At 44.4% G+C, this 144179-nt stretch overlaps 1 protein-coding gene across 1 annotated transcript; it reads right to left on the bottom strand.

The window, feature by feature from the left end:
- Positions 1–29610: 29610 nt before the first annotated feature.
- On the bottom strand, positions 29611–134672 carry LOC121582855 (melanopsin-A-like). The gene is made up of 11 exons (XM_045224620.1): positions 134470–134672; positions 106880–107025; positions 105973–106106; positions 64782–64985; positions 62440–62611; positions 62122–62286; positions 58489–58596; positions 51529–51724; positions 51269–51439; positions 34376–34435; positions 29611–30624 (listed from the first exon to the last, which is right to left on the bottom strand). The coding sequence occupies exons 1-11, from the start codon at positions 134659–134661 to the stop codon at positions 30376–30378; spliced, it is 1797 nt and encodes a 598-aa protein (XP_045080555.1). The 5' UTR covers positions 134662–134672; the 3' UTR covers positions 29611–30375.
- Positions 134673–144179: the final 9507 nt, after the last annotated feature.

Here is a 144179-nt window from a genome sequence, read left to right as displayed (position 1 = left end):
AATCGCTATTGCACTCCACACTGCCCTCACCCGCTTGGACAAAAGGAATACTTATGTAAGAACGCTGTTCATTGACTACAGCTCAGCATTCAACACCATAGACCCCTCCAAATTCATCACCAAGCTCAGGACCCTGGGACTGAACACCTCCCTCTGCAACTGGGTCCTGGACTTCCTGACGGGCCGCCCCAAGGCGGTGAGGGTAGGCAACAACCCATCCGCCACGCTGACCATCAACATGGGGGCCCCTCAAGGGTGTGTGCTTAGTCCCCTCCTGTACTCCTTGTCCACCCATGACTGCGTGGCTGTGCACAACTCCAACAACATCATCACATTTGCTGACGACACGACGGTGATAGGACTGATCACCGACCGATGATGAGGCAGCCTATAGGGAGGATGTCAGAGACCTGTCAGTGTGGCGCCAGGACAACAACCTCTCCCTCAATGTCAGCAAGATAAAGGAGCTGTTCGTGGACTACAGCAAACGGAGGGGCGAGCACGTTTTGAACTAACTACACTGCTCAAAGAAATAAAGGGAACACTTAAACAACACAATGTAACTCCAAGTCAATCACACTTCTGTGAAATCAAACTGTCCACTTAGGAAGCAACACTGATTGACAATAAATATCACATGCTGTTGTGCAAATGGAATAGACAACAGGTGGAAATTATAGGCAATTAGCAAGACACCCCCAATAAAGAAGTGGTTCTGCAGGTGGTAACCACAGACCACTTCTCAGTTCCTATGCTTCCTGGCTGATGTTTTGGTCACTTTTGAATGCTGGCGGTGCTTTCACTCTAGTGGTAGATTGAGACGGAGTCTACAACCCACACAAGTGGCTCAGGTAGTGCAGCTCATCCAGGATGGCACATCAATGCGAGCTGTGGCAAGAAGGTTTGCTGTGTCTGTCAGCGTAGTGTTCAGAGCATGGAGGCACTACCAGGAGACAGGCCAGTACATCAGGAGACGTGGAGGAGGCCGTAGGAGGGCAACAACCCAGCAGCTTGACTGCTACCTCCGCCTTTGTGCAAGGAGGAGCAGGAGGAGCACTGCCAGAGCCCTGCAAAATGACCTCCAGCAGGCCACAAATGTGCATGTGTCTGCTCAAACGGTCAGAAACAGACTCCATGAGGGTGGTATGGGAGCCCGACGTCCACAGGTGGGGGTTGTGCTTACAGCCCAACACTGTGCAGGACGTTTGGCATTTGCCTGAGAACACCAAGATTGGCAAATTCGCCACTGGCGCCCTGTGCTCTTCACAGATGAAAGCAGGTTCACACTGAGCACATGTGACAGACGTGACAGAGTCTGGAGACGCAACGGAGAACGTTCTGCTGCCTGCAACATCCTCCAGCATGACCGGTTTGGCGGTGGGTCAGTCATGGTGTGGGGTGGCATTTCTTTGGGGGGCCGCACAGCCCTCCATGTGCTCGCCAGAGGTAGCCTGACTGCCATTAGGTACCGAGATGAGATCCTCAGACCCCTTGTGAGACAATATGCTGGTGCGGTTGGCCCTGGGTTCCTCCTAATGCAAGACAATGCTAGACCTCATGTGGCTGGAGTGTGTCAGCAGTTCCTGCAAGAGGAAGGCATTGATGCTATGGACTGGCCCGCCCGTTCCCCAGACCTGAATCCAATTGAGCACATCTGGGACATCATGTCTCGCTCCATCCACCAATGCCACGTTGCACCACAGACTGTCCAGGAGTTGGCGGATGCTTTAGTCCAGGTCTGGGAGGAGATCCCTCAGGAGACCATCCGCCACCTCATCAGGAGCATGCCCAGGTGTTGTAGGGAGGTCATACAGGCACGTGGAGGCCACACACTACTGAGCCTCATTTTGACTTGTTTTAAGGACATTACATCAAAGTTGGATCAGCCTGTAGTGTGGTTTTCCAATTTTGAGGGTGACTCCAAATCCAGACCTCCATGGGTTGATAAATTTGATTTCCATTGATAATTTGTGTGATTTTGTTGTCAGCACATTCAACTATGTAAATAAAAAAGTATTTAATAAGATTATTTAATTCATTCAGATCTAGGATGTGTTGTTTAAGTGTTCCCTTTATTTTTTTGAGCAGTGTATTTTGCACTGACTATATGCACACACTGGAGTCTACCCACATACTCACACATACTTACACTGACACCCCAACACACACACACACACAACATGTGCACACATGCATATTGACATACACTCCACATATGCTGCTGCTACAGCTCAGTCTATTATATATCCTGTTGCCTAGTCACGTTACCCCTACTTACAGTGAGGGAAAAAAGTATTTGATCCCCTGCTGATTTTGTACGTTTGCCCACTGACAAAGAAATGATCAGTCTATAATTTTAATGGTAGGTTTATTTCAACAGTGAGAGACAGAATAACAACAAAACAATCCAGAAAAACGCATGTCAAAAATGATATAATTTGAGTTGAATTTTAGTGAGGGAAATAAGTATTTGACCCCCTCTCAATCAGAAAGATTTCTGGCTCCCAGGTGTCTTTTATACAGGTAACGAGCTGAGATTAGGAGCACACTCTTAAAGGGAGTGCTCCTAATTTCAGTTTGTTACCTGTATAAAAGACACCTGTCCACAGAAGCAATCAATCAATCAGATTCCAAACTCTCCACCATGGCGAAGATCAAAGAGCTCTCCAAGGATGTTAGGGACAAGATTGTAGACCTACACAAGGCTGGAATGGGCTACAAGACCATCGCCAAGCAGCTTGGTGAGAAGGTGACAACAGTTGGTGCGATTATTCGCAAATGGAAGAAACACAAAAGAGTCAATCTCCCTCGGCCTGGGGCTCCATGCAAGATGTCACCTCGTGGAGTTGCAATGATCATGAGAACAGTGAGGAATCAGCCCAGAAATACACGGGAGGATCTTGTCAATGATCTCAAGGCAGCTGGGACCATAGTCACCAAGAAAACAATTGGTAAGTGTTGTGGTCAGATGAGACCAAAATCGAGCTCTTTGGCATCAACTCAACTCGCCGTGTTTGGAGGAGGAGGAATGCTGCCTATGACCCCAAGAACACCATCCCCACCGTCAAACATGGAGGTGGAAACATTATGCTTCGGGGGTGTTTTTCTGCTAAGGGGACAGGACAACTTCACCGCATCAAAGGGACGATGGACAGGGCCATGTACCGTCAAATCTTGGGTGAGAACCTCCTTCCCTCAGCCAGGGCATTGAAAATGCGTTGTGGATGGGTATTCCAGAATGACAATGACCCAAAACACACGGCCAAGGCAACAAAGGAGTGGCTCAAGAAGAAGCACATTAAGGTCCTGGAGTGGCCTAGCCAGTCTCGAGACCTTAATCCCATAGAAAATCTGTGGAGGGAGCTGAAGGTTCGAGTTGCCAAACGTCAGCCTCAAAACCTTAATGACTTGGAGAAGATCTGCAAAGAGGAGTGGGACAAAATCCCTCCTGAGATGTGTGCAAACCTGGTGGCCAACTACAAGAAACGTCTGACCTCTGTGATTGCCAACAAGCGTTTTGCCACCAAGTACTAAGTCATGTTTTGCAGAGGGGTCAAATACTTATTTCCCTCATTAAAATGCAAATCAATTTATAACATTTTCAACATGCGTTTTTCTGGATTTTTTTGTTGTTATTCTGTCTCTCACTGTTCAAATAAACCTACCATTAAAATTATAGACTGATCATGTCTTTGTCAGAGGGCAAACGTACAAAATCAGCAGGGGATCAAATACTTGTTTCCCTCACTGTATATGTACATAGCTACCTCAATTACCTCATACCCCTGCACATCGACTCAGTACTGGTACTCCCTGTATATAGCCATGTTATTTTTACTCCTTATTGTTATTCACTGTGTATTTATTCCTCATGTTACTATTTACATTTTGTATCTCTAACATTGCATTGTTGGAAAAGGACACATAAGTAAGCATTTCACTGTTCGTCTACACCTGTTGTTTATGAAGCATGTGGCAAATAACATTGGATTTGCAGTGCACACATGTAAATCGGTTCAACCTGCCCAAGAAATGCCCACCCCACCCTAAACACACCTATACAATTATTCCACAATGAAGGAGCGGTAATGCACCTAACATGCTGACCACACGGCACGTAAGACGGTGCATGAGCATTGCAAAATACATTTACTCATACATGTTATTCAATCAGTTCATAAAAACTGCTCGCTAGCCAGGTGTTAAAATAGACCTTGGTTCTATTTTTGGTGCGCTGCAAGTCCCACCTAACCCATCTCCTCATTGGTTTTTAGGAGTATTTCAGGTATTATAACAACCCAATGTTTATATCCCAGGACAAATTAGCTAGAAACAGCAAGCTAGCTAGCTAAATGACCATGAATATTTCATGTGTTTCGACCTGTCTCAAAATTAATATAGTTGGTTCAGAGTTAGTTTTGATATTTCAACCTGAGTGTCTTGATCGCATCTGCTGTGGATTGCCAAATCCACATACGCGCGTGCCTGGTCTAGTCAGCATGTAATACTGTTATGTAGACCGCCATAAAACCCCAACGAAGAAGAACATTCCACACTCAAAGTTACAGGTGAGACTAGCACCATCCCACAGTTGATGACGCCAATGAATTCCTAGATGAGATGCAGCATAATTGAATGGGATTTTCAGTTCAAGCTCTTGCATGTATAACCAGAGAAAGTGCTGGTTTATGGCTGTTGTGACAGACAAACACGAGGTCCCGTCCAGTGAGCCTGTTGCATCCGCGACAAATTATTGTAAAGAGCTACAACTGCTTCAAATTCCATTCAGTTCATGGCTCACCGTAAAAGTTCTAAACACGCTGACGGCTTTTACTACCTGCCGTTGTTATTTGCGGTTCTCCTCTCCGTCCCCTCGTGTGTCGCAGCTATGTCACTCGGGACAGCTTTATCCGATCCCCGGGACCACGGGCTACGTCAACTCCCGGTAAAAGGGAGGGAGATTAACGGGGGATTTTCTTTAAAGTGGAATTATTAAAGCGACAGTCGTCTATCTACGGGCCATGTCAGAGACACATGTTGAAGCACCAAAACATAAATTAAAAAAGACGCACACTATTTCCATAAATAGAAGTCAGACAATTTCACACATGTCAATTGACCAATCAGATTTAGGACTAAACTGCCAATCTCAATAAACACCCTGCAGATTCACTGTATGCATAGTTTCAGTTACCCAGAAGTAAAATTCTCTCGCGAAAATTAGTCATTTCCTGTTTTCATCTGTCAACGAGAGTCTGTTCACGAGAGATTTCTGTATGCAGGTTTGGTGTCAATGTTGTCAAATGCACAGTAGGCACTAGGCAGGTAAATTCAGTATGGGTATAGATTAAAGTATTTATTAATCTCATTGCAGGGGAGATGACTGTCAGCTTGATGAAAATTATGTGTCAAGAAGATGATGAATATGGCATTTTCTATTCCAGGTGAGATAATGACAGAAAATAATGCCAGAATGTTTTCATGCATTGACTCTGTATAGCTCACCTCCTCAGAAATGCCAGCATAACCCAGATGTGTCAGTCACAGCAGACCTGGGATCAGTGAGGAATGAATGTACACAGGGGTCTGATCTCCTCCATGTCAGCCCTGGATGCCTCACCTGCCTCCCAGGCCCTGAGCTCTGAGCACACATACCCTCTCTGTGGGGGGAATCCAAATGGAGAAGGAAAGCCATGATTCTTCATGGTTGTCAATTCCATCGGTAAGGAAAATCATTATAAGTGTATTTTTCCTGCTTCAGAGAGAGTGAGGGTGTAAATACTAGAGCTGGGCGATATGGACCAAGATCCATATCACAATAAATTGACTGAATTATCACAATAACAATAAATTGAACGATACGTTTTTAACAATGTGCACCACAGTTATGTTTTATATTACTCTTAAAACTACTACTACGACTTTGAATGTTGTAGCTATCAATTGTCCCATTAACAATCACCCATATTGCCAAAGTTATTTAATTTCAAACTTCACATTTCTCTAGTAGGGCCCTATAGGTTATTTATCGTAATGAATGATGTCAGCAAAATGTCCACGATAAGTGGTCGGTTTGTTCGGTGTCGAGAATGTTCGGTTTATCGTCCCAGCTCTAGTACAGTAAATGCAGTGGTATGCTATACATATAACCATAGAAAGCTACACCAATGCAAACATGTTACAAGTGCTACAAGAATATCCCCATCAAATGAGGCATGTTACCTGATGTCTCAGCCTCTGTCCATCCAACCTTTTATACTGACCTTGTTCTGGGTTTGCGTGAAGAGCTCTGGCACACTGTAAAATTCCCAAATAGACCCTGAATCTACAAAAAAAAAATCTGTGTGATAATGTGTCACAGTATGATAAATGCCCTTGGATGAGAGTGGGGCTAGATAGCCAACAACAACATAGGCAATTTGCACTGCAGACAGATCCATATCACACACCATATTTATCCATTTTCCTGAGTCCATTGCTATCATTAAACTGTAAATAATAACTGCATTAAATAATAGACCAGATACATATATACATTTTGTCTGTCTGGAGGATACTGTCTGACTTTTCAAAACACCTAAGTATGCTCAAAAAGTGTATGAAATAACAAGAGGCCTCACAGATAGGAAAACAACAATTTGTTTCTCAGAAAATCTGTCTGTTCGGTGAATAACAGCCTTTATTTACATTTACCAGATGCTCTTATCCAGAGTGACATACAGTAGTGAGTGGATACATTTTCATACTTTTTTTTCATACTGGTACCCCGTGGGAATCAAACTCACAACCCTGGCGTTGCAAGTGCCATGCTCTACCACCTGAGCTACATGGGACTCAATCTATGAAGAGCTTATTTCCTGTAATCAAAGATACAGTGGGGAGAACAAGTATTTGATACACTGCCGATTTTGCAGGTTTTCCTACTTACAAAGCATGTAGAGGTCTGTAATTTGTATCATAGGTACACTTCAACTGTGAGAGACGGAATCTAAAACAAAAATCCAGAAAATCACATTGTATGATTTTTAAGTAATTAATTTGTATATTATTGCATGACATAAGTATTTGATCACCTACCAACCAGTAAGAATTCCGGCTCCCACAAACCTGTTAGTTTTTCTTTAAGAAGCCCTCCTGTTCTCCACTCATTACCTGTATTAACTGCACCTGTTTGAACTCGTTACCTGTATAAAAGACACCTGTCCACACACTCAATCAAACAGACTCCAACCTCTCCACAATGGCCAAGACCAGAGAGCTGTGTAAGGACATCAGGGATAAAATTGTAGACCTGCACAAGGCTGGGATGGGCTACAGGACAATTGGCAAGCAGCTTGGTGAGAAGGCAACAACTGTTGGCGCAATTATTAGAAAATGGAAGAAGTTCAAGATGACGGTCAATCACCCTCAGTCTGGGGCTCCATGCAAGATCTCACCTCGTGGGGCATCAATGATCATGAGGAAGGTGAGGGATCAGCCCAGAACTACACGGCAGGACCTGGTCAATGACCTGAAGAGAGCTGGGACCACAGTCTCAAAGAAGACCATTAGTAACACACTACGCCGTCATGGATTAAAATCCTGCAGCGCACGCAAGGTCCCCCTGCTCAAGCCAGCGCATGTCCAGGCCCATCTGAAGTTTGCCAATGACCATCTGGATGATCCAGAGGAGGAATGGGAGAAGGTCATGTGGTCTGATGAGACAAAAATAGAGCTTTTTGGTCTAAACTCCACTCGCCGTGTTTGGAGGAAGAAGAAGGATGAATACAACCCCAAGAACACCATCCCAACCGTGAAGCATGGAGGTGGAAACATCATTCTTTGGGGATGCTTTTCTGCAAAGGGGACAGGACGACTGCACCGTATTGAGGGGAGAATGGATGGGGCCATGCATCGCGAGATCTTGGCCAACAACCTCCTTCCCTCAGTAAGAGCATTGAAGATGTGTCGTGGCTGGGACTTCCAGCATGACAACGACCTGAAACACACAGCCAGGGCAACTAAGGAGTGGCTCCGTAAGAAGCATCTCAAGGTCCTGGAGTGGCCTAGCCAGTCTCCAGACCTGAACCCAATAGAAAATCTTTGGAGGGAGCTGAAAGTCCGTATTGCCCAGCGACATCCCCGAAACCTGAAGGATCTGGAGAAGGTCTGTATGGAGGAGTGGGCCAAAATCCCTCCTGCAGTGTGTGCAAACCTGGCCAAGACCTACAGGAAACGTATGATCTCTGTAATTGCAAACAAAGGTTTCTGTACCAAATATTAAGTTCTGCTTTTCTGATGTATCAAATACTTATGTCATGCAATAAAATGCAAATGAATTACTTAAAAATCATACAATGTGATTTCCTGGATTTTTAGATTCCGTCTCTCACAGTTGAAGTGTACCTATGATAAAAATTACAGACCTCTACATGCTTTGTAAGTAGGAAAACCTGCAAAATCGGCAGTGTATCAAATACTTGTTCTCCCCACTGTATGGCAATGATCTATTTGCATATAGACCTACTCCAGCTCTGATTGGTTATGCCACACCGGTTTGTATATAGTATGGGCTGAGTCTTGTGCAATACAATCCTACTCTGATGTGTTCTGCCTACAACAAAATCTCTTGCATAGTTCGTTTTGTTTCGGTATGTTGCATTGAAAGTGGCTAATATTGCGTTGATTCGATCACATTTGCCACAGTAAAAGGAAACGTTGATAGTATTAACCAACAGGGAAAACTCTGTTACTGCGCACCCCCCACACGCGCGCAGCTTAGAGGGAACATTGGTTGAGACCCCAACTGAGTTCCAAAATATGAGGACCCTCAGTGTCCTCATATGTGTCACGACTTCCTCCGAAGCTGCCTCCTCTCCTTGTTAGGGCAGGCTTCGGCGTTCGTCGCCACCTGCCTTCTAGCCACTGCCGCTCCATATCTCATCATTCCATTTGTTTTGTCTTGTCAATTACACACACCTGGTTCATATTCCACTCATTAGTAAGTGTATAAGTGTTCCCTCTGCCCCCTTGTCCTTGTGGGTGATTGTTTATTGTGAGGAGATAGTAGCTCGGTTGAGTTCAGTGTATTTTGTATTGCTGGGGTATTTTCCCTGTGTGCCTGTTAATGCTATATTATGGAATAAACTCTGTATACTGTGATTTACCCTCCTGCACCTGACTCCTTCAAATCACGCATCACAATATGTACTATGGCCCTGCTTGTGTCCATTCTTACATATAAATGGACAGTTGATTGACAGGTTCAGCCCTTAGGCAATCTCTTTCATTTTCCCATCATGTTCTGTAATGTGTGACTGATAGTATGAATCCATTATCAGGGACATGACTAGGGATGCAGCAAGCAAGCAATGCCAAAGCCCCAATGTACAGTGGGGAAAAAAAGTTTTTAGTCAAATCAAATCAAATCAAATCAAATTTTATTGGTCACATGCGCCGAATACAACAGGTGCAGACATTACAGTGAAATGCTTACTTACAGCCCTTAACCAACAGTGCATTTATTTTAAACAAAAAAAGTAAGAATAAAACAACAACAAAAAAGTGTTGAGAAAAAAAGAGCAGAAGTAAAAATAAAGTGACAGTAGGGAGGCTATATATACAATAGAATAAAGTGACAGTAGGGGAGGCTATATATACAGGGGGGGTACCGTTGCATAGTCAATGTGCGGGGGCACCGGCTAGTTGAGGTAGTTGAGGTAATATGTACATGTGGGTAGAGTTAAAGTGACTATGCATAAATACTTAACAGAGTAGCAGCAGCGTAAAAAGTATGGGGTGGGGGGGCAGTGCAAATAGTCCGGGTAGCCATGATTAGCTGTTCAGGAGTCTTATGGCTTGGGGGTAGAAGCTGTTGAGAAGTCTTTTGGACCTAGACTTGGCACTCCGGTACCGCTTTGCCGTGCGGTAGCAGAGAGAACAGTCTATGACTAGGGTGACTGGAGTCTTTGACAATTTTGAGGGCCTTCCTCTGACACCGCCTGGTATAGAGGTCCTGGATGGCAGGGAGCTTTGCCCCTGTGATGTACTGGGCCGTACGCACTACCCTCTGTAGTGCCTTGCGGTCAGAGGCCAAGCAGTTGCCATACCAGGCGGTGATGCAACCAGTCAGGATGCTCTCGATGGTGCAGCTGTAGAATTTTTTGAGGATCTGAGGACCCATGCCAAATCTTTTTAGTCTCCTGAGGGGGAATAGGCTTTGTCGTGCCCTCTTCACGACTGTCTTGGTGTGTTTGGACCATGATAGTTCGTTGGTGATGTGGACACCAAGGAACTTGAAGCTCTCAACCTGTTCCACTACAGCCCCGTCGATGAGAATGGGGGCGTGCTCAGTCCTCTTTTTTTTCCTGTAGTCCACAATCATCTCCTTTGTCTTGGTCACGTTGAGGGAGAGGTTGTTGTCCTGGCACCACACGGCCAGATCTCTGACCTCCTCCCTATAGGCTGTCTCATCGTTGTCGGTGATCAGGCCTACCACTGTTGTGTCGTCGGCAAACTTAATGATGGTGTTGGAGTCGTGCCTGGCCATGCAGTCATGGGTGAACAGAGAGTACAGGAGGGGACTGAGCACGCACCCCTGAGGGGCCCCCGTGTTGAGGATCAGTGTGGCAGATGTGTTGTTACCTACCCTTACCACCTGGGGGCGGCCCGTCAGGAAGTCCAGGATCCAGTTGCAGAGGGAGGTGTTTAGTCCCAGGATCCTTAGCTTAGTGATGAGTCAGCCACCAATTGTGCAAGTTCTCCCACTTAAAAAGATGAGAGAGGCCTGTAATTTTCATCATAGGTACACGTCAACTATGACAGACAAATTGAGAAAAAAAATCCAGAAAATCACATTGTAGGATTTTTAATGAATTTATTTGCAAATTATGGTGGAAAATAAGTATTTGGTCACCTACAAACAAGCAAGATTTCTGGCTCTCACAGACCTGTAACTTCTTCTTTAAGAGGCTCCTCTGTCCTCCACTCGTTACCTGTATTAATGGCACCTGTTTGAACTTGTTATCAGTATAAAAGACACCTGTCCACAACCTCAAACAGTCACACGCCAAACTCCACTATGGCCAAAACCAAAGAGCTGTCAAAGGACACCAGAAACAAAATTGTAGACCTGCACCAGGCTGGGAAGACTGAATCTGCAATAGGTAAGCAGCTTGGTTTGAAGAAATCAACTGTGGGAGCAATTATTAGGAAATGGAAGACATACAAGACCACTGATAATCTCCCTCGATCTGGGGCTCCACACAAGAACGGTGAGCAAAAATCCCAGAACCACACGGGGGGATCTAGTGAATGACCTGCAGAGAGCTGGGACCAAAGTAACAAAGCCTACCATCAGTAACACACTACGCCGCCAGGGACTCAAATCCTGCAGTGCCAGACGTGTCCCCCTGCTTAAGCCAGTACATGTCCAGGCCCGTCTGAAGTTTGCTAGAGTGCATTTGGATGATCCAGAAGAGGATTGGGAGAATGTCATATGGTCAGATGAAACCAAAATAGAATTTTTTGGTAAAAACTCAACTCGTCGTGTTTGGAGGACAAAGAATGCTGAGTTGCATCCAAAGAACACCATACCTACTGTGAAGCATGGGGGTGGAAACATCATGCTTTGGGGCTGTTTTTCTGCAAAGGGACCAGGACGACTGATCCGTGTAAAGGAAAGAATGAATGGGGCCATGTATCGTGAGATTTTGAGTGAAAACCTCCTTCCATCAGCAAGGGCATTGAAGATGAAACGTGGCTGGGTCTTTCAGCATGACAATGATCCCAAACACACCGCCCGGGCAACGAAGGAGTGGCTTCGTAAGAAGCATTTCAAGGTCCTGGAGTGGCCTAGCCAGTCTCCAGATCTCAACCCCATAGAAAATCTTTGGAGGGAGTTGAAAGTCCGTGTTGCCCAGCGACAGCCCCAAAACATCACTGCTCTAGAGGAGATCTGCATGGAGGAATGGGCCAAAATACCAGCAACAGTGTGTGAAAACCTTGTGAAGACTTACAGAAAACGTTTGACCTGTGTCATTGCCAACAAAGGGTATATAACAAAGTATTGAGAAACTTTTGTTATTGACCAAATACTTATTTTCCACCATAATTTGCAAATAAATTCATTAAAAATCCTACAATGTGATTTTCTGGATTTTCTTTTCTCATTTTGTCTGTCATAGTTGACGTGTACCTATGATGAAAATTACAGGCATCTCTCATCTTTTTAAGTGGGAGAACTTGCACAATTGGTGGCTGACTAAATACTTTTTTCCCCCACTGTACATGTGCAGACGTGTTGAAATACATTTTATTGCATATTCAGTAGAGTTAGATTGTTACGGACTCACCAAGACAGATCATATGAAATTAGTGGTTTTTAAAAATCGATCTATCCAGATAGTCTTAGGGAAATATGGATGAGAACTCATGACTGCATGTCTCAAGACTGCATGTCTCTTCATAGTTGGATCAAGCTATGCTTATATTTTATGCATGTCGGTGAAAACTGCTGTTGGTGAAATACCTTCCATTATTTGTCAGGAGACCGTATCTGACAATACATTCTATCTTTGGTCAATGTTCAATTAGCAACATGAAAAGGTTTAGGATGCCGATGTCAAGTGCAATGGAAACTCATTTTATCATTCACATGTATGGAGCCCATAGGGTCATACATTCTTCTCATACACATTGAAAAACGCACACATTTATCAGTTCACCCACTTAAGGGCGTACAGGCCCACTGCTTTTGTCATCTGAGATTTCCTGTAACTTATCTATGGAGGGAATGCTGTAAATAGAACCTGCATAACTGTCTCCCTCTCACCCTCTATCCTTCTTTCGCTCCCTCTCACCCTGTCCTATTCCCCCATGCACTTGCAGTCGCACACATATACACACAAACGCACATGCACACACACTAACAAAGAAAGCCACAACACGCCATTTCAAGTGCCAAATCTGTAACTATGAGATATATTTTGTGGAGAATATTTTCATAAACTGTATGGCTCTGAGTATTGATCCTATAGGTGTTTTGCAGTTCAACCTCTTACCAGAGGAGATCCGGTCAGTTCTGCTAGTGGCCAATGGCCACATACTTTGGGCTCAGAGGGTATCTAATGAGAACAAAGGGGATAACAATAATAATTCTTCATCCCTAAATTCACTACTGGGGGCCATAAATCTGCTGTTTCACAAGGCCGAGCCACCTGCAACTGTCCCTCACCTGACTCAGGAAGACCTCTGTGTGTGAGTGTGAGTGTGCATGCCAGTGCATGAGTGCATGTGTGTGTGTGCATGTGCGTGTCTTCACACAGCAGCCTTCTGATAACAGCATTCCACACTGGACCTCCAGGGAGAGAAGTCAATGAGGTAATGACTGCTGACAGGGAGCAGGGAATGGGCAGAAAGAGACTGGAGAAACCTCTAATGGTGAGGAAATTGCAACAACCACATACTGTGCAGAGTGGTGTAGTTGCAATTTTACATTTGCAATCATAGTAATTATGATGTCTGTGGACCTAAGCTGTCAAAACGTCTCACATTTTGAATCTTTTATTATCTTATTTGCCTCTTGTATTTTTTTTTTTTTAGTATTTGTATTTTTTTGATTTTTTAAATTTATTTTAGGGGGTAGATCAGCTTTAATATTGCAGATAGATTGTAACTTCCATCAATGTAATTGTCTGCATCACTTCCAATCCCCCATATATATTTTTTTACATACATACATTCTGTGATGCCACGAGAGGCTACCGCTTCCAGCGGGATTGCCCAAGTAGTGCAAGGAGTCCAGGTTCAACCAAAACAAGGATTTTATTAAAGGTCTTCGGCAACTAACGAAATTATAACACAATTCTCTTCTTCCCAGAGCCCACCCTCCAGACCGTGTCCCTTCCCTTCAAAAACAACTCCAGCCCATCCGCCCCTGATTGGTTTCAGCTGCGTGGGAAGATTGGCCACAGAGGGTTGGAGTTCCCGACCATACCAGCAGATGGAGCCATAGCTGTCTGGGTTTGCAGCCACCTCAGGGGGATGTAACGTCCCTCCAGGACACAGCCTCTCGTGACATCACACATCCCCCTCCTCGGGACCGACGTCCTCGTCGGGTAAAGGCAGTGAAGAAGGCATCACGCCGGGAGAGGGCGTCCGCATTTCCGTGGTGCTTGCCAGCCCTGTGGACAACCGAAAAGTTAAACGGTTGCAAGCTCAAAAACCATCTGGTTACTCTACTGTTTGATTCCTTGTTCTTGGCCATCCACTGCAGAGGGGCGTGATCAGATACCACCATGAAACGTCGGCCCAGGAGATAGAACCGAAGGGACTCCAGGGCCCAGACTACAGCCAGACATTCCTTCTCCACCGTTGAATAGTTCTTCTCTCTTGGAAGTAACTTCCTGCTTAGGTAGAGAATGGGATGTTCTTCCCCGTCATGTGCCTGGGTGAGGACAGCACCCAGACCCACCTCCGAAGCATCCGCTTGGACAATGAATTCCTTCTTGAAGTCTGGTGCCACCAGGATCGGACCGGAGCAGAGTGCTCGCTTCAGGTTGCGGAAAGCCGCCTCCGCCGCAGGGTTCCACTTCACCATTCGTGAGTGGCGTTTGGTCGTCAGCTCCGTCAATGGTGCCGCTATGGTAGCAAAATCTGCAATAAAGCGTCTATAGTAGCCAGCGAGGCCCAAAAATGACCTTACTTGCTTCTTGTTGATGGGCTGCGGCCAGTCCTGTATGGCCCGCAGTTTGGCTTCCTGTGGTTTGACCAACCCCCGCCCAATGGTGTACCCCAGGTAGTTTGTCTCACTGAAGGCCACCTTGCACTTCTTCGGGTTTGCCGTGAGCCCTGCTTCCCTGAGCGAATCCAGCACCGCTTGTACCCGGGGTAGGTGGCTGGCCCAATCCTGACTTTGTATAACCACATCATCCAAATAAGCCGCTGCGTACCTCTTGTGGGGCGCAAGGACTCGATCCATCAGGCGTTGGAACGTGGCAGGTGCCCCGTGGAGACCAAACGGAAGTCGGGTATACTGGTAGAGCCCCTCCGGGGTGGCAAAGGCTGTCTTCTCCTTAGATGCCGGGGTCAAGGGCACCTGCCAGTAGCCTTTTGTGAGATCAAGAGTGGTTATGAAACGAGCATGCCCCAAGGAGTCTATTAAATCATCGACACGCGGCATTGGGTATGCATCAAATTCAGACACTTCATTCAACTTTCGATAGTCATTACAAAATCGTACTGAACCGTCTGGCTTGGGAACTAGTACTATGGGACTTGCCCAGGCACTGTGGGACTCTTCGATTACTCCCAACTCCCGCATCTTCCTTACCTCCTTCTGTATAACCACTTTACGAGCCTCTGGCACGCGGTACGGGCGCTGGTTTACCGTTCGGCCAGGCATGGTGCGGATCTCATGTTGGACCACCTCTGTGTGACCGGGAAGGGAGGAGAAGACATCCTGGTTCTGCTCCACGAGTTCCAGGGCCATCTGTCGTTGATGTGGGGACAGATTTGGACCCAGCTGAACCTCTTCTCGCGGTTCCTGGGTCTCTGTGGGGGGTAGAGAGCTAAACAGCGCCTCTCTGGCGTGCCACTTCTTTAAAAGGTTAACATGATAAATCTGCTCAGTTTTCCTTTTATCTGGTTGCCTCACCTTGTAGTTTACTTCTCCCATGCGTTCAATGACCTCATATGGTCCTTGCCAGGTTGCCAGGAATTTGCACTCAACGGTTGGCACCAGGACCAGCACTCTGTCCCCCGGCTTAAACTCCCTGGGCTGAGCAGATCTGTTGTAGGAGGCTTGCTGTTGCCGCTGACTGGCCTCCATGTGTTCCCGCATCATGGGATAGATGGCCTTCATTCTCTCCCTCATAGCCCCCTACATGGTCGATCAGTGTCCGCTGTTGGCATGGCTGCTCCTCCCAGGCCTCCTTGGCGATGTCGAGCAGTCCTCTGGGTCTGTAGGAAAGCAAGAGCTCAAAGGGTGAAAAACCAGTAGAAGACTGAGGTACCTCTCTCACCGCAAATAATATGTATGGTAACAGCTGATCCCAGTTGCGCCCATCTTCCCCTACCGCTTTCCGCAGCATGGATTTTAGTGTTTTGTTAAAACGTTCGACTAGGCCATCTGTCTGGGGGTGGTAGACCGAGGTTCTCAGCTGTTTGATTTTCAGTAAAGCACAGAGTTCTTTCATCACCCTGGACATGAATGGAGTCCCTTGGTCCGTCAATATCTCTTTTGGGATTCCCAGACTAGTTGAGAGACGGAACAGCTCCTTGGCGATTTGTCTGGATGTAGCCTTCCTCAGCGGAATGGCCTCCGGGTACCGGGACGCATAGTCCAGAATGACCAGAATGTATTGATGTCCCCTGGCACTTTTCGGTAAGGGCCCGACTATGTCTAATCCAATCCTCTCAAAAGGAGTTTCGATAATGGGCAAGGGAATGAGCGGGTTTCTATATGTGGGCTTGGGCGCAACCTGCTGACACTCAGGGCAACTACGGCAGTAGTTCTCTATCTCTTTGTGTACTCCTGGCCAAAAGAAACGTTGCATGATTCTTTCCTTAGTCTTCTCTACCCCCAAGTGGGCCCCTAGCGGGTGTGTGTGGGCTAGGTTGAGTACTGTGGCCCGATAGGGCTGTGTCACGAGGAGCTGTTCATGCACTTCCTCATTTTTCTTGACTATCTGATATACTAACCCCCGGTTTACTGCGAAATGGGGGTAAGTAGGGGTTGTCTTATCACCTAACACTACACCTTCTAATACCTGCACATTTCTTAAGGCATTTGCAAGAGTAGGATCTTGTAATTGAGCCGTACCATACTGGCCTGTGAGAGGGGGAAGCTCTTGGGTGCCTGGGACGTCTTCTTCACTGGAGAACGGAGCACTTTCCTGGGCTGCGTTCTCTTCTCCGTATCCGGACCAGTCTCGGTGTCGGTCTGGGCACCTGCCATCCCTATCAGAGCCCGGGCGGGAGTGAGTAACTCGGAGGATTGCACCGGAGCCGTCCCAGGATGAGTCTTGCCTCTCCGTTTCCGAGGTACTCGGGTTATCCTCTCCTGAGACTCTCTCCAGAGTGGGTAAAAGGCTGGGCAGTCTCGTCCAATTAGGACAGGGACGGGGAGGGAATCAACCACCCCCGCCGTCGTGTGTATGGTTCCCCGTGTGCTGGTCATTGTAAGTTCAGTAATGGGGTATTCTCTGGTGTCCCCATGGACACAGGAAACTGGGAGGACTTTCCCGGGGTCAGACACGTTGGGCCCACCAAATCCCTACGCACCAGGGTGGCCCGGCTACCAGAATCCAGTAAGGCCTCCACATCATGGTGATTCACAGTTACCGGGCAGGTGGGGGGTCGATCTGGGCCGCCATCTACGACTCCCAAGAGCGAGGCAACACGGTGTGTGGGTGCTGAGCTGGAGGACTCCGCAGTGGGCATAGGTTCATCGGCTGGTTTCCCACACTGCCAGGAGATATGTCCCATCTCCCCACACCGGTAACACTGTCGAGTTTCCCCCCTCCTGGTGTACTCTTCTTGGACCCGCCTGGTTTCTGGCTCCCCCTGGAGCCGGGATAAGTCCTGACGTGGCTGGGTTCGAGACCTTGGGGTCCTTTGGACGGGTCCTTCCCATTTGTGGTGGGGCCGCACTCCTGGGGTCTTTTCGGGAAGCATTCAGCATCTCCGCTGTGGCCTGGTACTTTTCCACAGCTTCCACGGTCAGATCAGCCGTGGTCAAGGCCTGTTGACTGATGAACCGTTTTGCCTCATAAGGCAGGGGGCGCGTGAGGTAACGATCCACCACAACGGCCTCCACCACCGCCGCTGCTGTATTCCTCTGCGGATCCAGCCATTTCCTTGCGATTCGGACAAGTTCATGCATCTGCGCCCGAGGAGGTTGGTCTGGTTGGAAGGTCCAACTGTGAAAGCGCTGGGCCATACCAAATTTTGTGAGTCCATATCTGCTGAGGATCTCAGACTTCAGGGCATCATAGTCAGTAACCTGGTCAGGGCCCAGGTCCCGGACAGCATTCAGCGCTTCCCCGGTTAGAAAGGGGGCTAACAGACCAACCCACTGTTGCTTGGGCCAGGCTTCCCTAGTGGCCGTGGCCTCAAATGCATGCAGGTATGCCTCAATGTCATCGGTAGCTCCCATCTTAGATATAAAGTCACTTGCCTTTATTGGGCGGGTATTTTGGACCACCCTCTGTCTCTGCAACTGCAATTCCTCTGCCTTCAGAAGGTTGGCTTTCTTTTGCTCCTCCAAGAGAGCCACGTTTGCTTGCATCTGGGCTTGCTGGCCAGCAACAAGGGCTTTCAATATGTCCTCCATTTCAGTCGGCGGGGAGCCTACGGCCAACTTGGAAAACTGGGTGATCAAACCTTCGGTATCCTCCTCTGCCATGCACTATTAACGCTTGAGCGTGCCCGTATTCTCCACCATCTGTGATGCCACGAGAGGCTACCGCTTCCAGCGGGATTGCCCAAGTAGTGCAAGGAGTCCAGGTTCAACCAAAACAAGGATTTTATTAAAGGTCTTCGGCAACTAACGAAATTATAACACAATTCTCTTCTTCCCAGAGCCCACCCTCCAGACCGTGTCCCTTCCCTTCAAAAACAACTCCAGCCCATCCGCCCCTGATTGGTTTCAGCTGCGTGGGAAGATTGGCCACAGAGGGTTGGAGTTCCCGACCATACCAGCAGATGGAGCCATAGCTGTCTGGGTTTGCAGCCACCTCAGGGGGATGTAACGTCCCTCCAGGACACAGCCTCTCGTGACATCACAATACATACATACATACATACACATATACATACATACATACATACATACATACATACATACATACATACATACATACATATATACACACACATATCCTTTTTAAAATATATTTTCCTTTATTACTTTCTAACCCTACCACTCCTCCACTAAATGGAGTAAACTAGTGAACAACAACGCTTAGGCCTCTACTTCCAGCTTATACATACTATATACATTTTATGGACACAGTCAATTTTACAATAGTTCATTTTGTTTGTTTTTACTCTTGAACTCCCTCTACCCTCAACCTCTCCGATCATTTCCCTGATGTCCATCCGGTTTGCTTCTATATGCCATATCATTCAAACTGTGCTCTTTCACAAAAGTGCTTAACCTATAACCTATATATCTATTATGGACACAGTATGTTTTACATTAGTTATCTTGTTGTTATTAGTTGTTATTAGTCCCAACCTTCAGCTCCATTCAACCCCTCCCGTCTATCTCCCTACACCATCCATATTGGATTTCTATTTGCCATATATTTTTCAACTGTACTGTGATGTTTCACAAAAGTTCTGAACTTTTCTATTCTCATTGTTTCTACAGATTGTAAATTGAAAATAAACATTTTTGCTAAAAGTATTATTATATTATTGATCGATTGACTATTACTTTTCAGATCACCCAGTAGTGCCATCTGCAGGGTTAGCTCCAGGTAAATATTGCAATTCTTCAGCCATTCCTGCACCTATGACCAAAAACAAGCTACAAATGGACAGTACCAAAACAAATGATCCAATGATTCTCTCTCTTTGCAGCAAAATCTGCAGAGCTGGGAAGATTGTATCCCCCATATAAATAACATTCTATTGGTTGCAAGAATTTTGTATAATAATTTAATTCTAAATCTTGAATCCGACGTCGTTCTGCGTATCAGGCTATGAACCATGTGCCATGGAATCGGTATGTGAAAAATCTCTTCCCAACTATTTTGCAATCTATATGGGATGGCTGTCAATCATTTGGTCCTTACATGAAACTGGTATACTTTCTTTTCTATTTATCACAATTTTCCTTAACCAACTATGGTCTTTAATGCAGGGACGACAGACAAGTTCCTTACTTTTTCCCCCTTCCACTTTCCTCTTCCTTTTTTGCGGTAATGCTGCAATTATTTGGTTGTAATTTTGGGTAGAGCAGACATTTCCATATGTTTTCGTTAGCTGCATGTGCAACATACAGTGCTATGAAAAAGTATTTGCCCCCTTTCTAATTTTCTCTACTTTTGCATATTTGTGATACTGAATGTTATCAGATCTTCAACCAAAACCTAATATTAGATAAAGGGAACATAAGTGAACAAATAACACAACAATTACATATTTATTTCATAAACAAAGTTATGCAACACCCAATTCCCCTGTGTGAAAAAGTAATTGCCCTCTTACACTCAATAACTGGTTGTGCCACCTTTAGCTGCAATGAATCCAACCAAATGCTTCCTGTAGTTGTTGATCAGTCTCTCATGTCGCTGTGGAGTAATTTTGTGCCACTCTTCCATGCAGAACTGCTTTAACTCAGTGACGTGTGGGTTTTCAAGCATGAACTGCTCGTTTCAAGTCCTGCCACAGCATCTCAATTGGGATTAGGTCTGGACTTTGACTAGGCCATTCAAAAACGTCAAATTTGTTGCTTTTTAGCAATTTTCATGTAGACTTGATTGTGTGTTTTGGATCATTGTCTTGCTGTATGACCCAGCTGCGCTTCAGCTTCAGCTCACAGACAGATGGTCTGACATTCTCCTGTAGAATTCTCTGATACGGAGCAGAATTAATGGTTCCTTCTATTAAGGCAAGTCGTCCAGGTCCTGAGGCAGCAAAGCATCCCCAAACCATCAACCCACCACCACCATGCTTGACCTTTGGTATGATGTTCTTACTGTGGAATGCAGAGTTTGGTTTTCGCCAGGCATTACTGGAACCATTACTCCACCAGTACTACCTATGATATCATTTCCGAAGATGTTTTTTTATCAATTAGTATATTTGAGTTTAACCACAATATTTGTGGCATTATTTGTTCTGTCGTTTCTGGAGGCTTAAATTGAAATTGCAACCAACTTTTTATGGCTTGTTTTAGAAATAGTGGTATTTGGGAGATGATTTCCTTTTCAAATAACTGAATGTGAGAGGTTGCTATCTGAATAAAGGGAAAAAGGCCATTCTTGAACATAGGGTGAGACAATCTTACTAATTTGCTAGAAAACTAGTTCGGATTTAAGTATTACTTTTGTATGACTGAAGCTTTTAGTGATTGGTCTAATCCTTTAATATTTAATAATATCTGTCCTCTGAATTCATATTCATTACATAAATAGGCCCATTTAATTTTGTCTGGCTTGCCGTTCCAAATCAAATGGAATATTTTTTTCTCATATAATTTAAAAAACTGTTCGCTAGGAGTAGGTAAGACCGTAAGCAAATAGGTAAACTGGGATAATACTAAAGAGTTCATCAGGGTGATTTTTCCACAAATAGACAGGTATTTACCTTTCCATAGTAGCAAGATCTTATCTATTTTTGCTAACTTTCTATTAAAATGTATTGGAGTGAGATCATGTATTTATTTTGGGATATGTATACCGAGTATATCCACATCACCATCAGACCATTTTATTGGTAAACTACACGGTAATGTAAAAGTTTTATTTTTCAGTGATCCAATACGTAATATAGTACACTTATCATAATTTGGTTGTAATCCAGAGAGGTTAGGAAATGTATCTAGATCCTCTGAGGCTGTGGAAGGATTCAAGTTGTGGATTTAAAAGAAAACATGAATCATCAGTGTACAATGACACCTTTGTTTTTAAACCCTGGATTTCTAATCGCTTGATATTATTGTTGGATTTGATTTTAATAGCCAACATTTCGATGGCCATAATAAATAGATATGCCAATAGTGGACAACCTTGTTTTACTCCTCTTGACAGTTTAAAACTTTCTGAGAAATAGCCATTATTTACTATTTTACACCTAGGGTTACTATACATGATTTTAACCCATTTTATAAGAGATTCTCCAAAATTGAAATGCTCCAGGCATTTACAGTGGGGAAAAAAAGTATTTAGTCAGCCACCAATTGTGCAAGTTCTCCCACTTAAAAAGATGAGAGAGGCCTGTAATTTTCATCATAGGTAAACGTCAACTATGACAGACAAAATGAGAAAAAAAATTCCAGAAAATCACATTGTAGGATTTTTAATGAATTTATTTGCAAATTATGGTGGAAAATAAGTATTTGGTCAATAACAAAAGTTTCTCAATACTTTGTTATATACCCTTTGTTGGCAATGACACAGGTCAAACGTTTTCTGTAAGTCTTCACAAGGTTTTCACACACTGTTGCTGGTATTTTAGCCCATTCCTCCATGCAGATCTCCTCTAGAGCAGTGATGTTTTGGGGCTGTCGCTAGGCAACACGGACTTTCAACTCCCTCCAAAGATTTTCTATGGGGTTGAGATCTGGAGACTGGCTAGGCCACTGCAGGACCTTGAAATGCTTCTTACGAAGCCACTCCTTCGTTGCCCGGGCGGTGTGTTTGGGATCATTGTCATGCTGAAAGACCCAGCCACGTTTCATCTTCAATGCCCTTGCTGATGGAAGGAGGTTTTCACTCAAAATCTCACGATACATGGCCCCATTCATTCTTTCTTTTACACGGATCAGTCGTCCTGGTCCCTTTGCAGAAAAACAGCCCCAAAGCATGATGTTTCCACCCCCCATGCTTCACAGTAGGTATGGTGTTCTTTGGATGCAACTGAGCATTCTTTGTCCTCCAAACACGACGAGTTGAGTTTTTACCAAAAGTTCTATTTTGGTTTCATCTGACCATATGACATTCTCCCAATCCTCTTCTGGATCATCCAAATGCACTCTAGCAAACTTCAGATGGGCCTGGACATGTACTGGCTTAAGCAGGGGGACACGTCTGGCACTGCAGGATTTGAGTCCCTGGCGGCGTAGTGTGTTACTGATGGTAGGCTTTGTTACTTTGGTCCCAGCTCTCTGCAGGTCATTCACTAGGTCCCCCCGTGTGGTTCTGGGATTTTTGCTCACCGTTCTTGTGATCATTTTGACCCCACGGGGTGAGATCTTGCGTGGAGCCTTTGGTCTTGGCCATAGTGGAGTTTGGAGTGTGACTGTTTGAGGTTGTGGACAGGTGTCTTTTATACTGATAACAAGTTCAAACAGGTGCGATTAATACAGGTAACGAGTGGAGGACAGAGGAGCCTCTTAAAGAAGAAGTTACAGGTCTGTGAGAGCCAGAAATCTTGCTTGTTTGTAGGTGACCAAATACTTATTTTCCACCATAATTTGCAAACAAATTCATAAAAAATCCTACAATGTGATTTTCTAGATTTTTTTTCCTCAATTTGTCTGTCATAGTTGACGTGTACCTATGATGAAAATTACAGGCCTCTCTCATCTTTTTAGGTGGGAGAACTTGCACAATTGGTGACTGGCTAAATACTTTTTTCCCCCACTGTATATATAAACTCCAGTCGTACTTTATCAAAAGCCTTTTCAAAGTCAGCTATGAATAGCAGGCCTGGTTTCCCAGATTTTTCATAGTGTTCTATTGTTTCCAGTACTTGCCTTATATTATCTCCAATGTACTGTCCATGAAAAACACCTGTCTGATTGGAATGAATAATGTCCGACAATACCTTTTTAATTCTATGCGCTATACATTTTGCTAGAATTTTTGCATCACAACACTGAAGTGTAAGGGGCCTCCTTTCAATGGACTGGATCTTTATATTTCCCACTTGTGTCTTGTTTCAGTAATAATGAAATCAGACCTTCTTCTTGAGTGTCTGATAATCTACCATTTACATAGGAGTGGTTAAAACATGCTAATAACGGTGCTCTGAGTATATCAAAAAAGGTTTGGTATACCTCAACTGGTATGCCATCCAACCCTGGAGTTTTCCCAGACTTAAAAGTCTTTAATTGCATCCAGAAGTTCCTCCTCTGTAATTTTGCCTTCACATGAGTCTTTCTGTATGGCTGTTAATTTTACATTATCAATAGAAAAAAATCCATACAATTAGCTTCGGAGGAGATGGAGGCGACTGAAACGAAAACATATGCTTAAAGTACTTTGCTTCCTCCTTCAAAATATAATTTGGTGAATCATGGGTGACTCCGTCATTTGTAACCAGTTTCAGTAAATTATTTTTGGTAGCATTTCTATGTTGAAGATTAAAACATAATTTGGTGCATTTTCCCCCATATTCCATCCAGTTTGCTTTATTTTTGTAATATATTTAACTTGATCTTTCTTGAATAAGTTCTTCCATTTATTTTTGTTTTTCCTCTAACTTATTCTGATCCTCTATGGTACAATAGTTTAAAAATACTGACACATCATAAGGTGGAGGATACATAGAGTAAAATATATTTATTTAGAAAAAAAAATGTGAACAACACTGATTAGACATACTATAGCCAAAGTAACAAATCTACAATAAATCCTTTTTCATATTTCCAAACATATCGTCCTTTTCCTGTAAGATAGATGCTTGTCAATAATACAAATACACAAACAAATGTAGAATTAAACATCTGCATTTAAGCTCAACACCATTATACTACAGAACAACAAAATGGATTACAACTTAGCATTTGATAAGACTGAATAACATTTATTTGTAAAACATACTGCAATTGAATCTATTTTAGAAACACTTTCACCTCAGATACTGAGAGCAGAGCGGGAAAATAAGCCTTCATCGTTAGGAATACTTTTGAATCAACCTTTCAATTCCTCCATCTGGAGTGAAGCTGAACTCTCAAGTCTCTACTTTTCTGGCCATGAGACATTAGCTGTGTTCGAATACCCATACTAACGTACTGTATACTACATACTTAATGAGTATATACTACATACTATATACTATTAGTTAATTTTAGTATAATGTAAACGAACGGTATCGTTTCAGTTGAGCGTACTAGAGCTTCGCCAGTCTACCGGAAGTTGATGCTGTTGCTATGCAACCTCTTGCTAGCTTGTTAGCATAACAAATGACTAGCTAAACATTTTACAACTTCGGGTGTCTTCGTAAATTCACTCTAGAGTAGCAGAGTGCGCTCTGGGCATTTGTAAATTCAGAGTATTGTCAGATTGTCTGTTCGTAAATGTAAAGCGTTTCACTCTCGGAGAGTTCAGAGTGCACACTGGACGCTCTGACCGAGGAGTAGTGTTGATCCGAGCGTTCAACGGCAGTCAAGCGCCCAAGCTAACTGGCTAACGTTGGCTAGTTACTTCCAGACACAAATGAGAGAACACATCACTCTGACCATTTTACTCGCCCTAGCAGAGCTGGTTAGGCTGTTTTCATGTTATCCAGAGCGTTGGTGACTGTAACTGTGCTGCTGGCTACAAGTTAATTACGCTTTTTTTGCAAACGTTAACTGACACCGGCCATCTTCAACGGGTGTTGAGCGTTCGTAAATTCATCAGTTATTCTGCGCAAGAGTGCTTTGAAATTGGAGTAGATAGCCAGAATGAACAATGTCCATTGAAACGCACAACGACTAACGTTATACCACTTAGCTAAGAATGATGTGAATAATCAAGTCAATAAACGTTGGGTAGTTAGTTAGATAGCAGATAGTTAATATACTGCCTTGCAAGTTCGATGTATTAGTAGCCAACTAACAAACTTAGGTAAGCTAACTAGCTAACATACCGGTACATACTGTTGTAATGCTATGCGGTTCATAAGGATAGCGTAGCTAACAAATTATCAGCCAACATAACGTGTATCGTACCTTATTTGAAAAGTCATTACTTTATTACATTGCTCAACATTTTCAACATAATTAGTTAAAGCAATGATTTCGTATCCGCTCTCGGACTTCAGCTGCATTTTCTTCAAATCTGAAAACGTTGTGAAGCCACGCCCATTTCCTGAAGAATTGCATTATGCCCTAAAAGTACGGAAAAGTTTCCACTGCATGTATACTTCGTATTTTGCCGAATTTAGGGAACTTTTAGCATACTAACTATATCCATACTATGACCAATAAGCATACTATATACTCAAACCACGTCACAAATAGTATGGTTATTGCGGTTAGTGTGAGTATTCGAACACAGCTATTGTGAATCACTAACCACGTTTCCATCCAGTTTTTATGCAAGTAAAGTCAAATCATATTTTTAAAAAATCACTACAGCTGTGAGCCTGTGATGTAATTAGGAAGTTTCGGTAAAATTGTATAAAACCTGACAGATAATTTATTCGTTCGACATGGTGGGATCTTTTTGTGTCGGTGAAATTAATTATGCTAGAAATGGCGGTGGAAACACCTTTACGCGCAAATATTGAAATTATAACCATCATATCGGAGTAAACTTGGAGTCATGCGATGATATGGTGTATGGTCCTCCCACTACGACTCGGGAAACCATGCAGTTTAATAGGCTACAGATGAAATAAGTTCTGATGAACTTCACACGCCTTTCCATGATGATCGATGCTTGACTGCTGTTTGACAAATAAAAAGTATCCATATTAATCTCATCATGTAAACTAGCCTACCCACACTGTATATATCTGCGAGCTGTTGTTGGTTAGAGCGCACATGCCAAAACCAAAGTTGGCACATTTGCCATTTAACGCAACAGTTTTTGTGACAAACTATTGGCAGAGCTGAAAATGTGATGGAAACACATTAAACTTTAGATTTTGATTCAGTAAATGAAAACGTACGCGAAAACTTACTTTTTGTGTGCACTACCTCATCACACGCTGATTTTTATCAGCAACAAGTCCATTTACTGGAAACACACCACTGGTGCAAAATAATGTGCATCTTTTCTTTATGCAGGTTTTTGAATATTCGCATGAAAATCTGTCGCCAATTAGATGGAAACCTAACTACTGGGAACACTATTTACACCTCACAGTGGGGCTTAAATCACATGAGCTAGAATGTAGTGAGTGAAATAATACATTTCACACCTGTGGGGATCTATTTTCTCATAACTGGATGGGATGACTAACTTAGAAGGAATGCATTAATGATTAACATTTACATTTACGTCATTGAGCAGACGCTCTTATCCAGAGCGACTTACAAATAGTGGGATAACCACTTTACAATGTTGTTGTTGTTTTTTTTGTTTTTGTTTTTTATTAAAGCATAAAAGGTTTGTACTGTACTGATATGAATTGTTTCACATAACAAGCTGTGATTCATGTGAGGAACGTTAGGGGGTAGGATGAGATAAGACTTGTATTTCTTACAGATAAGACTTGTATTTCTTACAGATACGAACACTGCCTCCTTGTTGTCTGTGAACCGTCCTTGAACGTAGGTACTTAGAGTACAGTGGAACGGTGTCTATGGGCGCTGACTCTACAGGTTGTTATAACAACTTATGCCTGGCAACAGTGTGCAACAGTGGAGCGCCAAGGGGCTGGGACCAGCCGGTGCGCCAACGGATTGGCTGAGTAAGTCTAAACCACGCTCAGTCTCTACTCTGATAGGCCCAGCAGGGAGCGGGAACTATCTCCGTCAGAGTATTTTAAGAAGAACTCATAACAATGGCTTAGTTCTCTGTCTGCCCTGCGTGGTATTTCAGTGAGCCCGTATACGAACCATCATACTTATCATACATACATTTTGCATATAATAAATTTAGCTTGGATTGAATATCTCTTGATTATGCTTTCTCTTATTCCAATACCAGATTTGAAATACGCAATTTCTAACACACCTCAGAATGGTGTGTCACCATGTGTCACCATGAAGGACAGTTTCCCTTTCCCAAAACAGTATATGGATGCCACTGCCCACTGAGTTGCCAGTAAAATATAATAACCAAGCATGCAAGATCTGACAAACAGGCTTTCATGATAGAGCGCAAATGCAATTGCCAAGGGGTAATTTTATGGGCAAACAAGGGTATATTTACTCTGATGTATCAATCAACAGGAAGTGTGTTTCCCACTTCCTGGGGACAAGGCTCAGTGGGAAACATAATGTATCTCACTGAGATAGCTTTGTAAAAGAGTAGAAGGCCTGCTCATACAGGCAGATAAATTGCAAACACTGGGGAGGTGAGGTTATTTTCTGTTCGCATTCGACCATTCCAAATTGGAAAACAAAACAAGCACTTGCACTTCGCTCAATATTTTATGTTTAATATTTCTGAGCTATTGTAGAGTATGATGAAATCTTTCATACTCTATAATATCATTATAGTCACATATATTATAGTCGTGCTCTGTATTGAAACTCACTAGAGACCCAATTTAGTGTAAGCTATTTAACAGCTGAAGTATAATCAACAATAATGTCCCTTTTGCCCACCCATACAAGCACAGGGAAGGGAACATTGGATTCATATTCTACAACACTGCTCAAAAATGGTACAATTCACTTTACAGTGACTTCAAAAGCTTTCAAATGAATCACAAAATTAATATCTAGACCTTAAAGTGCTTCTGCAGATCATTTTGAAGTTTGCTTGCACAAGGAGTTGAGTTATCATTATCCATTATTACAACTGTGCCATTAGAGCACTTTGCTCCATAATGAATTGTCTGATACCGATTCTCCCATTAATTACAATCAGAAAGACCCCCGTGGTACAGAAATATACAGTTGATGTCAGAAGTTTACATACACCTTATCCAAATACATTTAAACTCAGTTTTTCACAATTCCTGACATTTAATCCTAGTAAAAATTCCCTGTCTTAGGTCAGTTAGGATCACCACTTTATTTTAAGAACGTGAAATGTCAGAATAATTGTAGAGAGAATGATTTATTTCAGCTTTTATTTCTTTCGTCACACAAATTACTTGTGTCATGCACAAAGTAGATGTCCTAACCGACTAGCCAAAACTATAGTTTGTTAACAAGAAATTTGTGGAGTGGTTGAAAAACTAGTTTTAATGACTCCAACTGAAGTGTATGTAAACTTCCGACTTCAACTGTATATACGTATGGTTATCTTAGTGTGTAAATCTTTTCAAAATATTAGGTATGTTGAAATTCAATACTCACTGGTAATAAATGCAGCTTCTTACAAAGCAAATTTTACACTGCTTAATTACAAGCATGATCTAAAAAGCAGGAGACCATAATAAATAGGCGACCACACACTCAGATGCGCATGGACTGTGTACCTGTACATATGAATACCTCTTCTTGTGTCCTCATTACAAGTGCTATCAGTCACTCTCTCTGACTCTCAACCATTGTGTCCTTCAGTCTGTCAGTCTATTTGGTTCCATCAAAACACAGTAGTACCAGTTAACACTAGTCTGGTGATTGAAGTCAGAGTAACTGATGAGAAACTGAGGCTGGAATTCAAATCCACCATAGATAATGTTAACGCAGTGTCTTTGTTTACCAACTAAGCTACTGCCCATGGACCAACCACTTCTTATTCTGTAAACTGGATGCATCTACAACAGTTAAAACCATTCTGTGATTTTATTTGTCCATGGGGAAAAGAGCTATACTGTGTAAATACAGCAACAGAATACTGTATTGCCCTTGAGAAGGAATTTGTCTTGCACAATTAAAATGCAGATTCTATCGAATTCAGCCCTGAGTTGTGGATCTATTGTGCAGCATCCTAAACATTGTAATGCTCAAGACATTTAAGGCTCTCTTTCTCGAGGCCCATGGCCTATGTGATAGAATCTGGGATGACTACAGCCTGGACCCACATTAAGGACTTCAAACAATACCCTGGACCAGTGGTTTTCAAACCTCTCCTCAGGGACCCCCAGATGCTTCACAATTTTGTTGTAGCCCTGAACTACTGTAACACACCTGATTCACATAGTCAATGGCGTGATGATTAGTTGACAATTTGAATCAGGTGTGCTAGCTGTGGATTAGTTAACATACATGGAACGGCAGCGTCTCCCAGCTAAGATAGATCCCTCAGATAGCCATTTCCAGCTCAGCTCTGCCTTTTTTAGTAATGTCTGCATTACTTCACACAACAGTTCTATTTAATCTGTTTCAGCCTCTAGCAGATCTTTGAGGAGGGGACCTGGGCTAGGGGAAATGTTTGAAATAAGTTTGAAACGGGTTTGAAACAGTTGGGCTGCTGTCTGACTTTATGGACTTCCTTACGATTGTAGCTCACTCAAGAGGACCTGGTGAAAGCTTAGCAGACAACACAACCAATCCCATGTGATAAGAGACTCCCCTGCAGACAAAACATTTGAGTGGCCTCCCTGTTGATGACGGAGATACATTGTTTTAGTTTTAAAGTACTTTTCCTACACATTTTGCTATGTGGTGTAGAGAACAGTATGTTGAGACCTGAAATGAGTTCCTGGTTCGGTGGCCCAATGGCGGCTGGGGCCCCTAAGCAACCGCTTACGTCGCTTATGCCTGGAGCCGGCCCTGGTTGTACCACATTAATAAATCAACAAAACAAAACCTTTTCAGTAAAGAACATACAGCAAGAGTATTCACATGGGGGTTAACTTGACTTGTAGAAAAGTTGCATGTTGAGTACAGACCCTGGCATTTACTATAATTTATAATGTATTGTACATAAAAATTGGGGGAGGTTGTGATCAGATGAGTGGTGTAGAGGCGTCACTGTTAAAGGAGTTAGAGGGAAGTGTTGACCTCTGCTGGACACTCTCCTGTGGCTCCTTATTAACAGACCCCACATCTATACTGCCATTGGATGGCCTTGTACGGGAACCATGGGAACTGGCCCTAAGGACAGGTGGGGAGAGGCTGGTCTCAGAGGTGATGACGATGCTGGGAATCTGGCCAATCATTCCTCTCGTTACGATGACTTCTGACGAATCACCTGCCTGTCGAAGTCAAACAAAAGGTGAGATGAGAAACAGTGAACATATGATATGCCAAATGATCGATTTTTGCACCCAATTATCTATGCAACATGGCAATTTAAGACAAAGATTGGATTTCTGGTTTAATATTATTTTCCCTAAAAGCCGGTCTTGTATCCGAAGCAAATCTTGAAGATCTGTTTTCCTTTGTCTCCAGCCTGGTCATGTATTTTGGGTATGGGAGAAAATATTTTAGATTTTCCTCCTAATTACTCAGAGATCGATAGGGCCACCATATTTTATGACAAACAACTTATATACAGTATGTCCTCTACCATTAGCAACTGTAATTTCATTTATAGGGTAAATTAGTTTAATTTAAAATCACAGAGAACAGAACTACCGCAACGTTACTTTTGTGCCTGAAGGCGGTGCGGGAGTTAAAGGCGCTGCATGGCCGTGCAGCATTTACGGTGATACAGCCTCTGCAGAAGTCTGGGCATTCATACTTATTGCGGTTCGCGGAGCAGCGCAGAGCTGTCAAGTAGAGCTGTTGTCAAGGAAGTGAGTTCGTGTTTATATAGTACCTCCCACCCCCACCTACCGTCAACCAATCATGTCAATGCGGAGCAATACGGAGCCCTCCACATTGTTACAACATTTGTGAGGCGCACAGCGATGCGGTACCGAGTTCAATTTGGCCTCTGCATGCCTACGGAGGCTCCGCAATTGCGTCACACCCTCCATAAGGAGCCTCCGATCACATTTTCGGATCAAGCATAAATTGGCTTTAACACAGTTTTGGGACGGAAGTAACAGTTGGCAAGAAGCGCACAATATCTGTCTTATCGCCATGTTTCTGGTATGTAATGCTCATTACTTTCAAGAAATGTACTAATAGCCATAATTTCATGTTTGTGTTGATTTGAATAATTAATGCTATAGGTTAGAAATTTATGAAAATGAACCATGCGTCAACATCGCCTTACAATATTAATTGGACTAAAATGGATCACATCATCTCACTTCAATGGGAATGTAGTAAGATATGTTTTTCACCATTTTCAATGACTATTCATGCATAGCACTACCAATCAGGTGCCCTCCAGCTGTCCTTGTCATGCTCCTCGTGTCTTGATAGAATACATGTTTTTATACTCTTCACAAACGGCAAACTCATCATGCTTATCACATTTCTATGGCTTGACAAAAGGTAATTGACCCTGTTGGGATCTATTTTCTTGTAATTAGATGTGATGCCTAGCTTAAAAAGAATACATTAATGATTAAACATAATAGGTTTGTGCTGTACTGATATAGATTGTTTAACATAACAAGCTGTGACTAATGTGAGGAACCGTTAGGGGGGAGGCTGAGATAGATTTGTGACACACACACACACACACACACTGCCTCTTTGTTAAACCGCTCAAGGACATGTGTACTGCAACAATGAAGAAGAGGAAACTATGTCTGAGGGTGCTGACTCTCGAGACAAGTTGCAAAAAACAACTAATGCCCGGCAACAGTGAAGCACCAAGGGGCTGGGACCAGCCTGTGTGCCAACGATATGCTGAGTAAGTTTAAACCACGCTCAGCCTCTACTCTGACAGGCCCGCTTTGAACGGGAACTATCTCTGTCAGAGTATTAAAATAATAACTTTGGGTTGGGACAGTTAGTTCTCTGTTTTGCCCTGTGAGGTGTTACAGTGAACCCGTATATACGAAGATTGCATTTACCATTTATTCGCTTGACTAATTATAATAATAAAAAAGCTGAGAATATATTCAGTGACTTAGTGTTAAATTCTGTTCTGATACCAGATTCGAATGACGCAACTTAACAACCTCCAGAATCATAATGATATATATTTTTAACCACTAACCTGTCCATAAAAGCTTATGTGAGAAGCTGATCGATCAAGTCAATTGATTAAGGCATAATTCTAATGATGCCATATATAATATTCAAACATTCAGTCACTTGTTGATATTTTGCTAACATTATGAAAGCAATATGAACTATGACAATGGCCTGTGCTTAAATATTATTTTATTCCAGGTCATTAGTTAACACTGTGTTACTTACGGCCCACCTGTATCTCCTGTTACTTCTCCCAGGCTAACACCCAAGACTAGCTATCATGATACTTGAAACCTATGCTGTCATTTAGTTTTGGAACCTTAAACAACTAAACAACTCTACAACTGAAAAACCCTTCCGGGTCCCCATTTTTTGGGGCCGATAACTCTGCGATACATGGGTGGACTGGGCTGTTTTTTTTGCAGGGACCTCGTTCTCCGCAATAGGAACGTGCTGACTTCACTATGTAATTCTAGCTTCTATGTTATCGGAGAAAAGTGTTACTTTCGCCCGTGTTACTTTCATCCAGACTCTCCTCTACCTACAATCCGTATGACATGTAACAATGATCTGGTTACTTAAAGGGATACTTCGGGACTTTGGAAATTAAGCCCTTTACTTCCCCAGAGTCAAATGAACTCATGGATACTATTTTATGTCTCTGCATCCAGTATGAAGGAAGTTAGAGGTCGTTTCGTGAGCAAATGCTAACTAGCGTTAGCGCAATGACTGGAAGCCAGTCATTGCGCTAACGCTAGTTAGCAATTGCACTAACACTAGTTAGCAACTTCCTTAACTGCACGCAGAGACATACAAATGGTATCCACGAGTTCATCTGACTCTGGGGAAGTAGATAAATGGCTTCATTGCCAAAATCCCGAAGTATCCCTTTAAGACAGAAGGTTACTTAATACAGAAACAACAGTAGGGAGGTTTGTCGGGGAGGATGGGTGGGCACATAACGCAAACTTCTAGCAACCCAAAGGTTGCATGTTCGAATTGCATCAGGGACAACTTTAGTATCTTAGCTAATTATCAACTTTAGCTAACCACAACCATAGCTATTTGCAAATACTTAGCATGTTAGCTAACCCTTACCCCTAACCTAGTTAACGTTAGCCACCTAGCTAACATTAGCCACAAATGCTAACGCAAGAAGACATATGATACTGTATGACCGCTAAGACGTATGATACTGTAAGACTGCTAAAACGTATGATACTGTAAGACTGCTATTCCGCCACCGGACCATTCGTAACATATCATACGAATTGGAGGACGTACTGTAACATATCATAAGACATGAAGGGACACAAAAAACATAATATAATGAGAATGGGTGTGAGAAAGCGTTGTTGTCTCTGCAGAGACAAAGTCTGTCTCACGTCATTATAATCTGCCACTGCCGTTCCTACTCTGACATTTTCAGCATTGACTACAAATTAAAGAGCAAGTGGCAATATTTCTCCCCCTGTAAGCCTGCCACCAGGCATGTCACAGAACAGTTAATTCTGTCTTTCATTGATAAGCCTAGTTAGTCTGCTGTGACAATTATTGAGATTAAACTGCAGTGATTTAATAAGGCCACTTGTTCCGTGCCATCCATATGCCTGCTGTCTGCTCATGGCCAAACCCTGCCACACTGCACAGGAATGCACTAGCATCCGTCAACACTAAACACACTGAAATCGTCTTTGGCTAAGGAGACACTATGGGAGCCCATTACCTAGCTGGGCTAAAGAGGGTAAAAAACAGGGGAAGACGTGTAATGTTATATTGCAGACTCAGCCAAGGTTTAATAGGGCACCAGTGCTGCTTTGTTGTCTATTGGAGGTAGGTAATGGCCACACTGGTCGATACAAAACAAGTGGAATTGACTGACACTTTTGGCTCATTATGGGTACTTACAGCTAGAGGCAAGCTGCAGTCTCTGTGACCTATGCCTGTCATGGAAATGTCATAAGAGCTCTAGAAGATACACAATTCAGGTCTTAGAGGTTGGTTCCTGCTATTATATTGAGTGATATATTGTAATTATGCTTTGAGTCACTTCAATGCTACACTCAATTAAATACCAGTCACATGTAAGTAAAGAGTTTAACACATAATTTAGCCTTAATAAAATATTTGATCTTGAATGGGCGGATAGCGACCACAACAAATCAGGCATGAAGTCCGGGTGACACACAGTATTAAGCATCTCCAAACATCTATCAAGTCACACCACAGATCACTTGTTACCAAGGCCCAAAGCTTTTAGTCCATCTAAAACACTCGGGTTTCACTCAACCATTAACTCAAAAGAGGCAAAGAGGATTTTCTAATTCAACCTGAAAGAGCGAATGCCCCTAAAAACCAACTAATCCCTTTGAAAACGGCCTGTGGCATCAATAGGAGTCAGAAACATTTATTCTAGTGTAAATATTGACTACAAAGTGTACGGTAAATAGGATAATTTTGGTCATAAAGTCAGTCTCGTCTAAAACAGAGTTTGGAACGAGTAAATTAAGGTTGGGTTTGGATTACAATTATGTCAACAAATCATGCCCCCTTTTGCCAAGCTCCATGTGCAAATTGTCACTTCGCCCACTTCACTACCATTCATTGAATTGGGCTCTGTTGATTCATCGCCCCCAACGTATTCAAAGGATCACGGTCGTTTTAGACTGAAAAGCCCTATACGGAATGACCATGCAATGCAGGATTTTGATAATCATTATCACTATCATCGCTAGCATAGCTGAAGTTAGCTACCTAGCTAGCTAGCTGGCTAATGTTAGCCTACCTCAATACAACTCAGATTTTGCTTGGAAACATGATAACATTTCAAAAGAATACATTTTGTCATGATTGTGATGTCGCCAGATTGACTTTAGATGCAGTATAACTTTAGCCAGCTAACTTAGATTGAGGGGACCACTGTATTTTAGCTAGCTAACATTAGTATTGCTAGTAACTGTAATGACAAAGTTGTTTCCTACTAATTATTTGCCTACTTTAGCAATTTCATCGTATTTCCATGCCACTCTTGTCACGGTTTCGGCCGAGGCTGCCTCTCTCCCTTGTTCGGGCAGGTTTCGGCGTTCGTCGTCTCCGGAATTCTAGCTGCCACCGTTGTATGTTCCATGTTTCCTGTTTGATTAGTTTTGTCTGTTAGCCACACCTGTCTTGTGTTATGTCTCATTAAGCACCCTATTTAGTTTCCTTGTTGTTAGTGTAGTGTTGTGTGTATTGTTTTGTGTCAGGTGTTCGTGCGTTACCCGTGTTTCGGTACGCCTTTATTATTGAGCTACCTCCTCGGTTGAGGAGAGTTTTGCGCCCTGTGTGTGCGCTCGTGTTTTGACGCCTGTGTGCGTCTTTTTTGCCTCTGGCTTTTGTTGGATTTATTTGGCACTCTTCAGTAAAGCTCTGTTGGACTGTCCATCTGCTTCTGCGCTTGATTCCACACCACACCATTACTAACATCGTGACAGAATTACACACCCGACATGGAATCAGCAGGAGCCGAAGCAGCCCCGACGAGACTGGAGGTCCAGGTTCGGGAACAACAGGACCAGATACAGCAGATGGGGACCGCCCTGCAGGAGGTGATCACCACGCTCCGAGGCTGGGGAGCGCCTCCACCATCTCCCTCACTGCCAGCACCATCGGCCAGTCCGCCCATTCCAGCGCCAGAACCCCGAGGAATCCGACTCTCTCTCCCGAGGGCCTACAACGGAACCGCGGCTGGGTGTCAGGGATTCCTCCTCCAGGTGGAGCTGTACCTGGCCACCGTACACCCGGCACCCTCGGGGCATGAGAGCGTGTCCGCCCTGATCTCCTGCCTGTCCGGGAAGGCGTTGGAATGGGCCAACGCGGAGTGGAGGAAGATCGACGCCGAGACGATCACCTACAACGAGTTCTCCCGCCGCTTCAGGGCGGTGTTTGACCATCCCCCGGAGGGGAAGCGGCGGGGAGCGTCTGGTCTTCCTCCGGCAGGGGAGGAGGAGTGCCCAAGAATTCGCTCTCGAATTCCGTACTCTAGCGGCAGATGCAGGGTGGAATGAGCGGGCCTCGTCGATCTATACAGATGTAGCCTACGAGAGGACGTCTGTCGGGAGCTGGCTTGTAGGGACACCAGTCTCTCTTTCGACCAGCTGGTCGACATGTCCATCAGGCTGGACAACCTATTGGCCACCCGCGGACGTCCTGAGGGGGTCCGTCCATTTCACCCTCCAGCGCCTCCGAGCCGTGTCCTATGGAGCTCGGGGCGCTGGCGCTAGAGAGAGGAGGAGTCGGTTGGTTAGGGGTCCATCCCTGCACCAACTGTGGTCGGGAGGACACACCGCGGCTAGGTGCTGGGGATGGCCTCCTAGGGGGGGATGACGATGGGTCCCGCACTGGGGATTCCCTCCAGGTGAGTAGGCGCCCCACTCACCCAGAGCTCACTGTTGCCCATTTTTGGATGCCTGTGCGTTTTCCACAGGTAGCACCTCATTCCCAGCATAAGGCGCTGGTAGATTCAGGCGCGGCTGGGAATTTTATTGATAAAAGGTTTTGTTTAGCGTTAGGGATTCCCCTTATTCCTGTTGATGTTCCTTTCCCCGTTCATGCCCTAGATAGTCGTCCGTTGGGTACGGGCTTAATCAGGGAGGTCACGGCGCCACTTAGGATGTGTGCGCAGGGGGATCATCAGGAGATGATTCAGCTGTTCCTGATTGACTCTCCTGCGTATCCGGTGGTGCTGGGCATGCCCTGGTTGAGTACCCATAACCCAGCTATTTCGTGGCAGGAGAGGGCTCTGATGGAGTGGTCTGCTCAGTGTGTGGGTAGATGTTTGGGCGTTTCCGTAGGGGCTACCTCGGTGGAGAGTCCAAACCAGGTGCCCGCATTGCACGTTCCCCCTGAGTATGGGGATTTGGCTATTGCGTTTAGTAAGGCGAGGGCGCACGCGGTTGCCACCCCATAGGCAGGGAGATTGTGCGATAGACCTCCAGGCAGGAGCTGCGCTCCCACGGAGCCATGTGTATCCTCTGTCTCAAGAGGAGAAGAAAGCTATGGAGATTTACATAGACGAATCTCTGAGACAAGGATACATACGGCCTTCCACTTCCCCCGCGTCCTCGAGTTTCTTTTTTTGTGAAGAAAAAGGATGGTGGTTTGCGCCGTGCATCGATTACCGTGGTCTCAATCAGATTACGGTGAAGTACAGTTATCCACTCCCCGCTGATTGCGACCATGACTGAGTCGTTGCATGGGGCGCGTTTCTTCACGAAATTAGATCTCAGGAGCGCGTACAACTTGGTGCGCATCAGGGAGGGTGATGAATGGAAGACAGCCTTTAGTACCACCTCGGGCCATTACGAGTATCTGGTCATGCCATACGGGTTGATGAACGCTCCGTCAGTTTTCCAATCATTCGTGGATGAGATCTTCAGGGACATGCAGGGGCAGGGGGTGGTTGTGTACATTGATGACATTCTCGTGTACTCGCCTACCCGTGTCGAGCATGTGGCCCTGGTGCGTAGAGTGTTGCGGAGGCTGGTGGAGCACGACCTGTATGTGAAGGCAGAGAAGTGTCTGTTTTTCCAGGAGTCGGTCTCCTTTTTGGGTTATCAGTTGTCTGCGTCAGGGGTGAGGATGGAGGTAGACCGGGTGTCGGCCGTGCGTAATTGGCAAACACCAACCACTGTGAAGGAGGTGCAGCAGTTTTTGGGGGTTTGCAAATTACTACAGGAGGTTTATCCGGGGTTTTGGACAGGTGGCAGCTCCCATCACGTCTCTGTTGAAGGGGGTCCGGTGCGTCTGCAGTGGTCGGCCGAGGCGGACAGGGCGTTTGGGAGGCTGAAGGACCTGTTTACCTCGGCCCCGGTGCTGGCGCATCCGGATCCCTCTTTGCCGTTCCAGGTAGAGGTGGACGCGTCAGAGGCCGGTTTAGGAGCCGTGCTTTCACAACGGTCTGGCGCGCCACCTAAACTCCGCCCCTGTGCTTTTTATTCTAAGAAGCTCAGTCCGGCGGAGCGGAACTATGACGTAGGGGACAGGGAGCTGTTAGCCGTGGTACAGGCTCTAAAGGTGTGGAGGCACTGGCTTGAGGGGGCTCAACACCCTTTCCTCATTTTGACGGACCACCGTAACCTGGAGTACATCCGGGCGGCGAGGGAGACTGAACCCTCGCCAGGCAAGATGGAGTATGTTCTTGACCAGGTTTACTTTTAAGATCACGTACATCCCTGGGTCACAGAATGGCAAGGCAGATGCGCTGTCTCGGCGGTATGACACGGAGGAGAGGTCCGTGGAGCCCACTCCCATACTGCCTGAGTCGTGTCTGGTGGCACCGGTAGTGTGGGAGGTCGATACTGAACTCGAGCGGGCGTTACGCACCGACCCTAGTCCACCACAGTGCCCGGAGGGTCGGAAGTACGTTCCGCTCGAGGTTCGGGATCGATTGATCTATTGGGCTCACACGTCACCCTCCTCTGGACATCCGGGTATCGGCCGGACAGTGCACTGTCTTAGTGCCAAGTACTGGTGGCCCACGTTGGCAAGGGATGTGAGGGTTTATGTTTCCTCCTGCTCGGTGTGCGCCCAGTGTAAGGCGCCTAGACATCTGCCTAGGGGTAAGTTGCTACCCCTGCCCGTTCCACAACGACCATGGTCCCACCTCTCTGTGGACTTTATAACAGACCTTCCCCTCTCCCAAGGGAATACTACTATCCTGGTCGTTGTGGACCGGTTCTCTAAGGCCTGTCGTTTGCTCCCCATGCCGGGTCTTCCTACTGCCCTACAAACTGCCGAGGCACTGTTCACCCATGTGTTCCGGCACTCACGGGGTACCCGAGGACATTGTGGCTGATCGGGGTCCCCAATTCACCTCCAGAGTCTGGAGAGCGTTTATGGAGCGGTTGGGGGTCTCGGTGAGCCTCACCTCGGGGTACCACCCGGAGAGTAATGGGCAGGTGGAACGCGTAAACCAGGATGTGGGTAGGTTTCTCAGAACATACTGCCAGGACCGGCCGGAGGAGTGGTCAAGGTACGTTCCCTGGGCCGAGATGGCCCAGAATTCCCCTACGCCATTCCTCCACTAACCTAACTCCATTTCAATGTGTGTTAGGTTACCAGCCGGTTCTGGCACCCTGGCAGCAGAGCCAGATCGAGGCTCCTGCGGTGGATGAGTGGGCGCGGCGCTCGGAGGAGACTTGGAACGCTGCACACGTCCACCTGCAGCGGGCCCTCCGACGTCAGAAGGCGAGCGCTGATCTCCACCGCAGTGAGGCACCGGTGTACGCACCTGGTGATCGAGTCTGGCTCTCTACCAGAAACCTGCCCCTCCGCCTGCCCTGTCGGAAACTGGGTCGGCGGTTTGTAGGGCCATTTAAAGTCCTGAGAAGGTTGAACGAGGTATGTTATAGATTACAGCTACCTGTGGAGTATAAGTGTATTAACCCCTCGTTCCATGTGTCCCTTCTCAGGCCGGTGGTAGCGGGCCCGCTCCAAGAAAATGAGATAGGGAGACTCCCCCGCCCCATTGGACATCGAGGGGCACCGGCGTACTCCGTGAGGTCCATCTTGGATTCGAGACGTCGGATGGGGGTCTCCAGTATCTAGTGGAGTGGGAGGGGGTACGGTCCGGAGGAGCGGTGCTGGGTGCCGAGGAGAGACATTTTGGACCCGTCGCTCCTGACGGAATTCCATCGGGGGTATCCGACGCGCCCTGCTCCACGTCCTCCGGGTCGTCCCCAAGGCCGGAGTCGGCGCACGTCTGGAGCCGCGCGTCAAGGGGGGGGTACTGTCACGGTTTCGGCCGAGGCTGCCTCTCTCCCTTGTTCGGGCAGGTTTCGGCGTTCGTCGTCTCCGGAATTCTAGCTGCCACCGTTGTATGTTCCATGTTTCCTGTTTGATTAGTTTTGTCTGTTAGCCACACCTGTCTTGTGTTATGTCTCATTAAGCACCCTATTTAGTTTCCTTGTTGTTAGTGTAGTGTTGTGTGTATTGTTTTGTGTCAGGTGTTCGTGCGTTACCCGTGTTTCGGTACGCCTTTATTATTGAGCTACCTCCTCGGTTGAGGAGAGTTTTGCGCCCTGTGTGTGCGCTCGTGTTTTGACGCCTGTGTGCGTCTTTTTTGCCTCTGGCTTTTGTTGGATTTATTTGGCACTCTTCAGTAAAGCTCTGTTGGACTGTCCATCTGCTTCTGCGCTTGATTCCACACCACACCATTACTAACATCGTGACAACTCTAAGTTAGTGTAATCTAGACGAAGCAGTCACATTAGCCTCCGAGGTGCAACCCATGTCTACGGCACAAATAAATATTGGATGCATGTTGGCACTAGCTAACTCATGTCTGACTACAACACTTTACTAACTAGCAACAACAAACTCAAACCAACCCAGGGCCATAGCAAAATATGTCACAGTTGCATAGTGTAACGGCTTCACTGGCTTGAATCTAATCCAACGGAGCCAGTCAGTCTACATCTGTAAAGCATTAAATTAGCTTCCAATCAAGATTACGTTATTTCTCGAGCTATCTTGTAATTGAGGGAGGATGACAATTGTTGACCCTGTTTATCTGTTAGACAAAGTGTACAGTTGGGTGCCAGACTGATCCCCTGGTCATGAACAGATGCTACCAGAAGGAGACCTACCAGAAGGAGTAAGGTGGGTATCATAACATGTCCATCAATGTGATTGCAATGGTTTAGCGACCTCCAAAAATCATTTCATTCACTGTTCACTTGCTATTTTCACAACTTGTCAGACAAGACCTTGTGACACCTCCTCCATTGTTATCAGAGTCTCCCTCGACTCCTATGAAAAGGACATGCCACTATGAGGCCTCTGATAGTGACCCCAGTTACTGCCCTGATGACACAGACAGCTTCATCAACCATGACAGGTAATGTGTGTTATGTGAAATGTAAAAAGTTGTATCAAAAAATACCCGGCTTGATAAACTAGTAGGCTAATTCCCCAGCTAAGCAGATACAAACTAGTAGAATACTTTTGGTTGTGAAGTGCATTTGCAAAAAGCTTTGTCCTTTCATTAGAACAAAATGCAATTTACCACTTGGCTGTCTATTGTATCACCCTGTCACAGGCCCTCCCAGTCAACACCACCTCATAAGATTGCCTTCTGTAGTTGTTCGAGAGATGTCCAGTTTGCAGCCGAACATGCAGCATAGAGAAGACCAGCAAGGGGGCCCACATCAGCATCATGCAGACATGCCCTCGCTGTGAGCATTCCTATGAATGGAACTGTAGCCACATGTTGGCAAGTATCCAGCCAGCAACCTTCACCTTTCAGCAGCAACAGCTTTCACAGGGTCATCATTTGTACAAATACAGAAGGTAACCCACTTCATTACTTTGATACATTTGATAACCCAATTGTGAAACATAATTTATGTAAACAGACATTATTTGTTGCTTATTTTTTACTTCTTATATGCATATAAATGTCCAGGGCATAACCTAGTCTGATGGAACCAGCCTGATCGTCTGAAGTGAAATAGAAAGGTAAACGCAGCGATCAGGTTGGTTCCACCAGGTTATTCATAACCACCATTGATAATGTGATCAGTGCTCTCTCTCTCTGTGTGTGTGTGTGCGTGTGTGTGTGTGTGTGTGTGTGTGTGTGTGTGTCACCTATCCCTAACTGCCATTGGTAATAGGACAGTGACTGTGTGTATGTGTTCACAGATGCATGAGATGCAGCGAGACCTGGCACTGAACACATCCACTCAACACATCCACAATGGGGTGATTACTAATAATACAGCACAAATGTCCAGTAATAGCAACTCCCTTTTTTGTGTGTCACTGATGAACACAGCCTCAACTCTGCCTATTTCTACAGATGGACTGGAGATGCTTTTGCCAGACGGCAGCCCCCTTGATGGGGAGACCATAATTGGATAAGTTTTATCAGTTTTTACAATATGTTTGTGTGTCAGATATCACCTATCCCTAACTGCCATTGGTAATAGAACAGGTGACTGTGTATTTGTCAGTGGAGGCTGGTGACATGAACAATTTAGGAGGATGGGAGACCCACGGGATAGGCGTGGACCGCACGGAGACGTCAAAGTGTGTTTAAAAAATCGTGAAAGACTAATTATTTTAACCTAAAGCATTTAATAAAGACATTTATAGTACAATCTTATGGGGAATGGGAATGAGAGGGCTACTTACACAGTGTTGGGAAGGGATCACAGCAGTGATTGAATGAGGATATGAGGCATGAGGTGAGGTGTTCAGAGGCTTGATTTCAGTGCAGGACAGGGTTTGAAGTGACCAAAAGTATGTGGAAACCTGGTCGTCGAACATCTCATTCCAAAATCATGGGCATTAATATGGAGTTGGTCCCCCCTTTGCTGCTATAACAGCCTCCACTCTTCTGGGAAGGCTTTCCACTAGATGTTGGAACATTGCTGCGGGGACTTGCTTCCATTGAGCCACGAGCATTAGTGAGGTCGGGCACTTATGTTGGGCGATTAGGCCTGGCACGCAGTCGGCGTTCCAATTCATCCCAAAGCTGTCTGATGGGGTTGAGGTCAGGGCTTTGTGCAGGCCAGTCAAGTTCTTCCACACCGATCTCGACAAACCGTCTAGAATGTCATTGTATGCTGTAGCTCTAGCCCGAACCATGAAAAACAGCCCCAGACCATTATTCCTCCTCTACCAAACTTTACAGTTGGCACTATGCATTCGAGCAGGTAGCGTTCTCCTGGCATCCGCCAAACCCAGATTAGTCCGTCAGACTGCCAGATGGTGAAGCGTGATTCATCACTCCAGAGAACGCATTTTCCACTGCTCCAGAGTCCAATGGCAGCGAGCTTTACACCATTCCAGCCGATGCTTGGCATTGCGTATAGTGATCTTAGGCTTGTGTGCGGCTGCTCGGCCATGGAAACCCATTTCATGAAGCTCCCGACGAACAGTTCTTGTGCTGACGTTGCTTCCAGAGGCCATTTGAAACTCTGTAATGAGTGCTGCTTATGCGGCCTACCACTTCGCGGCTGAGCCGTTGTTGCTCCTAGACGTTTCCACTTCACCATAACAGCACTTACAGTTGACCGGGGAAGCTCTAGCAGGGCAGAAATTTTACGAACTGACTTGATGGAATCCTATGACGGTGCCACGTTGAAAGTCACTGAGGCCATTCTACTACCAATGTTTGTCTATGGAGATTGCATGGCGGTGTGCTCAATTATATACACTTGTCAGCAACGGGTGTGGCCTAAATAGCTGAATCCCCTAATCTCAAGGGTTGTCCACATGCTTTTTTATATATAGTGATAGGCTACAAAAGCTATAGGTCATTTATCTTAATAATAGCTTATTCGGGGACAGAAGCAGGCTTGCTCTTGCCAATTGCTGAAAGTAAAACAGGCCTACAGCAGCATAGAAAATGCATGTCGGGGGAAAGTTGAGGAGAGAAAGTGCATTGTTGTGATCACTGTTTCACTGATGCATTGTATATAGTTGCACAGGACATACAGAGATGAGCACAGTGAAAAAGAAGACCCAATGGAATTGACAAGCATAGGAAAAATGGAAATCACTTGCAAACCACTTAAGCAATGAGGCAATGATATGCTGATATTGTTTTTGAATTGCTACATTTATATAAGAGTTACTATATTATTTTTCATTAGGCCTAGATGTACATTTAAGTCTACCCTTTAGCTACAGCTCAGCATTCAACACCATAGTGCCCTCAAAGCTCATCACTAAGCTAAGGATCCTGGGACGGGCCGCCCCCAGGTGGTAAGGGTAGGTAACAACACATCTGCCACACTGATCCTCAACACGGGGGCCCCTCAGGGGTGCGTGCTCAGTCCCCTCCTGTACTCCCTGTTCACCCATGACTGCATGGCCAGGCATGACTCCAACACCATCATTAAGTTTTCCGACGACACAACAGTGGTAGGCCTGATCACCGACAACGATGAGACAGCCTATAGGGAGGAGGTCAGAGACCTGGCCGTGTGGTGCCATAACAACCTCTCCCTCAACGTGACCAAGACAAAGGAGATGATTGTGGACTAAAGGAAAAAAAAAAGAGGACTGAGCACGCCCCCATTCTCATCGACGGGTCTGTAGTGGAACAGGTTGAGAGCTTCAAGTTCCTTGGTGTCCAACCAACACCAACAAACTATCATGGTCCAAACACGACAAGACAGTCGTGAAGAGTGCACGACAAAGCCTATTCCCCCTCAGGAGACTGAAAAGATTTGGCATGGGTCATAAGATCCTCAAAAAATTATACAGCTGCACCATCAAGAGCATCCTGACTGGTTGCATCACCGCCTGGTATGGCAACTGCTCGGCCTCCGACCGCAAGGCACTACAGAGGGTAGTGCGTACGGCCCAGTACATCACTGGAGCCAAGCTTCCTGCCATCCAGGACCTCTATACCAGGCGGTGTCAGAGGAAGGCCCTCAAAATTGTCAAAGACTCCAGCCACCCTAGTCATAGACTGTTCTCTCTGCTACCGCACGGCAAGCGGTACCGGAGTGCCAAGTCTAGGTCCAAAATACTTCTACAGCTTCTACCCCCAAGCCATAAGACTCCTGAACAGCTAATCATGGCTACGCAGACTATTTGCACTGCCCCCCCACCCCCACCCCATCTTTTATGCTGTTGCTACTCTGTTAATTATTTATGCATAGTCACTTTAACTCTACCCACATGTACATATTACCTCAACTACCTCAACTAGCCGGTGCCCCCGCACATTGACTCTGCACCGGTACCCCCCTGTACGTGGTCCTCTGTAGCTCAATTGGTAGAGCATGGCGCTTGTAACGCCAGGGTAGTGGGTTCGATCCCCGGGACCACCCATACGTAAAAATTTATGCACACATGACTATAAGTCGCTTTGGATAAAAGCATCTGCTAAATGGCATATTATTTATTATATTATATATAGCCTCCCTACTGTTATTTTATTTTACTTCTGCTCTTTTTTTCTCAACACTTTTTTGTTGTTGTTTTATTTTAATTTTTAATAAAAAAATAAATGCATTGTTGGTTAAGGGCTGTAAGTATGCATTTCAATGTAATGTCTACACCTGTTGTATTCGGCGCATGTGGCCAATAAAATTTGATTTGATTTGATTTGCAGTTGTCACTATGACAATGAACACAATCTGAAAGCACTGAATGGTCACTCTGAACCAGTATCTGTGTGTTACATGCTGACTAGACAGGGCACGCGCGTGCGCCATCGCACGCATGTTGATTTTGTCCATCCACACCAGACACGATCAGAACACGCAGGTTGAAATATCAAAACCAACTCTGAACCAACTATATTAAGCTAGCTAGCTTGCTATTGCTAGCTAATTTGTCATGTTTATAAACATTGGGTTGTTCTTTTACCTGAAATGCACAAGGTCCTTTTTTTTGTATCTTTGTAGAATTTTGACCTATTGAGTCAATACATAATCGTGTGTTCTCTACTCCGACAATTAATCCACAGATAAAGGGGAAACCTAGTTCGTTTCTAGTAATGTCTTCTTCTTCTTCTGTGCACTTATATGGCGGTTGGTAACCAACTTTAAGGTGCATTACCACCACCAACTGGACTGGAGTGTGGAACTCAGTTCATATTTCAATCAACCACGTGGGTATATGCTCCTAAAAAGCAATGAGGAGATGGCAGAGGCGGGACTTGCAGCGCGTCAAGCGTCTAAAATAGAACCAAGTTGATGTAGTCAATGAACAGCATTCTCACATAGGTGTTTGTCCAGGTGGGAAAGGGCAGTGTGGAGTGCAATAGAGATCGTGTCGTCTGTGGATCTGTTGGGGAGGTATGCGAATTGGAGTGGGTACAGGGTGTCTGGGATTATGGTGTTGATGTGAGACATGACCAGCCTTTCAAAGCATTTCATGGCTACAGATGTGAGTGCTACGGGGTGATAGTCATTTAGACAGGTTACCTTGGTATTTTTGGGCACAGGGACTATGGTGGTCTGCTTGAAACATGTAGGTATTACAGACTGGGTCAGGGAGATATTGAAAATGTCAGTGAAGACACTGGTCAGCGAATGCTCTGAGTACGTGTCCTGGTAATCCGTCTGGCTCTGCGGTCTTGTGAATGTTAACCTGTTTAACCTTTTACTGCAGTGGGCTTAATCAGGGTCACCCAGAGTGTTTCTTGGTAGCCTTAAACAAATCTACTTTCAAACAAAAAGAAAACACCTCAGACACATGGTTATGGGCTTTAAAAAAATGAAGACACCCGTACCATGTCAGATATAGAGTTGAAATGTATTACATTTTGAGTTTGCATCCCAATATTACACTTTATATACACTACCAGTAAAAAGTTTGGACAAACCTACTCATTCAAGGTTTTTCTTTATTTGTACTATTTTTTTACATTGTAGAATAATAGTGAAGACATCAAAACTATGAAATAACACATATGGAATCATGTAGTAACCAAAATATATTTGAGATTCTTCAAAAAGCCACCCTTTGCCTTGATGACAGCTTTGCACACTCTTGGCATTCTCTCAACCAGCTTCATGAGGTAGTCACCTGGAATGCATTTCAATTAACAGGTGTGCGTTCTTGAAAGTTAATTTGTGAAATGTCTTTCCTTCTTAATGAGGGGGGGGTTATTCAGAAGACAGCCCTATTTGGTAAAAGACCAAGTCCATATTATACAGAAGACAGCCCTATTTGGTAAAAGACCAAGTCCATATTATGGCAAGAACAGCTCAAATAAGCAAAGAGAAACGACGGTCCATCATTACTTTAAGACATGAAGGTCAGTCAATATGGAACATTTCAAGAACTTTGAACGCAAAAAAACATCAAGCGCTATGATGAAATTGGCTCTCATGAGGACCGCCACAGGAATGGAAGACCCAGAGTTACCTCTGCTGCAGAGGATAAGTTCATTAGAGTTACCAGCCCCAGAAATTGCAGCCCAAATAAATGCTTCACAGAGTTCAAGTCACAAACACATCTCAACATCAACTGTTCAGAGGGGACTGTGTGAATCAGGCCTTCATGGTCGAATTGCTGCAAAGAAACCACTACTAAAGGACACCAATAAGTAGAAGAGTCCTGCTTGGGCCAAGAAACACGAGCAATGGACATTAGACCGGTGGAAATGTGTAATTTGGTCTGGAGTCCAAATTGGAGATTTTTGGTTCCAACCGCTGTGTCTTTGTGAGACGCGGTGTGGGTGAACGGATGATCTCTTCATGTGTAGTTCCCACCGTAAAGCATGGAGGAAGAGGCGTTATGGTGTGGGGGTGCTTTGCTGGTGACACTGTCTGTGAATATTTAGAATTCAAGGCACACTTAACCAGCATGGCTACCACAGCATTCTGCAGCGATACGCCATCCCATCTGGTTTGGGCTTAGTGGGACTATAATTTGTTTTTAAAACAGGACAATGACCCAACACAACTCCAGGCTGTGTAAGGGCTATTTTACCAAGAAGGAGAGTGATGGAGTGCTGCATCAGATGACCTGGCCTCCACAATCCCCCGACCTCAACCCAATTGAGATGGTTTGGGATGAGTCGGACGGCAGAGTGAAAGAAAAGCAGCCAACAAGTGCTCAGCATATGTGGGAACTCTTTCAAGACTGTTGGAAAAGCATTCCAGGTGAAGCTGGTTGAGAGAATGCCAAGAGTGTGCAAAGCTGTCATCAAGGGAAAGGGTGGCTATTTGAAGAATCACAAATATAAAATATATTTGGTTACTTTATAAAAAACTTTTTTGGTTACCACATGATTCCATTCGTGTCATTTCATAGTTCTGATGTCTTTACTATTATTCTACAATGCAGAAAATAGTAAAAATAAAGAACAACCCTTGAATTTGTAGGTGTGTCCAAACTTTTGACTGGTACTGTTGTACATCACATAAGACTGAAATGTAACAAAACCGTTTGACATAGAAACACCGGCTTTTCGGCAGCTTTTTTGAGGTTTATTAATTATGAAATTATGAAAAATATTATTAATGTTTCACCCATGAGGCCACTAGGTCATTTGACTGCAGAAAAGGGCTACAGGTCTTACTCACATCGGCTACGGAGACCGTGATCACACAGTCATCCGGAACAGCTGGTGCTCTCATGCATAGTTCAGATCGAGCATAAACCAGCATTGGCCGACATCCGCATAGCAGATGTTTTGATGGTATTTTAGGTGTAACTGCGGTATGAGCTGACAAATCGATGAGCGGTTGCTCTTGTGTGTCACCAACCACTCTCTGCCTTATTATCCCTACCGCATTAGAAGTTCAAATCGGAGATAGAAAGTGTAGGCTTTATCGATGATAGAGATAATGACAGACTAATGCATGTTGTCATGTGAATTTGGATGGATTTGGATTATAGCCTATGAGTCTAATCGAAGTGTAGACAATAGAACATCAATTATTCGAGTGTTTGAACTTGTAACGTGGATGCATGTGATTTTTCAGATATAAAGTTGGGTGTGGTTTCGTTACCTTATCATAGACACTGCATCCAACGGCAGTGTCTGCGATAAGGTAACGCAAGGAGCCACTTGTGGATTTGAAAGCTCTTACACGGTTTCACCTCCAACACCACCACAACAACTGCTATGCGGATGTCAGTTAGTGTGGCTCTGATAGAATCTAGCCCTAAACGCTTTGGGGGGTCAAACCTCTGAATACTGTAATACTGTGGCTCCAACCCAGATGAAAGCCAGCTAAAATTGATTCGACTTTTCAAAGTGAGTGAACAAGGGCAAATGCACCAAAGGGGGACAGTTAATTAACAGTGAGATCGAATCTCTATCAATAATTGTATCATAATGTTATAACAATATGTTGTAAAGACATTTAAGAAGCATTTTAAAGACAACTTTTCTTAGTCATGAACCCTGATAACACACATCATCTATCTCTATATACCCGCTTTACAGAAATGTCTGCTCTATGCCTATAAATTAAAAAAATGGATTCTAATCCTTCGATACAGATTGCCTCTACAAAGACTGTGCCCCATGGAGGTACCCTATTCCACAGTTATTAAAACCCTGCCTTAGCAGTTGCCATCACATTTTAAATGATAACACTGAAAGACACCATAAAGATGAACACACCCTTCAAACATGTCATAATTCGATTAGACATCTATGGTACTGCAAAGCCCTCCTAGAGCTTCTTCCCTGGAGTGATTTTCCGTTGCACCATTGTACCATCCTGTCTGTAACGAGGAGCCATGCGATTGGCTCACACAAGTCCAGGGGTGCATTACAAGCCAAAATATGGTTTAATTAACCCCCTAGAGTCTATTGGCGCACCGGTGTGTCAATCTAAGTAACATAATAAAAAATCCCATCAAAATGTGTCAGTTTAAGCTAGAGATCTGTTTTTTTGCATGGCCTGCGTCTCAATCCACCGCATCTGCCTATGTCGCCCTTCCGCATCTGCGGTGGAAAGTGGCAGAGCTACAGCGCTGTTTGTCAGGCCAGAAGACATCCCAAAAATCGGTCTTCTCACGAAAACGTCTGGAGCATCTGAGCGGTTTGGCCTACTAATATGACCACTCTATTGAAAGGGGAGACTCTCATAAACATAGTGGTGTTCTTCGCTTTGTTCTACGATCCCCACAAGCCCCACGGGACTGAAGTTGGTAACGCTGATGTGCTAACTTTTGTCTGTAGCATCCAAACCGTTTGGGCTACAAACTAAAAGTAACCCATACAAATGAATGGAAGTATGGAGGTAGTTTTGTGCTTACAAAAATAAGGGGTTAAATATGTGTCAAAAAAAGAAAATATGGGCCTCCTGAGTGGCGCAGCACTCTAAGGCACTGCATTGCAGTGCTAGAGGCGTCACTACTAACCCGGGTTCGATCCCAGGCTGTATCACAACCGGAGTCCCATAGGGCGGTGCACAATTGGCCCAACGTCGTCCGGGTTAGGGGAGGGTTTGGCCAGGGAGGCTTTACTTGGCTCACCGCGCTCTAGCGACTCCTTGTGGCAGGCCGGGTGCCTCCAGGCTGACCTCGGTCGTCAGTTGAAAGGTGTTTCCTCCGACACATTGGTGCGGGCGGGTGTTAAGAAGCACGGTTTGGCGGGTCATGTTTCGGAGGACGCATGACTCGACCTTCGCCAACGGCTTAGACTTTAGATTTGTGGCGGATTACACAAAAATAGTAATTTGTACTTAGTTCTTGCCTAATTCCCATTCAAGTCTTATTGCATTACAGTAAAGACAGATTGCTGCAGCTGTTTTCAAGTGTGTTACTGTTTGATTAGGTGCTTCTCAGGTAGATGCACTGAATAATAGGTAACATTGGTGAGATTAACATGTATTGATGTTGGGAGAATAGCACATGTGATAGAATTAAAAGTGCCTTAATAATAATGAAATAATACAGAATCATAATGTATACCAGTAACTAATATGTTATTAATTTATCTAAATGTTGATAATACGATCTGTGTGCTCTATTGATGTCTGATCTGAGTTTGATTGGTTATACCTAGGAATTCCTATAGGGGCGCACGGGGCTTCCCTGCTCACTCATTCCAAGTGACTTGAAGCCGAAGCTACATCTCTGTGTGATTTATTTATATATTTCAGGGTTATAACACACATAACTGCAAGTAAGGTGAGATTTTTTTTTTTATCCTGATGTTGACTCTTACTGACCTCTACTGTGTTAGACATGTGTTAGACAACCATTCACACTGTTCTGCCTTTAGAGCCCAAAATATCCTCCACACATTCAGAACATTGTCAAACATGTGGAAGGGAACAGAGAGCAGGCTTGCCGCTTGACTTGACCTTGCCCTGATGTGTTAGTTACCTTCTCAAAAATGCCAGAGTCGTGGCTCTTCATCTTGGAGTTGAAGCTGGAGGAGCTGTAAGGCTTGATGGCTGGGAGCTTGGCTGTGTCCTTGCTGATATCACAGGACACCTGGCGGCTAGCCGGCCTGGAGCCCATACTGGAGAGGTCAGCCTCCGTATCTGTCCAGCCCTGGGAGAAGGAACCATTACATAACCGTCAGACAGACACCTGGACAGACAGACAGACATATGCATGCATCAGGACATATTTATCCGTACTGATTCGCTGTCGGAGGCGGAGGAGAGGCGGGACTTGACGGTGCTGGTGCGGCGTAAGCGATCGCTGATGTCGGAGGTCTGGCTGGTGACAGTGGAGCGTCGGGTGGACATGAAGCTGCTATTGGTGGAGCGCAGGTCACGTCTACGTACACACAGCAACACCCCCAGACACGGGATGTACTTGGCTATGGCCATCCTGAAGACAGAATGGAGGGGGCAAACTAAGGATATGTACCCACATGAAAAAATACTACAGTTTACTATCGAATACTACGGTTCTTAGTATCCCTCGATCATGTGTAGTACTTTTATTATAGAATGTTACTATACTGTAGAACAGTGTTTCCCAACCCTGGTCCTCCAGTACCCCCAACAGTACCCATTTTTGTTGTAGCCCTGGACAAACACACCTCATTCAGCTCATTGAGGGCTTGATGATTAATTGACAAGTTGAATCAGGTGTCCTTGTTCAGCGTTACAATAAAAATGTGTACTGTTGGGGGTACTCGAGGACCAGGGTTGGGAAACACTGCTGTAGAATACTACAGTAAATACTACTGTATTATCCGCAACAAAAAAACACTGTAGTAAATACTACAGTAATGTATGCAAAAACACTACACTTTTTTAACTACAGTAAATACTACAGTATTACATTTGCAAATATCACAATTTGTGCCACCCATAAGTGACAAACCTACATGCCAATATGCGAAGGTACAAGGTATTTTAGGAAGATACAGTATGTACATGAAGGCAGGGTAAAGTGACTAGGCATCAGGATCAGGACCACCACACCTGCAGTCATGAGTCATGACCGCAGTAAAATTCCATGTGAACGTTGAGTCACTGTAATATCCATTTATGCACTCTGGACATGCCTTTGTAGTACGCAACTTGCTAACTACCATCAGATCCTAATGGGCTGGTACTATTGTCCCTCTAACCACTCTGACATCAATGCAAATGCAATCGAAAATCACAGGCCTATAGTACTTTTAAAACTCACCTCACTGAAGGCTGATCAATTTGAAGAAAGAACTTCAACAGCAGGTTGAAACTGAGTGTAAAACATGGTCATTGTGGATGTTGTTTCAAAGCCTAACACAACGAAATGAACAGTGCTTTATAAGGTGATGATGAATTAAAAACACCCATATGCATATTAGAGCTTATGCATATGCATATAATCAGGATAGATATTAATAAGAGTAAAATAAAGGACAGAGTAGCAGCAGTAAGTGATGAGTGTAAAAATGTGTGTGTAATATGTATGTATGTGTGTTTGTCTTGTGTCTGTCTGCGTGTGTGTGTTATGTCTGTGTGGGCGTATGTAGTGTATGTGTGTGGTTTTGTGTGGTAGTGTCAATGTAGTTTGTGTGAGTGAGTGTGCATATGGTTTGTATACATAGTCTAGTGAGTGTGCGTAGGGTCAGTGACTAGCCAGGGGCCTGATGTATCATGTCAGAGGAAATTATGACTAACACTGAAAACCTCTGGACATTCAGTACTACAGTACAACTCTTGGCATCCCATCCTATTCTAACTCCCTCTCACCGGCTGTGTATTCATGTTACCTGATGAAATTGCTGTACAATATGATCTTGTTGCCATCTGATGCACAGTCAAATGTCATACAAAATCAACACAGCAAAGCTCTCCCTCTCTGCCGTGCCAAGATTGTATTACTGCTGATGATATCTGGAAATGTGCATGTACACCCTGGCCCGTCTACTGTTGCTAGCCCCAAATCTGACTTGTGATCAGATTTCGGCTTCACTGATTTCTGCCCTCGTAAAAGCTTGGGTTTTCTGCAAGTTAACACTAGAAGCTTATAACCTAAAATGGATCAATTGAAAGTGTGGGTTCATAGCTCCAATCCAGATGTGTTGGTCATTACTGAGACATGGTTAAGAACGAATGTTCTGAACACTGATTTTAAAGTTTCTGGTTATAACCTTTTTCTGCAAGACAGATCTTCCAAATGTGGTGAAGTGGCAATCTTTACCAAGTAACACCTTCAGTGCTCGGAACACCTTCAGTGCTCCACCAAGTCTGTCCCCAAACAATTTGATTTGCTGGTTTTAAGCATGAATCTTTCAAATAGCTCTTTGTTTACTGTTGCTGGGTGTTATCGTCCACCATCAGCACCAGCCTGTACCCTACCTGCCCTAAGCTCTCTCCTGGCCCCTTACACTAAGTCTGAAATTGTCCTACTAGGCGACCTAAACTGGGACAAGCTTAAACCACCTGACCAATTCTTAAAACAATGGGACTCCCTAAATCTCTCTCAGATTATTACCAATCCCACAAGGTATTTTTTAAAAATGTTTTACATCATTTAGCAGACGCTCTTATCCAGAGCGACTTACAAATTGGTGCATTCAACTTATGATAGCCAGTGGGACAACCACCTTTTTTTTTTTTTATGATGGGGGATGGGGGAAGAAGGATTACTTTATATTATTCCAGGTATTCCTTAAAGAGGTAGGGTTTCAAGTGTCTCTGGAAGGTGGTCAGTGACTCCGCTGTCCTGGCGTCGTGGGGGAGCTTGTTCCACCATTGGGGTGCCAGAGCAGCGAATAGCTTTGACTGGGCTGAGCGGGAACTGTGCTTTCGTAGAGGTAGGGGAGCTAGCAGGCCAGAGGTGGATGAACGTAGTGCCCTCGTTTGGGTGTAGGGTTATCTACTAAGTAATTTTTCCAACAATTGTTTACAGACAGATTATTTCACTTATAATTCACTGTATCACAATTCCAGTGGGTCAGAAGTTTACATACACTAAGTTGACTGTGCCTTTAAACAGCTTGGAAAATTCCAGAAAATGATGTCATGGCTTTAGAAGCTTCTGATAGGCTAATTGACATCATTTGAGTCAATTGGAGGTGTACCTGTGGATGTATTTCAAGGCCTACCTTCAAACTCAGTGCCTCTTTGCTTGACATCATGGGAAAATAAAAAGAAATCAACCAAGACCTCAGAAAAAACATTGTAGACCTCCACAAGTCTGGTTCATCCTTGGGAGCAATTTCCAAACACCTGAAGGTACCACGTTTATCTGTACAAACAATAGTACGCAAGTATAAACCCCATGGGACCACGCAGCCATCATACCGCTCAGGAAGGAGACGCGTTCTGTCTCCTAGAGTTGAACGTACTTTGGTGCGAAAAGTGCAAATCAATCCCAGAACAACAGCAAAGGACCTTGTGAAGATGCTGGAGGAAACCAGTACAAAAGTATCTATATCCACAGTAAAACGAGTCCTATATCGACATAACCTGAAAGGTCACTCAGCAAGGAAGAACCCACTTAAAAAAGCCAGACTAAGGTTTGCAACTGCACATGGGAACAAAGATCGTACTTTTTGGAGAAATGGCCTCTGGTCTGATGAAACAAAAATAGAACTGTTTGGCCATAATGACCATCGTTATGTTTGGAGGAAAAAGGGGGTGGCTTGCAAGCCGAAGAACACCATCCCAACCGTGAAGCACGGGGGTGGCAGCATCATGCTGTGGGGGTGCTTTGCTGCAGGAGGGACTGGTGCACTTCACAAAATAGATGGCATCATGAGGAAGGAATATTATGTGGAGCAACATCTCAAGACATCAGTCAGGAAGTTAAAGCTTGGTCGCAAATGGGTCTTCCAAATGGACAATGACCCCAAACAAACTTCCAAAGTTGTGGCAAAATGGCTTAAGGACAACAAAGTCAAGGTATTGGAGTGGCCATCACAAAGCACTGACCTCAATCCTATAGAAAATGTGTGGGCAGAACTGAAAAAGTATGTGCGAGCAAGGAGGCCTACAAACCTGATTCAGTTACACCAGCTCTGTCAGGAGGAATGGGCCAGAATTCACCCAACTTATTGTGGGAAGCTTGTGGAAGGCTACCCGAAACGTTTGACCCAAGTTAAACAATTTAAAGGCAATGCTACCAAATACTAATTGAGTGTATGTAAACTTCTGACCCACTGGGAATGTGATGAAAGATATAAAAGCTTAAATAAATCATTCTCTCTACTATTATTCTGACATTTCACATTCTTATGATAAAGTGGTGATCCTAACTGACCTAAAACAGGGAATTTCAACTAGGAATAAATGTCAGGAATTGTGAAAAACTGAGTTTAAATGTATTTGGCTAAGGTGTATGTAAACTTCCGACTTCAACTGGCATTGTTAACAAGCACGCCCCCATATAGAAAATGAGAATTAAAAACAGGTTCAGTCCCTTGTTCAACCGTGATCACCATTTGTCGAAGGGCTCAGCACACAAATACTCAGGCTGACTGGCAAATGGGAAATAAGTTCAGGCAAATGGGAAATAAGCGCACTCAGGCTATCCGGAAGGCCAAAGTTAGTTACTGTACTTTAAGAAGCAGTTTTCTCTCCGTGGGTCTAACCCCAAGAAGTTCTGGAAAAAGGTGAAAGACCTGGAGAATAAACCCTCCTCTTCACAGCTGTCCATGTACCTTAATGTTGATGATGTGGTTGTTACTGACAAGGAGCGTATGGCTGAGCTCTTTAATCACCACTTCAAGTCAGGATTCCTATTTGACTCAGCCATGCCTCCTTGCCCGTCCAACACTTCCTCTTCTCCCAGCCTTTCTAATGCACCTCCCTCTTTTTCCCCTGCCCCGCTACACAGCTTCACCGTGCAGGCGGTCACTGAGTCTGACGTGCTAAAAGAGCTCCTTAAACTTGACCCCAAAAAACCATCTGGGTCAGATGGTTTAGAACTTTTCATCTTTAAGGTTGCAGCCCGTATCATCGCCGAGCCTATCCCTCACCTTTTTAACCTGTCTTTCCTCTCTGGAGAGTTTCCCAGTCTTGGAAGGCAGCCATTGTGCATCCTTTATTTAAAGGGGGAGATCAAGCTCATCCTAACGGTTATAGGCCAATTTCTATCTTGCCTTGTTTATCAAAAGTGTTGGAAAAACTTGTCAATAATCAACTGACTGACTTTCTTGATGTTTATAGTATTCTCTCTGGTATGCAATCTGGTTTCCGCTTAGGTTATGGATGTGTCACTGCAACCTTAAAGGTCCTAAATTATGTCACCATTGCCCTTGATTCTAAGCAATGTTGTGCTGCTATTTTTATTGACTTGGCCAAAGCTTTTGATACAGTAGAGAATTCCATTATTATGGGTCGGCTAAGGAGTATTCGTGTCTTTGAGGGGTCTTTGGCCTGGTTTTCTAACTACCTCTCTCAAAGAGTGCAGTGTGTAAAGTCAGAACATCTGCTGTCTCAGCCACTGCCTGTCACCAAGGGAGTACCCCAAGGCTCGATCCTAGGCCCCGCGCTCTTCTCAATTTACATCAACAACATAGCTCAGGCATTAGGAAGCGCTCAACAAAGCTTTCTTAGTGTCCAACAAGCTTTCTCTGCCCTTAACCTTGTTCTGAACACCTCCAAAACAAAGATAATGTGATTCGGTAAGAAGAATGCCCCCCCACCGGTGTGATTACTACCTCTGAGGGTTTAGAGCTTGAGGTAGTCACCTCATACAAGTACTTGGAAGTATGGCTAGATGGTACACTGTCCTTCTCTCAGCACATATCCAAGCTGTAGGCTAAGGTTACATCTAGACTTGGTTTCCTCTATTGTAATCGCACCTCTTTCACCCCAGCTGCCAAACTAACCCTGATTCAGATGACTATCCTACACATGCTAGATTACGGAGACATAATTTATAGATTGGCAGGTAAGGGTATTCTCGAGCGGCTAGATGTTCTTTACCATTCGGCCATCAGATTAGCTACCAATGCTCCTTATAGGACACATCACTGCACTCTATACTCGTCTGTAAACTGACCATCTATGTATACCCGACACAAGACCCACTGGCTAATGCTTATTTATAAAACCTTCTTAGGCCTCACTCCCCCCTATCTGAGATACCTACTACAACCCTCATCCTCCACATACAACACCCGTTCTGCCAGTCACATTATTTTAAAGGTCCCCAAAGCACACACATCCCTCGGTCGCTCCCCTTTTCAGTTCGCTGCAGCTAGCGACTGGAACGAGCTGCAAAAAACACTCAAACTGGACAGTTTTATCTCCATCTCTACATTCAAAGATGCTCTTACTGACACTTGTGGCTGCTTCACGTGATGTATTGTTGTCTCTACCTTTTTGCCATTTGTGCTCTTGTCTGTGCCTAACAATGTTTGTACCATGTTTGTGCTGCTACCATGTTGTGCTGCTGCCATGTTGTGTTGCTACCGTGTTGTTGTCATGTTGTGTTGTTAACATGCTGTGTTGTCATGGGTTGCTGCCATGCTGTGCTGTTGTCTTAGGTCTCTCTTTATGTAGTGTTCTCGTGTTGCTCTTGTCATGATGTGTGTTTTGTTCTACTTTTTGTATTTTTATCCCAGCCCCTGTCCCTGCAGAAGGCCTTTTGCCTCTTGGTAGGCAGTCATTGTATATAAGAATTTGTTCTTAATTGACTTGCCTAGTAAATAAAGATGAAATATTTTTTTTAAACTATTTGTACATCCAACATGCAAGCAATAATTTACCTTGAGCAGTGATAAATTACTAAAAACCAAAAAGTACACAGCGGTAAACAATCTAGGTCCACTATATATTCATTCTTAGAATCCTTCCTGTGTGGTGAGAAGATTATAATGATGTCCAGTTGAGTTAACATCCAGGTTTATGAGTGATTGTAGAGTGGAGAGTTTAGTCTGATCGCTAGCTAACAGAGGCTATATCCTTCCTGTCTCTCAGATTTGATCGATTCTTATGGGATGGAATGGAATGGTTCACTGGGGTAGTATCACATTAGTGTAATAAAAAACAACAAAAGAATAGCTCTTTGACTTTGTTGCTCAACGGAATTCAAAAATGGGGTTAGGTTGCGTAAGAAGATTTGACTCATAATGCAACAATAGAAACAACAGAAACCAATAGGTTTCATGTTTAATTGTTGTGACAGCAAGACTACGGTACCTGTACTTGGGGTGGGTGATGGCATAGATGATGGGGTTGTGAATGGCTGAAGCCTTGGCGATCACAGCAGGAACTGAGTTCATGTAGGGGGTCAGAAAATCTGCATACCTACAGGTGATATGGAGAAGACAGGGAGAGAAGGCTGTTAGGCTGTAAAGCAGAATTATACAATATATGAAGTACCTGAATGGTCAAGGTTTGAATATGTCGCTGCAGCATTGTAGTGTTTGCATAGAAAAATAATACAAACTGCTTTGGCTAGTGGAGCTTGCCCCTGAAGTTAGGCCAAAGACAAGTGTGTGGTCTACCTGGACGACCTCCTTGTGCATGCCGTATGGATCTCTGGCAAATCTGAGTGAGGTTCTACTTTCCATCCGGCACGTAGGACTCATGCTCCACCCCAAGAAGTGTCACCTACTGCAAAGGGGGGTCAAGTTCGTAGCCCATGTCATCGGGGCAGATGGAGTTGCATCTGATCCAGCCAAGGTGGTGGCGGTTCAGCACTGGCCGAACCACAAGGATCTCTCTGAGTTGACAAGCTTCGTTGGCCTAGCTTCTTACTACCAGAGGTTCATCAAGTACTTTGCAACAGTAGCCAGCCCTCTACACCGCCTTACAAACAAGGATCAGCGGTTCGACTGGGATAATGACTGCATGGCAGTATTCGCTGAACTGCGTCAGGCCCTTATCAAGGCTCCAGTCCTGGCATACCCCAACCCCCAGCACCCATTCATTGTGGACACAGATGCCAGCAATGTGGGCATTGGGGCCATTCTTTCGCTGGAGGAGTCAAAGCCTCAACCGTGCTGAGCGGAACTACTGTGTCACCCTGCGAGGGTTGTTGGCTGTGGTCAAAGTACCATCATTTCCGACCCTACCTCTACAGGACCCAGTTCCTCCTCCATACTGACCATGCCTCACTCACCTTGCACCTCAGCTTCCGAGAACCATAGGGCCAGGTGGCTCGATGGATAGAAGAGTTACAGGAGTCTGACTACCAGATATAGCACCAGGCTGGTCGTCAAGCAGCAGACAGGAGCTCAGCACCATTGGAGAGCTGGAATGACCAAGACCTGAAGAGGGAGCAGGAAGGTGACCCGGTGTTGGCAACTGTTTGGGGCTGGTTGGAGACCTGGAACAGAGTCTCACCGCTGTGCCCCGAAACCAAGGCCTACTACTCACAGTGGGACAACCTTGCCATTCACAATGGGGTGTTGTTTCGAAGATGGAGGGAACCAACACACAACTCTGTGGTGTGGCAGCGGCTGGTGCCTCGTTCCATGTGTGGCCATGCCCTCAGAGCTGTCCATAGGTCAGTGTGGGCTGGCCACTTCGGGTACACAAAGACCCTCCAACTCCTCCAAAGGAAACTCTACTGGGCTGGCTGCCGCCAAGACACGGAACAGTATGTGCATGCCTGTGACACCTGTACTGCCCACAAAGGACCAACCGGACGCACCCATGCCCCGTTGTAGCAATATCAGGCGGGGGCCCCCATGGGGAGGGTTGCTGTGGACATCCTGTGTCCTTTTCCCGTGACAGAGGAAGGCAATCGATACGTACTTGTGGCGATCGACTATTTTACCAAGTGGCCAGAGGCCTACGCGGTCCCCGACCAGCGCACCACAACCACAGCCAACATGCTGGTGGAGGAGATGTTCTGCCAGTTTGGAGCACCGGAACAACTCCACAGCGATTAGGGGAGACATTTGGAAGCTACAGTGTTGGCGATACGGACTTTGGCGATACAGCTGGCCACTCTCACCTTCAACGACCAGAAGGACTGGGACCGACTGCCATTGGTCTTGTGGGCCTATCGTTCAGCATTGCAGGAGTTCACTGGATGCACCACAGCAGTGCTGATGTTTGGCAGAAAACTACGCACTCCAGTGGATTAGTCCTTTGGAAGACCTTCAGAGCACGAGGTTCCTGGACACAGCCCACGACTTTTAACGGCATCGCTTGACAGAAGCAGGGGTAAAGCAGAAGGTATATAACACCCTCTGTCGAGGTCAGCCTTTCCAGACTGGCCAAGAAGTGTGGGTATATAGCCCCTGGCGCAAGCGTGGTCTTAGCCCGAAAACGAATGAGTCACTGGGAAGGCCCATGCATGGTTCCGGAGTGACTTCTGACGTGATGTACTGCAGGCAGCTTCGGACTCATGGACGAGTTGTGGTCCTCCATCAAGATCGGCTGGCGCCTTACCAACCTTACTCCTCACAGCCCTGGACCATAGGACAATGCAGCGGTTTCCTCACCTGAGGGGCAAGGTCAGAATGGGACTCCCCCACGGCAATCACAACGCTGCCGCTGAAGACCTCCAGGTTTCAGGACTTAGTGTTGGATTTCGGGGTTGTCGGGGACGACTGACCCCTTAGGTGGGGGCAATGTGGCGGCGGCAGCCTATTAGACTGCAGCTAGCGACTGGAACGAGCTGCAAAAAACACTCAAACTGGACGGTTTTATCTCTTCATTCAAAGACTCAATCATGGACACGCTTACTGACACTTGTGGCTGCTTCGCATGATGTATTGTTGTCTCTACCTTCTTGCCCTTTGTGCTGTTGTCTGTGCCCAATAATGGTTCTACCATGTTTTGTGCTACTATAATGTTGTACTGCTGCCATGTTATGTTGCTACCGTGTTGTTGTCATGTTGTGTTGCTACCATGCTGTGTTGTCATGTGTTTTGCCGCCATGCTGTGTTGTTGTTTTAAGTCTCTCTTTATGTAGTGTTGTGGTGTTTCTGTCTTGTCGTGATGTGTGTTTTGTCCTACATTTAACATTTTTATCCCAGCCCCCGTCCCCGCAGGAGGCCTTTTGCCTTTTGGTAGGCCGTCATTATAAATAAAAATTTGTTCTTAACTGACTTGCCTAGTTAAATAAAGGTTTTAAAAAATTCTGGCAAGAAACATCAAGCTTGTACACTGCCAGTTCGGTAGTGTCAATATGATTGATATAAGTGCATGTGATACCAAACAGTGTTGTCAACTTAGCGACTTTGTAGCTATGTTTAGCGAGTATTCAGACCCCTCTAGCGACATGTTTTAAAAAAAGCGACTAGTGACAAATCTAGCGACTTTTTCTGGTGTTATTGGAGACTCTGACGTGAAAGCACGTATCGTTCTTACTCTTCTCAACGAGCAGCGGGTGCTGCCGTAGGCCCCACCCCTGTCCCAAAGCACTCACAGGCAGCCCAGTCCTCGTGCAGCAGTCAGAGCAGGAGATGTTCACCCCTCCACGTCCAGACTGCAAATGAATCGCGCATGTGGGAAGCCGCCGCTGGCTGATCCCGCCCTGGCTTACATTCAGGGCGGGATGTAAATGTAATTTTTTTTTTTTTTAAGAATCGGCAGAAAAAAGTTCATTTGTAGTTCTAAACATATTTAGTGTGTTTTTTACTCACCTTTTGGCTCTCCCACGACGTTATTCCTCTCTCCTACAGCGTCCATCACAATGACATGCACATGGCCAATTATGCAAATTAGGAGATGACGTCATTTAGCGACTTTTAGGACAGCCAATAGCTACTTTCCTTACTGAGGAGTTGGCAACACTGACACCAAAGAGCCTACTAGAGTTCCACTAAGACAGGCACCATTTTGTTACAATACAGTATATATCAAAGCACTCACCCTGCAAATGCGGTCAGGGCCACAACGGAATATGGGGACCAAGAGATTACATAGAGGAGGATGACTATAAGAGCAATCTTAGCCATCTTCCACTCATTCTTCAACCGACGGAAACTCTTAATTGAGTCTCTGGTGCTCCCAGTGCAGTTGATCTTGGTTACAGCCCTATGACACACACAGAAAAATAAATGTGAAATGTGAAATGTGCTTCAGAGAATCCAATTTCCAGTAACTTACCACACACTTTTACATGTAATTTAATTGGACACACCTTCAGTGATATGTCTAGAGCAGCTCTCTAGTATCCAATCCACTTACCTGTTAGTTGTACGTATGGCTCTGAAGATGAAGAAGTAGCAGTACATGATGACGATGAGGGGGATGAAGAAGACAAAGGTGAAGAGCAGCATGGTGTAGGCACGCACTGATGGGGTGAAGGTCACATAGTCCCATGTACAGGAGGTCAACAGGCCCTCTGGAACATAGGCGCCTGGGAGGAGAGGGGGGTAAGGGAGAAGGGAGAAGGGGGGAGGGAGAGGAAGGAGAGCGAAAGGGGTAGAGAAAGGAGGAAAAGAGAGGCGGGACATAGAAAGTCAGAAAAGGAAAGGGGGAAAAGGACAGAAGATAAGTGGAGGGATACGGCATTGTCAAAACCTTTCTTCTTCAACACCACTTCAAAGTCGTCAACAAGTTGTCCTTCATGCCTCATCCATTGAAGCCCTGCTATGGTAAAACGTTCAGAGTGCCAGGGAAAGTTAAGGACACTCACATCAATAGGAAGACGCAGGAACATCAAAGCTTGGATCAAGGGAGCACTTCTGATGATCTAAACGCTCTGGACAATCAAAGCCTCAAAGTGTATAATGGTGCAGTTTTGTTTAGCTTTTATGTTATTGATGTTATTTCCCCTGATGGCATGGAATGACGTGATAATCAGCGGAGATGGGGCAGAGATGGGGCCGTCAGATGGGTTTAAGGAGACAGACGCCCTTTGTGTGGTCAGAGAGGACACGCGTACTGCGGAACAATGTCTGGGGTGGCATGTCTGCACATAGACCCCCAGGCTGCAGGGGGTAGGCAGTCCATGACCTGCTACCTCTCTCCCCAAACCCCCTCCACCCTCCACATTGTCTGAGTTAGCGTGTCGCCCTTAAGGCCCTTTCCAGCATGTCACCCATTAGCGTGCTAGACAGAATAGTGTTAAGTCAATTTGGAGCTGCTGGATACATTTGTTATATGCCAGAGATTCGCACAGTCATGGGGTGTGAGTCATTCTGACTACAGTATATTGTAAGGCCAAGCCAATGTGAGGCTTATGAGGGGCCCATTCCAGCCTGTTCGCCCACTAGTTTCATTCTCTTTCTTCTCACTGAGAGATCTCTGTCAGCTCAGCATACCTGATCCAATGCCAAAATCCTCATGCTTAAACTAAGCTACCGCAGACTGGAGTTCAAAGAGAGAACACAGAGCCAGGGGGAGCACTCTCTCTTGCTGTCTTTCTCTCTCTTGCTGTATTTTTCTCTCTCTTGCTGTCTTTCTCTCTCTCTTGCTGTCTTTCACTCTCTTGCTATCTTTCACTCTCTTGTTGTCTTTCACGCTTTCTTGCTGTCTTTCACTCTCTCTTGTTGTCTTTCTCTCTCTCTTGCTGTCTTTCTCTCTCTCTTGCTGTCTTTCTCTCTCTCATGCTGTCTTTTTCTCTCTCTTGCTGTCTTTTTCTCTCTCTTGCTGTCTTTCTCTCTCTTGCTGTCTTTTTCTCTCTCTTGCTGTCTTTCTCTCTCTCTTGCTGTCTTTCTCTCTCTCTTGCTGTCTTTCTCTCTCTCTTGCTGTCTTTCTCTCTCTCTCTTGCTGTCTTTCTCTCTCTCTTGCTGTCTTTCTCTCTCTCTTGCTGTTTTTCTCTCTCTCTTGCTGTCTTTCTCTCTCTCTTGCTGTCTTTCTCTCTCTTGCTGTCTTTCTCTCTATTGTTGTCTTTCTCTCTCTCTTGCTGTTTTTTTATCTCTTTCTAACACATGCATATGTAGCACATGGGGATGTGTGAAACGTACTCCTCAGCGTGTAATGTTCCCACTTGCGCCAGCGAAAAGCTAGCTTTTCACGTGGTGCTGACTGGTAAGACGCTTCAGGAGGGCGGGCACGTGTGCTAGCAAGGCAGATGTCCTGAGTTCACGCCAGGTATGGGCCGAATCCGGAGGAGGTGGTACTCGCTAAGCAAGCAGTGTGACGTCTTTTACAGTGGTGCCGTGACCTGGATCTACAGTTGCGCTCAGCTCAACGCTGGGGTCGCTGTTGAGTAAGTTTGAGGGGAGAATGTAGCACATGGGGATGTTTGAAACTTACTCCTCAGCCTGAAGTGTCTCCACTTGCACCAGCGAACAGCTAGCTTTTTGCGTGCCGCCGACTGGTAAGACACTTCAGGAGGGCGGTCATGTGTGCTAGCAAGGCAGAGGTCCCGAGTTCGCGCCAGGAATGGGCCAAATCGGGAGGAAGTGGTACTCGCTAAGCAAGCATCATGACATCCTTTACACATATACTGACACAATCATGACTCTTCCATACAGTGTATACAGCCCTGGCATCATATAACCTCATCCCAAGCTTGGCTCATGACCCAGGAATATGCTCTCTCTCTCTCTTTCTGTGTGTGTGTGTGTCCATGGACTTACTCCAGCCGAAGAAAGGTGGCAGGCTCCATCCCAATGAGTAGACCCAGGCAGCCATGAGGATGAGTAGGGCTCGTTTCTTGGACAGCACCCCGATGGAGGCCAGCGGACGTGTGATCACAAAGTAGCGGTCCACTGCTATCACCATCAGAGTGATCATAGAGCAGATCCCAAATAGAGCCCCACAGAATGCATACAGCTCACAGCCTAGAGGACACAGAGACAGTACAGTTAATTACTGAGATAAAGAAAGATAGGAGAGAGAGTCAGAGTACTGTTAATTACTGAGAGAAAGAAAGATAGGCGAGAGAGTGAGAGAGAAGAGAGGGTGAAAGAGAGAAAGAGAGGGTGAAAGAGAGAAAGAGATGCAGCATGTCGGTTGGTGTGTTGTAATGCCCCCTGTGGGTGATAGCACACTTTATAGCCTGGATAATAATGATAATGATCAGCAAAGAACCAGGTCAAACAGAAGGACAGCCTGCAGAGAAAGTGGGAGTTGCAAGGAGTAATACTGACCTCATCTCAGATTCACACCCAACACCCACCCTGCTGTGACACCCACCCATCTCCACTCTGCACAGAGCTGAACATATACCTCAAACAAAACCTCAATGTCTCACAGAATATAGATATTGTGCAACATACTGTATGTATGTATGTATATAACTATAGACCACCCCACAGCTGTGTTAATACAAATCATACACTCCATAGGTCATGCCTTCCCTGGGGTTATACCTGTGTTAGTGTGGTATGGCAGTAGCCTAGGCTGTTGTAACACATCCTCACTGGTGGGTGATGCCAGGGAGGATTAGACGCCTGAATTTACTGGGGTAAATAGGGTTTAACAATGGCAGAAGTGGGAACACATGGTAGGTACAGCTCTGGTTCTGGCTATTTCAGGGTGATTTTACAACTACGTGCACTTTTGGCATGTCTTATTTTGGGGAAAAATTTGTTTTTTGAAAAATACTTCTATCAACATAAATATTTTTCTATTTTTATCAGGAACCTTAAATGTGCTATTGGCTGTGACCATTTTATTCAATAATATATGTAATTGACTCCCTTTTCCCCAATACACCTTCTGCAGGTGTCATTACCATCACATCATAAAACATTCAATTTTAGTTTAAAACTGAATCACAAACACAATAGGATTTGGGATTATTTGGTTTATCTGGCTATAGGATTTGGTAATACCACATTTAGAAATAATTATTTTAATTCCTTATTGCAAAAATAAGCAATTACTTGTTGAAAAATGCAATTACCTGTTAAAATTGTTATGTATGTCTAATTTTTAGGTAGTTATTGAGAACAAGTAAGTGCTTTACACCTGTAGAAGACAGGAGTGTGATATCTAATGTGTAAATATATTTGTTCTTAACAAATATGCAATGATTGTGTTGGTAATGACTGTGTGGCGGCAATGACTAGGGTAATAGTAAAATGCATTAGTTGTTAAAAATAACTGGGTAGAAATGTATGTTTAAAATATGATTGATTGCTACAAAGACAGTGAAATATTAAGTGATAAGCAGTATTGAGCAAAGGTTCTACAGAAAGTCGCTATTTTGTGATGGTAATGACAGTGTTGGTAATGGGTGAAGTTACCCTTTAATTCCAGTGTATTTGGGGAGTTTCTCCCATCCCTCTCTGCAGATCATATCAAGCTCTGTCAGGTTGGATGGGGAGCATTGCTGCACAGCTATTTTCAGCTCTCTCCAGAGATGTTCGATCGGGTTCAAGTCCGGGCTCTGGCTGGGCCACTCAAGGACATTCAGAGACTTGTCCCGAAGCCACTCCTGTGTTGTCTTGACTGTGTGCTTATGGTCGTTGTCCTGTTGGAAGGTGAACCGTCGCCCCAGTCTGAGGTCCTGAGTGCTCTGGAGCAGGTTTTCATCAAGGATCTCTCTGTACTTTGCTCCGTTCATCTTTGCCTCGATCCTGACTAGTCTCCCAATCCCTGCCGCTGAAAAACATCCCCACGGCATGATGCTGCCACCACCATGCTTCACCGTAGGGATGGTGCCAGGTTTCCTCCAGGAGTGACGCTTGGCATTCAGGCCAAAGAGTTCAATCTTGGTTTCATCAGACCAGATAATATTGTTTCTCATGGTCTGAGAGTCTTTAGGTGCCTTTTGGCAAACTCCAAGCGGGCTGTCATGTGCCTTTTACTGAGGAATGGCTTCCGTCTGGCCACTTTACCATAAAGGCCTGATTGGTGGAGTTCTGCAGAGATGGTTGTCCTTCTGGAAGGTTCTCCCATCTCCACAGAGGAACTCTGGAGCTCTGTCAGAGTGACCATCAGGTTTCTTGGTCACCTCCCTGACCAAGGCCCTTCTCCCCCGATTGCTCAGTTTGGCCGGGTGGCCAGCTCTAGGAAGAGTCTTGGTGGTTCCAAACTTCTTCCATTTAAGAATGATGGAGGCCACTGTGTCCTTGGGGACCTTCAATGCTGCAGATATTTTTTTGTGCCCTTCCCCAGATCTGTGCTGCAACACAATCCTGTCTCGGAGCTCTACCAACAATTCCTTCGACCTCATGGCTTGGTTTTTGCTCTGACATGCACTGTCAACTGTGGGACCTTTATAGACAAGGGTGTGCCTTTCCAAGTCATGTCATGTCAATTGCATTTACCACAGGTGGACTCCAATCAAGTTGTAAAAACATCTCAAGGATGATCAATGGAGTCTCATAGCAAAGGGTCTGAATACTTATGTAAATAAGGTATTTCTGTTTTTATTTTTAAGTAATTGGCAAAGATGTCTAAAAACCGGTTTTCACTTTGTCATTATGGGGTATTGTGTGTAGATTGATGAGGAAAAATATAATTTAATCCATTTTAGAATAAGGCTGTAATGCAACAAAATGTAGAAAAGGGGAAGGGGTCTGAAACCACAGTAGAGAAGGTATTGGAAAAACCACAGGATGCCGAGTCTTTGAGTCTTTCATTGACAGGATTACTACTATAGCCACCGACGCCTAGGACCGGTAGGGCAGTCCCGAGTAGCAGGTGTGTAAGACTGCACCAGACATGTTTCCCTGTTTCAATAGGGACATATTGACTACAATGTTTTGGCTCAATTCAGTTATTTTATAAGAGCAGTTGTTATAGACATAAGGGTGAGGGGGCCCAGTCGGACCACCTGAAAGTATGCTAATTTCGTTTCATTATAAACTGGTTTTCTAGCCTATGTCTCCTTGTAGTGTCCAACAGTTCCACAGTGTTTATGGGGGCACTTATAGCCCACTTCGTTTGGGGAAGGGAGGTGGGGAATGTTTTTTTGTGTTTTTCATTTGTCCTTTACGTGTTGCGCCAGCCCTACTGCTACAATTGTAATGTATTTGAGGACCAAATAATAATTTCTTATGGCTACTGTTAACTCTACCCCTTCGCCATGGTGTGGCGACATTACCCTTCTTTCGTGGAATGTATGAGGTTTGAAAACGAATTTGAAAAGAGGCAAAGTTTTTTCACATTTGAAATCTTTATCTGGAGACATGTTTTTACAAGAAACTCACATAAAGCATATGGAACAATGGAGATTGAAATGTAGTTGGGTATCGCAGATTTTTCAATGAACTTTTTAATTTAACATTTTTTTATCTTTATGCACCGAATTTCGATGACCCAGGGATCTTTCGGAATGTTTTCAGTCTCTTAACAGATTCATCAACCACACATTTAATTACAGGCAGAGATATTAACTGTATTTTGGATCCTTATATGGATAGGCTTCCTGCTCGCCTCACCACTTCACTGAATTTCACTACTGTCTTGAATAATTTAATTGGAACAATGAACCTTGTCGATGTTTGGAGATTACAACACCCTACCGATAAGGATTATTCTTTCTTCTCACATGTGCATAAATCATACACAAGAATTGACTACTTTTTAACAGGCTCTAAATTGACATCTAACGTCACCTTTACCAAGTACCATAATATTATAATTTCCGATCACAGTCCCGTTTCATTACAAATGGATTTCGGCAGAACAAAGCCTCAATTCAACTGGCGATTTAATCTAACATTAATCAATGATGAACAATTTCACCAACAAACAGCCAATTTAATTACGGACTATATGTCCCAGAATGATACTGCTTATGTATCCTACTCCACTTTGTGATAGGCATTTAAGGCTGTTATGATGGGCATATAATATCATGAGGCTACCATAAAAAAAGTTAGGCAGAGAAGATTATTTGAAATCGAGGCACAGCTCCCGGTGCTTGAGAGAGATTATATGGAAGCGCCCTTATCTTCCAAGTTGAATGACATAATAAAACTGTAACGCCCTGGCTCTGGGGACTATGTTATGTTGAGCCAGGGTGTGTAAGTCTATGTTGGTAAATCTATGTTGGCCTGAGTGACTCCCAATCAGAGGCAACGAGTGTCAGCTGGTTGTCTCTGATTGGGAGCCATATTTAACTATAGGTCTTTTCACTTTGTGTTGTGGTTTCTTGTTCATTTCGGTTCGTGTTAAACCGTAGACGTCACGTTATCGTTTATTGTTTTTGATCGTGTGATCAGTAAAATAAAAGGATATGTTCACTTTCAACGCTGCGCCTTGGTCCACTCTGTTAGACGATCGTGACAAAAGAAACCACCAAGACAGGACCAAGCAGCATGAAGAGGAGAGAGGAAGGACCTGGGATCAGGGGAGTAGGAGTTTCGGCTGGGCCACGCTAAGTGAAGAGGAGAGAGGCTGGTCTATGAAGCAATGGATCGAGAGTCTGGCGAGAGCTAGGGAGGCCTGGTCCACGGGGGAGGAGAGAACCCCAGAACATTTTTAGGGGGGGGCTCACGACGTGGACGACGGGGCAGCAGGAGGCCGCGATGGAGCGGTCCAGCGGGTGTGAAGAGGAGGCCGCCAGGTTAAGGGGGCCACTGGTCACAGAGGAGAGGGAAAGTGTGGAGGGACGGCGAGAGGTACTGGGGTGTATTACCAGTCCGGTCCGGCCCGTTCCTGATCCCTGCATAGGGCCAGTGGCGTGTGTCCCCAGTACGGTTCGGCCTGTTCCTGCCTCTCGCACCGAGCCTGTGGTGCGCGTCGTCAGCCCTGTCCGGCCCATTCCTGCTCTCCGCACCAAGTCTGTGGTGCGCGTCGCCAGCCCAGTCCGGCCCATCCAAGCTTCCCGCACCAAGCCAGTGGTGTGCGTCGTCAGTCCGGCACGGCCCGTGCCTGCTCTCCGCACCAAGTCTATGGTGCGTTTCGTCAGCCCTGTCCGGCCCGTTCCTGCTCTCCGCACCAAGTCTGTGGTGCGCGTCGCCAGCCCAGTCCGGCCCATCCAAGCTCCCCGCACCAGGTCAGTGGTGCGCGTCGTCAGCCCGGTCCGGCTCATTCCTGCTCCCGCACCAAGTCAGGGGTGCGCCGTCAGCCCGGTCCGGCCCGTTCCTCCTCCACGCATCAAGCCAGGGGTGTGCGTCGTCAGTCCAGCACAACCCGTGCCTGGGTCATGTCCGGGCCGGATCCGCCGCCGAGGCGGAGTGCCCACCCGGTCCCTCCCCTGTTGTGGTTGTTTGGCGCGGCCGAGTCCGCGCCTTTGGGGGGTACTGTAACGCCCTGGCTCTGGGGACTATGTTATGTTGAGCCAGGGTGTGTAAGTCTATGTTGGTAAATCTATGTTGGCCTGAGTGACTCCCAATCAGAGGCAACGAGTGTCAGCTGGTTGTCTCTGATTGGGAGCCATATTTAACTATAGGTCTTTTCACTTTGTGTTGTGGTTTCTTGTTCATTTCGGTTCGTGTTAAACCGTAGACGTCACGTTATCGTTTATTGTTTTTGATCGTGTGATCAGTAAAATAAAAGGATATGTTCACTTTCAACGCTGCGCCTTGGTCCACTCTGTTAGACGATCGTGACAAAAACTCAAATATGAATACAATACTATTCTCTCTAATTAAGTAAACACAATGTTATTCAAGATTAAACAAAAACACTTCGTGTTGGGTGACAAGCCGGATAAACTCCTGGCGCGCAAGCTGAGAGGTATACAGGCCAATAGAGCTATTCATACAATTAAATCTAGTACAGGAGCTGTTACTACGAACCAAAAATAAATTAATGCATGTTTCACAAAGACTCCCGGAGTCTTTACATTCAGTCAATATCTCCCTAATATTAAAGAAAGATAAAGATGAAACAGATCCATCTTCATATCGTCCTATTGCCCTCCTCGGATGCGACTTTAAGGTGTTTACTACATTACTTGCAAACAGACTAAATAAATGCATTTCGACTATAATTCATCATGACCAAACTGCCAGATTCTCATTTTCCAAACATGTATTCCAAACATGACAAAGATGATAAAGTTGCCATTCTTGCACTTGACGCTCAAAAAGCATTTGACCAAGTGGAATGGAACTACAGTGAGGGAAAAACGTATTTGATCCCCTGCTGATTTTGTACGTTTGCCCACTGACAAAGAAATGATCAGTCTATAATTTTAATGGTAGGTTTATTTGAACAGTGAGAGACAGAATAACAACAAAAAAATCCAGAAAGACGCAGGTCAAAAATGTTATAAATTGATTTGCATTTTAATGAGGGAAATAAGTATTTGACCCCCTCTCAATCAGAAAGATTTCTGGCTCCCAGGTGTCTTTTATACAGGTAACGAGCTGAGATTAGGAGCACACTCTTAAAGGGAGTGCTCCTAATCTCATTTTATTACCTGTATAAAAGACACCTGTCCACAGAAGCAATCAATCAATCAGATTCCAAACTCTCCACCATGACCAAGACCAAAGAGCTCTCCAAGGATGTCAGGGACAAGATTGTAGACCTACACAAGGCTGGAATGGGCTACAAGACCATTGCCAAGCAGCTTGGTGAGAAGGTGACAACAGTTGGTGTGATTATTCGCAAATGGAAGAAACACAAAATAACTGTCAATCTCCCTCGGCCTGGGGCTCCACGCAAGATCTCACCTCTTGGAGTTGCAATGATCATGAGAACGGTGAGGAATCAGCCCAGAACTACACGGGAGGATCTTGTCAATGATCTCAAGGCAGCTGGGACCATAGTCACCAAGAAAACAATTAGTAACACATTACGCCGTGAAGGACTGAAATCCTGCAGCGCCCGCAAGGTCCCCCTGCTCAAGAAAGCACATATACATGCCTGTCTGAAGTTTGCCAATGAACATCTGAATGATTCAGAGGAGAACTGGGTGAAAGTGTTGTGGTCAGATGAGACCAAAATTGAGCTTTTTGGCATCAACTCAACTCACCGTGTTTGGAGGAGGAGGAATGCTGCCTATGACCCCAAGAACACCATCCCCACCGTCAAACATGGAGGTGGAAACATTATGCTTTGGGGGTGTTTTTCTGCTAAGGGGACAGGACAACTTCACCGCATCAAAGGGACGATGGACGGGGCCATGTACCGTCAAATCTTGGGTGAGAACCTCCTTCCCTCAGCCAGGGCATTGAAAATGGGTCGTGGATGGGTATTCCAGCATGCCAATGACCCAAAACACACGGCCAAGGCAACAAAGGAGTGGCTCAAGAAGAAGCACATTAAGGTCCTGGAGTGGCCTAGCCAGTCTCCAGACCTTAATCCCATAGAGGGAGCTGAAGTTTCGAGTTGCCAAACGTCAGCCTCAGAACTTTAATGACTTAGAGAAGATCTGCAAAGAGGAGTGGGACAAAATCCCTCCTGAGATGTGTGCAAACCTGGTGGCCAACTACAAGAAACATCTGACCTCTGTGACTGCCAAAAATGGTTTTTCCACCAAGTACTAAGTCATGTTTTGCAGAGGGGTCAAATACTTATTTCCCTCATTAAAATGCAAATCAATTTATAAAATTTTTGACGTGCGTTTTTCTGGATTTTTTTGTTGTTATTCTGTCTCTCACTGTTCAAATAAACCTACCATTAAAATTATAGACTGATCATTTCTTTGTCAGTGGGCAAACATACAAAATCAGCAGGGGATCAAATACTTTTTTCCCTCATTGTACATTCTGACAGCAATAAATGAGTTTGGTTTGGGCGAGAGTTTTGTCTCTTGGGTTGAAATACTATGTGCGTGCCCGATGGCTTCAGTTCTCACTAATTACAATAAATACAAAAAATCACCTCTCTGGGTATACCATAAACTGGGATAAAAGTGAATTCATGCCAATACTTTTCTATTCTGGAAGACAAAGGGCATTACTATTGCAGACCTTTACATCAATAATACTTTTGCCACATTCGCACAGTTGAGGGAAGTGTAAGAACTCCCCGCATCTAATTTATTCCGATATCTTCAGATAAGAAATTACATTCGCTTAAATATACCAAATTTTGTGTCACGATCGTCGTAAGAAGCGGACCAAGGCGCAGCGTGATATGCGTACATCTTTTAATGAGTACTTATTACCAAACACAAAACAACAAAACGATACGTGAAGTCCTAGGTAAATTCACCAACATACCATAACTGGAACAAGATCCCACAATTAACAAGTGCCAACAGGCTGCCTAAGTATGGGTCCCAATCAGAGACAACAAGCCACAGCTGTCTCTGATTGGGAACCACCCTGGCCAACATAGAATTAAACGATCTAGAAAGAAACACATAGAAAACAAAACATAGACACTACACACCCTGGCTCAACATTTAAGAGTCCCCAGAGCCAGGGCGTGACAGTACCCCCCCCAAAGGCGCGGACTGCGACCGCGCCACACAAACTCAAGAGGGTAGGGGCTGCCTCGGAGGCGGATCCGGCTCCGGGCGTGACCACCACTCTCTCGCTACCCCCCCGTAGCGCTCCTGGTCTGGTCCCGCTGGCTGGAGCTGGACTGGACACCGGTGGAGCGGATTGCTCAGGCTCCGGTGTGGAGCAGCTGACCGGTACCTGACCAGGCACCGGTGGAACAGGCACGGGCTGTGCCGGACTGACGACGCGCACCACTGGCTTGGTGCGGGGAGCAGGAACAGGCCGGACCGGTGCTGGCGCCGCACCACTGGCTTGGTGCGCGGGAGCAGGAACGGGCCGGACCGGGCTGACGACGCGCACCACTGGCTTGGTGCAGGGAGCAGGAACGGGCCGGACCGGGCTGACGACGCGCACCACTGGCTTGGAGCGGGGAGCAGGAACGGGCCGGACCGGGCTGACGACGCGCACCACTGGCTTGGTGCGGTTAGCAGGAACGGGCCTGACCGGGCTGACGACGCGCACCACAGGCTTGGTGCGGGGTCCAGGAACAGGCTGGACCGGGCTGTCGACGCGCACCACAGGCTTGGTGCGGGGAGCAGGAACGGGCCGGACCGGGCTGACGACGCGCACCACAGGCTTGGTGCGGGGAGCAGGCACAGGTTGGGCCGGACTGGGAACACGCACCACTAACTTAGTGCGGGGAGCAGGAACGGGTTGGGCCGTACTGAGAACATGCACCACTAACTTAGTGCGGGGAGCAGGAACGGGTCGGGCCGGACTGGGAACACGCACCACTAACTTAGTGCGGGGAGCGGGAACGGGTCGGGCCGGACTGGGAACACGCACCACTAACTTAGTGCGGGGAGCAGGAATGGGTTGGGCCGTACTGGGAACACGCACCACTAACTTAGTGCGGGGAGCAGGAACGGGCCTGACCGTACTGGGAACACACACCACTGGCCTTGTGCGGGAATCAGGAACGGGCCGGACCGGACTGGTGACACACACCACTTGCTTGGTGCAAGGAGCGGGACTGGGTTTCCTCATAAACTTCCGCTCCCTCTGCTGCCTACTCAGTTCCTCTCGCTGTGCCTCCACACTCTCCTTCTCGCTCCTGACCAATGGCCCCCGTAACCTGGTGGCCTCCTCTCCTAGTCCACAAACTCGCCCTGTAGCTGCCTCCAGCAGCCCCGTCGTCCATGCCATGTGCCCCCCCAAATGTTTTTATTGGGGTTGCCTCTCGCCTGTCCGACGACGGCCCGGTTGGCGCCGCTTCTCCTCTCCTGCCTGGACATCCTCCCTCATCGCCCTCCGGTAGCGGACGGCCTCCTCCTCGGTGATCTTCCCCCAACCGAGGAGGACATCCACTAGCGTTACCTCCGGCGTTTGCTCCTGGACACGCTGCTTGGTCCTTAATTGGTGGGATCTTCTGTCTCGGTCGTCGTAAGAAGCGGACCAAGGCGCAGCGTGATATGCGTACATCTTTTAATTAGTACTTATTACCAAACACAAAACAACAAAACGATACGTGAAGTCCTAGGTAAATACACCAACATACCATAACTGGAACAAGATCCCACAATTAACAAGTGCCAACAGGCTGCCTAAGTATGGGTCCCAATCAGAGACAACAAGCCACAGCTGTCTCTGATTGGGAACTACCCTGGCCAACATAGAATTAAACGATCTAGAAAGAAACACATAGAAAACAAAACATAGACACTACACACCCTGGCTCAACATTTAAGAGTCCCCAGAGCCAGGGCGTGACATTTTGAGGCAATTACACCAGCCCGCGAACTGTATATTTTCATGAACCTCGCCCCTGCCTCCAAGAGTTTGCGCTCCAGATTTGTAGATCACTTTACAGCATATTACTCTGTATCCACACAACATTTGAAGGAGACATGGGAGGAAGACCTTGGTATGGCGATTACTGATGACAGTTGGGCTGATTGCCTTCGAGATATTCACTTGTGCTCGATAAACTCCTGACACCAACTTATTAAATACGAAGTGATTCACAGACTACACTATTCCTGTACCAAATTACACTTGTTTTACCCATCAGTCTCTCCGATATGCCCTAAGTGCAAGTCTGCCGAGGGTACCCTAGGTCACCTCTTCTGGTCATGCCCCAAACTGCAAACATTCTGGCAGGATATTTTTAAGTGTTTCTCTGAAGTATACAGTCGTGGTCAAAAGTTTTGAGAATGACACAAATACTAATTTTCACAAAGTCTGCTGCCTCAGTTTTTATGATGTCAATTTGCATATACTCCAGAATGTCATGAAGAGTGATCAGATGAATTGCAATTAATTGCTAAGTCCCTCTTTGCCATGAAAATTAACTTAATCCCCCAAAAACATTTCCACTGCATTTCAGCCCTGCCACAAAAGGACCAGCTGCCATCATGTCAGTGATTCTCTCGTTAACACAGGTAAGAGTATTGACGAGGACAAGGCTGGAGATCACTCTGTCATGCTGATTGAGTTAGAATAACAGACTGGAAGCTTTAAAAGGAGGGTGGTGCTTGAAATCATTGTTCTTCCTCTGTTAACCATGGTTACCTGCAAGGAAACACGTGCCGTCATCATTGCTTTGCACAAAAAGGGCTTCACAGGCAAGGATATTGCTGCTAGTAAGATTGCACCTAAATCAACCATTTATCGGATCATCAAGAACTTCAAGGAAAGAGGTTCAATTGTTGTGAAGAAGGCGTCAGGGCGCCCAAGAAAGGCCAGCAAGCGCCAGGACCGTGTCATAAAGTTGATTCAGCTGCGGGATCGGGGCACCACCAGTGCAGAGCTTGCTCAGGAATGGCAGCAGGCAGGTGTAAGTGCATCTGCACGCACAGTGAGGCGAAGACTTTTGGAGGATGGCCTGGTGTCAAGAAGGGCAGCAAAGAAGCCACTTCTCTCCAGGAAAAATATCAGGGACAGACTGATATTCTGCAAAAGGTACAGGGATTGGACTGCTGAGGACTGGGGTAAAGTCATTTTCTCTGATGAATCCCCTTTCCGATTGTTTGGGGCATCCGTAAAACACCTTGTCCGGAGAAGACAAGGTGAGCGCTACCATCAGTCTTGTGTCATGCCAACAGTAAAGCATCCTGAGACCATTCATGTGTGGGGTTGCTTCTCAGCCAAGGGAGTGGGCTCACTCACAATTTTGCCTAAGAACACAGCCATGAATAAAGAATGGTACAAACACATCCTCAGAGAGCAACTTTTCCCAACCATCCAAGAACAGTTTGGTGACGAACAATGCCTTTTCCAGCATGATGGAGCACCTTGCCATAAGGCAAAAGTGATAACTAAGTGGCTCGGGGAACAAAACATCGACATTTTGGGTCCATGGCCAGGAAACTCCCCAGACCTTAATCCCATTGAGAACTTGTGGTCGATCCTCAAGAGGCGGGTGGACAAACAAAAACCCACAAATTCTGACAAACTCCAAGCATTGATTATGCAAGAATGGGCTGCCATCAGTCCGGATGTGGCCCAGAAGTTAATTGACAGCATGCCAGGGCGGATTGCAGAGGTCTTGAAAAAGAAGGGTCAACACTGCAAATATTGACTCTTTGCATAAACTTAATGTAATTGCCAATAAAAGCCTTTGACACTTATGGAATGCTTGTAATTATACTTCAGTATACCATAGTAACATCTGACAAAAATATGTCATAACACTGAAGCAGCAAACTTTGTGAAGACCAATACTTGTGTCATTCTCAAAACTTTTGACCACGACTGTACAGCTGTAACCTCATATGAGCCCTGGACGCTGCTGTTTTAGGCAGGTCACAGCACCTAACGACTTTAACCCACTGGGAACAGAAGACTGTACAATATGGCATGGTTATTGCAAAAATATACATTTTAAGGAGACTGTACCTGTTTTTAAAACCTGGTTAGCAGAAGTCACCAGTTTGCTACATATAGAAAAGATTCACCATAATATCTCTGGCAGATCTAATACATTTGTTAAGATATGGCAGCCAGTGGAGGCTCCTCAGAGGAGGAAGGGGGGGACCATCCTCCTCAGTGAATTGCATGCGTGATCAGGGGTGTATTCATTCCGCCGATTCTGTTGAAAAACGTTTCTTAAAACGGAAGCAAACGAAACGGGGATAGAAATACCTGAATTTGTCCAATAGAAACTCTCGTTTGCAACTATTGGACTAATGATTACACCCTAGATAAGCTAGATGCAGGCAGGAGTGTGCAAGGCGGTATTGAATGTGTCACTGTCTGTCCATGTGTCACTGTCTGTCACGATCGTCGGATATAGAGGACCAAGGCGCAGCGTGGAAGTTGAACATACTTATTTATTAAATGATACACGAACAAAACAACAAATCGATACGTGACGTCCACAGGTGCAAAACACAAACCAACACGGAACAAGATCCCACAAACACTGTGGGAAAACCACCTGACTAAATATGGTTCCCAATCAGAGACAACCAGCAACAGCTGATACTCGTTGCCTCTGATTGAGAACCACTCTGGCCAACATAGATATACAAAAACTAGACTAGACACAACGAGCACAAAACATAAACTCTACACACCCTGGCTCAACTTAAAAGAGTCCCTAGAGCCAGGGCGTGACACTGTCTTGTCATATAAAATTTCTCTCGACCTGTGTGCACCTACATTGTAAACTTTAATTCATAGGCTAGGTTGTAGCAACCTCATGATGGGTATAGGGAAAATTCGAGTATCATGTAGTAGCCTAAACCTATCGATGTTACATTGAACTGGGTGAATGGAATATGAATGACAGTCATCCAACATGCTGTAATAGAAATGAAAAAAATCGGCCTCCCTCATAATAAACGGCACTGACCGCCACTGATGGCAGCCCTTTTTAGCGTATCTTTTGCGTGAGGATGGGCAACACAACATACAACCTGCAACCCACCCTAATCCACTGTAATTATTTTTAATGCGGAGCATAATCCTTATACAGTATGTAAAATATCAATGAAGCAAGTTGCCCATTCCTTAAAGAGCATTGTTGTGTTGTTTTCTTTCTGTTTTTTTTGTGCTGTCTTCTGTTGAGGGGTGGGGGGTATTCTCAATGTATTGTTTGCTGTCATTATCTGTCTGTTTGTAAAACTGAAAATTCCTAAATAAAATATATATTAAAAAAATAAAAAAAATACATTTCTCTCAAAACACAGGGATGTCTATTGGCACGGACTAGTTTTATCAGAGGACCTTGGAGTTTAGGGAGTGGTCGAAATATACACACTTGTTACAAGGAGGAAAATGGGGGAGGGTCATGCTTTTTCAATTTCAGTCAGGGGGAGAGTTTAATATTTGTTTATTTAGTCCAGGGGAGGGTCATGTAATTTGTAATCGATTAACAAACCTAATGCAATGGTAAATCTAAGCTCTGGTGGTAGTGATATAGGTTTGGGGGGGCTGGGTTTTGATGAATAAACCAGTTGCGGGTGTGTCAAGGCTTGGCCCCTCACTGGCCAATCAGAACGTGCTCCATGGCTAAATATGTGGTTGCTTCAAGTTGTGTATTTATGGTCTTTTATGTATTGCCTTGGAATCAACTCCAATTCCAATGTTAGTCCATTATAGTTTGTTAAACAGCTTACAGAAACGAAATAACAAAATGTTGACCCATCCCATCTTTGCTAAATATGTTAACTTGAACCAGTTTGCAGTCAACATTGTTCTAAATAATTGCATGGCTTCAATGTGGAAAATATATACATAGCATTCGCACTGATATAGGGGCTAGGCCTCCTGTAAATTTCATTATGGCGGACGTTCTCATCAACTAGGACAGCGTGAATCATTATAATAAGTTTGGTTTTAATAAAATTTAATGAAAAACAAGTAATTTGTTAGTTTTTGTCAACAACAATAAATACATGTAAAATGTGACTAGTTTCAGGAAACTAGGCGTATGTCGCGTGACACTACTTCACAGGAGAGCCATTTGAACGTAAACTTTAAAAAAAATTCTAAATGACTTTTTTGGCAGAAATGCCTTCTGGAACATGTGAACTTTCATGTACCTTAATAACAAACTTGTATGCCATCTGTAAATACTAATAACATGGTTAAATTATGAGCCTAGTTGGTTAAGCCACAGAAAAAGACAGCAACCTTCCCACTAGCCATGATTGGCTGAGATAATGAGTGGGCTGGACATGCCGAGAGAGGAGTTCGGATTGGTCTGCCATATAGAAGGCTTCTGTCTATTTGAGCTGGTCAGTATGTGTAGGTAATCCTGTCTAACGCTGCTTTAAAAAAAATGTCTTGTGTAGTGGAGCTGCTTAAGTGTTGCTCTCCACTTTCTGGAGGATCGAGTTTTGAAATCAATGGAATTAGAGTATGATAGGTAAAGAGATGGAGAAAACACCTGTCTCCGGATTACATCTTCAAACAAAGGGCAACCATGGCATCTGTGACAGGGAGATGGGTCCATCATTCATGATGTATACGGGTAAGATAGTCTAGCTAGCTACATTTTCAGATATTACACGTTTCTAATTTTGACAGAAAGTGGTTTCATTTCAAGTTAAAGTGTACTGTTAGCTAGCTAGCTAACGTTAGCTGGCTGGCTCGCTAGCTAACATTACGTGGATGATGTTATTATTTCTATCTCAGAGCCATTTGCTTGGCTAGTTAGAGCCTAATGTTAGCTAGCTAACATTGAACCTGGTTGGTTAGCTACCAGCAGATTCATGCAGGGTAGTAACGTCATGAGTTGGCACTATGGTTCGTTGTTTAACTAGCTAACGTTAGCTGGCTGGCTCGCTAGCTAATGTTGCGTGATGTGTATGATCTTACACGTTGTTTACCTAGCTAGGTTCATTGTTTACCTACAGTGGCTTGCAAAAGTATTCACCTCCCTTGGCATTTTTCCTATTTTGTTGCCTTACAACCTGGAATTAAAATAGATTTTTTGGGGGTTTGTATCATTTGATTTACACAACATGCCTACCACTTTGAAGATGCAAAATGTGTTTTTGGGTGAAACAAACTAAATAAGACCAAAAATCAGAAAACCTGAGTGTGCATAACTATTCACCCCCTGTAAGGGTTGGTGTGAGGTGTGACCCAGGTGCGGTGCAGGATAGACAGTAGGCACTTGGCAGAGATGGTGAAACAAGGATCTTTACTGGTGGTCCCAAAACCAGGATACAAAATAACAGTCTTGTCACAATAAAATAAAGGAGGAGCAAATTGATCTCCAAAAACAGGCTGACAGCAAACATACGAAATACTAACTACGACTGAAAACAACAATAAAACAGGGAGAACACTTCTCAAGTACCTGTACATACGTCTCGCGATCAGACACTGTTTAGTACTGTTTGGCATCGAGAAACTAGCAGAGAAAACAGAGCAAGGGAACACAGGGAAGTGAAGGCATAAATACACAGGTGAACAGGTAGACACAGGTGACACCGTTAGGATAATTATTAGTCCAGACTGTGAATCCTCTCCTGTAACAACCCCCCCAAAGTCAATACTTTGTAGAGCCACCTTTTGCAGCAATTACAGCTGCAAGTCTCTTGGGATATGTCTCTATAAGCTTGGCACATCTAGCCACTGGGATGTTTGCTCATTCTTCAAGTTGGATAGGTTCCGCTGGTGTACAGCAATCTTTAAGTCATACCACAGATTCTCAATTGGATTGAGGTCTGGGCTTTGACTAGGCCATTCCAAGACATTTAAATGTTTCCCCTTAAATCACTTGAGTGTTGCTTTAGCAGTATGCTTAGGGTCATTGTCCTGCTGGAAGGTGAACCTCCATCCCAGTCTCAAATCTCTGGAAGACTGAAACAGGTTTCCCTCAAGAATTTCCCTGTATTTAGCGCCATCCATCACTCCTTCAATTTTGACCAGTTTCCCAGTCCCTGCCGATGAAAAACATCCCCACAGCATGATGCTGCCACCACCATACTTCACTGTGGGGATGGTGTTCTCGGGGTGATGAGAGGTATTGGGTTTGCGCCAGACATAGCGTTTTCCTTGATGGCCAAAAAGCTACATTTTAGTCTTATCTGACCAGAGTACCTTCTTCCATATGTTTGGGGAGTCTCCCACATGCCTTTTGGCGAACACCAAACGTGTTTGCTTATTTTTTTCTTTAAGCAATGGCTTTTTTCTGGCCACTCTTCTGTAAAGCCCAGCTCTGTGGAGTGTACGGCTTAAGGTGGTCCTATGGACAGATACTCCAATCTCCGCTGTGGAGCTTTGCAGCTCCTTCAGAGTTATCTTTGGTCTCTTTGTTGCCTCTCTGAATAATGCCCTCCTTGCCTGGTCCGTGAGTTTTGGTGGGCGGCCCTCTCTTGGCAGGTTTGTTGTGGTGCAGTATTCTTTCAATTTTTTAATAATGGATTTAAATGGTGCTCCGTGGGATGTTCAAAGTTTCTGATATTTTTTTATAACCCAACCCTGATCTGTACTTCTCCACAACTTTGTCCCAGACCTGTTTGGAGAGCTCCTTGGTCTTCACGGTGCCGCTTGCTTGGTGGTGCCTCTTGCTTAGCGGTGTTGCAGACTCTGGAGCCTTTCAGAACAGGTGTATATATACTGAGATCATGTGACAGATCATGTGATATTTAGATTGCACACAGGTGGACTTTATTTAACTAATTATGTGACTTCTGAAGGTAATTGGTTGCACCAGATCTTATTTAGGGGCTTCATTGCAAAGGGGGTGAATACATATGCACGCACCACTTTTCCGTTATTTATTTTTTAGATTTTTTTTTAAACAAGTTATTTTTTTCATTTCACTTCACCAATTTGGTTTATTTTGTGTATGTCCATTACATGAAATCCAAATAAATATCCTGTCACGGTTTCGGCCGAGGCTGCTCCTCCTCCTGGTTCGGGCAGGCTTCGGCGGTCGTCGTCCCCGGAGTACTAGCTGCCACCGATCTATGTTTCATGTTCGTTTGGTTTTGTCTTGATGTTGTACACCTGTGTCTAGTTAGTCCTCGTTAGTGTCCTATTTAAGTCTTGTTGTGTGTGTCTGTGTTTGTGTGTGATTGCTCTTCTGTTTTGGTGTTTGAGCTACGTACTTCCCTCCAGTGTTGGGAGAGGTTTTCGCACATGTTAGTGCGCCGTTTATTTGACGCCTGTGTGCGCCGTTATTTCGCCTCTGGGCTTATTGTGCTCATTTACTCCGTGAATATTTCACTAAAGTCTTTTGGACTGAGCTTCTGCGTCCTGCGCTTGATTCCTGCACCACACCCACCTTCAGCACCCCTTGACATATCCATTTAAATTACAGGTTGTAATGCAACAAAATAGGAAAAACGCCAAGGGGGATGAATACTTTTGCAAGGCACTGTAGCTAGCTAGCTACATATCTTAACAAAATACTATTATTACTATGGAAGTAACCATTTCGGGTGCATTCGTAAATTCAGTCTGAGTATGCCAGAGCGCAGAATAACTGATGAATTTACGAACGCACAACACCCATTGAATATGGCCGGTGTCAGTAAACATTGTCAAAAAAGCATAGTTAAATTGTTGCCAGCAAAGCTGGTTAGGCTGTTTTCATGTTATCCAGAGGTAAAAAATGAACCATAATCCCAATTTTGTGTCTGAAAGTAAATAGCAAACTAGCCAATGTTAGCCAGTTAGCTTGGGTGCTTGTCTGCTATTGTGAGGTCAGAATGCTCGGATCAACCCTACTCATCCGCCAGAGCGTCAAGTGTGCGCTCTGAACGCTCCAAGAGTGAAACGAGATGGGTGGGGCTAAAGCTTAAGAGGGTGTGAACGATGCTGAATGGGTGTAGACAAAGAAGAGCTCTTCACTAGGTACCAAAACATTCGAAGGCCATTTTCTCAAAAGTGAGATTACAAATTTATCAACTTTCAAAGCAGAATTACTTTCCCATTGTTCCCTTAAATGCAGTGTATGATATACCATTTTGTAGCTCTGTGTCTCTGCTTTTATCCAATGAAAAAAACACAATTTCAAATTTTGCTACATAAGACCGAATCAAGGCGGTCTGTCACAAATGTAATGATATCATAAAATCGCCAGGATTAAAAAGACAACCAGCCTTCATTATAGTAGGCCTAGGGTAAGGGTAGCCTATGGAGGGATTTGGGTTTTAAAAATGGGAAATGGGAAACAAGTAATTGTTACAGGAAAATAACTTCTAAATATGAGGTTTACCAGTATTCACAGAGGTTCTCATGTCTCGTTTCATGATGGGCATGGACACATGTAGCCTACACCATGGAGGGGGTTGTACGCACCTCCAAAGCATGGCTAAAATAATGTAGGCCTGCCTACAATACATAGATAAAAATGGAATGTCAGCTCACTGTTTTGCTCCTCTCAAATTTGATATTTTAATAAAGCTTTGGTGATTAAGATTTATTTCCAAGCAGTCTCACAAGCCAAACCGTTTATCGACGGTTTTGACTAGCCTACTTGATTGCATTGGGCAGGACAAAAAGAATACAGCCTTCATTGAGAGGAGGGTAGGATATGCTTGGTTTTTAATCAAATAAATAATAATTTGTATGTTTCTAAATACGAAGTATACAGGCACCAAAAGCACATTACTGTTGTTCCATGCGCATATGGGCAATGTGCGTCACGCTGGATAGGCTGCGATTCCGCTGTCAAAATTTGTGCCATACTCAACCGTGCTTTTGGTTGGTCTTAAATATGCCTACCAGCGCTGACTAAAATTAGCACTTTGTATCATGTTTTTAAGGACACACCTCAAATATTTCCACCCCTCCCATCTGAGCGCAAGCAAGCTGATATAAGACAGGTAAATTACCCATCTTTACGCAACAGTTTGAAAATAGCAGAGCGCTGGCTTTAACAGGTCGAAATTGCAAACTAACGGGTGTTTGACACTAGTGCCGCCTTAAATAAATAGAGCCATGAATGTTGTGGTGTATTGAGAAATGTATTATGTGTTAATGAGTTTAGATTTATAATGGTTGCAGATAGCCAATGGGATTTGTATGCAGAAGTTGAGTTATTTGAATTAAGAAATGACAATGGGGTTTCCGTTCTTGCATTGAAGTGATTGGATTACGAGATGCAAGGGCGGTAAAAGTTCAATGATGTATAGGAGAGTTGGGCTGAAGACACTGTAGAGAGTAGTTGATTGGAATGTGTTGAGGAGAACATGAAATAAATCAGTTCTGGTTATTATAAGTACGTCTTCAGTAAAAGAACCCAGCATCTTAGGATGCAACAAATGTCATATTGCTCAGTGTTTGAGCTTATTATATGCTGCCCCTCATCCCTGATTATTTACTGGGTGCGCAATATCAAGTGTGCCTAGTGTGGTCCCAATCAAATGATCCATAGCCTATACTATAGGCTAAAGGCCTAGGCTATACGAAGAGCATGAGAAACACAGGGCAAAGTTATATTTCTAAGAAAATGCACTTCCTTCCCGAGTTTTTGCGCTGCGGGGATGGTGTATATAAAACTAGGCTACACTGCATTACACACTGCAATGGATACGCTATGCCAATCATGAGCCCTGGCCCAAAAATTGAATATCTGTGTGCGCGGACTAGGCCTACTGATGTCCTGTTCAGTTTAAGAGGCATAGCGCGAAGATGAGAAGGAGGACTGGAGCTAAGCTTGCTACTGCTGTAATTGATTTGAATAAAAACAATATGTTTCGTTGCCCATATTGAAGCTATTTATCAGAGTTATTGACCTCACAATAAGCCATATTCAGCAGCGGAGATGGACAGCGCATGGGTGCTGAAAGTAGGCTAATTCTAGAAGTCCTAATTCATTTAAACAGTCTTCATTTTAATTTGACTTTAGGCTACTAACAACAAGAAGGCTTTGTGTTGGAGTTTATTTCTTCCAATTCAAGAAATAAGAGGTAGGCCTATCTGTTTGACAGACGAAATTCTAGTCTACTATTGCGGTATCTGAGGAATTTATGACTTTGCTAATGGTTTCAAATGGTTTTAGAGGATGTTGACTCAGTGTAAGGGAGCATCTGGGGAGTAGTTTTATAGGGGCACCCTAAAGCAGAGGAAGTCTGTTAGGTGGAGTCCTGGGATTGGTCTGTATGGGAAAACACCCATATTATGTTACATAGGGCATAGGATATAAATACCACGGTTAAAACAAAGGAGGACAGAACAACATATTACAGATTGGGTCGTTGTTCTCCAGATATTCTGCAGATATCTGTAAATTGATGCTGGAACCCTTTGATATAAATAAACCTTTATAATCAAAGTACAGCGTCAGCGGATTTCCTTGTTTTCACAGCATAATTAGCAACGTTTTCTCGACACCACAAAATGGCGACGAGGTATTTGGTCGTGTTGCGTCTTTTCTCAGCGTTCCATTCATGGGCGCCGAGCTGACTCTCGCTCCAGAGTCCGGCAGATAAGGGTGAGTTTTCTTGCTACTTTGGGAACTGGTCAGTTCGTGTGTCTGTGTGTGTGCGTTGAATGAATGTACTGTTAAGAACTTGCGTGTGTGCTTTTGTCAGGGCGTGTTGTAGGTGTAATGTAGGAATCAAACGCAGGACTCAGACTGAATGTTCCAAAGGCTGTATTACTGGCCAAACTAAGGCAACAGGACAACTTAGCCCGAAAGCGAAAAACACGCACGAAGGCGAAAGGTAAATTGCGCACAAACAGGTGCGACAAAAATGTAACTGTGCACACACAGGTGCGAAAATGCTCCAGCGCAGTGGAGAATAAGCTCAACCGAGCAAAACACAATACTGACGGGAATAATTACACACAACACTAGACAAACACAACGAGAAACTTATAGGACACTAATTAAGCCTAAACAGAAACAGGTGTGGAAACAAACAGACAAAAGCAAACGAACATGAAACATACAGCGGTGGCAGCTAGAATTCCGGAGACGACGAACGCCGAAACCTGCCCGAACAAGGGAGAGAGGCAGCCTCGGCCGAAAACCGTGACAGTACCCCCCTTGACGCGCGGCTCCAGACGTGCGCCGACTCCGGCCTCGGGGACGACCAGGAGGACGCGGAGCAGGGCGCGTCGGATGCCCCCGATGGAATTCCGTCAGGAGCGACGGGTCCAAAATGTCTCTCCTCGGCACCCAGCACCGCTCCTCCGGACCGTAGCCCTCCCACTCCACTAGATACTGGAGACCCCCCATCCGACGTCTCGAATCCAGAATGGACCTCACAGAGTACGCCGGTACCCCCTCGATGTCCACTGGGGGTGGAGGAGTCTCCAAGATCTCATTTTCTTGGAGTGGGCCCGCTACCACCGGCCTGAGAAGGGACACATGGAACGAGGGGTTAATACATTTATACTCCCCAGGTAACTGTAATCTATAACATACCTCGTTCAACCTTCTCAGGACTTTAAATGGCCCTACAAACCGCCGACCCAGTTTCCGACAGGGCAGGCGGAGGGGCAGGTTTCTGGTAGAGAGCCAGACTCGATCACCAGGTGCGTACACCGGTGCCTCACTGCGGTGGAGATCAGCGCTCGCCTTCTGACGTCGGAGGGCCCGCTGCAGGTGGACGTGTGCAGCGTTCCATGTCTCCTCCGAGCGCCGCGCCCACTCATCCACCGCAGGAGCCTCGATCTGGCTCTGCTGCCAGGGTGCCAGAACCGGCTGGTAACCTAACACACATTGAAATGGAGTTAGGTTAGTGGAGGAATGGCGTAGGGAATTCTGGGCCATCTCAGCCCAGGGAACGTACCTTGACCACTCCTCCGGCCGGTCCCGGCAGTATGTTCTGAGAAACCTGCCCACATCCTGGTTTACGCGTTCCACCTGCCCATTACTCTCCGGGTGGTACCCCGAGGTGAGGCTCACCGAGACCCCCAACCGCTCCATAAACGCTCTCCAGACTCTGGAGGTGAATTGGGGACCCCGATCAGCCACAATGTCCTCGGGTACCCCGTAGTGCCGGAACACATGGGTGAACAGTGCCTCGGCAGTTTGTAGGGCAGTAGGAAGACCCGGCATGGGGAGCAAACGACAGGCCTTAGAGAACCGGTCCACAACGACCAGGATGGTAGTATTCCCCTGGGAGAGGGGAAGGTCTGTTATAAAGTCCACAGAGAGGTGGGACCATGGTCGTTGTGGAACGGGCAGGGGTAGCAACTTACCCCTAGGCAGATGTCTAGGCGCCTTAAACTGGGCGCACACCGAGCAGGAGGAAACATAAACCCTCACATCCCTTGCCAACGTGGGCCACCAGTACTTGGCACTAAGACAGTGCACTGTCCGGCCGATAGCTGGATGTCCAGAGGAGGGTGACGTGTGAGCCCAATATATCAATCGATCCCGAACCTCGAGCGGAACGTACTTCCGACCCTCCGGGCACTGTGGTGGACTAGGGTCGGTGCGTAACGCCCGCTCGAGTTCAGTATCGACCTCCCACACTACCGGTGCCACCAGACACGACTCAGGCAGTATGGGAGTGGGCTCCACGGACCTCTCCTCCGTGTCATACCGCCGAGACAGCGCATCTGCCTTGCCATTCTGTGACCCAGGGATGTACGTGATCTTAAAAGTAAACCTGGTCAAGAACATACTCCATCTTGCCTGGCGAGGGTTCAGCCTCCTCGCCGCCCGGATGTACTCCAGGTTACGGTGGTCCGTCAAAATGAGGAAAGGGTGTTGAGCCCCCTCAAGCCAGTGCCTCCACACCTTTAGAGCCTGTACCACGGCTAACAGCTCCCTGTCCCCTACGTCATAGTTCCGCTCCGCCGGACTGAGCTTCTTAGAATAAAAAGCACAGGGGCGGAGTTTAGGTGGCGCGCCAGACCGTTGGGAAAGCACGGCTCCTAAACCGGCCTCCGACGCGTCCACCTCTACCTGGAACGGCAAAGAGGGATCCGGATGCGCCAGCACCGGGGCCGAGGTAAACAGGTCCTTCAGCCTCCCAAACGCCCTGTCCGCCTCGGCCGACCACTGCAGACGCACCGGACCCCCCTTCAACAGAGACGTGATGGGAGCTGCCACCTGTCCAAAACCCCGGATAAACCTCCTGTAGTAATTTGCAAACCCCAAAAACTGCTGCACCTCCTTCACAGTGGTTGGTGTTTGCCAATTACGCACGGCCGACACCCGGTCTACCTCCATCTTCACCCCTGACGCAGACAACTGATAACCCAAAAAGGAGACCGACTCCTGGAAAAACAGACACTTCTCTGCCTTCACATACAGGTCGTGCTCCACCAGCCTCCGCAACACTCTGCGCACCAGGGCCACATGCTCGACACGGGTAGGTGAGTACACGAGAATGTCATCAATGTACACCACCACCCCCTGCCCCTGCATGTCCCTGAAGATCTCATCCACAAATGATTGGAAAACTGACGGAGCGTTCATCAACCCGTATGGCATGACCAGATACTCGTAATGGCCCGAGGTGGTACTAAAGGCTGTTTTCCATTCATCACCCTCCCTGATGCGCACCAAGTTGTACGCGCTCCTGAGATCTAATTTCGTGAAGAAACGCGCCCCATGCAACGACTCAGTCATGGTCGCAATCAGCGGGAGTGGATAACTATACTTCACCGTAATCTGATTGAGACCACGGTAATCGATGCACGGGCGCAAACCACCATCCTTTTTCTTCACGAAAAAAAAACTCGAGGACGCGGGGGAAGTGGAAGGCCGTATGTATCCTTGTCTCAGCGATTCGTCTATGTAAATCTCCATAGTTTTCTTCTCCTCCTGAGACAGAGGATACACATGGCTCCGTGGGAGCGCAGCTCCTGCCTGGAGGTCTATCGCACAATCCCCCTGCCTATGGGGTGGCAACCGCGTGGCCCTCGCCTTACTAAACGCAATAGCCAAATCCCCATACTCAGGTGGAACGTGCAATGCGGGCACCTGGTTTGGACTCTCCACCGAGGTAGCCCCTACGGAAACGCCCAAACATCTACCCACACACTGAGCAGACCACTCCATCAGAGCCCTCTCCTGCCACGAAATAGCTGGGTTATGGGTACTCAACCAGGGCATGCCCAGCACCACCGGATACGCAGGAGAGTCAATCAGGAACAGCTGAATCATCTCCTGATGATCCCCCTGCGCACACATCCTAAGTGGCGCCGTGACCTCCCTGATTAAGCCCGTACCCAACGGACGACTATCTAGGGCGTGAACGGGAAAAGGAACATCAACAGGAATGAGGGGAATCCCTAACGCTAAACAAAACTTTTTATCAATAAAATTCCCAGCCGCGCCTGAATCTACCAGCGCCTTATGCTGGGAATGAGGTGCTACCTGTGGAAAACGTACAGGCATACAAAAATGGGCAACAGTGAGCTCTGGGTGAGTGGGGCCCCTACTCACCTGGAGGGAATCCCCAGTGCGGGACCTGTCGTCATCTCCCCTAGGAGGCCATCCCCAGCACCTAGCCGCGGTGTGTCCTCCCCGACCACAGTTGGTGCAGTGGATGGACCCCCTAGCCTGCCGACTCCTCCTCTCTCTAGCGCCAGCGCCCCCGAGCTCCATAGGACACGGCTCGGAGGCGCTGGAGGGTGAAATGGGCGGACCCTCCGCAGGACGTCCGCGGGTAGCCAGTAGGTTATCCAGCCTGATGGACATGTCAACCAGCTGGTCGAAAGTGAGGCTGGTGTCCCTACAAGCCAGCTCCCGACGGACGTCCTCTCGTAGGCTACAACGGTATAGATCGATGAGGGCCCGATCATTCCACCCTGCATCTGCCGCCAGAGTACGGAATTCAAGAGCGAATTCCTGGGCACTCCTCCTCCCCTGCCGGAGGAAGACCAGACGCTCCCCCGCCGCTTTCCCCTCCGGGGGATGGTCAAACACCGCCTTAAAGCGGCGGGAGAACTCGTTGTATGTAATCGTCGTGGCGTCGATCTTCCTCCACTCCGCGTTGGCCCACTCCAACGCTTTACCGGCCAGGCAGGAGATCAGGGCGGACACGCTCTCATGCCCCGATGGTGCCGGGTGCACTGTGGCCAGGTAGAGCTCCACCTGGAGTAGGAATCCCTGACACCCAGCCGCGGTTCCGTCGTAGGCCCTCGGGAGAGATAGTCGGACTCCTCGAGGTTCCGGCGCTGGACGGGGCGGGCTGGCCGATGGTGCTGGCAGGGAGGGAGGCGGTGGAGGCGTACCCCAGCCTCGGAGGGTGGAATTCACCTCCTGCAGGGCGGTCCCCATCTGCAGGATCTGCTCTTGTTGGTCCCGAACCCGGACCTCCAGTCTCGTCTGAGCTGCTTCGGCTCCTGCTGATTCCATGGTGGTGTGTAATTCTGTCAGGGCGTGTTGTAGGTGTAATGTAGGAATCAAACGCAGGACTCAGACTGAATGTTCCAAAGGCTGTATTACTGGCCAAACTAAGGCAACAGGACAACTTAGCCCGAAAGCGAAAAACACGCACGAAGGCGAAAGGTAAATTGCGCACAAACAGGTGCGACAAAAATGTAACTGTGCACACACAGGTGCGAAAATGCTCCAGCGCAGTGGAGAATAAGCTCAACCGAGCAAAACACAATACTGACGGGAATAATTACACACAACACTAGACAAACACAACGAGAAACTTATAGGACACTAATTAAGCCTAAACAGAAACAGGTGTGGAAACAAACGCAAACGAACATGAAACATACAGCGGTGGCAGCTAGAATTCCAGAGACGACGAACGCCGAAACCTGCCCGAACAAGGGAGAGAGGCAGCCTCGGCCGAAACCTTGACAGCTTTGCTGTTATTTGCTGTGGGATAGGAGTCCATTCTAAATTTGTTTGCGTTGCAAGCAATGCAAAAAGGGGGGAGTGTCTATAGGGATATTTTGCTTGAATAAAATTCAAAAAGAATAGAATGAAGGAATAAGGCCAAGGTAAATGTATACAAATTAGGCCATTGCGAATCTATGGAAGCCCTCTAAGGAGGCGATCATTAGGATGGGCCGAAAATCCTAAAAGCACGTTAGGTGAATTTAGGTGAGTCCAGGGGGCTTGAGGTTGTGGTATATATATTCGGTTGCAAGTTACCGCTCAACATATGGTTGACGAATTATATGATTGATGTGACCGCTCATCGAATGTCCGCGGAACTCGTGGTAGCAGAAATTTAGGAACAATGGAATTATACGGCGCAATGGAGGTAGCATACTGCCTTAGAGGTCCATAGGAATGGGATAAGCCTCTTAAACTGTATGTATGTATGTATGTATATGTGTGTAGAAGAAAGTAGGATTTCTGTTCAATGTTTTATGTTGGTTTGTGAGCTCTGTTAAAGTGTTACTGTTTGTCTATGGGGGGTAAAAGAGAGGAAGTACAGCGGGACTGTCTACTTTCTGTTGTCTAGCTGGGAGAGAGCTGGGAGAGAGCTCCCTCCACTCTGAAATCGCACTGGTGAATGTACTACGCATGCGTGTGATTTTATGACTTTAGAGTTACGTAGGGCAAATGTGCCACTCCTCTGCCTGCACTGAGTTGCTGGGAGACGCAGACTCAGAACAGAGCCGACAGAGAGAGAGAAGGAGATTTGAACACGAATGGAGAGTTCTGTTTGTTAAATAGGCTTTTGCTTAACGATGAAACTATTTGATTGAGATCTATTGAATTGATAAATGAGAGAGATATGTTGACGGATTAAAAATAAAAAATAATTAAATAAATAAATAAAATAAAATGTTATTGAGCTATTTATAATATTCCTGAGTTATTTCTTAGAGTGAATGTGACTAGAGGAGTATTGAATGGTTGAAATAACTCAGTAAGTGCCTAAACTACTAAATTATTGTCTGTTTCTTTGTTCTTCTGTCATATGAGAGAGATAAGAAGGAGGAGACAGAGAGAGAGAGAGGAAGTGCTGACGAGTGCATCATGCGAGAATGTGCTGTCAAATCAAGGCCAGTACTGTTCTATTTACAAAACGTACCTTCCCATAGAGGATGTTTTGGGTGCCTAGCATATTTGATGTTTTGACAATTTGACAAGGACTTGGCAACAGACTGATCAATTGATGAAAATAAGAATAGCATTTTGGCGTTTTTGTGCATGAGTGGGTTTGATTAGAGTTGAGTGGGGAATCGAGTACTGACATTATTCTGTAAAAATTAAGGTAATTGGGTGCTTATTAAGCAATGGGGTTTGTGAGTACTGTAGTGTTGCAGGATTAGAGGTCTTTATTTTTTAGATTGCTCTGAAGTTGACTACTTTCATTTACTTTCCTGATTGGATGTGGTAAGATTGCCACTAATTAATAATTTGGTAAAATAAAATAAATTGATACAAATAAATAAATTGATGAATAAATTAAATGCATTAATTAATTAATTTGGGGAAGAAAAAAAAAGAGGGAAACTATAGGCTACATAGTCTAAAATAATGAAATAATTTACAATAAAGGAATATAAAAGAGTTGTTACAAGGGGGAAAAAGGACATAAAAACTATGAAAGTAATTACTCCTGTTTATGTAGTAGAAAATAGTAATCCTTTAGTTAATGGTATTGCAAGGTTATCTGGAAAAGGGAATAAACGTTGGCCTGAAATTGAACAACCATGGCTAGTGGAAGGGACTTTTAACCCTGACGTCATCAACATGATGAAAGTGATTGAATAATAGAGAGAGGAGAAGCAGAAACGACCATAAAGATGAATCAAAACTCCAAAAGTAAGAAGAAAATGAGATGTCTGGAAACTAAGGGTGGAGTGAGGTTCAGGAAGATGGAACTTGAAGATGAAGAAGATGATGATGATGATGATCAGAGTGATTGAGAAGAGATCATGGGTGGATATGACTCTGTGATCAGAAGGAAGTTGGCAAGAGAGGAAAGAAGGGGTGATGGAAGTTGAAGAAAGAAGAAGGATACTAGAGATGTGATCTCTGATGGAAGTTGAAGGAAGAAGAAGGATACTAGAGATTCGATCTCTGATGAAGGTGAAGATGGAAACAGCGATGAAGATTTGGAGATTAAAGGTGCTTCATATTCAAGAGGATTTTATCCTACAATGACTAGCACAGAAGAAATAGAAAGAGATATAGACTGATGCGTATTATGCCTGGATAAGGGGAATAATTTAGAAGAGACAAAGAGAACTGAAAGAACAACTCAAGAAGCTGAAGATACAGAAGAGAAGAAAAAACTGCTGAGAAAAGGGTCCCAAGAATTGGAGAAAAAGTATACATTGAGGCCAAGGAAAGAGGGCACCAGTAAGAAGATGATGCCAGTGATCATTCGAGGACAGAACCTAGAATATAAGCCTTTGAAGAATACCGATATGTCAACAACTAGAAAGAACAGGACCAAGAAACTCTCAGAAAACTTGATGAAATACAACTGGGGGGAGAATAAGAAGGAGAAGAAAAGCTTTGGTTATGAAGAATCAGTGTGCACCAAATCAACAATCACTGCTACAGCTTCAACTGAACAAGGTCAAATGCAATTGTACCAGCCACAACTAGTGGTACAAGTTGTTTCATATCCATAGATAGTTTCTGGACTGAAATAATTGGAGAGGAAGAGGACGAGAAGGCTTAGGAAGAGGAAGAGGAGGAAGATTTAAGCCATACTTTCAGCAATATTGAGAAGTGTGTTATGATTGTGGACAGGTTGGTGACTTTGCTGTGAGTGTAATGGGCCAGAAGGAAACACAAGAGGGAATTTCAGAGGAAGATACAGGAGCAAGTGAAGATCATCTGGAGGACAGGTGAACCCTTATAGGGGCAAGGAGCAAGGATTCTAGAGGTGCCTAGAAGATCCGAAAGGGGGGTGTCAGCTGGTAGCACCAGTTAAGGGGAAAAAGATCCAACAATTGAGGTGAAAATAAACAATGGACTATGGGAAGTGATGATGGATAGCGGAAAGGCTTTTTTCTGTGTTCAGCCTGAAGAGGTTACACATCTCACTATGTCAAAATCAACTAATTAGGATAGGGATTTGAGGGAGTAAAACAGTTGATTACTCTTAAGGAACCAATTGAACTCTGCTATGAAAATTAGAAAATTACAATACCCATACTGGTATCAGAACATACACCTATTGCATTGTTGGGAAGAGATGCATTGTGGAAATTGAATTGTACAATAAAATGTCCACCAGACGGCTGTCTGGTAGAAGTGCCAAAGGAAAAGGTTTACCAATTGTTAATGATGACAGAGATGGATTTGTCTACAGTATTCTGGATTGGAAATCTCAGTGAAGATTTTTAGGAGCAAGACCTCCTTGGAAGAATCAGTATCCATTGAAAGATGAAGCAAACCAAGGGATTGAACAAGAAATTGAAGGACTTTCAAAAGCAGGTGTTTTGAAGACAAGAGAAAAAATCCTTAGAGTAGGAATCAATTGTTAGTTGGGGAGAAACCATGAGGGGTTGATAGTAGCGCCTCTGGACCTATTAGGTCTGATGATTTAGGAAGCTAGGGGTTAGCTAATGTTGCAAGGGGGGAGATTAGGAGACAGATCATAAAGAAGTAGGGTTTTTTGGGAATCAGATTTGCTTGAAAAGATTGACTATATCATAGGAAGGAGGACAATCTGTCTGAAAAGTGATGTTTACAGGGGGTGACTGTTATTCTTGGTTACATTCCTACACCAAGAGGGGAATAAGATGTCAAACTAGGCTAAAAGATGCTCAATCGTTTGCCAAGTTCTTGTGTAAAGAAGTCATAAGCAGGTGGGGATTACCCGATCGAATATCCTCAGATAATGGGAAGGAATTTGTGGATAAATCAGTGAAATTGATGTTGCAAAAATTGGGAATTAAGCAACGTCTTGGAGCAGTTTATCACCCACAAAGTCAAGGGATTTGTGAAAAAATTAACGGTGTCTTGAAAAATCGCATTGTCAAAATTTGTCAGCATACGGGTCTAAACTAGATAGCGGCGCTTCCTTTAGCATTAATGGTGTGTCGCTCAAGTGAGTTGCGTGATCTACGTATGACACCCCATGAATTGGTAACAGGAAGAAGGATGCCTACGCCTTGTTTGCGAACAAGCGGAAAGGGTCCAAGCTTGGCTCTTTTGGAAGATGAAATGAGAGCGTACGTTACATATATGGCCAATTTTCATAAAAAGTTGTCCACATATGTTTCTGACAGGCAAAGAAAAGAAGAGGTGCAGGGGGAGCTTGATGAGAAAAAAAGGAGTACAGTGCAACCTGGGGACAAAGTGTTCGTGAAGGTATTTAGAAGGAAGTGGTATAACGAACGTCGTGAAGGACCATTTGAAGTTGTTCGTAGTACTGGAACAGCTGTCCAGGTTAAAGGATCTCCAACGTGGTATCATTTGTCACATTGTGTTAAAGCGCCTGGAGAAGAGGTGCCACGCGCAGAGAGAGAGGATGTTGAAGGCTCAAGAGAGCAGGATGGAGATAGGGGAGAACAGGAAGAAGGAGAGATTGTCAATGTTGTGGATAACGTTGATGATAATGTTTACACTTCTGATGATGCCAGAGATGACTCTGCAATGGAGGGAAAGGAAAGGAGATTTGGGGAAATTGATTTTCAATTTGTCCCAGGAACAACAGGGAATATTTCAGTGGAATGTGAAGCAGCGGAGATCACCAAGGGCAACTCTGTTACAGGAGAAGCTGGTGATTCGGTTAGACAAAGTAGGCCCAGACCAGTTAGGAGAAAAGTCAGACCAAAACGTTACGAAAACTAGGGTTGAAGTAACTCTGGGACAGTCAGCTCAGCTCCAATGTAAGTGCACGAGAGAGAACAGTGGTGAAGGGAAATTTAGAGTTCAGTGGGAAGATAGATCTGGCAGGAGTTTAGATCTGTTAGAAGCAGTTGCATTGAGAAAGTATGCGTTGCTGAATGATAAGAGAAGAATGAAGATTGAGGGTGATTGCAGTATCTATATTTACAATTCCCAGCAGGAAGATCAAGGTGATTATAAATGTATTTTTTATAATCAACAGTTTGAAAGTGAGGGATTAGAGTTGGAACTGAGAGTTAATGTAGTGACACTAGTGGTGATAGATGGAAATACAAGTAAAGAGTTCAAAGCTTTAGGGAAAATGGATGAATCAACAACAATGACATCAACACTTCAGCCTATTATAACAACAGTGAGAAGCAATTCAACTCTTTCAACATTGACAGTTATTAAAGCTATAAATGTATCACATTTGATTACAAGGGAGCCAATTGCTCCAGCACCAATTTTAGAGGAAAAGACTGTCATTAGGGTTAGGATGGGTGGTACAGCTCATCTTCCTTGTAGATGTGAGAGAAGGAATGTGTAGAGGTGAGATTCCTCCCATGTGGAGAGATAATTATGGAGAAGAAGTGTTGTTATGAAGACTAGAAGTAGAAGCTGTTTCACCTAGTGAAAGGAAGTATATTTTGTAAAATTATATGAAGTGGAAGAGGGTTATGAGTGATTGCTAACTTATTTTGAGTAATGTTAGAGGGAAAGATTAGGGAGAATACTATCATGGAGGTACAGGATGAGTTCTTTGATTTTGATGGAAGACAAGAAGATATATCTGATCAATACTGTTCGTTAGGGAAGAGAGAAACTAAATGGAAGGCATATGGATTTGATTCTTCTGTTTGGAAATTAAAGATGGATGGGCAGGTAGGAATATTTAGTTCAAGAAGTTAACTCATACTGTAAGTAAGATCAGTGAGGAATCTTGAGGGTCCATGTCTGTTGAGAATTCCAGCACTAGGAACATGGGGTTGAATCTTAGAGAAGGTAGCTAAACCTCTATCAAGTATGTGTCAATCTTATGCTTTATAATGGCTGTTGTATCAGCAACAATCATTAAGAGAGAAAATAATGTAGTTGTGGAAACATTTGTTTAGGCCTAGGTTTAAGTGTTATTGGTTAAGTGAATTAACCTATGTGAATTTGTTAGATAGGAAGGAAAATCAGTTAACAGCGCTTCATGAAGCATTGGAGGTGAAACCAGTGAGGGCTAAAAGCTGTTCTTGTTTAAATAAAACATGATGGAAAGGGGATGTTTAGGGGAATATCAGATGGTGATGATTATATGATGATTTGGGGTAAGCAGGAACATAAGGTTAGTAATGAGAAATATAATGTAACTTTTGATGTTCCAGTTAGTAAGAAGAGAAGGACTTTGATGGAGAGAGAAGTTTTGCATGGTAATGTGACTATTGGGGATTTTAGAAACATCTGGGGTTTGTGGTGAGAGAATATATTCTTACCCTATGGATGGATAGGATGTTGTTACATGTTGAAGTTGAAGCTTCCATATGAGGTTTTTAAAATTAAAAGAGGGGAAGCACGGGGAAAGAGATAAATCTGATTCTGAAAGAGAGAAGTTTCATAGTCTGGGAAGCCTACCATTGGAGGATAAGTCTAGGAGAGAAGTGGGGATTTTTCCATGGTATGGTGTAACATTTGGGGAGATAACATAGATAATATTACCTATACTTTGCAGGGTTTTGCAAATGAAACGATAAGAGGGTTTAACCTTCTGTCAAGACTCAAAGGAGTATTGATAGATAGATATCCATTTTGAAGATCCGATCATTTTTCACATGGGTTTAAATATTATGGTGATTTTAGTATTTTGTGATGAATCAAAGGGGGGAAATGGTATATGATTCATTTTATATATCATTTTTATATATAATTTTTAGTTGATATTGATGTTTTAATTTGAATGTGTTGTTTTGCAAAAGATACTGTTTGGTCTTTTCTTTTCTTCCAGAAGCATATGGGGGAATGTGTAGAGGGGATTCAAATACTCAAACATGGACAATATGAAGGGACAATATGAAGGGACAATATGAAGGGACAATATGAAGGGACTGGAGGAAGTGGAACAAGGAAGGTGTGGAAAGGTTCAGATTCCATCATCGAAGTTGCATTGGAAGTCGACACTGCTGAGGAGATGAAGTGTAGTGGACTACATTCCAGTGTCTGCAATGATATATAGACATATTTGCATGTGTAATGCATATTTTGTGTCATATTCTTTATGTATTAATTTTTGTAGAATGATATTTGCTGTTGTTGGATACATGTGGGGATCTCAGATGTTTTTGTTTATTTTGTTGAAGCTTAGGGATATTGGGTCTAGGCAGGGATAGAGAGAATCCACAGGAGGGTCCGATGGGTTGACCAGCCTGAATGTGGACATTTTTGATTGTATTTTGTTTGCTGAGGCTTTCATGTGTATTTAATTGCATCATAGTTTAAAATGCATTGATAAAGATGTATGAATTGATCTGGAGTACTTAAGTGGTTGCCTGGGGCAGAGGGGCCGTGAGAGAATTTTACTGTCTTGATTGATGGAGGGATATTTGGAAAGAAAGCTGCCAGACAGGTTTTTCGCTCTCACACTCCATAAAGATTTGTTCATATTTCATAGAAATGTATTTACACTCCATGTGTTTTTGGTTTATTGTTAAAGATACTCAATAAGAGAAAAATTTGTATTTGTCATAATCCTATTCTTTTTGTTTTCGAGACTTAATTCGTCTCGAAGGGGGGAATATGTGGTATCTGAGGAATTTATGACTTTGCTAATGGTTTCAAATGGTTTTAGAGGATGTTGACTCTGGGGAGTAGTTTTATAGGGGCACCCTAAAGCAGAGGAAGTCTGTTAGGTGGAGTCCTGGGATTGGTCTGTATGGGAAAACACCCATATTATGTTACATAGGGCATAGGATATAAACACCACGGTTAAAACAAAGGAGGACAGAACAACATATTACAGATTGGGTCGTTGTTCTCCAGATATTCTGCAGATATCTGTAAATTGATGCTGGAACCCTTTGATATAAATAAACCTTTATAATCAAAGTACAGCGTCAGCGGATTTCCTTGTTTTCACAGCATAATTAGCAACGTTTTCTCGACACCACACTATCCATACATTTTCTCAGACAATTCCTTCAGTCACCATTCACTCCTTAAATATCTGTGTCAGTGAGTGAAGGGCTTGGTGTGTTAAGTTAAAACTAGGGCTAGAAACAAGCTGTAGAATTCTGGGAAAAGACGTGACTCCGATGCATATGGGATATCTTTGGTTTGGTTCTATGGAATTCAGAGGCTGCGCTACAACCTTCTATAGCCGAGGAGACAAAAAATTGACTTTGCTTGGGAAGTAAATTAATTGACGTTCAACATTTCAACTGGCTATTAAACAACATACTAACTCTAAATCAGTCAGGAGCAAGCAAGGAAGCCAAGGAAGGAACGAAAATGTGTTATTTAGGCTATATTATTATCATTTCACGGCTATAGCCTGCCATTTAAGAAATACCTTGTGAAGCATTTCTGACACGCTACAGGCTGGCAGGAGCACTTTACATTTCAACAACACATTAATAACAGCACTTCAACAACATGCCTATACATTTTTGTTACAGGAGGGGGTCGAAGTTCTGGAGCGACCCACTAGGTGTCATCCTCCGACAACCTTAGGCACCTCCTCACTCACTGTCTGTACTAATCAGTATCCTATTGGTGTCACCTGTGTCTACCTGTTCACCTGCGTATTTATGCCCTCACTTCCCTGTGTTCCCTTGCTCAGTTTTCTCTGTTAGTTTCTCTATGTCCAGCAGTACTACTCAGTGTCTGATCGGAGACCTATGTACAGGTACTTGAGAAGTGTTCTCCCTGTTTCGTTATTTGTTTCAGTCCTAGGTAGTATTTCGTATTTTGGCTGTCAGCCGGTTTTTGGAGACTTATTTGCTCCGCCTTTCTTTTATCGTGATAAGTCCGTTATTTTGTATTTTGGCTTCGGGACCACCAGTAAATATCCTTCTTTCACAATCTCAGCCTACTGCCTACTGTATATCCTGCACCGCACCTGGGTCACACGTCACACCAACCCTTACAGAAAACTGAGACAATATGGATCCAGCGGAGGCAGCACAGTATCAGAGCGCATTGGCAACACAGGGAACTATGCTGAACCAATACGACTGCAGCCTGCAGCAGATCATCGAGAATCTCTGCCAGCTGATGATCCGCATGCAGAGCCGGGTGGACACCCGACCAGCCCCGGCAGCCGGTGGAGCGGAAGACGGGGCAGCGGCGTCTCCAGTCTCGCCTGCGACATCGCGGGAACACCGCCTACCACCTCCGGAGAGGTATGACGGACGTCCAGAGAGCTGCAGGGAATTCCTCACCCAGTGTTCCCTGTTATTCAGTCTACAACCCTCCTCCTTCCCGATGGAGAAGGGCCGGGTGGCCTACATCATCACTCTGTTGACGGGTCGGGCCCTTTCCTGGGTTTCCGCGGAGTGGGAGAGCCAAACTCCAACATGCTACAACACCTACCAATTAACCTGGGAGCTACGCAAGGTGTTCGACACCTCCCAGGTGGTGTCGGGGCACGAGGCCGGGAGGTGGCTCACAGCCTGTCGGCAGGGTGACCGTTTGGTGGCGGACTACTCCGTGGAGTTCCGGACCCGGGCTCGAGAGGCAGGATGGGAGGAGACCGCTCTGGTCGTCCTTTACGTTTCAGGGGCTATCGGAGGGGATGAAGTACGAACTCTCGTTCAGGGAGCTGCCTGAGCGACTGGACAGCCTCATCGACGTCTCGGTGCGGGTAGACAATCAGCGTTGTGAGAGGGCGCATGAGAGAGGGATGACGCCGCAAGGCGCGCCTCCACGTTCCCCTATTAATCCGGAGGCTTTCCTCCGATTCAGGGAGGAGATGCCTCAGGAGGAGATTATGCAGCTGTGGCGGCGCGCTTGTCCAGGATGGAGAGGCAGAGGCGTCTGCGCCAGGGACGTTGCCTGTTCTGCGGCCAGGCAGGTCACCACTGCGACTCACGGGAGGGCTCGCTAGTATCGGGAGGGGTGCTAGCGAGCCGGAACCGAAACCCCAACTCCAGAGACTCCCAGACTTTTTACCCCGTCAGGTTTCAGTGAACGCATGCACTGGTGGATTCTGGGGCCGCGGGAAACCTGATGGACGCGGGGCTGGCCCAATGGTGGAGCGTTCTGTTACTCTCCCTCTCCGAACCGGTTCCGGTCATGGGCCTGGACGGCCGGCCGTTGGGGTCGGGCTTCATCATCCGGCGCACTATCCCCATGCGTGTCCGGGTGGCAGGTGGGCTATGGGAGGATATCCAGTTTTTCATTGTGAACTCTCCGGAGTGTCCCCTCATCCTCGGGCACTCCTGGCTGGTCGCCCACAAACCCCGGATAGACTGGTCCAAGGGGCGGCTCATGCAGGAGGGAGGCTCCGCTCCTTTCCTTTTCTGGTCTCCACCGACCACTCATCAGCCCAAACCACCGTCCCAGACCACCTACCAGTCCTCACCTCTTCCCCAGGTCCCGCACTCCGAACCGCCTACCGTCCTAGCGGCGGTTGCCACCGGGAGGACGGCGGCTACAGACTCCGTTACCGGCCCAGACCTGGCAGGCGTTCCCCGGGAGTATTGGGATCTGGGGAGGTGTTTAGTAAGAGGCGTGCCAAGGGCCTACCTCCTCACAGGCCATACGACTGCGCTATCGATCTCCTGCCGGGCACCATGCCCACACTAGGGCGATTGTTTTCCTTGTCCCGGCCGGAGACGCTGGCCATGAGGGATTATATCGACGAGGCACTCGTCTAGGGTCACATCCGTCCCTCTACCTCACCCTTGGGAGTGGGCTTCTTCTTCGTGGGGAAAAAGGACGGTGGGCAGTGGCCGTGCATTGATTACAGGGCGCTCAACGACATCACGGTTAAGAACCGCTATCCACTCCCCCTGATGACGACGCCATTCGAGTCGTTGCAGGGAGCCCGGGTCTTCACCAAGCTGGGAGGGGGACAAGTGGAAGACGGCTTTTAACACACCCAGTCGGCATTAGGAGTACCAAGTCATGCCGTTTGGTCTAGCCAACGCGCCTGCGGTGTTCCAGGCGTTGGTCAATTACGTGCTCCAGGACCTCCTCAACTACAGCGTCTTCGTGTATTTGGAAGACATCCTAATATTCTCAAAGGACATGAGTGAACACCAGCAGCACGTTCGGCAGGTCCTCCAATGCCTTCTCCGTCACCAGCTCTACGTCAAGGCGGAGAAGTGTGTGTACCACAAAGAGATAGTCTCCTTCCTGGGGTTCATCGTCACCCAGGGGGACCTACGGATGGACCCAGCCAAGGTCAGCGTGGTACTGGATTGGCCCAAGCCCTCATCCCTCAAGCAACTACAGCGGTTTTTAGGGTTTTCTCATTTTTATAGCCGATTTATTCGCAATTTTAGCTCCTTCGCCTGGACCCTGGAAGCGGGGAACGCATTTGATGCGCTTAAGCGGCGCTTTACATCGGCCCCGGTCCTAGGGCATCCTGATCCGTCCCTGTCGTTCATTGTGGAGGTGGATGCTTCAGACGTTGCGGTGGGAGCAATCCTGTCCCAGCGGTTCCTCACGGACGGTAAGACTCACCCCTGCACGTTTTTCTCCCGTCGGCCGTCCCCGGCGGAGCAGAATTACGACGTGGGGGACCATGAGTTGCTAGTGGTCAAGCTCGCCCTGTGGGAGTGGAGGCATTGGCTAGAGGGGGCCGCCCATCCATTCGTCGTATGGACGGACCATAAGAACTTAGCCTACATTCAGGGGGCCAAGAGGCTCAACTCGCGCCAGGCCAGGTGGGCGTTGTTCTTCACCAGGTTCCGGTTCACCATCTGATACCGTCCGGGGTCGAAGAACACCAAGCCTGATGCGGTCTCCCGGCAGTTCGACCCCATGGACCTGGTGGAGAGGGATGACCCCATTGTCCCCAATGCCCTGATTGCTGCATCAGTTTTGTGGGGAATCGATAGGCAGGTCATCCAAAGCCAACTTTGATTGAAATGGTGTCACGCCCTGGCTCTGGGGACTCTTTAATGTTGAGCCAGGGTGTTAGTTTCTATGTTTAGTTTTCTAGGTTTCTGTTCTAGATCGTTGTTTTCTATGTTGGCCAGGGTGGTTCCCAATCAGAGGCAGCTGATTCTCGTTGTCTCTGATTGGGAACAGCCTGTTTGGCACAGTCAATTGTGGGATCTTGTTCCGGAGAGGTTTGTGTTTCTTAACCTTAGGACTTCACGTATTGTTTTGTTGTTTTTGTTATTGTCATTGAAGTACTCATTAAAAGATGTACGCATATCACGCTGCGCCTTGGTCTGCTGCTTACGACGATCGTGACAGAAGATCCCACCAAAACAGGACCAAGCAGCGTTTCCAGGAGCAAACGCCGGAGGTAACGTTGGTAGATGTCCTCCTCGGTTGGGGGAAGATAACGGAGGAGGAGGCCGTCCGTTACCGGAGGGCGATGAAGGGGGAGATCCAGGCAGGAGAGGAGAAGCGGCGCCAACCGGGCCGTCGTCGGACAGGCGAGAGGCAACCCCAATACTTTTTTTGGGGGGGGGCACACGGCATGGACGACGGGGCTGCTGGAGGCAGCTACAGGGCGAGATTGTGGACTAGGAGAGAAGGCCACCAGGTTACGGGGGCCATTGGTCATTAGAGGGAAGGAGAGTGTAGAGGCACGGCGAGAGGTACTGGGGTGTGTTACCAGTCCGGTCCGGCCCGTTCCTGATCCCCGCACAAGGCCAGTGGTGTGTGTTCCCAGTACGGTCCGGCCTGTTCCTGTCCCTCGCACCAAGCCTGTGATGCGCGTCGCCAGCCCGGCCCGGCCTGTTCCTGCCCCTCTCACCAAGCCTGTGGTGCGCGTCGCCAGCCCGGCCCGGCCTGTTCCTGCCCCTCGCACCAAGCCTGTGGTGCGCGTCGCCAGCCAGGCCCTGCCTGTTCCTGACCCTCGCACCAAGCCTGTGGTGCGCGTCGCCTGCCCGGCCCGGCCTGTTCCTGACCCTCGCACCAAGCCTGTGGTGCGCGTCGCCGGCCCGGCCTGTTCCTGTCCCTCGCACCAAGCCTGTGGTGCGCGTCGTCAGCCCGGTCCGGCCCGTTCCTGCTCCCCGCACCAAGCCAGTGGTGCGCGTCGTCAGCCCGGTCCGGCCCATTCCTGCTCCCCGCACCAAGCCTGTGGTGCGCGTCGTCAGTCCGGCACAGCCCGTGCCTGTTTCACCGGTGCCTGGTCAGGTACCGGTCAGCTGCTCCACACCGGAGCCTAAGCAATCCGCTCCACCGATGTCCAGTCCAGCTCCAGCCAGCGGGACCAGACCAGGGGCGCTACGGGGGGTTAGTTAGAGGGTGGTGGTCACGCCCGGAGCTGGATCTGCCTCCGAGGTGGAATGCCCACCCGGCCCCTCCCCTGTTGGGTTTAGTTGGCGCGGTCGCAGTCCGCGCCTTTGGGGTACTGTCACGCCCTGGCTCTGGGGACTCTTTAATGTTGAGCCAGGGTGTTAGTTTCTATGTTTAGTTTTCTAGGTTTCTGTTCTAGATCGTTGTTTTCTATGTTGGCCAGGGTGGTTCCCAATCAGAGGCAGCTGATTCTCGTTGTCTCTGATTGGGAACCATACTTAGGCAGCCTGTTTGGCACAGTCATTTGTGGGATCTTGTTCCGGAGAGGTTTGTGTTTCTTAACCTTAGGACTTCACGTATTGTTTTGTTGTTTTTGTTATTGTCATTGAAGTACTCATTAAAAGATGTACGCATATCACGCTGCGCCTTGGTCTGCTGCTTACGACGATCGTGACAAATGGATGCAGATAAAAAGACTCAAGGTCTGCCTTATTGTCTGTATCTCTAGGCAACAACTCATTAACTAGGCTTCCATCCACCTTTGAAAGATTTTCAAGCGGATTATCAAATATTTGCATGAAAAGATATGCACCTTTTAATGGATAGGAGTGTTTCCATTAAACTGGCTTGTTGTGGATGAAAAGCTGTGCATGATGAAGTAGTGCATATAAAAATCACTTTTTTGTTCAACGTTCAATGTGTTTTGCAAAAGACTATAGGTTACATGATGAGATAAGAGAAAGATCACTTTTATTTGATAATTGCCAGCCAAGCACCGATCATCATGTCACCAGCATACAAATAATGCCTTCGATATGTATTGGAAATTTGCATCAAGCTCATCAACGTGCACTTAACCAACATATGTGTGTTCATAATAACTTAATCCATCTGTCTAATAAATGTTTCATTATTTTTTCACATTGTGGTGGGAGGACAACACAACATATCATTGCGTGACTCCAAGTTTACTTTGACATGATGGTAATTATATCAATATTGGCGCATAAAATAGTTTTCCACCGCAATTGTCACATAATCTATTTCACAGACAAAGAAATGATCCACCCTTCTCTAGCGCATTTTGTTTTGCCAACATTAGGAAGTTTTGACTGAAAAATTAGCTGTTTCCATCAGGCCTGTCATTAGTTTTTTTTATGCTTCAGTTAATTAATCCGCATAAAATGGTTGGAAGGAAACATGGTTTACGGTAACATTCTCCTCTTTCTCTCTTCTCATACACTTCTACCTCTTGCCATTCTCCACCTTTTCTGTTCAATTTAATTACCTTTTAATCAATTCCTTCATTTCATCTCCTTCCAGTCTAAGAAAGAAGCTAGGTTTCCTTCCAAGTATGCGTCCACACTTTCTATGTTTTTTCTTTCAAGTAATTTATAGATTTTTTTTCGGTTTCCTCAGAAACGTCTGAGTGGAAAATAATTGACCTCAGACATGTTAGGAGGCTGTGTGGAGTACCTTTCTCTCCGAAGATCCATCTCTTATGCATGGAGGTGGTGAAGAAGATGGGTGCCTGTGTGAGGCACATCAGGAGGTCAGTGATGGCCAGGTTAATGATGAACATGTTGGCCGGAGTCCTCAGTGACCTGCTCCTGTAGAACACAACACATACAGCACAGGGAAAGGCAGGATGCAGTATTCTGATTCAATTTAACACACACATAAACCCCAGCATAATGCTGTAACATTCCCACAAATGGTAGGTCAGTGTAATGAAATGGTAATTGTACTGAAATTACATAGTTCCTCTCTGTCTGGTGAATAAGTTATTATTGACAACTATTTATCTCTGCAAAGAGCTTGTGCCATCAATTTGTCCAACATGTACTACTTACAATATATCTGCATATGATTGTGTGTGTGTGCGTCCGTGGGTGTCTATATACAGAATGGGTCATCATAGTGGGAGAGAAATGGCATCTCCACACAAAGCATTGAAAGCGAAGCGCGTTACACAGAACAAAGAGATGTCAAGGCAAGTAGTGTGGGATGAAGGAAATACAACTGTGAATGTGTAAACATTTGCAATTGCAGCCTGTGCGACAGTTCATTTTATTCTACACTAATGTATATTGCCCTCCTTTACATCATGTGTGGGCTCAGGAGGGAGGATAAATACCCTGACCTCTTTACCTCTCTTTACTCACAATGCTGATCAACTGAGACACACTGATAAACAACTGAGACTACAGAGCGACGTATGACAGATGGAAGGATAGTGAGACAGTGAGACGAAAAATCTCAGCATTAACTGTACATTCTCTTGCTGCAAGAAACTGCAACATAATTCAAATTGATCAAATTATAGGTGTGTGTGAGAGAGAGATGTATAGTTACAGTACAATGGGAAGCTCCTGTCCCTTACCTGCTGAAGGCATAGATAACCAGAAAGTTGCCCACCATGCCGGTGATGCCGATAGCCAGTATGACTGCCCCTATGGTGTAATGGACATGGTCAGGTACATCCACAGTGGGGAAGGGGTGGCGAGAGGCCTCCTGCACCATGGCCACCTACAGGTAAAACAAAATAACTGTATTTAAACAGGAGCCTGTTGGCATAACAAAACTGTGACAAATTAATCATATCCACTTATGAATAATGTAGGAAGAGAAATGAATAGTATACCCAAAAATGATGGTAGGTTGTAAGTAATAGGCAGACATCTATTTGTCAGCAATTTTAGCAAATTACTGTACTGTATTGAAATATAGTTATCATTGTCCATTGGGGAAATGTTGTCTATATTGAAATGTACATAAACATGGCAACTCTTTAGACCTGAATAATGACAGACCAATTCCGGTCGTCATTCTAATCCACAAACTCATATCAGCACATAACACAACTTCTTGGCTTCGGGACTTCAGATGCATTGACTAAATAAATTATCATTGTGAAAAAAAATATTGGCATGCAGATAATTCAGTTCTTAATGCAGCCACATCAAATTGGACACACATACAGTACACGCCTGTCTTCAAACTGACTTTGACATATTGCAAAATGACAGTTTGGGCTACACACTACTATTACCCCTCTGTGAAAAAGTTAAGACTCTCACGTACACGTACATGTCAGGTTCTTTGCTCTAGGATGCCCACATGCCTCACAAGACTCGTCTGAAGGTCCCCCGGTAAAAGTTGAAAAAATTAATGGAAGTATACAGTATATGGAGACTGTTTAGTGCCAAAAATAAGAGGTTAAATACATGTAAGAAAAATAAAAAAAGTTTCCTGATCATTCTTATATCTCTCAGATATAGGACAGACACTTCAGAACAAACGTCCTTTATATGTTTTGGGGGGGACTATCTGTTGTTCCATGTAGTGAATATGTTATTCAATGTGCTTGTATGGGCTAATAGCAGTAAGGCCAAATACAAATCTTCATCAAATAATTGTAATAATATATATATATATATATATATATATATATATATATACACTTCAAGGGGTCTTAAAATTCAAAATCAAATAGCAAAGTGATCCTTGGTATGACCTTCTTAAAACAATTTAACTTAGTAGAACCACCTTCTCCTGTGATCCCAGGAGACCAAACAGCTGTGGGGAAGCTGTACACATTCAACACATGACTGGACTGATGTAGGCTAGGACAGGATTTCCCAAACTCAGATTGTATTCTGTCTGCCAATCTTTTCCATAGGATCAATTCATTAAGTTCAATGATCAAGTTCATGTGCTGGTTAAGTGGACATAGTTCTGTTAAATTAATTGTATTTAGTCTCATATACAGTAATTCTTATTAATGAACAATGTACAAATTGGTTTGTTATGAGACAAGCATGGTGATTTAACAAACCATCATAAACTGAGGGCTCAATATAGACAATCAATACCCTGCTGGTGTTTGCAACACAAGAAATTGACAGACATAAGTTGCAAATCATTATCTCAAAATGCAATACTGTTGCTTTGCCCTCCCAAGTCCAATGCCAAGGATGCATTCACAACACTGCCAACAAACAGAGAACATCTCCTCTAATTGAATAGAGTGCCATTCATTGTGCTGTGAATAATGTGAAGAACAGGATTGTACACCTCTGTACATTTCAGGATTGTACGTTTAGATCACTGGGAAAGAAGTAACCTATTGTCAGATGTCTAGTAGAGGTTGTTTCTATTGACTTTTGTTAGCTCCCAGAGATACTGCTGTAATTGATTTTGAGGTGCACCTACAACCCAGGTTTGATGGCTGTGTTCGGTAAATACTGTATATGGTCTCCTACAGCTCAATAAGTCCTCTATCTGAAAAGTGCTGATTTTGAAAAGCCCTAAGTCACTCCTTACAACCTTTGTCAGGTAAACTGCAGAAAAGACGCCCACGAGACACATAATGGCCCCAAACAATGTCTGGCAGACAAGGTGAGACGAAACAATAAAAACAGACCAAACTAATCTCCTTTGAGTCCAGCCGGCCAAAAGCCCATAGAGCCACAAACACAAGCCACTCATCAACTTGATCAATTTACTTGGAGCAAAGGCAACTGTGAAACAGATGACACAGACATTTCTATTCCCACCATGTTTCATTTTCATGCACAAGCTAATTATGAACTACACTGAGTGTAAAAAACATTAGGTACACCTTCCTAATCTTGAGTTGCACACCTTTTGCCCTCAGAACAGCCTCAATTCGTCGGGGCATGGACTCTACAAGGTGTCGAAAGCGTTCTACAGGGATGCTGGCTGATGTTGACTCCAATGCTTCCCACAGTTGTGTCAAGTTGGCTGTACCCCCAAGTACTTCTCTGCAGCTGCCACCACAACATCTATTTTCTGTGACTTACGTTCCATCTCTGCGGTACAGTTGATAACCATTGCTATGAACGCTAAGAAGCTAACCTTACTAAAACATATATCACTCATTGGCCTATCCCTCTGTTCTGGCACAGATCTACTATTCACAGGGATCCTCTCAGAATCCCTCACCCTTGATCCATCCTCCTCTCCTTTCTTCATTGCCTCAGCATATGACATCTTCTGCAGTACTCTGACCCTGGCCACCTCAACCTGCCTCTCTCGCACCAGACACCTCTGATCCCCACCTACAGTTGAAACACACAGCTTTTTCCACCAAAACGACACATTCCTCTGTCCAATGTCCTCCTGCACACTTTGCAAATCTCTGAATCTCCCTCCTACACACTGCTGCAACATACCGATAATATTGACACCTATAACACTGCAGTGTATTTGGCACAAAAGCTCTAACAGCATAACTCATACAGTGCATTCAGAAAGTATTCAGACCCCTTTACGTTTTCTACATTTACAGCCTTATTCTAAATTGGATTAAATCGTTTTTTCCCCTCATCAATCTACACACAATCCCCCATAAAGACAAAGCAAAAACAGGTTTTTAGATTATTTTGTGAAGAAAGAAAAAGGGATGAAAAAATTTACTGAATGACACTGAAGAGGTGCAGTGCATTCAGAAAGTATTCAGACCCCTTGACATTTTCCACATTGTTACGTTACAGCCTTATTCTAAAATGGATTCAATTGTTTTTTTTCGCTCATCGATCTACACACAATACCCCATAATGACAAAGCAAAAACAGGTTTTTCAATTTATTTGCAAATTTATTTAAAATATATCACAGAAATAACTTATTTACATAAGTATTCAGACCCTTTACTCAGTACTTTGTTGAAACACCTTTGACAGTGATTACAGCCTCGAGTCTTGGGAATGACGCTACAAGCTTGGCACACTTGTATTTGGGGAGTTTCTCCCATTCTTCTCTGCAGATCCTTTCAAGCTCCGTCAGGTTGGATGGGGAGAGTCGCTGCACAGCTATTTCAGATCTCTCCAGAGATTTTCGATCGGGTTCAAGTCCGGGCTCTGGCTGGACCACTCAAGGACATTCATAGACTTGTCCCGAAGCCACTCCTGCGTTGTCTTGGCTGTGTGCATAGGGTCCTGTCCAGTCTGAGGTCCTGAGCGCTCTGGAGCAGGTTTTCATCAAGGATATCGCTGTACTTTGCTCCGATCATCTTTCCCTCGATCCTGACTAGTCTCCCAGTCCCTGCTGCTGAAAAACATCCCCACAGCATGATGCTGCCACCACCATGCTTCAACGTAGGGATGGTGCCAGGTTTCCTCCAGAAGTGACGCTTGGCATTCAGGCCAAAGAGTTCAATCTTGGTTTCATCAGACCAGAGAATCTTGTTTCTCATGGTCTGAGAGTCTTAAGGTGCCCTTTGGCAAACTCCAAGCGGGCTGTCATGTGCCTTTTACTGAGGAATGGCTTCCGTCTGGCCACTCTACCATAAAGGCCTGATTGGTAGTGTGCTGCAGAGATGGTTGTCCTTCTGTAAGGTTCTCCCATCTCCACAGAGGAACTCTGGAGCTCTGTCAGAGTGACCATCGGGTTCTTGGTCACCTCCCTGACCAAGGCCCTTCACCCCCGGTTGCTGAGTTTGGCCGGGCGGCCAGCTCTAGGAAGAGTCTTGGTAGTTCTAAACTTCTTCCATTTAAGAATGATGAGGCCACTGTGTTCTTGGGGACCTTCAATGCTGCAGAAATGTTTTGGTACCCTTCCCCAGATCTGTGCCTCGACACAATCCTGTCTCGGAACTCTACGGAAAATGTATTCGACCTCATGGCTTGGTTTTTGCTCTGACATGCACTGTCAACTGTGGGACCTTATATAGACAGGTGTGTGCCTTTCCAAATCATGTCCAAACAATTGAATTTACCACAGGTGGACTCCAATCAAGTTGTAGAAACATCTCAAGGATGAACAATGGAAACAGGCTGCACCTGAGCTCAATTTCGAGTCTCATAGCAAAGGGTCTGAATACTTATGTAAATAAGGTATTTCTGTTTTTTATTATTAATACATTTGCTAAAATTTCTAAAAACCTGTTTTCGCTTTGTCATTATGGGGTATTGTGTGTAGATTGATGAGGATTTTCTTTTTATTTAATCCATTTTAGAATAAGGCTGTAACGTAACAAAATGTGGAAAAAGTCTGAATACTTTCCGAATGCACTGTATATCCTAACACTACTTAATCAGGTAAAGACTCTGAGTCAAAGCTCAAAAGAACAGACTGTGTCACCTCTGTTTCACCACGCTCCCCACCGGATCTGCGTCGCACCAAATGGCGGGCGTCACAAACACCAGGACTCTTCAACTTAAATTGCTCCACCTCCACACTTAACACTACACCAGACAGCATTCCCTTCAATAGTGCCCTGTATCTATGCGCAAAGCAAGATACAGGTCTTTCCCCAAGTTGTGTCGCACGGAGCACCTGCTCCCTCTGATCTGAAGAAACACAAACAAACATCACAAGTCCACTTCGGGTTACCTTCACCAACTCAACAGCACCCACCATATTTTCCACCCAACCTGAAACCACCCATGGATCAGCCAAAAGGCCTGGTTCCACCCTTCAAAAATCTCTCTCCCACTGGATCAAAAGTATCTTTATCATAACCATATCCATCAATGTAAGGCTCGGGCTCCAAGTTCCTCACAAAACCTTCTACCCCTTCCATTTCATCTCCAGAACTCGATCTGGCGTCCGGCTCTTTCTATTTTAACATGACACCAATCTTCCTCAACAGATTCAAACCCATCCTCTGCCTCCATCAGTCTTTTCAACCTCCTCTCTCTTTCCATCCAATCCTCCTCCCTTAACCAATTACCCGACACCTGAAAATATTCAACTTTTCCAAGACAAAATCAATTTTTTGCCTCCTTGAGAGACATGCTAAGCCCAGTACTCCCTCCCGTTAACATGCCTCTCACAATTCATGTCTCAATTGTCTCAAGGCTTAAAAATCCTTCTTTAACCTGTCTCTTCTCCTTCCTCTACACTGATTGAAGTGGATTTAACAGGTGACATCAATAAGGGATCATAGCTTTCACCTGGATTTGTCATGGAAAGAGCAGGTGTTCCTAATGTTTTGTACACTCATTGTAGATAACATTCAAGGTATGATTCCATTTCATTACAATCCACAGGATGAATGCATTCCTATTAATATCATGATAAAAAGCTGGGAGAAAAAAAGAGGGAGAGGTTTTATTCTAGCTTTCTATCTAGGCATGGCCCTACACCCAGCTAACAATATTCTAGGGAGAGAGAACGATTTTGTAATGTTACCCGTAATGTTCCCCTGATGTTTGAGTGCCCAGTTTTCCGTTAGTTAGGGGAACATTCTATATATGTTAGCAAAAACCTCCTGAGAACTTATTTAGCATGTTTTGGCGTTAGAGTTAGGAGAACATTCCCTTAATATCAAACAGAACTTATCCAGAATGTAGTTACCATGTTCTCAGAATTGTAAGGTTCTGTATTTATTTTCTTAGTCAACCTTGTGTTCTTGAACGTAGCCCTATTTCTTTGTGTTCTTGAACGTAGCCCTGTCTTTCATTTTTGTTCATTGATTTCACCTGTGTTAGTTACTCACCTGGTCTCATTAGCTCCTTATTTAGTTCAGTTCATTCTGTTTGTGCCTTGTGAGTTATTGTTCGTTTTGACTCTACTAAGCCTGTTCCTAGCTTGTTTGTGAAAACCTGTTATAGCCTTCGGTCCTAGTTTTTGGCTTCTCCTGCCTGTTTGCCTACCTGTGTATGACCATTGCCTGCCTGTGACCACGATTCCTGCCTTCTGCGAAATAAACACCTGCTGCGCTCTGCGCGTGAATCTGCACCTTTTTCTCCCTGAGTATTCATTACAAGAATATCCAATATTAATGTCCTAGAAACATTTCATGGGACGTTGCAAGAACATTCATGTGTCCAGTTTTCTGAGGCGCATGGAAGAACAGTAAAGACATGACACACAGCTCAAAAAGCATCCCTGTTGATCTTGTTTAGGGACAGTACAATTATCCTACCTAGACTAGCCTACAACACCACAATGCAATTAATCATTTCATTATTGTTTTCAATCGAATACAAAATTCTACTCTAGGCTGCAGTGAATAATGGCACAAAAGCCCTGTGATTTGAATGTTTAATTCAATTTGGATCGGTTGTGGACGGCTTCAATATAGCCTAAATATTTATCATTTAACTTTTAAAATGTATTACCTTTTATATGTGGCAGAAACACAACCAGTCACAATGTTTTAATCTGATTAGGCTACTTCAAAAGTCTCCTGTAGGCCTGCATGTGTTCATCCAAAATATAATTCCAGCATCCTCAAAATGGTTTGACATTAGCCAGGTTTCCATCCAACCTTTTTATGCGAGTAAAGTAGCCTACATGTCAGATAAAAAATGTCATGACATCATGAGAAAGCATGCAGTTTATTAGGCTACAGATGAAATAAATTATGATGAACTTCACAGGGTGGTGAAAGTGCACAGTGGTGAGGTTGATGATCCTTTCAATAAATATTGAGGGTCTTATTCTGATCACGATGATGATCGATGCATGGCTGCCATTTGACCCAAAAAATGATCTTGCACTTTTGTCCATAATAATCTCATGTAGTAGGCTGTACCTGCGCTGTATCTGCAAACTGTTGGCTAGAGCGCATGTACCAGTACCAGAGTGATTACATGCAATTATTTTGTGTGACAAAACCATCAGTAGGCTTAGAGTTGAAAATGCGATGGAAACCCATTTAACTTGGAACGATGGAAACCCATTTTTTATTCGGTACATGGGAATTTAACCTCAAAAGTAATTTTTATGTGCGCTACGTATTTACACACAGACTTTTATCTGCAACAAGTCAATTTGATGGAAACACAACTCCCTTAGCCAGTAGGCCTAAAAGCCTGATAAGTAGTGGGACAAATTGTCCAGGAGAGGCTGTCTATCATAGCCTACACCCCGAATTCGCGCTTCAGCACCATTCTCACATGCCTTGCGCGCACGTGTGCCTTCTGTTGAGGAGAGAGCGAGATAGGAGCCTTGGCCTAGGGTACTGTTGATTGTGAAGATGGAGTAAAACAAAAGTTAGAGGAAAAAGAGTATGCCTATAGTGAAAAGCCTACAAGGGGAATACAATACAAGTTTTAATACTGTAGTGGACTAAGATGCCAAATGCAGCCTACTGTGCAAATCCCTATTCAGGTAGGATGTAATTTTGAAACGTACATTTATTTAGAATAAATATTTTAGCATTATTATTATTATTGTATATCATTGTTATTATTGCAAGTATATTTACTAATCGAAACCAGTTCTTTAAATATGCAAAACCTGTTTTGTTTAATTCTGTTGAGACATTTTCATTGGCTAAATTAAATTCGATTTGTCTTTTTAATTGTGTTCTCCGTATGTAGTTTAAGATAGGTTATAAGTAGGTCTGTTGTTGGACACGTAAGCCTGTAGGCCTATGCATGCAATGCCCTGATGCGTTTAATGCTCAAATCTCCGACAGCTGAATCTTGAGGTGGACAATTATTGTTTTAGGAAAGTAGCCTAAAAACCAATAAAGAAATAGGCTATAAACTTTTGCATATGCTACACATGGAAACCCAATGAATAGAGTTCAAAATGTAAATCTTCACGGTCACGTTGTCCGGTGCCAAATTTTCCTAAAGGATTTTAGAATATTCGCATGAAAATCTGTCGCCAATTGGATGGAAACCTAGCTATAGACACGCGTAAGACTCTGGCAAGTGCACTAGTCCAGTGCCACATTGATTATGCCGGTACATCATGGTTCACCAGCAGTCCCAAACATCTAAAGAATAAACTACAGACCACCCACGCAAGCTTGTAAGATTTGTACTTAAACTCCCCCCTCATACTAATCTAGAGGTTGAGCATTTTTTTTGTCTGTATCTCTGTATCTATGTAATTGTATATGTATTTATGTTTTAAAAAATAGGGACCACAATGGAAATAAGTCCCTGACTTTATTGTGCAATCCCGGTCACATAAAAAACTCTTTGTGTATATATGGATTGTTTTGGGGTGATAAAATCAATCAATCAATCAATCCAAACTTTGCAGCGGCCATTTGATGAATGGAAAGAGACATTTGTTACAAAACACCAAAAAGTTAAATGACGTTTGGAGATTGTCAGGCCAAGCCTTCAATACTGGGTAAGCCTACAAGGTAGGGAGTAGGGCTGTCCCCGTCTTGGTCGACCAAGAGTCGTCTGTTCTTTCAACCAATCAAATGTTAAAACGTGTATTTTTCCATAGGCCTATAAAAACACCCTATCTGTTTTAATAAAATCAACTGTATGCACTGAGCTTGTCTGATACTTTAAGCACACTGTTTGATGAAATAATTAAGACACACAAAGGACTCAATAGGGAGCCCGACGGCAATTGATTTGGGCTGGGCACAGACTTGCTATGCTGTGTTTTAAAAAAAGACAGTGAGTGACTGTGTGACTGGCACACATTTGCTCTCCTCCCTGCTGCAGTGACCAGGGACCATAGCATAGCAACGGTGTTTATCGCACTGTCTGTGGTGCTGAAGCTGCAACATAATTACAGCAATTTCTAGTTTCTTACTAGTTTTTTTCTCTGACTGAAAAGTTCTGTTACTGAAATCCCTAATTTGTTTAGGAAAAACATTCCCTATTCCCTCAACCCTTGCTCTCTTTACGTGACACATGTATGCGTCACATGCACATGAACAATAGGGCCTGACCTATAGCATATCATAATAATATCAATAAATTGGTTATAACAAACTCCAACACTGTAACACGTAACAGCATACGGGATGTGGAGGATGTGAAAAAGAAACGTGAAATGTGGGAATGTTTACTGGTTGCTCAGGAGGGAAAGGGGAAGTCCAATGTGTGGTAGACATTTGATTTAGTTGTGGAAGTTTACAATATTTTTAAAAAAATCTGATCGTTTGGAACAGTGTAAACAACACTAAATAAATTATAAGTGTAACAGAGAGTGTTCTAAGGAAATATGCTTTTAAAGCCTTTATTACTGCAAAGACTAAAACCAGTCGCATGCGTTCCTGAATGCAATTGCCGACATGTTGCAGTTTATTTATTGTTTAGGATTATTATTCAAGGCTTCCTTTGTTATTTCATTTTAAAACTAAAAAACTTGATTTCAAAGCATGAATGACTCATATGCTGTGTGATGACATGAACAAATGAATGATTAATTGATTAATACAGTAGCCTATATGCTATAATAAAATACAGACCTAAGTAAGTTACGGTATTAAGACAGCTAAACAGGATGCACTCTTAGGCCTACAGCTCGATGGTGGTTATACAAGGCTACTAATGATAATTACATTACTTATTATTATAATGATGATCATAATAATAATAGTAATAATAACAATATGAAAGAGAAATGGGAGGGACTGAGAGCTAGCAGCCTATGTGTGACATACAGGTGCCGTTAGATAATATATTATTATATTTCTGCCCGTTTGGAAATGTCACGTCTACTCCCACTCCCCCTCTCCGGCGCTTGACTTCGCCGGTCTACTAACTACCGATCCTGGCAACCATCATTACGCACACCTGCGTCTCATCATCAGTCACACCTGGACTTCATTACTCGTCTCCCGAGTGGCGCAGTGGTCTAAGGCACTGCATCGCAGTGCTAGCTGTGCCACTAGGGATCCTGGTTCGAATCCAGGCTCTGCTGTAGCCGGCCGCAACCGGGAGACCAATGGGGCAGCGCACAAGTCGTCCAGGGGAGGGAATGGCTGGCAGGGAGGTAGCTCAGTTGGTAGAGCATGGCGTTTGCAACACGTGGGTTCGATTCCCACGGGGGGCCAGTATGAAAATAAAAAAGAATATTGTATGCACTAACTGTAAGTCGCTCTGGATAAGAGCGTATGTAAAATGTAATTACTCCCCTGATTACTTGTCCTTTATGTAGCACTCTTTTGTTATCAGTCATCAGGTAGTATTGTTTGTGTTTCCATGTCAGACGCTTCTCTTGTTTTGTATCGTTCCACGTTCGTTATTATTAAACGCACTAACTGCACCTGCTTCCTGACTCCCTGTGTCTACATTACAGGAACAGTGTAAACAACACTAAATAAACTCTAAGTAATCAAAGCAATTTTTTTTTGTAAACAAACTATAGTTTTGGCAAGTCGGTTAGGACATCTACTTTGTGCATGACATAAGTCATTTTTCCAACAATTGTTTACAGACAGATTATTTCACTTATAATTCACTGTATCACAATTCCAGTGGGTCAGAAGTTTACATACACTATGTTGACTGTGCCTTTAAACAGCTTGGAAAATTCCAGGAAATTATGTCATGGCTTTAGAAGCTTCTGATAGGCTAATTGACATAATTTGAGTCAATTGGAGGTGTACCTGTGGATGTATTTCAAGGCCTACCTTCAAACTCAGTGCCTCTTTGCTTGACACCATGGGAAAATCAAAAGAAATCAGCCAAGGCCTCAGAAAAAAAATTGTAGACCTCCACAAGTCTGGTTCATCCTTGGGAGCAATTTCCAAATGCCTGAAGGTACCACGTTCATCTGTACAAACAATAGTACGCAACTATAAACACCATGGGACCACGCAGCCGTCATACCGCTCAGAAAGGAGACGCGTTCTGTCTCCTAGAGATGAACGTACTTTGGTGCGAAAAGTGCAAATGAATCTCAGAACAACAGCTTGTGAAGATGCTGGAGGAAACAGGTACAAAAGTATCTATATCCACAGTAAAACGAGTCCTATATCGACATAACCTGAAAGGCCGCTCAGCAAGGAAGAAGCCACTGATTCTGGCAACATCCCACCGGGATTTTGGGAAAACCAGCGAATTTATTGAAAGTTCCAGGAATTTTGCAACCGTAGTTGCACCATTGTTCTTACATAATATAACCATATACAATTTCAGTAGTACGTCTTAGAGTGATGGACTGTCCATCCCCATGGCCACAGCAATGGATTAGTCCACTGAGACAGGCGCAATCAGACGGGTGTCTTGTGCACCATGAAAAAAATAACATATTTGTAACTGCTCAACTAAAGAAATCTCAGTCGACCAAAATGGGGTCAGTTCTAGAAGGGAGGGATGGGCGGCAGGTAGCTTAGTGGTTAAGAGCTATGTGCCAGTAACCGAAAGGTCGCTGGTTCTAATCCCCGAGCCGACTAGGTGAAAAATCTGTCGATGTGCCCTTGAGCAAGGCACTTAACCCTAATTGCTCCTGTAAGTCGCTCTGGAAAAGAGCGTCTGCTAAATGACCAAATTATTATTATTTAATTATTATTATTATTAATTATTATTATTATTTAATTATTTATGTCTTTTTTGTTTGTCGAGATTGACATAGTCTATTATTGTGGTGTTGAACATGCAAACCATCATATTCAAGTGCCCGAAGTCAGTATGCTTTGTTAATTGGTTGTGTGGTGCATTGGCACAGAAACCTGTTGGTGGAAAATGTATTGAATATATTTTATTTTATTATAAATATGGCATTCAAATGTAGAAAATCTGATTTCCACCTAGCTGATCATTGTTTGCAGCTGGCTGTGATCATAGTGTAATTAAACAGGCAGGGAAAGTGAGCTCATATGTTGTGGTCGGCAAACCCTCAACCTTCTGGCCCGTAGCCCTGCGTGGCATTGACTGTGCCACAAAAGCATGCTGAAGTGGAAAAGTCGATATCAACGTTTATAAAACACAGGGTCGCTACACTTATTGTTATTTGTGGTCGTAAACATTATTTTGAGTTAATTCTATGAGGGGGTCCAAAAAAGTGTTCAGTTTATTTTACAGTACAAGGTGAGGGTCATGTGAAAATATTTTTTACGTTGGGGGGGGGTCCATTAATTATTTATGACACCTTGAGTTTGTGACAAACTTGTTGGATACATTTGCTGTTTGTTTTGTGTTTCAGATTATTTTGTGCCCAATAAAAATGTATGGTAGTTAATGTTATTGTAAATAAAAATAGAATATGTTTCTAAACACTTCTACATTAATGTGGATTCTATCATGATTATGGATAATCCTGAATGAATCGTGAATAATGATGAGTGAGAAAGTTATTGTAATGGTATGGTGAGAGGTTAGCATGCCTTGGGGGTCTGTAACTTTCTCACTCATCATTATTCACGATTCATTCAGGACTATCCGTAATCATGGTAGCATCCACATGAATGTAGAAGTGTTAAGAAACATTATATTCTTATTTACAATAAAGGTGATTCCAAAATGACACAATACATTATTTACCATATATTTCTATTGGGCACAAAATAATCTGAAGCACAACCAAAACAAACAGCAAATGCATCCAACAAGTTTATAGAGTCACAATCTTGATGTCATCATTGCATGCTAGGAATATGGGACCAAATACTAAACTTTTGACTACTTTAATACACATATAACTACATTTGTCCCAATACTTTTGGTCCCCTAAAATTGGGGGGGGGGGGGACTATGTACAAAAAGTGCGGTAATTTCTAAACGGTTCACTCGTTATGGATGAAAATACCCTAAAATTTAAGATGACAATCTGCATTTAGTCCTCATAGTCATTGCATATTTTCAAATCCAAAGTGCTGGAGTACAGAGCCAAAACAAACAAAAATGCCACTGTACCAATACTTTTGGAGCTCATTGTATGTAGGTTGAAAACACTGTATGTTAAAAGCACTTTGTGTGTATCCCTAACCTTGCCAACAGACAAAGAGCTGTGAATGGATCAGTGGTTCAGCAATCAGTGCCAGTAACAAGGGGTGGTGTGTAAAAAAAAAATATTTTTTTTTTTGGGGGGATGTTTCTTTAGGACCATCAGGCAACATCCTAAAAACGTATTTAAGGATGTCCCTGGAACAAGCTTTGAACTAGACAAAAACCTCCAGGGGACAATAACAGAACGTCCTGTTTTAAATGACATTGGACACATGAATGTTCTTGCAATGTTCCCATGAAACGTCTCTAGGACATTATTATCTTATATTCAGAGAACATTGCAACCTATTCTGGGTAAGTTCTGTTTGACATAAAGGGAATGGTCTCTTGAAAACAGTCCTTGCACATCCCTGGAACATTCCTATAAAAATGTTAGGTAATGAACGAATGAGACTCTTAAGAGAACGTCTCTAAAGTTGTGGGAGTGTCTGTTGTTAGCTGGGTAGTGCATGCTGGTTTCCGCTCTTGCCATTTTAATCAGCGGCTAATTTAGACTTGGGCAGTCAGTGACATTAATTCATCAACTAGGCTCCAGGGGAAAATAAAAACTAGCTGGACTGTGACTGTAGACATCTGTAGACTGTAGACAACTGTAGAGTTATACACCCCCGATTTAGACCATAATGCTGTTTTCAACCTTTTCCTTTTCTCTACAAGGCTGGAAAAAGATAAACATAAAATTATTATTATTATTAAGTGATTATCCAGCCTTAAAGCACTAAGCAGACTAACTCTGCTAATAATCATCTGGAGTCGTTTGACTCCACTGTGATAATTACTGTCACATTCACTGGCCATCTGAGTCGCACATTTAAATGAACTTTTCTGATCTTGAATATGAATGAAGAGCCATTTGGATTCAAAGGCTTGAAGGACAGTTTCCCTATTCACTCTCACAAATTAAAATCAATACGCAAACATCACAGTTTTTTTATTCTTCTCCATCCTTCATGTTGTTCCGGAGGGTCTCCGGAATGGTTTTAATGACGAGAGCATTTGGTTGAGTTAGTAGCTCAGGGCATGCAGGGTCAACTTCCTGCTCGACTGCTCTGAAGCAGCCACGGGAGAACACCAATCAACACGGATAAATGTCCCCACCAACAAAGGCGTGATGGAATAAATAAGACCAGGCGAAATCTCCCTCTGTCATTTCAAATCTCAGTCACTTCAGACTGAGTGGAATGTACGCATATGAATGGTGGTCTCACACTACCTCACTCTAACAGAGAGAAAGGGGTGCAGGTAAGAACAGGGTGAAATACAATGATGGGGATGAGAAGGAGGAGGAGGAGAAAGAGGAAGAGGAGGGGGAAGAACAGGAGGAGACGGGGAAGGAGGGGGAGCAGAGGAAATGGAGGTCAATTAGGAGGAGGAAATGGAGGAGATGGAAGAGGAGGAAGAGGACAATCATTATGAAGAGGAGGAGATGAAGGAGGAGGAAAAAGGAGGAGGAGAATTATGAGGACAATGATGATGATAATGGCACCCACACAAATACACCCGGACAGTAGTCCAAGGCCACTATCTCTGTAGACAAAGACCTTGAATTCCTCTGATAACTTCAGATGAACCAAACCCGTCTGTGATGCATCCCCCAGGTGGAAGTTTTTGACAACCACTAGGAGAACTGTTTGAACTAGGTTTAGACTAAAGCCCGCACACTTTGCCTGCCCACAGATCAAACAGGAAGGAGAGTCAGAGGTGCTACATCAGACAGTCAGAAAGGGTGGGATCATGGAAAAGATATGTCGTGGACGGAATACCAGCATACGTCAGGGGTGATAAGGGAGATATGTCTGGGATAGTGTGGGCTTCTCCAGCAAACTTACACAACTTTCAAAGAAAACAATGTCCAACTCTCCACGTCCAACTCTCTGGGCCAATGTTAAGCTGAAGATCCTAACTTTTATGGAAGTCAATAATCTTACTCTGTCATCATCACACCATCTATTTGATCCACTGACACCTTGGATAAATCCACTGGAATGATTTTACCAGGAGCGATTACTAGCGGTATTACAACTTGTTTTCCATTATGACTATTCACTCCAAAAAACAAAACAAAAAAACAATAGTTGTTTCAACTAAATATTATTAAGTAACTGGTTCCACAGCCTTTTTTTTGGTTTACTAAACTTTTTGGTAAAAGTGTTACCTGAACTTAGTTCACCCAAACTTAGCTCCAACAGGAGAAAACGTAGGCCAAAATGATCTCAACTTAAAATTATGTCTTTGCTCAAATTGTCTCATATGTTCATTCAACTAAAAATTATTATTTGGGCATTTTACCTAGAACTAGTTGCACAGTCAGTGCATTTAACATACAATGCTGCCCAGTGACACAAGCCTACCAGACGAGCTAAATCACTTCTATGCTCGCTTCGAGGCAAGCAACACTGAAGCATGCATGAGAGCATCAGCTGTTCCGGATGACTATGTGATCACGCTCTCTGTAGCAGATGTGAGTAAGACTTTTAAGCAGGTGAACATCCAGACGGATTACCAGGACGTGTACTCCGAGCATGCGCTGACCAACTGGCAAGTGTCTTCACTGACATGTCCCTGACTGAGTCTGTAATACTAACATGTTTCAAGCAGACCTCCATAGTCCCTGTGCCCAAGAACACTAAGATAACCTACCTAAATGACTACCGACCCGTAGCACTCACGTCTGTAGCCATGAAGTGCTTTGAAAGGCGGGTCATGGCTCACATCAACACCATTATCCCAGAAACCCTAGACCCACTCCAATTTGCATACCGCCCCAACAGATCCACAGATGATGCAATCTCTATTGCACTCCACACTGCCCTTTCCCACCTGGACAAGAGGAACACCTACGTGAGAATACTATTCATTGACTACAGCTCAGCGTTCAACACCCTAGTGCCCTCAAAGCTCATCACTAAGCTAAGGATCCTGGGACTAAACACCTCCCTCTGCAACTGGATCCTGGACTTCCTGACGGGCCGCCCCCAGGTGGTAAGGGTAGGTAACAACACATCTGCCACGCTGATCCTCAACACGGAAGCCCCTCAGGGGTGCGTGCTCAGTCCCCTCCTGTACTCCCTATTCACCCATGACTGCATGGCCAGGCACGACTCCAACACCATCATTAAGTTTGCCGATGACACAACAGTGGTAGGCCTGATCACCGACAACGATGAGACAGCCTAAAGGGAGGAGGTCAGAGATCTGGCCGTGTGGTGCCAGGATAACAACCTCTCCCTCAACATGATCAAGACAAAGGTGATGATTGTGGACTACAGGAGAAAAAAAAGAGGACCGCGCACGTCCCCATTCTCATTGACGGGGCTGTAGTGGAACAGGTTGAGAGCTTCAAGTTCCTTGGTGTCCACATCACCAACAAACTATCATGGTCCAAACACACCAAGACAGTCGTGAAGAGGGCACGACAAAGCCTATTCCCCCTCAGGAGTCTGAAAAGATTTGGCGTGGGTCCTCAGATCCTCAAAAAGTTATACAGCTGCACCATTGAGAGCATCCTGACTGGTTGCATCACTGCCTGGTATGGCCAAGCTTCCTGCCATCCAGAACCTCTATACCAGGCGGTGTCAGAGGAAGGCCCTAAAAATTGTCAAAGACTCCAGCCTAGTCATAGACTGTCCTCTCTGCTACCGCACGGCAAGCAGTACCGGAGCGCCAAGTCTAGATCAAAAAGGCTTCTTAACAGCTTCTACCTCCAAGCCATAAGACTCCTGAACACCTAATCATGGCTACCCGAACTATTTGCATTGCCCCCCCCCTCTTTTACGCTGCTGCTACTGTCTGTTTATTTTCTATGCATAGTCACTTTAACTCTAACCACATGTACAGTGGGGAAAAAAAGTATTTAGTCAGCCACCAATTGTGCAAGTTCTCCCACGTAAAAAGATGAGGGAGGCCTGTAATTTTAATCATAGGTACACGTCAACTATGACAGACAAATTGAGAATTTTTTTCTCCAGAAAATCACATTGTAGGATTTTTAATGAATTTATTTGCAAATTATGGTGGAAAATAAGTATTTGGTGAATAACAAAAGTTTCTCAATACTTTGTTATATACCCTTTGTTGGCAATGACACAGGTCAAACGTTTTCTGTAAGTCTTCACAAGGTTTTCACACACTTTTGCTGTCATTTTGGCCCATTACTCCATGCAGATCTCCTCTAGAGCAGTGATGTTTTGGGGCTGTCACTGGGCCTTCTCATTGTTGGTTAAGGGCTTGTAAGTAAGCATTTCACTGTAAGGTCTACACCTGTTGTATTCGGAGCATGTGGCAAATATAATTAGATTTGATTTGATTTATTGCTACACTTTCAAAGTAACCTCAGCTCTGTTAACAGTACACTCAAGAAAAACTATTGTATTTATCATAGTGTTTAAGGAGTAACATTAAAATAGAGTAATATGCTCCACTAATATTAGATAACTTAAACAAAAAATGCTTAAATAAGTAAATCAAATCAATTATGAGAGAATAGTCAGATTAACTGATAACTGACATAGACATGGTGGCTTATCAGAATGCCATGCATCAAGAGGTTGTGAGTTCAAATCCCAGACGAGGACATGTTGAATAATAATGACTGTATAAATGAACATGCACAATGTACAGTGAGGGAAAAAAGTATTTGATCCCCTGCTGATTTTGTATGTTTGCCCACTGACAAAGACATGATCAGTCTATAATTTTAATGGTAGGTTTATTTGAACAGTGAGAGACAGAATAACAACAACAAAATCCAGAAAAACGCATGTAAAAAATGTTATAAATTGATTTGCATTTTAATGAGGGAAATAAGTATTTGACCCCTCTGCAAAACATGACTTGGTGGCAAAACCCTTGTTGGCAATCACAGAGGTCAGACGTTTCTTGTAGTTGGCCACCAGGTTTGCACACATCTCAGTAGGGATTTTGTCCCACTCCTCTTTGCAGATCTTCTCCAAGTCATTAAGGTTTCGAGCCTGACGTTTGGCAACTCGAACCTTCAGCTCCCTCCACATATTTTTATTTTATTTATATTTTCTATGGGATTAAAGTCTGGAGACTGGCTAGGCCACTCCAGGACCTTAATGTGCTTCTTCTTGAGCCACTCCTTTGTTGCCTTGGCCGTGTGTTTTGGGTCATTGTCATGCTGGAATACCCATCCACGACCCATTTTCAATGCCCTGGCTGATGGAAGGAGGTTCTCACCCAAGATTTGACGGTACATGGCCCCGTCCATCATCCCTTTGATGCGGTGAAGTTGTCCTGTCCCCTTAGCAGAAAAACACCCCCAAAGCATAATGTTTCCACCTTCATGTTTGACGGTGGGGATGGTGTTCTTGGGGTCATAGGCAGCATTCCTCCTCCTCCAAACACGGCGAGTTGAGTTGATGCCAAAGAGCTCCATTTTGGTCTCATCTGACCACAACACTTTCATCCAGTTCTCCTCTGAATCATTCAGATGTTCATTGGCAAACTTCAGACGGGCCTGTATATGTGCTTTCTTGAGCAGGGGGACCTTGCAGGCGCTGCAGGATTTCAGTCCTTCACGGCGTAGTGTGTTACCAATTGTTTTCTTGGTGACTATGGTCCCAGCTGCCTTGAGATCATTTACAAGATCCTCCCGTGTAGTTCTGGGCTGATTCCTCACCGTTCTCAAGATCATTGCAACTCCACGAGGTGAGATCTTGCATGGAGCCCCAGGCCGAGGGAGATTGACAGGTCTTTTGTGTTTCTTCCATTTGCGAATAATCGCACCAACTGTTGTCACCTTCTCACCAAGCTGCTTGGCGATGGTCTTGTAGCCCATTCCAGCCTTGTGTAGGTCTACAATCTTGTCCCTGACATCCTTGGAGAGCTCTTTGGTCTTGGCCATGGTGGAGAGTTTGGAATCTGATTGATTGATTGCTTCTGTGGACAGGTGTCTTTTATACAGGTAACAAGCTGAGATTAGGACCACTCCCTTTAAGAGTGTGCTCCTAATCTCAGCTCGTTACCTGTATAAAAGACACCTGGGAGCCAGAAATCTTTCTGATTGAGAGGGGGTCAAATACTTATTTCCCTCATTAAAATGCAAATCAATTTATACCATTTTTGACATGCGTTTTTCTGGATTTTTTTGTTGTTATTCTGTCTCTCACTGTTCAAATAAACCTACCATTAAAATTATAGACTGATCATTTTTTTGTCAGTGGGCAAACGTACAAAATCAGCACGGGATCAAATACTTTTTTCCCTCACTGTAAACATGTGTTGAATATGTAAGTTTAAAACACTGTGTGTGTAACCAGTTGCACAGCTTTTTTTTTTTTTATGCCCAAATAAATATTCATACTCTAGTTAAATGAACATATGAGACAAGTTGAGCAAACACATCATTTTAAATTGACTGAATTTTTTGCTGAAGTTTTCTCAAGTTTGGGCCAACTAAATGTTTTTAGTTCAGATAACACTTGGACTGAAAAGTTGAGTAAACAAAATAAAATACCTGTGGAACCAGTTACTTTATAATATTTGTTACTTGATACAACTAGATTTGTGGGTGTTTTTATTACAGTGTGGTATTGGATGAGAGGTTGGCAGCCAATAAGATACTTAATTCTCAAAAATCTAATTCAACAATGCCAATAATGTTTTCAATTCGACTTTTGCTTTCATTTTTACATTTTACATTTTAGTCATTTAGCAGACGCTCTTATCCAGAGCGACTTACAGTTAGTGAGTGCATACATCTTACATACTTTCAAAAGCAGTTCAAACATAGAACATGTAAGAATGAACTATAGCCATTGAATTATACCGTGCAAATATACAGTGCATTATAGGGAAATAATGCACACTTTAGAATGACCTTCAAGGCAATTAGAAACAAGTATTCAACAATGCCATGGTATAAATGGGAAAACTTTAAAAAAAAATACACATCTGGCAAGCTTTATTTCTCTATTTCCTTTTATTTCACTTAGCCGGGACAGTTTCCATCATTCATATTATTATATGCGATAGATGACTCTCATGATATAAACTCTGTAGTCTCTGGCTACACATTTGTTTGAAAGGTTTTTCTATAGAAGACACCCTGATTTAACAAAAATGTATTTGGGCCAGCCAGGAGGTTCAGTCAATGTGGGTATTCTTCCGCATGATATCAAAGTGCGCTGGATCACAGGAGGGGCTCAACAAAAAAGGCAAATATCTTAAAAGCATTGCCCTTTCAATGAACAAATAAGCAGTGATACATCATGCATGAAAAATAACATTGAAGAAAATACCCAACAGGGTTTTTGAAAAGGCACCTAAGAAAGGGAATCTTTGCTTTCTGAGCTGTAAAATTCTCTAAAATTCTCTCTGCCCATATTTAGGTGCATGCAGGTCAGCTATGACACCATTAGATACCAATACACAGTACAATACTGATCATAATCTGATGTTAATGGATTGCAAAGAAATCGTAGCACTGGTCATTATCCCCAAAACAGGGCTGGCAATTCCGAACTAAAAGGTACAGCACTCAAATGGCAGTTAGAAATCTCAAAAGCTTTTTAAACATTCTGGCTAATGAACATGCTTCAGATTGCTTGCTTACTACATATAGCCCAGGAGAAGGACTTCTGTCATAGTGCCACTAAAGACCAACTGAGATCTGGCTGACTGACTAAAGAGTTCCTTCCTGGCACCACTATTCCGCAGAGGTTCATTAAAACGTTTTGTTGAGTTTGATCATTTCTGAATAGTTTTGCTTATTAAAAAGCATACCTCTATAAGGGGATGATAATGCTCCTGTTGTAACGTTGATATCCTCAGGGACTCTTTTCTCTTTTCATTAGTGAAGAGGCAGCTGTGATTTCTTCCCACACGAGAGCAGACTACACTGCTGCCTCACACGCACAGCAACGGGAGCTTTATGTTGTGTGATTGTGTGTGCCTGCGCGTGTGTGTATTTGTGTGTGTGTGTGTGTGTGTGTGTGTGTGCGTGCGTAAAGGCAGTCAACCCTATCTTTAGGAAGGAGATATTGCACCATCATACAGAACCTTGAGTCTTACAAAATACATCAGGGTATACAGTATTTGGGTCATTGTGTCTCCATAGTTGAATATTTTCTAACAACATCGATTACATTATGGAATCCTTCTCGTTTCATCCTTTATTGCACCTGTACAGTCTAATTGTCAGTTCTAATCAAATCAATCAAATCAAATATTATTTGTCACATACATGTGTTTAGCAAATGTTATTGCGGGTGTAGCGAAATGCTTGTGCTTCTAGTTCCAACAGTGCAGTAATTTCTAACAAGTAATATCTAACAATTTCACAACATATACCCAATACACACAAATCTAGTAAGGAATGGAATTTAAGAATATATACATTTATGGACAAGCAATGACAGAGCGGCATGGACTAAGATACAGTAGAATATTATAGAATACAGTATATACATATGAGATGAGTAGTGCAAGATATGTAAACATTATTAAAGTGACTAGTGTTCCATTTCTTAAAGTGGCCAGTGATTTCAATAGGCAGCAGCAGCCTCTAATGTGCTAGTGATGGCTATTTAACAGTCTGATGGCCTTGAGATAGAAGCTGTTTTTCATTCTCTCGTTCCTGACCTCACCTTCTGGATGATAGCGGGGTGAACAGGCAGTGGCTCGGGTGGTTGATGTCCTTGATGATCTTTTTGGCCTTCCTGTGACATCGGGTGCTGTAGGTGTCTTGGAGGGTGGGTAGTTTTCCCCCGGTAATGCGTTCGGCAGACCGTTTCCGTACCAGGCGGTGATACAGCCCGACAGGATGCTCTCAATTGTGCATCTGTAAAAGTATGTAAGGGTTTTAGGTGCCAAGCCAAATTTATTCAGCCTCCTGAGGTTGAAGAGGCTCTGTTGCGCCTTCTTCACCACACTGTCTGCGTGGATGGACAATTTCAGTTTGTCAGTGATGTGTACGCCAAGGAACTTGAAGCTTTCCACCTTCTCCACTGCGGTCCCGTCGATGTGGATAGGGGGGTGCACCCTCTGCTGTTTCCTGAAGTCCACGGTCATCTCCTTTGTTTTGTTGACGTTGAGTGAGAGGTTATTTTCCTGGCACCACACTCCCAGAGCTCTCACCTCCTCCCTGTAGGCGGTCTCGTCATTGTTGGTAATCAAGCCTACTATTGTTGTGTCGTCTGGAAACTTGATGATTGAGTTGGAGGCGTGCTTGGCCACGCAGTCATGGGTGAACAGGGAGCACAGGAGGGGGCTGAGCACGCACCCTTGTGGGGCCCCAGTGTTGAGGATGTATGTCTCTTTCTGTCTAGCTTGTGGAGGATATAATTGTGCTCTTGTGCTCTCTGACCATAATAATTGCCCCTGAGGGGATTAATAATAAAGTAATATCGAATTGAACTGATTCAGTGCTGACTCTAATGTTATGTTCGAAAACTTGCTGATGCCAACAATATCTGATTACCATTTGCATGAATTGACAGCTTTAAAGCTACTGAAGTCCTGCCATCCTAGTACATTAGGTCAATTAATTTAATTTGGTGTTAATTAGGAGCAGAGACTGTTAAGGTCTCCCTCTTTAGAATAGTAATTACAAGGTGTCGCTATCAGAGCCAGCGATCAGTGCCGTGGTGGGTGGTAATGAGTGAGAGAGGCATGTGAGTGTCAGTGGGAGACTGTGTTTTCAAGGCCACCTATTCCAGAAAGGAAACAGAGTGTTGAATAACTGTCCAATCTTCCCCCTACTCCTCCTCCACCACACATGAATTCCAATGTTCTTCTGAAGATGGAAGCCATTTAACTAAACTCCAGACAAATATTAGGCTCATAGACAAATATTAGGCTCATATGAATTCATATATGAAGCTGACATCCAAAAGGAGCAATATTGTAATTTGTCTGAGGACATAGGAAATAGGAACCCACAGCCAAGTCTTACTACAGTAGTCAGCTCAAAATCCTGAGGGAGGTATGGGAACAATTCTCTATCACATTGCTCTTCTTGTTTTTCTGTAGGCCTAATTATTATCAATGTAAATGTAGTGAGTGATTTGTAATGACCAAGGCAAGGCAGTAATTGTTTTTCTTTAGTTGAGTTTTGCCTGTTGCATGATAAAACAGTGGCTCTAACCCATCAGACAGTCTAACCCAGAGTTCTTATTATACAGCTATTACACAGTTATTACATAGTTATTACATAGTTATTACATAGTTATTACAAAGCCACCGTGGTACAGTCCCACTGAGAGAACCTCCACACAGCATGATTAGGATTTATATCACTTCATATAAAAGGCACCTTCAAAAAAAACAATTTCAAAATACTGAGATACATACAGGAGGTTAACCGCTGCTGTAGATTCACAATTCATTTACACTACCAGTCAAACGTTTGGACACACCTATTCATTCAAGGGTTTTTCTTAATTTTTTACTATTTTTTTACATTGTAGAATAATAGTGAAGACATCAAAACTATGAAATAAGATATATGGAGTAATGTAGTAACCATAAAAGTGTTAAAAAAATCAAAATATATTTTATATTTGAGATTCTTCAAATAGCCACCCTTTGCCTTGATGACAGCTTTGCACACTCTTGGCATTCTCTCAACCAGCTTCATGAGGTAGTCACCTGGAATGCATTTCAATTAACAGGAGTGCCTTCTTAATAGTTAATTTGTGGAATTTCTTTCCTTCTTAATGCATTTGAGCCAATCAGTTATTTTGTGACAAGGTATACAGAAGATAGCCCTATTTGGTAAAAGACCAAGTCCATATTATGGCAAGAACAGCTCAAATAAGCAAAGAGAAACGACAGTCCATCATTACTTTAAGACATGAAGGTCAGTCAATACGGAACATTTCATGATCTTTGAGAGTTTCTTCAAATGCAGTCGCAAAAACCATCAAGCGCTATGATGAAACTGGCTCTCATGAGGACCGCCACAGGAATGGAAGACCCAGAGTTACCTCTTCTGCAAAGGATAAGTTAATTAGAGTTACCAGCCTCAGAAATTGCAGCCCAAATAAATGCTTCACAGAGTTCAAGTCACAGACACATCTCAACATCAACTGTTCAGAGGGGACTGTGTGAATCAGGCCTTCATGGTCGAATTGCTGCAAAGAAACTACTAAAGGACACCGATAAGAAGAAGAGACCTGCTTGGGCCAAGAAACACGGGCAATGGATATTAGACTGGTGGAAATTTGTCCTATGGTCTGGAGTCCAAATTGGAGATTTTTGGTTCCTACCGCCGTGTCTTTGTGAGACGCGGTGTGAGTGAACGGATGATCTCAGCATGTATAGTTCCTACCGTAAAGCATGGAGGAGGAAGTGTTATGGTGTGGGGGTGCTTTGCTGGTGACACTGTCTGTGATTTATTTAGAATTCAAGGCACACTTAACCAGCATGGCTACCACAGCTTTTTCATAATTTTGATGTCTTTACTATTATTCTACAATGTAGAAAATAGTAAATATAAAGAAAAACCCTTCAATGAGTGGGTGTGTCCAAACGTTTGACTGGTACTGTATGTGTGGACATGTTTGCCTGTCTGTCTCACTGTCCGACCAGCATCTGAGCCTCTATCCTCTCTCTTCTTTCAGTGCTGTACAAACACACTCTGATAGAGATAAGACATACAGGTATATGCTCATACACACAACATTTCATGCTGAGAATGTATGGCACACAGTCTGACAGGCTAATCATCTGTTATAGGAGGAGGATACTTGTGGACACAGTGTCTGTGGTTCTCCACAATCCCATTTCTAGATGGACCTCCATTCTTCTAATCTGGAGATTTGAATTGGAAAACCACCATTTGAAATGGTTGTGGTGGTGTAGAAATAAGAATCTCAGTGAGCCAATGCCTGACTCTAGCTTTGCTTGCCAGGCTTATAGTATAACAGGCTACAGGCTACACATGGTGAACTTTCTTTCCTTTGTTTTTGAATTGATCTTTCACTGTCTGAGGCCAACTCCGATACATATATAATGATTGATGGTTAACTTGAGGAGTTTTCTGAATGTATCAAATTTTTCTTTCTGTCGTGCTAAAGGCCTCTGGCTGGATTACCTGGGCGATTGGTTTTTCTGTCATGTGCGTGTACAGCTCAGTGGAGGAGAATCGATTGAGACAGGCGAGATGCTTCAGGCGTTGCGTTTACCTAACGCCCCAGCATCAGAGTTATTGATGTGCTGAAGCCAGTCACGGTGCCTCCTCTATGGGAACATCTGTTGGGATTTAAGGCCGTTATTTGGAGCGCTCCTCATGTCATCATGGTCTTTCAAATGTAAAGGCTTAAATACCACACAATAACTAGGTGGGTTTTTTAGTCATGCTTCAATTAATTACTAAATGGAACAGCGATTGCTAAATGAATTTACTGAGTATTTAGAGTGTGAAGAAGGCACGTGAGACTCATGTAGAAAGATTTTAAGTGCCAACACCGGTATAGCGTTAAAAGGCCAATATCGGCCGATAATATTGGTGAACCAATATATCGGTCGGGCTATAGTAATCAGCTATTGGGGATTAAGAGAGGAGTTTTGGGGAAAGGCCACAGGGCTGAAGGTCAGTGACCATCAGCCATTCTCAGGAGGCAGTGCGCCGCCTGCTGCTCCAGCTGTGTCATGATAATACAGTACTGTACAGCACAAGGTGACTAGGAGGATTGGTTATCGCATTCCAGAGGTTGGCATTACACTGGCTTCATTTCATCTCTGGAAGGCCAGTTTTATGAATCAACAACCCTAGTCGCTCTGGAACAAGTGTAAGTGGATTGGTATTTTGTTATTCACGTTTATGTGAATCACACACGATAGACATGGTGATTCTCGAGTGCCACTAACCCATTTTCCAACAGCCGCCGGCGATATCATTATGTCTGGCTACAGATGCAGAAGTGCCACAAGAAATCAGACATGTCAAGTGCCTATGGGGCATACAGAATTAATTTCTGTCTATTAATATACATTTAATATTTTTTTTGTATTGCACAAATTGTCAACCTTCTGCAGTGCCTCGTTTCCTTCAGGAATGAAGAGGGACGGGTACATTTTCCCAAGTGCACATCTAATCACAAACTGACAGTCCTGCTATTGTTCCACAATATCAATGAAGTGCTCTTTCTATGCAAAACCCAACAATATATTGCAACGCTCGAGCCACTCAGCATCTGTCTGTGTATGCCATGGAGACTTCTCTCTCGAAAGTTGACGGAGGCAGTTTAAGTGCGTGTGGACAAAATGAAAACCATAAACCCCAGAATTAACATGTTTTTTTATTTTGTGAAGGGATTTGATGCAATGCTGTATGTTGAGCTAAGATAGGGATATGGGAGGGAAAGCAGGAGGGTGCAGCTAAAATTAATCAGCCATCACTGAATGAAAACATTCACATCAAATTCCAGCATGAAAGTAAAACAAATATATTCAGGACATTATTTTAATTATTTTGAATTAAACTCAGTTTGTTTCAAGAATTTCTACACTGACAGGATGGTTCTGATTGAAGTTGTGCGGTCTGTCTTATTGTGATGCTCAGACATCCCTTATCTGAATGCAATCCCTCACAGCTGTGTCATCTCAGTGACAGGGACAGACTAACAACACAGGGAAATGCCATCAGAATGTACAGAAAGCCATCTTGATATTTGATCAAAGTTGGCAGGTGATATTTACCCACCAAAAGGGCTCTGCACCTCATTTACCCTTAGATAAAAAAGCTCAGCATTAGTATTTACACTGTGGGTACATTCTTTAAGAACAATTTAGTAAGACAGATGAGAATGCAAGCTAGACAGTTACATTCAATACCACACAAATAACTATGAAACACACATACACACACAAACACACACACTATACTATTTGACTGTAAGTGTTATGAACATCTTGCTTACTTTTCATTTTCTAGTCAGATATGCACTGTAGAACAGGACACTCTGTATTGCAGGGTGAATGTATAAGCATTTTTGATAAGTCAGATCTGCCCCCAGAGAAGAATGGTATTCATGCATTTCAGAACAGCTGTCAAGAGAGAGCTTTTTCCCTGTAGGCCTAATGTGCCTATCATGCAAAAATATCCGTTATTTTTATGTATGTCCATCTGAATTGTTGATCTACTTAGATTTTCTGAACAAGACAAGGCAATGTCATTAAGAAATTATAGCTTCATCAGTCATTGAAATAAATAATTTGACATGAGGAACAGCATGTACAATCATAGCAAATTCTTACAACCTTACTCAAACCAAACCAAACCACTCAACCCAAACGTATGTCCTGCATGAATGATCAGGCTACTTCGACTATTTATTTCATTTTCCTGGGGCAGAATAAACAGGTGAAACACTTACAGAGGTGGTAACAGACGGCAGGTCCACCAGCGGGTACTCATTGACCACCGTGTCGCTCCAGGAGGAAGGCGTCTCCACGATGCGCGTGCAGTTCGGGTCCTGGAACCGACACGAGATGCCCTTCCGAACCGAACGCAGGGCGCCGCTCATCGCTCCTCCCGCGCCATCAAGGACGGACAGGCCACCCGACATGGGTTGTAGGTGGGAAAAGAGAAAATAGCCCGGAGTACTGACACACAAAGCTGTCCGGTCCGTGTTCCAGCAAGAGGCAAATACACCCAGGAGATGAGATAACTTCTCTTGTTGGCTCCACAGTGGGAATCTGTTTTGGAAAGTTATCGATTCTCGATATAAATGTTGACTGTAACAGTTTACGTTGGTTATGGGTCTTGATATTGGTAGTCGGTGAGACACGGTGGTATAAAACACAGTTTGACAACCGCAGAAGAGGATGGAGCTCCATAGGCGGTTGCGCGCGTGCCACCCAACCCTAATAGTACTTTTTTTTTTACATGGACATATTTATATAAGTGAGAAAGCCGCACATGCTCTCTTTTTTCTCAATGTCCTCGCTCTGAGTTGCCACTCCCCACCCTTGTACTGTAATGATGGCACACTTTCTCATAATGTTGGGCAATAGAGCATTCTGCACTAACATTAATAGTCGAGCACTCTGCACTAACTTTAATAGTCATTATGTTGAAAAATGCTTTTAAAGAGAGTGTGATTGGTGTGCCAGACCAGTTGTGAGAGTCAATAGGCTACACATGGGAGAGTACAAAAGCTGAAGAGCATATGCACATCTAGGTACTTTTTTGCAGGTGCTTGAGAGGGGCGAACTGAAAAATAAAAAAGGAAAACGCAGCACACTGCTGTTCATGCTCCCATGTGATTTTATTGATACAACTTTTCGACCCGTAAGGCTTCACTGGCTGATGAAGACCTAAGGGTCGAAACGTTATATCAATCAAATCACCTGGGAGCATGAACAGCAGATTACAGAGAGTATTCACACCTGCAGTCTTGACTTTTGCAGTCTATCTTCTCGCTGCCTGGGGAGAAAGTTGGTCCTCACCTGGCCTGATCCTCTCTGATAGCTGCAGACCAGGAACCTGGCCAGAGGCACTCACACACACATCCCATGTCAACAACTGTACCTGTCACACTGCAACAGCTAGCTCATCTGTTGTGGTGTTACAACCCGTTTTCCCCATTATTCACACAAGGGATTGTGTCTATGTCTACACACACATATTTAACCCCTTTTTTGGATAGGCACAACGTGGTTGGATGGAGACATGTTGGGCTGGGGGGAATGGGATAGGGAGTTGAGGGTGGAGGCCCACATTTAAATGACATTTACATTTTTCGCTGGCATTGGACGTGGGAACGGGAGAACCCTTTTTCTCTCATTCTGGACGATATCTCTTAATAAATATATTTATTTCTATAGGCCTATGCGTTATCTAATTTCAATGGAACTATGGCATCCGACCACAGTGCCAACAAGACCATGATCTTAATTCTGGATGAATTGTAGAGGTAGGCCTATCATTGTCCATAATTACTACCTCAACTGCCCGGTGTGATTTCTTTTTAGAGGGCAGGACAACCTTGACGTTGGCTTAATCTATAGCTTTTGTTGTCAGGATTTGTTTACACTTCAAGGATATCCGTACCAGATGTGTCTTCGACTACTAGGCTAGTGGCAAGGCCCCCAAAATGTTGAAATACCCCTACCCGAGGTATAACAAAACACAACCATGTTTTTCCATATCTCTAAGGTCTGAAGTTGTTCATGTTTTTAGCTTTATCCTTTGAAAATAGAAACGTAAAAAGATTCTGGGGATGAGCATGCGCATCTTCAATATGTACCCATTGTTCCTCTTTAATGCATTTAACTATATGTCACAAGTATAAGCCTTGGGTAGCAAGGTGATACAATTCCGCATCTGCAGTGGAAGGTGGTACATATTGAATGAATGATGTTTCCACCTCCATGCTTCACGGTTGGGATGGTGTTCTTGGGGTTGTACTCATCCTTCTTCTTCCTCCAAACACGGCGAGTGGAGTTTAGACCAAAAAGCTATATTTTTGTCTCATCAGACCACATGACCTTCTCCCATTCCTCCTCTGGATCATCCAGATGGTCATTGGCAAACTTCAGATGGGCCTGGACATGCGCTGGCTTGAGCAGGGGGACCTTGCGTGCGCTACAGGATTAATCCATGACGGCGTAGTGTGTTACTAATGGTTTTCTTTGAGACTGTGGTCCCAGCTCTCTTCAGGTCATTGACCAGGTCCTGCCGTGTAGTTCTGGGCTGATCCCTCACCTTCCTCATGATCATTGATGCCCCACGAGGTGAGATCTTGCATGGAGCCCCAGACCGAGGGTGATTGACCGTCATCTTGAACTTCTTCTATTTTCTAATAATTGCGCCAACAGTTGTTGCCTTCTCACCAAGCTGCTTGCCTATTGTCCTGTAGCCCATCCCAGCCTTGTGCAGGTCTACAATTTTATCCCTGATGTCCTTACACAGCTCTCTGGTCTTGGCCATTGTGGAGAGGTTGGAGTCTGTTTGATTGAGTGTGTGGACAGGTGTCTTTTATACAGGTAACAAGTTCAAACAGGTGCAGTTAATACAGGTAATGAGTGGAGAACAGGAGGGCTTCTTAAAGAAAAACGAACAGGTCTGTGAGAGCCGGAATTCTTACTGGTAGGTGATCAAATACTTATGTCATGCAATAAAATGCAAATTAATTACTTAAAAATCATACAATGTGATTTTCTGGATTTTTGTTTTAGATTCCGTCTCTCACAGTTGAAGTGTACCTAGGATAAAAATTACAGACCTCTACATGCTTTGTAAGTAGGAAAACCTGCAAAATCGGCAGTGTATCAAATACTTGTTCTCCCCACTGTATTGATGCTCACACACACACATACACACTTGCACACACACACAAACACATGCACACACACAATCCCCATATATGTTGCTGTTACTATTTATTATATTGATCCTGCTGCTCAGCCACTTTACCCGTGATTATATGCATGTAACTACCTCAACTATCACCAGTACCTCTGCCATCGTTATTGATATTGTTCTTGTATATAGTGTATTGTATATTGTTGTGCTCTTTCTTTACTGGCATTGACATTCTTTTTATTAATTTATATATATACAGTACCAGTCAAAAGTTTGGACACACCTACTAATTCAAGGGTTTTTCTTTTCTTTTTACTATTTTTTACAAAACAATGAAATAACACATATGGAATCATGTAGTAAACAACAAAGTGTTACACAAATCAAAATATATTTTATATTTGAGATTCTTCAAAAAGCCACCCTTTGCCTTTATGACAGCTTTGCACACTCTTGGCATTCTCTCAACCAGCTTCACCTGGAATGCTTTTCCAACAGTCTTGAAGGAGTTCCCACATATGCTGAGCACATGTTGGCTGCTTTTCCTTCACTCTGCGGTCCGACTCATCCCAAACCATCTTAATTGGGTTGAGGTCGGGGGATTGTGGAGGCCAGGTCATCTGATGCAGCACTCCATCACGCTCCTTCTTGGTAAAATAGCCCTTACACAGCCTGGAGGTGTGTTGGGTTATTGTCCTGTTGAAAAACAAATGATAGTCCCACTAAGCCCAAACCAGATGTGATAGCGTATCGCTGCAGAATGCTGTGGTAGCCATGCTGGTTAAGTGTGCCTTGAATTCTAAATAACTAACAAACAGTGTCACCAGCAAAGCACCCCCACACCATAACACTTCCTCCTCCATGCTTTACGGTGTGAAATACACGTCTCACAAAGACACGGCGGTTGGAACCAAAATCTCCAACTTGGACTCCAGACCAAAGGACACATTTACACCGGTCTAATGTCCATTGCTCGTGTTTCTTGGCCCAAGCAGATCTCTTCTTCTTATTGGTGTCCTTTAGCAGTGGTTTCTTTGCAGCAATTCGAATTGCAAAAATCTATGAAGCTGGAGACTCTTATCTCCCTCACTAACTTTAAGCATCAGTTGTCAGAGCATCTTACCGATCACTGCACCTGTACACAGCCCATCTGAAATTAGCCCACCCAACTACCTCATCCCTATATTGTTATTTATTTTGCTCATTTGCACCCCAGTATCTCTATTTGCACATAATCTCTTGCACATCTATCATTCCAGTGTTAATAATAATTGTAATTATTTTGCACTATAGCCTATTTATTGCCTTACCTCCATAACTTGCTACATTTGCACACACTGTATATATGTTTTCTGTTGTATTTTTTGACTTTATGTTTTGTTTTAACCCCATATGTAACTCTGTGTTGTTGTTTTTATCGCACTGCTTTGCTTTATCTTGGCCAGGTCGCAGTTGTAAATGAGAACTTGTTTTTTTTGACCATGAAGGCCTGATTCACACAGTCCCCTCTGAACAGTTGATGTTGTGATGTGTCTGTTACTTGAACTCTGTGAAGCATTTATTTGGGCTGCAATTTCTGAGGCTGGTAACTCTAATTAACTTCTCCTCTGCAGCAGAGGTAACTCCGGGTCTTCCATTCCTGTCGCGGTTCTCATGAGAGCCAGGTTCATCATAGCGCTTGATGGTTTTTGCGACTGCACTTGAAGAAACTTTTGTTCGTGAAATGTTCCGTATTGACTGATCTTCATGTCTTAAAGTAATGATGGACTGTCGTTTCTCTTTGCTTAATTGAGGTGTTCTTGCCATAATATGGACTTGGTATTTGACCAAATAAGGCTATCTTCTGTATACCCCCCTACCTTGTCACAATACAACTGATTGGCTCAAAAGCATTAAGAAGGAAAGAAATTCCACAAATTAACTTTTAAGAAGGCACACCTGTTAATTGAAATGCATTCCAGGTGACTACCTCATGAAGCTGGTTAAGAGAATGTCAAGAGTGTGCAAAGCTGTCATCAAGTCAAATGGTGGCTATTTGAAGAATCTCAAATATAAAATATATTTTGATTTGTTTAACACTTTCTTGGTTACTACATGATTCCATATGTGTTATTTCATAGTTTTGATGTCTTCAGTATTATTCTTGTCATGATCGTTATTAGAGGCAGACCAAGGCGCAGTGTGATAGGCGTACATCTTTTAATGAGTACTTTACACCAACAACAAAACAACAAAACGATATGTGAAGTCTAAAGGTTCACCAACACAAACCTATACAGAACAAGATCCCACAATCAACTGTGCAAAACAGGCTGCCTAAGTATGGTTCCCAATCAGAGACAACGAGCAACAGCTGCCTCTGATCGGGAACCACCCTGGCCAACATAGATCTAAACGATCTAGACAGAAAACAAGGAACAACTAAACATAGGAACTAACACCCTGGCTCAACATTAAAGAGTCCCCAGAGCCAGGGCGTGACAATTCTACAGTGTAGAAAATAGTAAAAATAAAGAAAAACCCTTGAATGAGTAGGTGTGTCCAAACTTTTGACTGGTACTGTATATATATATATATATATTTTGATAAATTTTCTATTTACATGTTGTATATATCTTTTTTATATTGATACTGTACTGTTGAGGAAGAAGTTGCAAGTAAGCATTTCACTGAATCGTTTACACCTGCTGTATCCTGTGCACGTGACAAATAAACTTTGATTTCACACACAAACACACACACACACAAACACACACACACACGTACACGTACACACACACACACACACACACGTACACGTACACACACACACACACACACACACACACACACACACACACACACACACACACACACACACACACACACACACACAGTGTTAGACAATCAGCAGACTGAGGTCTGTTAGTGTCTAGTATGAAGATTTTGCATCTAATATTCCCCCCAAAATCCCAGTATTCTGTAGCCTGGTCCCAGATCTGTGTGTGCTCTTTACAACTCCATTGCTGTCATTGTCAAGCCAAGATTCATGTAAGAGAGAGCAGCTCTCCAGTCGGGTTGGTCTGTGACTCACTGCCACCTTTTCCATGTAGAGAGAGCAGCTCTTCAGTCGGGTTGGTCTGTGACTCCGGGTAGAGGAATAAGGCAACCTCACAGAGAGTTACACACAAGAGGGAACTTTATTTCCAGAGGACATAATGTGATGGATGTGGTTCTGTACAAAAGAGAGATGAATGAATATATAAAGATAGCAATACAACTCAATGGGGAGTTAAACAGTGAATAGCAAACTAGAGCAATCTACAAGCAAAGGACTGTATAAATATGAGCACTACCTGAGGATGTTTACAACAAAGCCATCATAAGAACTAGCAATGATAACTACAACCAATAACTAGTATAAGTACACAACAAGTTACAATAGACACACTCAATTCTGTCCACACACTCCATCACACATGTCCACTTGGAGAGAGACTGAGGAGGTTCTGACCTGAGCAGGCAGAAGGGCTGTTGGGTGTCCGGCCCCCTAGCAACCTGACAAGTGAGCAGAAACAGACATCCAACAGGCTAGTTATTCTGAGTGAAAGTACACTGAACAGAAATATAAACGCAACATGTAAAGTATTGGTCCCATGTTTCATGAGCTGAAATAAAAAATCCCAGAAATTTTCCATAAGCACAAAAAGCTTATTTCTCTCAAATGTTGTGCACAAATTTGTTTACATCCCTGTTAGTGAGCATTTCTCCTTTGCCAAGATAATCCATCCACCTGACAGGTGTGACATATCAAGAAGCTGATTAAACAGCATGATCATTACACAGGTGCACCTTGTGCTGGGGACAATAAAAGGCCACTTTAAAATGTGCAGTTTTGTCACACAACACAATGCCACAGATGTCTCAAGTTTTTGAGGGAGCATGCAATTGGCATGCTGACTGCAGGAATGTCCACCAGAGCTGTTGCCAGATAATTGAATGTTCATTTCTCTACCATAAGCTGCCTCCAACGTCGTTTTAGAGAATTTGGCAGTACGTCCAACCAGCCTCACAACCACAGACCACGTGTAACCACGCCAGCCCAGGACCTCTACATCCGTCTTCTTCACCTGCAGGATCGTCTTACGGAGGGTGTGGGGGGTACTGAGGAGTATTTCTGTCTGTAATAAAGCCCTTTTGTGGGGAAAAACTCATTCTGATTGACTGGGCCTGGCTCCCCAGTGGGTGGGCCTGGCTGCCAAGTGGGTGGGCCTATGCCCTCCAAGGCCCACCCATGACTGCACCCCTGCCCAGTCATGTGAAATCCATAGATTAAGGCCTAATTTATTTATTTATATTGACTGATTTCCTTATATGAACTGTAACTCATTAAATTCTTTGAAATTGTTGCATGTTGCATTTATATTTTTGTTCAGTATAAAAAAACTAGACTAAACATGACTACAGACTAAAAGTTCATTTTTAATTAAAGCCACTGAGCCACTGCTGATTACCATGGATTAGTTATATTTACCTTTGAAGAGAACTGTGCCGACTTACAGTCCCTGGGGCCACAGGCAGGATGTGCTTACAATAAAGATATTTAATTATGTGGTGTAACAGTGGTGTAATAGGGTATGAGGTTAGAAAGAGGTGTATGAGGTTAGAAAGAGGTGTATGAGGTTAGAAAGAGGTGTAGCCACAATTATTGTCAGGCAATGTCATACCACATCAAATAATACGTGCTGTACATCACTAATAACAGCATCATCATCATCATGCACTAATAACAGCATCATCAGGTGGTACTGATCCTCCCTCTCAATGGGACCGCTTCCACCCCAGTGGACTCAGGGCTTCAGCATGACTAGCACCTGACACAAACACCACCAGGGAGGCTGACAGTGTCCTGACCCACTTGCCCCAGAACTGTTGGTGCACATCTCTATTGGCCAATAAGCCTCACTGGGAGAGGGGAACATACTGTATCCCTAGAGTAACCTGATTTTCCACATCTTCAAAAGCCAAATGGGAGAGATGAAAGCAGCAATTCGGCATTTGGAAAAACAACAAAGTGGTCACCCCACCACCTTTTTTGGTAAACAGCTAAGAAAGGGTGCTGGAGAAATGAAACCACTCTCAAATTCATAGACAGAGCTGTGAAGATGGATGTACCAATGGATGTACCAATCCTGGATTTCCGATTGTTTTTGACTGGGGTACAAGTGACCTCTTTTCACTCTTTCTTTTCTTTTCATTGTGAACTTGTATTTATAGGGTTATTTGCAGGAAGATGCAATGAAAATAAACTTTATGGACCTTGACTGAGGGTCTTTCTTTCGTCTAAAACTCTGCCTCATCTATCACCTTGCCTCAACTTAGACAGAAGCTGATCAGCTGTGGAGATGAACTTCTCTTAAATAGGTAAGAAGAACTGATTTAAAGGAAATAGTGTTACCTGTATAGACAAGGTGAAATGTCATGGTCACCATGGAGTCGAGCAAGAGAAGAAGGTCCCAGAGCAAAAGGAGCAAGAGAAGAAGGTCCCAGAGCAAAAGGAGCAAGAGAAGAAGGTCCCGGAGCAAAAGGAGCAAGAGAAGAAGGTCCCGGAGCAAAAGGAGCAAGAGAAGAAGGTCCCAGAGCAAAAGGAGCAAGAGAAGAAGGTCCCGGAGCAAAAGGAGCAAGAGAAGAAGGTCCCAGAGCAAAAGGAGCAAGAGAAGAAGGTCCCGGAGCAAAAGGAGCAAGAGAAGAAGGTCCCAGAGCAAAAGGAGCAAGAGAAGATGGTCCCAGAGAAAAAGGAGCAAGAGAAGAAGGTCCCGGAGCAAAATGAGCAAGAGAAGAAGGTCCCGGAGCAAAAGGAGCAAGAGAAGAAGGTCCCAGAGCAAAAGGAGCAAGAGAAAATGGTCCTGGAGTGCAATCTGCAGTGGCTACCAAACGCAAATGTGGACCGACCAGTATTTACCCCACTCAGGAGAGAAATGGCTCCTTCAAGAAGATTGCAGTTCAGCCTGCGAACCAACCCTCTCCATCATCCAGCTGACCCTTAAGGAGTTCTTCAAGGACATGTGGAGTTTTTCAGCCATGAAGTAGTCGCTCACACTTCTACATGAGAGCATGGTGGAGCAAATTCTTACCTTCACTCGAAGGAGAAATGAGGAGGGAGGTCCTCCTCTCATATCTAAATACATTTCTAGAGGTCTGCATGCTTGTGGATGGATGTTTACTGGAGGCTTTGAGACATCTGGACCTGCAGCCAGAGGACTATGGTAGGAGCGTCAGTGCATCTGATGTGCTCAAGACAATGTTGCAGATGCACCTGCAGGAAAGAGGAGAGCAGAGGTGTGAGGACAAGGAACTGCCAAAGCTCTCTGAGCCAAATGTTGCTGTCATGCAAAAACTGGCATTCACACATGACCTGTCATCCGAGGTACAAGTCAGCTAGCACTAAGTTTGTTTTTCTTCCTATTTACCTTTTCCAAAATTCTCAAATTGGGGTGCTTTAGGGGGTTTTACAAAGGGAGGGAGCAGGATGTTGTTGTACAGTCATTATCACCCTTATTGGCCACAAGCGGAAGCTAAAAATAATTTTAGTGTCCGGGAAGAACTTTGGGGCCTAGTTGTAGCCTACAACTTCCTTAAATTAACGTTTTTAGTGCAAGAGATTAGAGCAGCATAGCAAAGTCACAAAGAAACAGACAATCTTCATACTCTGCTCCTGGTTGGAGCAATTTATAACAACTTTATTGCAAAAATACAAGTTCCATCTGCTAGCACATCATTTACAAACAAAGTCCAAAA

The sequence above is a fragment of the Coregonus clupeaformis genome, chromosome 1, assembly GCF_020615455.1.
Source record: "Coregonus clupeaformis isolate EN_2021a chromosome 1, ASM2061545v1, whole genome shotgun sequence".
Taxonomy (NCBI): domain Eukaryota; kingdom Metazoa; phylum Chordata; class Actinopteri; order Salmoniformes; family Salmonidae; genus Coregonus; species Coregonus clupeaformis.
Note: the sequence above shows the minus strand (reverse complement) of the source record. Positions and strands in the feature narration are given on the sequence as shown.

Excerpts from the sequence above, each read along its gene's own strand:
- LOC121582855 (XM_045224620.1), bottom strand. The coding sequence starts at position 134,661 with ATGTCGGGTGGCCTGTCCGTCCTTGATGGCGCGGGAGGAGCGATGAGC. Across the intron at positions 51,725-58,488 it reads ATCACCCACCCCAAGTACAG|GATGGCCATAGCCAAGTACA; the intron begins GTACCGTAGTCT and ends TTCTGTCTTCAG. Across the intron at positions 34,436-51,268 it reads ACTCTGGCATTTTTGAGAAG|AGCTCTTATGACATTTCCAT; the intron begins GTAACTAACACA and ends TGTATCTTCTAG.